At 45.5% G+C, this 108,845-nt stretch overlaps 2 protein-coding genes and 1 long non-coding RNA gene across 5 annotated transcripts; 2 read left to right on the forward strand and 1 right to left on the reverse strand.

Annotated features, from left to right (window-relative positions):
• The first annotated feature begins 20,968 nt into the window (after positions 1-20,968).
• Positions 20,969-24,650, forward strand: LOC308570424. Its single transcript, XR_014001165.1, has 2 exons — positions 20,969-21,042; positions 23,871-24,650. It is a non-coding gene; the product is annotated as an uncharacterized lncRNA (long non-coding RNA).
• An 18,660-nt stretch (positions 24,651-43,310) lies between these two features.
• TBX20 (T-box transcription factor 20) lies at positions 43,311-85,701 on the forward strand. 3 transcript variants are annotated; one of them, XM_081165190.1, is made up of 8 exons: positions 43,311-43,734; positions 51,976-52,216; positions 55,682-55,846; positions 62,914-63,022; positions 65,694-65,852; positions 71,107-71,183; positions 81,500-81,612; positions 82,484-85,701. In XM_081165190.1, the coding sequence occupies exons 1-8, from the start codon at positions 43,608-43,610 to the stop codon at positions 82,822-82,824; spliced, it is 1,332 nt and encodes a 443-aa protein (XP_081021316.1). In that variant the 5' UTR covers positions 43,311-43,607; the 3' UTR covers positions 82,825-85,701. The 3 variants fall into 3 exon arrangements, with proteins under 3 accessions (XP_081021316.1, XP_081021318.1, XP_081021317.1); XM_081165191.1 differs by lacking the exon at positions 43,311-43,734 and adding an exon at positions 48,674-48,848; XM_081165192.1 differs by lacking the exons at positions 81,500-81,612; positions 82,484-85,701 and adding an exon at positions 75,746-76,936.
• A 6,884-nt stretch (positions 85,702-92,585) lies between these two features.
• LOC308569484 (uncharacterized protein) lies at positions 92,586-94,197 on the reverse strand. Its single transcript, XM_081163398.1, has 3 exons — positions 94,033-94,197; positions 93,765-93,879; positions 92,586-93,653 (listed from the first exon to the last, which is right to left on the reverse strand). Exons 1-3 carry the CDS (start codon positions 94,110-94,112, stop codon positions 93,513-93,515), a joined length of 336 nt encoding a protein of 111 aa, XP_081019524.1. The 5' UTR covers positions 94,113-94,197; the 3' UTR covers positions 92,586-93,512.
• Between the last annotated feature and the right edge of the window lie 14,648 nt (positions 94,198-108,845).

Below are 108,845 nucleotides of genomic sequence, written 5' to 3' on the forward strand. Positions count from 1 at the left end.
ACAGTGACATGTGGGCGTGGCCAAATTTCCATATGAAAAGGGACTTCTGCAGAGGACGTGTGCCTTGGGTGAAGAGGCCCTTAGGTATTATGTGGGAATATCTTTTGCACAACTGGAAAACAATGCTTTAAATTACTCTGCATGGAGCAGTTTGGGATAGCTAGTTCTAGCAGTGGCAACATCAACAATGCTCAAAGCAGCAAGGAAGAAGGAGGAGACCCTTAAGGAAACCCACATGCCCCATCCCTGACTCCCCTCAATTTTGACCAAATCACACACCCTTCTAAAAGCAGTGCCTAAGGGTGTCTGCTCAAGAAGTAAGGGAAACAACACCCCCAACATAATCTAAATGCTAAAGGCAATATAGTTGCAAGTTGTAAAAGACTTGGCATATAAAGAGATCCTTTGTTGCAACTTACGACTCATTAGTCCTGTTCATTTTCATGTCTGTGGTTTTCAAACAAGACATCAACATTGGGGTACAGGAGTCCCAGGGCCCCATCACAATTACATCAAACTAAGCTCCACTTTAGAGCAGTTATAAATTACCTGATACGTTACAAGCAAAAAACGGCACTGGTTATCTAAAGTTCTGGAAAGGCACTCAGTTCTCAGGTTGAAAGCCTAAAGTTAAAGAAGAAAATACAGTTTTATATACTTCTTAAAAATGATCTCAGGGTCAGGAATCATCAGTCATGCTCATATTTGTGGGTGGGGGTGTTCCAGATGATGGAGCTGCCTTTTTCCTCTTTATCAGCAGAGCCCTGTTTCGCTTTAATTTGTGTATCTCAGGAGATATCGTGAACTGGTATGTCTTCTGGTAGTTGATCGCAGGAGAGAGGAAAAGTCCATTTAAAAATGAAAAAGTGTCCGTTTGCATTAACAGGCCAGCACTTTTGCCTGCTTGTAATCACACACCTGCCTGGTTCGGCTAGTTCCTCCTCATCGGTCTCTCTCTGTTTCTGATTCAAGTTCAGGTTCTTCTGGACTTCCGCAAATTACAGTGGTGCCCCGCAAGACGAATGCCTCGCAAGACGGAAAACTCGCTAGACGAAAGAGTTTTCCGTTTTGGAGGTGCTTCGCAAAACGAATCTCCTATGGGCTTGCTTCGCAAGACGAAAATGTCTTGCGAGTTCCTGCGGGGTTTTTCCCCTTCCCCCCCCCTTTTTCTAAGCCGCTAAGCCACTTATCAGCTAATCCGATAAACCGCTAAAAGCCGCTAATAGCCGCTAATAGTGCTAATAGCGCTAATCCGCTAATCCGCTAATCCGTCAATGGGCTTGCTTCGCAAGACGAAAAAACCGCTAGACAAAGAGAATCACAGAACGGATTCTTTTCGTCTTGCGAGGCACCACTGTACTTATGCATTATCTAGCACATTTATCACCCACGTTTCCTCCAAGGAGCTCAAGGGCGTGTACAGAAGTTCTCCCCTGTTTTACCTTCACTGCAACCCTGTGAGGTAGGTTGGGCTGAGAGTGAGTGACTGTCCCAAGGGACTGTTCCAGTGAGCTTAGTGGCTGTGTCGGGATTTGAACCCTGGTCTCCCAGGTCCTAGAAGGGACGCGGGTGGCGCTGTGTGTTAAACCACAGAGCCTAGGACTTGCCAATCAGAAGGTCGTGGTTTGAATCCCATTGCTCGGTCCCTGCTCCTGCCAACCTAGCAGTTTTAAAGCGCGTCCAAGTGCAAGTAGATAAATAGGTACCACTCCGGCGGGAAGGTAAACAGTGTTTCCGTGCGCTGCTCTGGTTCGCCAGAAGCGGCTTAGTCATGCTGGCCACATAGCCCGGAAGTTGTACGCCGGCTCCCTCGGCCAATAAAGCGAGATGAGCACCGCAACCCCAGAGTTGGCCACGACTGGACCTAATGGTCAGGGGTCCTTTTACCTTTACCTTCTACTCCCAGGTCCTAGTCCAACACTCTAACCACTACACCACACAGGCTCTCTATGTATCCCAAACCCAGACACAAGGCTATGAGCAGACTTAGAGTAACTCCAAAGTTTGCAGGCCTTGGAAAAAAGCTTGGGGTGGGAAGAGACCCAAACTGGCCAATAAGGACTCTGATGGGCTGACCAGGAAGTGGAAACTGTAAACCAGGTGGGAGAGGGAAGAGAATGGAGTGGCTAGAAAGGAATGAAGAAAGAGACACGTAGATATAAAATAGGTTTGGAGAAGCAACATACTCTGTGGATAGGTCATTTCCTGTTTACACTGAGAAGTTATTTTTAAGTGTCCCCAGGGACAGAAGTAACAGTGCTGAAATAAATGGTTGAAATAAATAATGTGGACCACCCAAAATCAAAAAGGTACTGTATTTTTCTTTTTTTATAAATAATTTTTATTGAATGATTTTATGTTGCAAAAAACAGTACAGCCATACTACCACTAAATATAATTAAGAAATAAAAATTACATACATCAATATTTAGTTTGTTACTTGTTATTTACCATCTTATTTCCTCCCAAACATTGCATACAAAAACACACATGTGTGCAGACACCCACACACCCACACCGGCACACAAAATGATAATAATGAAAGTAAATATTTTTTCCCCTTTTATCTTCCAAAATCTTTTCTTCATTTCTTCAACTTTGACTTCCTGTCAAGTCCCTTTGCATATATAAGGTACTGTATTTTTCTGTGTATAACATGCCCCCATGTATAAGACGCCGCCTATTTTGGGGGAATCCAAATTAAGAAAAATGGGGGGAGATTGGCCCAGAGTTGTTGAGCTTCTTTTTTGGGGGGGGTGGCCCAGGCTTGGTGAGCTTTTCGGGGAGGGGGATTGCTGAAAATCGCTCACCCGCCTGACCTACGCTGCCACTCACATGCATCGCAATAGCCACCTATCATCTGTCCCTGCGCCAGCAAAACCGCCAATCAACCTCCCTATTGCTGCAGCGGCAGCCTATCAACACCAGCCCTTGCCGCAGCCACCAGTAACACACCAAATAGCCACTGACGATCTCCGACTCGCGGCAGCAACCAATCTCACATCCCCCTTATGCACTATCCATGTAGAAGACGAACCCCAATTTTTTACATAATTTTTTAGTAAAAAAACACCCCTCGACTTATACACAGAAAAGTACAGTAACTAGTGAAATACTGATGGTTGTATTTTTCTTTGGCAATAGGAGGTGGCCTTGTTGGTCATCATTTGTTTTCGTTTAAAGGGGTGGGGCTATGAGGGAGGGGTGTGGTCTGAGGAGGAGAGGGAGGGGCTAAAGGCCACCTGAGAACCTGCTCCTGATTCAGACTTGCAGACAAAGCTCCTCAAAGCTCATCTCTGGAGAGTGTTCCCAGTGGGTCTCTCTTCTCCAAAACTGGTGCGTGTCTTCACCCTAAGAGCTCCTGTCCCTTTAGACAAGATTGATGGGCCTTTTGATGGCTGCTAAGGGGACTTGCGGTTGCTGGCTTTCTTTGTAAGAGTGCCCTCCTTCCCTTCACACCTATTCTTAATGTAATTACATTAAATAGGTAGAAGAAAGTTTGCCTTCCCCCTCCTCCCCATTGAGATTATTACTTTTCAATCTGCGTTAACATGATCTTACAGCTGACTGAGCACTCCACTCTGACCTTTCTTGCCTTGGGAACAGCACCCGCCTTAATTGACAGTTGGGATCGTGAGCTCTGCTGAAGGGAGATTAGCAGTGGCTTAGCTAATTAGTATTTAAATGTTTGCTAATGTTGCAATGGGCTTGCCAATGGCAATCTTATTAAAAACTGATCCAAAGGTTTTTTTGCCTTAGTTTTTCAGAAAGGGAAAAGAAGCTTTTTTGAAAATAAAAGAGAAACGTCCAATTACATTTCTTTTGATTACATCACCCTACATGGAACAGCAGGAGCTTTGAAGTTTTTTATTATTTCTTTGTTTGGTTATTAAATTTATATGCAGCTCTTTATCCAGGGATCATAGAGCAGTTTACAGTATAAAAACACAGAAATATATACCATTAAAATCAAACAAAACAATACACTACACACTCCCTACACACACAGAGTTTATATGGCCAAGGATTGTTTAATTAACCAAAGGCCTAGAAGAAGAGGAAATTTTTTGCCCAGCATCTAAAGATTTGTAATGAAGGCAGCAAGGAAGCCTTCCTGAGGAGAGCATTCCACAAGTGTGGAACCAGTACAGAAAAGGCCATTTTGTGTTACTGCCCTCTGCAAGATCTGTGTAAATTCATAAGGGGAGATGTGATCCTTGAAGTATTGCGGTCCTGAGCCATTTAAGACTTTATCAGTCAAAACCAGCACTTTGAATTGGGCCCAGAAACTAACTGACAGGCAGTGCAATGCAGTGCAGGATTGGTCTAAAATGTTCAAACCGTCTTGCCCCCGGTGAGCAACCTGGCCCACTGAATTCTGCACCAGCTGAAATTTCCAACCTGTCTTCAGAGGCAGCTCTGCGTAAAGGAAAATATTATGAAAATGATTTATAGGTGGTACATGACTCCAGTCAAGCTTGCAAAAATTTACCACTTGTCTGATAATAAATGCTGGAAATGTAAAGAAACTGAAGGTACTTTTTTTCACCTTTGGTGGACATGCCCAAAGATTAAGGCTTTCTGGGAAATGATATATAATGAAATGAAAAAGGTATTTAAATATACCTTCCTTAAGAAACCAGAGGCCTTTCTCCTGGGCATGGCCGGCCAATTGGTGCCAAAGAAAGACAGAACATTCTTTATGTATGCTACAACAGCAGCAAGAATACTCATCGCTAAGTATTGGAAGACACAAGATCTACCCATCTTGGAAGAATGGCAGATGAAGGTGATAGACTATATGTGATTGGCAGAAATGACTGGCAGAATCCGAGACCAGGGAAAAGAGACGGCGGAAGAAGATTGGAAGAAATTTAAGAACTATCTTAAGAAACATTGTAAAATTAATGAGTGTTAAAATGATGTGGCTTTAGAAAGTAAGCGGATTACAGTTGTAAAGATTAAGTTAAAAGAAAAGAAAGGTTAACAATTAGATACAATTAAGGGTGAGGATTTGCTGAACTAAATATTTGAAATTGGAATGCAGAAAGAGGAGGTATGATGAGGTCGGTGAAGTAAGTTTTAAGAAAATAAGGTTTTGAAATTATACTTGTTCTTTTTTCTTGTTTGTGTTTGTTTGTATTGTTGTGTTTGTTTATATAATTTGTGAAACTTTAATAAATATCTTATAAAAAAAACACAGAGGCAGCTCTGCGCATAATGTGCAGATGTTCCATTCAGTTTCAGGTGAGCAGCACCTGGTGACCTAAGCGCAATGATATTGTTGAGGAGACATGGGCTTGTACAAACCCTCTCATCAGCTGCCCCTGGAACCACGGTAGTTTCCTTCACATGTTATTTGCGTGATGGAAGCTCCGGCCTCTGGTGTCATGAGGCTCCTTGTTCCCACACAATGTCCACATGTAAGAAGCCTATGCACAGACCCTCCAAGTGTCCCTATTTTCCAGGGACGTCCCTGATTTACAGAAGCCATCCTGGTTTTTGATCCTGGAATGTTCCACTTTTCCTTAAGATGTCCCTATTTTCATTGGAGAAGTGTTGGAGGGTATGGTAAAGGTAAAGGTAAAGTTACCCCTGACCATTAGGTCCAGTTGCGGACAGCTCATGTGGCCAGCATGACTAAGCTGCTTCTGGAGAACCAGAGCAGCGCACGGCAACGCCGTTTACCTTCCCACTGGAGCGGTACCTATTTATCTACCTGCACTGGTGTGCTTTCGAACTGCTAGGTTGGCAGGAGCAGGGACTGAGCAACGGGAGCTCACCCTGGCATGGGGATTCGAACCGCTAACCTCCTGATCGGCAAGTCCTAGGTTCTGAGGTTTAACCCACAGTGCCTGTGCATATAGACCTCTATGCAATATGGAACCTGTATGATGGCTTTCAACCCGTAGGCTTTCAACAAGTGGACATTGGAGGGTGCGGAGGACCTGGCTTACCAGGAGGGAGAGGGGCAAAGTTGTTGGGAGGCAGGAACTGTGCAGGCGCACCACCAATTTCCCCATCCCCCGCAGCCTTGCGCCTCCCCATCTCGGTAACGGTAGTGATGACATTGGCAGGAAACTACCATTGAGCTCCACCACAAAGGGGAAGCCACTTCTGCAGTTTTCTCTTTATCTGTTCTAAAATAAAGGGGTTCCTGCTCAGAATGTTGTTTCTCCTGTTATTAGCCTTGCTTCTGATTGGCTCCATCCAATCCTGCAAGGTCTGGGGATTTCTACAGATATACAGGGGGGGCAGTGGCGTAGCGTGGGGGGTGCAGGGGGGGCGGCCGCACCGGGCGCAACATCTGGGGGTTAGGGTTAGGGGGCGCAAATCCACAGGTTAGGGGGCGCAAATTACTTGCCTTGCCCCGGGTGCTGACAACCCACGCTATGCCACTGGGGGGGGGGGTTGCACAGCTGAGACCTGGAACACAATGGGTGAGTAGCCCCAACATTGATGGAGTTTTGATGCTGGGTAAAAATGTGGCTACTCAACCAAGCTTTAGACTAAGCGGCATTCATTGCCACCTTGGCATAGTTATGTTCTCAGTTATTGTTTATTGAAGTTGCATGTAAATGGACTATTGATTTGTTGTATTTTAATGTTGTTTCCAGCTCTGGGGTTGTGTGAGCAATCAAGAGTGGATTAGAAATACTTTATATATTTTAAATGAATAAATACTCATTAAAAGAATAAATATTTGAATGAATAAATATCATTTTAGCAGTATCTAAAGAAACGCCATTTCTTGATAAAATAAATATATTATTTCACTAACTCTCCTCGTATTTCTATTTTCTCTATGTATCATAATATTTGTCAGTTTAACTCATAATTTCAGTCACTAGTCATCCATAGAAGGCAGTTTTATCATCAGTTTGTGATGTTAAACCACACACACACACACAACTTCCACATCCTCAGGTGAAACCTCACCCTTTATAAACCCTAATAAGATAACTAGTGAATGGAATGGCAGGTCAATACTGATAATTTTATTGATTTCAAACTGGAATCTGTTTAAATGCATCTGACACTACTGGAACCATTTATAATAGGAATAAAAACATCTGAACCCTGGAGAGCTCACTTGGTTAGAGGTTGCAGGTTGGGACAGCTGAGTATTCTTGCATTGCAGGGGGTTGGACTAGAAACCTCAGAGTCCCTTCCAGATCTACAACTCTGTGAATCTATGAACCAGTCTGACCAGTCTGGGCCAGCTCGAAGCAATCTAATTATTAGCTTTGAAGAGTCATGAGAGATTGATACACACAGAGAGAGCATTGCAATTCACTGTGTCATTCTGTTAAGTGTGGCTTGTTAGTGGAAGGCCAGCCACTCTGGAGCCCACAGAACAGTAGAACTAAAAACGTGGTCTGTGATGATGTGGTCCCTAGCTGGACTTTTATTCCCAAAAGGCCTCAGTAAACTTTATAACTACTGGACTGGACTGTTGCAGCTGAATGTCTGCTACTGCCCTCTAGTGGATGGAACTGATGCATGTATTTGCTTTTGAAGAGGGTCTGTATTTGCTTCTGCCAAAGCAACATGATATATAACAACGCTGAGCTCCGTGTCGAGCAAAGTTATTTCAGAAAGCAAGCAAACGAAGGCTATGTGTTAGGCAGAAGTGCCTCTGAAACAGCAGGAAAGAACAAGAGTCGGGGGGGGGGATGCTTCTATTCAACATCCTATAGCCTTACTTTTAGGAGATAGGAGTTGACTGTCATGGCTTTCTCACTCCGGAAATCAAATAGGCAGTGCACTATCAGTGTTTAACATATGGGTGAATCTCGTATGGGTTACATTCTGGGGACAGCATATACAGCCACATCACATATAGTAAGGACACTGGGTTCAATGGCAGGTGGGATTACCAAAGTCTTTTTTCCCAGATGCCCATCCCTTTGGCCCCCGTTTTAATTATCTTTTGACAAGTGCATAAAGGCGAATGTGTGCAAGTTTAAATGCACGAAAGTTACCTGAATCTGCATTTTAAGCAAAAAAAAGTCAGTGCCTTCTGATCTGAATTAAAGTCTGTGTCATAATGGCAGAATTAGAGATTGGTAGCAGAGCAAGGGCCGAAGCTCTGGCATAGTTGGACAGAATTGGCTGCCTCGCAGTGTTCCACTGTTGGGCTGAGCCTGTCTTGGGAACCCTGATTTGGGCTGGATCTGCACACAGGGGGAAAACACACTATAAGAAAATCAGAAATTAGATTTATATAACAAAAAAAACCCTATGGAAAAAGCATATAAAAAATTCTTGCTCTCTGGCGCCATCTGGTGTTGCATGTTTATAGTGCATGCAAATCGTTTCTTTACTAATGTTGCTGAGTCCCAGATGTACCTGTAATTATAGAAGTGCCTCACCAAGTGCAGAAAATGACATTGTTGTTGCCCGGGCCATTTATTTGACCCAGATCCCTTCTGGTTTGCATGGTCAAAGTTGTAAGCCATCATCAGAGGCAGATTTTGGGCAGCGCAATTTGTTCTGTCACACTCGGTGCCAAGCCTAGGGGGCGCTGCAGAGCGTCACAACTATGACATAGTGAACTGAGCAGAACGGAAGGTGAGAGGCGGGAGGCACCGAATTTTGGCTTAGCACAGCGCACCACTGAAATCTGAAAGATCAAAGTTCATCCCTGCCATTATCAAGGGGGAGGAAATAGGCTCAAACTGATAGGTCTTCCGAAAGCTACTAAGCAGTTTGGAAAACCAATGACAAATAAAAGACATTGCCTGTATGAACCAATATTTATGTAAAATATGCTATTGAGGGCTAGAAACCTCCTTTTTTAAACATGAAAGCTGACCATCAGTACATTCCATGCTTCTTGTGCAATGTCACAGAATCATGTAAAATGCAAGGGCCCAGCTATGCAACATGTTTTTGTTTGTTTGTTTTAAAATCCGTCCTTGAGCAGAGACTTTTGTAATGGAATTCCTTATCTAAGACTAATGAAGGTCTGCAAAAAGAATGAGCAGTTGCAGAAAAGACATCGTGTACCTGGCGGAAACGTTTTGTCAGTCTCCAGGTTAAGGGCCAAACTATTATGCCAGAGATCTTATTCATCTCTCAAATTAAAGCAACAATAAATTGCAGCCATGGAGATGGGGTGCTAATTTGATTGGGGAAATGGTTCAGGGACTGGGATGTTTAACTCTTTCCCCTCTGCCATTTCCCCACTTCAAATATTTTCCCTCAAGCTGCAATTTTCAATGAAATAGCAGCTGGAGGAGGTGACGGTTTAGCTTGAGGGAGATGGCGCACAGGGAAAGGGTTAAATCTCCTCAGCCTCTGTGCTATGCCCCTGGTCAAATTAGCAGCATCACAGTTGAATTTCCTTTTAAAAAAATAATAATTAGGAGATCAGTCATGGATCTCCCAGCATAACATACCATCTGGCTCCAACACTTGCCGTTTTGCCCATTTTGAGTGAAAAACCAGGTCTGCCTAATGCATCATCTCTTTCTGTGTGTGTACAAAGTTCAAAGTGCCAAACGAAGGTAGTGTCAGCCTGATGAAACTTGGTGGCACTGAAAGCTCCTAAAGGGTGCCATTATTTTAGATAATTTCAGCTCGATTTTCTGCTTGGTTGAAGGCACAAGGAAGCTCTCCACCCGTTAAATGTTTTGCACAGCCAAGTGTTAAATCGCTTCATATCAGAGCTGAACCTCAACCTCATCACCCTTAATCTTTCTGATTGGTTACGTCTTTGCTTTCTGTCTGAAGGCTGAGAATCCGAGCGCCAACAATCAGCACATCAAGCTGTTCTGGTCTTGGAAGAACAGCCGTCCCATTCAGAAAGAACTCATTCACATTTGTGTTTCTCAAGGATGGACTCTCAGCCTGAATATACGCCGTGCTGATTCACATTTGTGGCTGTCCTCACCTGAGGAGGAGCCATTGGAGAGTTGGTGGACAGCCTGAACCAGGGGTGGCTGAGAAATCTGATTTCAAGGCAAGCCTAACTCAGTCACACTTCCTGAAACAATACGCGAAGCAAAACACAACCATTCTACCAAATTCACGCTACCCTGAATTTTGCAGTTCTGCAGCGAAGCAATGCATATGGAAATGCATTAACGAGAAATGGATATAATGGTGAAAACAGCGCACAAAAATGTGGGGGAAAATTGTTTTGCAAAAATGTGTAATCAGTCAAATAAATGCATACAAGAATGAGAAAGTTAATATTATTATTATTATGAGAATATTATAAAATATTATTATAAGTAATTTATTAAATTATTATGAAAAATTTGCACTAAAACGTTAACGGATTTTTATGAGGACTTAAAAAATGCAGTCTCAAACTGATGTAGAAATTTTGGAGTGGAACTTAGGATTGGTAAAATGAGAATGTGAGGGAAACCGAAAATGTCAGCTTTGCCTATCCTAGGCTGAACGCATGTAGGCCGACTGAATGTTCGGAGGCACCAATTCAGATGTGCCTGAGCCACTTCTCAAATGGCGCTCAGTCAGGCCCTGCTAGGCCTAAGGAACCACCGAATTCAGCAAACATAGCCGTGGTGGCCTAAAATGGATGGCAGCAACGGAAAAGTCCAGTCCAGCGCTGTGTAACTGGTGTCTTTTGCTGAAGTCAGGTGACAAGCAGTATGAGACCATGGCAGCTGAAGATAAGAGAGGCTGAGAAGATCGCCGTTGAGCAGCATGGCAGGTTGTGGTGGGGAAATTGCCGTATTTTTTGCACCATAACACTCACTTTTTTCCTCCTAAAAAGTAAGGGGAAATGTCTGTGCGTGTTATGGAGGGAATGCCTACGGGTGACATGCCTACGGATTTTCCTCCTCTAAAAACTATGTGTGTGTTATGGTCGGGTGCGTGTTATAGAGCGAAAAATACGGTACACACATGTGTTCCCCCCCCCCAAAGGTGCTGCTATGAAATGTGTCTATGTAACTTGGGCAAGTTACCCTAAAGTGGATGATGGCAATTTGCAGGGGCACTGAATACCCTTCCTCAAGGAAGATTCTGGTGTCCACCTCTGGACCCAGTTCCAGAATGGCATAAAGGTCTGGACCCACCTGTGGCACATCAGTGTGTTTTTTGCATTACCTGAGACGAAACGTATTCTACTTGTATATTGTTCCTTTACAAATGAATGCAAGCATCTGAACTAGATACAGAAGTACAGTGGTACCTCGGGTTAAGAACTTAATTCGTTCCGGAGATCCGTTCTTAACCTGAAACTGTTCTTAACCTGAGGTACCACTTTAGCTAATGGGGCCTCCCACTGCTGACGCCGCATGATTTCTGTTCTCATCCCGAAGCAAAGTTCTTAACCCGAAGTACTAGTTCTGGGTTAGTGGAGTCTGTAACCTGAAGCGTCTGTAACCTGAAGTGACTGTAACCCGAGGTACCACTGTAGTGTCACTAAGTTCCCCATCTGCACTGTATATTTAAAGCAGCATCGTACCACTTTAATCAGTCATGACATCCCCCAAGGAATCTTGGGAGCTGTAGTTTGTCTGTCCAGGCCTAGTATCTCAAGCCTTTCTTTCTTTTTAATGCCCAGGTGTTTTCAAAATCCTGATGGAAGGCACAGGAACCTGAAAATTGGAATGACTGACCACTCCACCTTTAAAAAACAACAACACATTTTTGAAAAAAGCAAATTTAAAGGTGGACTTTCGTGAAACTCCCTGAAACTCGACCTCTCTGCAGGGGCTGCCATGTCCCCAGACTTCATGTCCTCATGTGAAAAAAACCAAAAAACAAAAATGTTATGTCAATTTTAAAACATAAAGGTGACTAGCACAAAAACCCCTGGAGCTAACCACCTGAAATTTGGTAGTGTTAATCCATTCTGAAGAAGTGACCATGTCTCTAAACGTCACGCTTCTGTGTGGAAAAGGGAGAAAGGTGTTGCCATTTTGGTTTTGTGATGCAAATCAATAGGATTTCTGGAGATTTGTAATTACTGGATTGCAATCTGGATTTGGCTCCAGGGTGTGTCAAAATGGGTCCGGATTGGTCCCAACCAGATTGGGTCCAATCCCAGATTTCCAAATGGGACCATAAAATTGGATTGGGGGGGTGTCAGTGCAAATACAGTGAAAACGGGCAGTATTCCTCCTCCTGCCGGATTTCCCTGTTATGCCTGAGGAATAAAAAAACTTTTATGGCATTACGACAGCATTGATGACAAGAGTAATAATGCTCACAGTAATTAGGACAAGCAGGGATTCCATTTCCATTACACGAACCAATCGATTCCGTGCTTTAATGTCTCTCTCTTCTCTTTCTAAAAAAGTCCACGCTGGAGCTAAATCTTAAAACTAATTTTTTTTAAAAAAAAAAAAGTAGTTAACAGGATCTTTGGAAGCAACATGGAATTTTAAAATCGAATCTGTAATTTTACAAATGAAACTAATATGATTTGTATATCATACACTTCCATTAAAACTGGGATGTCGTTTGGTCATGTCATCTCAGTCACATATAATAAAAGCATATAATAAAACCAGGGCTGCAGTTGCTTCTAAGGAACTTCCTTTAATTAGCTTATTTTGGGGGGAACAACGCCTTGACCTGGAGGCTGGATTGTGTTGCCATGGCCTTCCGGGTTTGGGGGGGGGGGCATTTACAAAATGACAGGGCCTTTCCTTGCTTGTGCCGAACAAGTCCTTGACTGTCACCAGAGCACCAGAATTAGCCATGAGGTGGAGTTCCTCTTAGTCCCGACTGCGAAAGACAAGGCCTCAAAATGCAGAAGGGTGTTTCTTTGCAGCAGGCGGGCAGGAGCCAAGGCTAGCTCCGCCCAGTGCGCCCCAATCCTAAATATTCAGCATAGATCCCTAACTTTCAAATAGGAAAAAGTGGATTGACAAAGCCTGAAGGGATCCTGAGCACTTGTTTCTGTAAGCTCATTCTTGAACCAGAACTAGAATTCTGATATCCGTTTAGACTGCCAATGTGTCTGGCCCTGTTGTAATGCTTGATGTTTTATTGTATTTTTAATATTCTGTTGGGAGCCGCCCAGAGTGGGGTATGTATGTATGTATTTAAATGTATCCCATTCCGCATCCTTTGCTCCTGTTGGCAGAGTTTGGAGTGTGGAAACACACGGTCTACTGGAGGCACCGCTTCGGAGGTCACCACTGCATGGAGTTCTGGCCTCAAAGTTTTCTTTTTTATATATAATATTTTATTAAGTTTCCATTTTATAACATTTAAATCCATCCTTGTTCTTCACAGTAGTAGATAGAAATTCCCCTCCTTTTCTTTACATTTCCAACATTCCTTATTTCTTGTTTTATACATTTTACCAAGTTTGTTTGGTGTTAAATACTATCTATACACCATTTTCATAATGTTTTCTTTTAGTGTCTCTTTAGCACAACAGGTGGTAAATTTAATTCCTTCATTCCATAGCCCTTCTCATGCCTCTAACTGAATCTTCTTCTTTTACTTTGGCGATCACTCATAGCCAAGTAAGATTGTCTTCCATAAACACGGTTTTAACAATGAGTCTGTAAGTGACTTTGGGTCCGTAAGTGACTGTGGAGGCCAATTCTGGACCTACACATTCTTCCACAGTGGAGACATTGGTTCCCGGGCAGGAGTTGATCGCGGTGTGGATTTGCCAAGCGTGCCTTCCTCTTAGCACTTTTCTCCCTTGCGTCCTGAGTTCGAGTGTCTTCAAAGTCCATGACACCTTTGGTAAAGGCTGTTCTCCAACTGGAGCACTCGCAGGCCAGTGTATATTATAACCAAAACCTTCCGGAGGTTATAGTATCCATGAGAGGAGGAGGTGGGTGGCCTCAAGGTTTTATAATCAGGACTCAAATGCATCCATCCTCTCTGGGCAAGTCATTTCAACTTGTTGTTGATCTCAGAGCCAGCCCTCCCATGGGGCAAGGTGAGGTGCCCACCTCGGGTGGCAAGATCGACAGGGGCAGATTTACAGGAGTCTGACCAATTTGAGCACAGAGTCTCAGGGTGCTGCGAGGGGTGCCACAAACTTTAGGATGGAGTGCGACAGGTGGGGGCACCAAATTTTGGTGTCGCCCGGGCCACTGCTGAAATTTGAAACTCCAAGGTCTGCCACTGACCAGGACAGCAGATCCAGCCTCCAATAAATGCATCACCCACACCTTTTGCTGCTGCCAGGGTGAATGTGGGACGTTCAGTGCCATGAGCCTTATCTGCCCATGTGTTTCATGGAGTGTTTTGATTGGCATGGAGGAACGGATGTTAGCAACATCTGAAGGCGTGCAAAGATGACAGCTATCACCTGACTCCAGCTGCTTAGTTCTGCCAGACAATATAGGAGATAAAAAATAATGGGGAAAAAGAAAGAAATTAACATACAATAATCCTTTTTTTCTTTTTCTTTTTTGCTGGGACACGGGTGGCACTGTGGTCTAAACCACTGAGCCTCTTGGGCTTGCCGATCAGAAGAATGGCGGTTCGAATCCCCGCGATGGGGTGAGCTCCCATTGCTCAGTCCCTGCTTCTGCCAACCTAGCAGTTTGAAAGCACGAAGTGCAAGTATATAAATAGGTACCGCTCCAGCAGGAAGATAAACAGCATTTCCATGCGCTGCTCTGGTTTCAGTGTTCCGTTACGCCAGAAGCGGCTTAGTCATGCTGGCCACATGACCTGGAAAAACTGTCTGCGGACAAACGCTGGCTCCCTCGGCCTGTAAAGCAAGATGAGCGTCACAACCCCAGAGTCGTCTGCGACTGGACTTAACTGTCAGGAGTCCTTTACCATTTTAATCCTATTTTTAATTGCAAACATTAGAATTTTGGCGCATCTGAGCCAGGGCTCATTACTAAAATTGCAAACTGGCAAAATTCATATTACAGACCAGCTAATGGTAGGTTTGGTGACAGGAGGTTTCTGGTATGTGCTACGTCTTGTGGGTCACAAGGTGGGCAGGCATAATTGTGGCATAATTGTGACCTAACACGCAGCAATGGCGCGTCAAAGATAATATTACAACTCCTCCCACCCCCGTCCTGAATGCAATGCTAAATCTCCTGTCATGCGTGGAATGTAATTACCATTAAGGTTGAAAAACGAGAGAGATGAGCAGCAGTGGCAGTTTTTCTCAGGTTTATGTAAACACGGCCTCCAAGGAGGAGGCTGGAATGCTAGAATCAAAGGGGCCCTGTCACATCAGCGCTCTAAATCTCTAAGCGGCTGCCTTGGAATCATCTGGCCTCGGTGAACACAGGGAGCCGATAAAAGCCTTGGCTGAAGCCAGCGCCAATCTGCTAATTTAAGAGGGAGATGGCCCTATAGTCGCTGTCCCTCAGAAAGTAGCAATTTTGGCACTTTTGTTCCTGGGAAAAAAAGAAAGATTTGCTGGTTTAAAGGAACAACAAATGGCCAGGAAAGAGGCAGGATGCAGTCCTTGGATAGTTAATACAGGCTGGGAGGCCACCCTTAGCCCTGATGTTGTGAAGACAGAATAGATATTTATGGTTGACTTTAAGTCAAAGTTAAAGGGCAAGTTCACTTGCGACATTCAGGGATACAATCAAGCTCTATTTTGGGGAGTTGCTTATGACTTGTGGGACTTTTTATCCCCAGCTGCATCAACATGTGCCTCCGTTATGTCCAATGAGGCCAGAATTAAGCCAGGATGGTGGAGGAGCAGCAGTTACAGGACATCCCACAGGGGCGGATTTTTAATCTTTCGTATTATGACACTGTGTGAGGCCAAAATTTGGCCCCTCAAGGATCTGCTCAGTTATGGATCTTCTTGATTTTCTGCCCCCTCAGCTCAGTGTCCTGTGGGGTGGGGTACAGCCCGCAGCGCCCTAAATCCAGTGCTCATCACACTATTTTTTTTTGCATTTTCAACCTTCTTCAGACCACACGCCAGTGTTGGGCAGGGTAAGGACAAAAGTCGTTGGCGCAACTAATGTACATTTTACCTTTGCAGAGTAGTCTAGTGTCAGGAGCGGGTCTCAGAAGCAGGTCAGCGAACTCTTTATTTCAGGCTGACTCAGGAAGCCAGGCCTAATAAGCACAGCAACCTTTCACAGTAGATCATGAGTAGGCAAACTAAGGCCTGGGGGCCGGATCTGGCCCAATTGCCTTCTCAGTCCGGCCCGCGGACGGTCCAGGAATCAGAGTGTTTTTACATGAGTAGGATGTGTCCTTTTATGTAAAATGGGTTATTTGTGGGGCATAGGAATTTGTTCATTCCCCCCCCCCCAAAATTATATAGTCTGGCCGCCCACAAGGTCTGAGGGACAGTGGACCAGCCCCCTGCTGAAAAAGTTTGCTGACCCCTGCAGAACTGTAGATCATGCTCCTATGCAGCAGTTGTGGGGACTGAAGGCCCCCGCTTTCCCACAGTTGCCTAAGCTTCCTTCTCCCCCAGATCTGAGACTCTGTCGCCATGCCTGTTTTTGCTCCACCCTCTTCATACGTCTTCTGGTTCTGGGAGATCAGCAGAAGGACGTGCAAGGAGAGTCCTGAAAGCCAGAGAGAGAGCATTGAAGGGCTGCACTTGGCCCCCAAGGCTGAGTCACCTGTGGGAAGGAATACCATTGGCTGCCTCCTTCTTTGGCAGCTCCTCCCTCTCGTCACCCACCATCTGGGCACGCTCAGAATTAGACCTTCTGCTCTCATCTTTCTCTCTATCAAAATAGACTGCTGAGGTGTGCCAGGAGATCTGTGTGTGAGCACCAAGAGTCCTGGATCAGTTTTAGCCCAGTTGTGTGGAAGAGGCTGGAACTAAGGTGCAGAGTTGCTATGAGGGGTCTGAACCCCCAGAAGTCAGCTTGGCATGTTCGCTTGCTTTTTGGCAGCTGGGCGAAGAGGTTAAGAGTGAGCTGTGGGCCTGTAGCCGCATCTCAGCTCTAAACTCAGGAGATATCATAGTTCAGTCCTTCTCAACCTCTGAACCTGAGGTCTCCTCAAATGAGGAGCAAGGGGAGTATGACCTTCCAGTGGATGATGATAATAATAATAATAATAATAATAATAATAATAATAATAATAATAATAATTTATTATTTATACCCCACCCATCTGGCTTGGCTTCCCCCGCCACTCTGGGCAGCTTTCAACAGAATATTAAAATGCAATAGTCTATTAAACATTAAAAGCTTCCCTAAACAGGGCTGCCTTCAGATGCCTTCTAAAAGTCTGGTGGTTGTTTTTCTCTTTGACATCTGGTGGGAGGGCGTTCCACAGGGCGGGTGCCACTACCGAGAAGGGCCTCTGCCTGGTTCCCTGTAACTTGGTTTCTTGCAGAGAGGGAACCACCAGAAGGCCCTCAGTGCTGGAACTCAGTGTCTGGACAGAACGATGGGGTGGAGACGCTCCTTCAGATATACTGGACTAAGGCCGTTGCCAATGATCCTGAGAAGCGATCGGATCTGGACACCTCTGCCCCAGGACAGGACACCCCTGTAATGTCTATGGCACAGCCATTCCTTGATCCAGAGCAGGATTTCAGAACGTTCTGGCCTAAGCCTAGAAGAGTCCATCTCAGGACTTAGAATTCTGAAAGGAAGAACACTTGTCTACATGCAAGGGAAGGAGCCCAAAACAAACCTCTTCGTTGAATAACCATAGCCTCACTAAAGCTTCTTACTTCTAAGAGACCCAGTCATCTGAACTCGACAGTCCTCACATCACTAGCCTGGCTTCCTGAGTGGCTCTCGTCTCTCCCAGGGACACAGCTCAGATGCTTCAGAGCTCCTGCCCAAGTGGTCACTGCTCCCAGGAGGCTACTCAGGAGAAGAGGTACGGCATGGGAACACCTCCTTGGGCCTGAATGAGAGCTAGGAAGGTAGAGAGGCTGGTCCAGCTCCTGTGTAAGCTCCCAGAGTGACCAGCTTTATGACTGAAGCAACAGCACCATCCAAGCTCCAGATTTTCAGACTTGGGGACATGGACAGTAGAGTGCTTTTGTTGCTTCAGTCACACATCTTCAAAATGTAAATAGTAATACTACTGGCCTACCTTGCAAAAATATTGTGAAGATTATTGATATCTTTTACAGCAGGCATGGCCAAACTTGGCCCTCCAGCTGTTTTGGGACTACAATTTCCACCATCCCTGACCACTGGTCCTGTTAGCTAGGGATGATGGGAGTTGTAGTCCCAAAACAGCAGCAAGGCCAAGTTTGGCCATGCCTGTTTTACAGCATCTCACATCCATTTTTTGGATATACACCTCGTCCATTTATTGAGATGACACATGGAAATCTGTTAATCATTGAACTGTGGTATACAAAGTTGGTGTTTTCTGTTTGGAATTTTTTTTTGGGGGGGGGTTGGTTTTTGCTATAGTACTTTCCACAGTCAAACAGATAAGCTACTGCTTAGTTTGAAAAGTGGCTTGCCTCTTCAGCAATTGGATTATTTTTATTTTGGTCCGAAACAGGAAGCAATACTCTTGCTACACACATCATTATATTGTATGTGCACATGCCCTTTCTTGAGATCTTGGCCATAACCACTGAAGCCAAACGAAATACATGCAAGGAATTTTCAAAATCAACATCTAAGTTGGTTGAAGATCTTCAGACTCATTCACAAGAGGTGTAACATGATGTTGATCAATAAGAACATTGCATCTAGCTTCTAAGTTGTGCCCTTCTCCTTAGCCCTCTGTCTTAGCTTATTCTAGGGAAGGGTGGGAGAGATTAGGTGCCTTCTAAACTGATTCAATTTTTATTAAAAATTTAGTTGGGATAAATGTATTAATGTAGGCTTGTAACACTCAAGTAGAGTAAAAATACCCCCGGGGCAGGAATTCTTCAGGAGAAGTGAGACAAAAATTGAATACTTTGGAGAGGGTGAGAATGTTCTTGTGTGTAGAAACCCTTTTTGCAATGTCACACAGCTAAACAGGACTTTTATCAAAGTGTACTGGCGATAAAAGCCTGGGATGGAAGAAGATATAAATGAAAAAACAAAGACTCGGAGAAAGGAGACCCAGCTAATGAAGAGTAATGTCTTTGTTGATTAATTTTACTTCAGATGTATTTGGGGCTGCAATTAAGAGAGAGGATTTTTACTTCCTGCTAGCCTTTAGCTTCCTATCAGGAGTCTGTTTATTACTGATAAGTTCTCAAAAATTGCTGCAATGGTGGCCAAGACAGGCTGGTGGGGAGGGAGGCGGGAGAGAGTGAGGAGACAGGCAGAGTTGGAAAACAAAAATTCCTCAGAGCTTTCATCCTCACTGGAGCGCTTTTGCTTTTCGACTCCAGATGAGGCCTGTGAAAAAGGAGTTCCATTTTATGGCTCTCCAAAGTATCAGAAAACAACAGGGAGTCAGTCTGGTGAGATCTATCCTTCCTTCCTTCCTTTCCTCAAGAACTGATTAAATTGTTTAAAATATACCTTGGTATTTTGTTCAGTTTAAAACAAGTAGTTTGTAATGTTACTTGTCTGGATAAAATCTAAATTGTATCAGTCATCAGGTGTGGAACTGGATGGTGGGGGAGAAGGATTGGTGCATAATAATGATGAAATCAACCATGTTTTCTCATCTAGTGACCCAGAAAGCCAAATATAGCCCACCACCCATGTACAAATGGCCTACCAAGGGCTCCTGAGCCCTCTCATTTTTGCTGACTGCCCAGGACTGCTGAAACAAGGGGTTTTCAAACCACCTGGTAGGTCACTATATATGGTCCGTGGACTAGATGTGTTGTGGGACGCAAGTTAAACTTAAGAACATAAGAAGAGCCCAGGATCAGGCCCAGGGCCCATTTAGTCCAGCATCCTCTTCTACCACAATGGAACTGCCACCTTGGAAAAGCGTAGCAGCACAACACTTGCCACACTTGTGTTTCCCAGCAAATGGTAAACAGAGGTAGACTGTTTATTACGGTGGAAGCAGAACATAAGCACAGTGGGTAGCAGCCATCAATGGCCTTTGGTCAAGGTCTCCTTTAAAGCCATCCAAGTTGAGGGACATCACTGCATCCCATGGAAGCGAATTCTGTTGTTTAACTATGAGCAATGTGAAGAAGTGCTTTCTTTTGTCTCACCTGACTCTTCCAACGTTGAGCTTCATTGAATGTCCCTGAATTGTAGTATTATGAGGCAGGCCTAACCACTTTCCAGACCCTCCAAGTGTCCCTATTTTCCAGGGGCAGTCCCAGATTTACAGAAGCCATCCTGGTTTCTGATATGATCCTGGAATGTCCCACTTTTCCTTAGGAAAATGTTGGGGAAATATTGGAGGGTATGGAGTTATGCTACCCTGAGCCAAGGAAATAAGTAACTATAAAATATTTAGAAGACATCTGAAGGCAGCCCTGTATAGGGAAGTTTTTTTAATGCTTAATGTTTTATTATATTTTTATGTATGTTGGAAGCTGCCCAGAGTGGCTGAGGCAACCATTATATTTATGATGATGGAATAGGACATCCCTAGTTTCACTGGAGAAATGTTGGAGGGTATGACTTTTTCCAATAATTAAGTACATCTCTGACCAGTCTCCCCCACCTTACCATTTTTCTACACTAAAAAGCCTTTTGTTGTAACCTTTCTTCAATAGAGAGTTGCCCAACCACTGGGTCATGTGGCGTCCCCTTTTCTTAACCTTTTCCAGATCTGCAATATTCTCTCTGAGATGAGGCAACCAGAACTGTACACAGCATTCCAAGTGCAGAGATTTGTCTGAACTACATCTTAGGGTTCTTGTGAGGGGAAATTGAGAGATTATGTAAGGTGGTTCACCAAAACAAATGGCTACTGAAATGATATTTCGTGACATTCTGTTCACACAGGTCCGTCAAAGTGCATTAATGGGCTTGCTGCAATAATAGAATAGCAAGTTGTTATTATTTACCACACACATACACAGCTCAGGGCTGCACACACAGCTCTTCCCCCATTCCACGTTCTCCCCACAAATTCAACCCCGTGGAGTAAGCTAGGCAGAGAGAGAATGACAGGTCCAAATATCTGTGGGATATAAAGCTGTCAGTCAAGTTCAACATTCCAAGAGGACTAACTGGCTCTATGTGGCAGGCAGTTTTGTCAGTTGGTCGGCTGGTCGGTTGCTGCAAGGAGTGTGAACTGGTAACTGCTCGGATGCAGTCTTCTCATGACTCACTACTATCTAGTATATAGTTTATCTGTTATGTAACCTAAGGCTGCCTTCAGGAACAACTCTGTAAACCTGAATGAATCTGATAGTATAGTTGTTGTGGTTTAGTCGTTTAGTTGTGTCCGACTCTTCGTGACACCATAGACCAGAGCACACCAGGCACTCCTGTCTTCCACTGCCTCCCGCAGTTTGGTCAAACTCATGCTGGTAGCTTCAAGAACACTGTCCAACCATCTCATCCTCTGTCGTCCCCTTCTCCTTGCGCCTTCCATCTTTCCCAGCAACAGGGTCTTTTTTCTTTATAGCATTGGACTTTCGCTTCCAGGCATATCCGCAACTGAACGTCCTTTCGGCTTTAGCCCAGCCGCTTCATCAGCTCTGAATCTACTTGTACTTGCCCTCCGCTCTTCCTCAGTAGCATGTTGGACGCCTTCCAACCTGAGGGGCTCATCTTCCAGCGTCATAACTTTTATATGCCTGTTGTCTTTGTCCATGGAGTTTTCTTGGCAGGGATACTGGAGTAGCTTGCCGGTTCCTGCTCCAGGTGGATCACGTTTGGTCAAAACTCTCTACTATGACCTGTCCGTCTTGGGTGGCCCTGCACGGCATAGCTCATAGCTTCTCCGAGTTATTCAAGCCCCTTCACCACGGCAAGGCAGTGATCCATGAAGGAAGATAGTATAGTAGTTTATGTTAATATGATTCAGATTCATGTGTGTTTTCTTTAAGAGGGACAGAAAGGGATTATCAACCAGGAAGGTATAATTATTGATAGGACTCAAACGAGTTAGCAACCCGCTTGTCACTGCATAAGCTCAAACAGGGAATCGCTTAAACTCTGCAAAATTATATAAACGTTCCCACAATATCATGGCTGAACGAGGATTTGAACCAGAGTCTTCACATCCTACTAAGCTACTAAAACATGCTGACTCTCAGCAGCCATGCCAAGTTTACATGATATATCAAAAATAAGACTTTCAGGGTCACATGCCTTGTGGTCCAGGGTTGCTTGTTTGTGTTCTTTGACCCAGATTCATCACTTTTCAATGCTACAGGGAAGGGGATGCTTCCTTTGTCCACCAAGAAGCAGAGCTATCAACAAGTATACCCACCAAGGCAGCTGTACCCTCAGGTTTATGGAGACACCACTGGTTTAGCATCAAGAGCAGCTGTCCTCCAGTCTGTAAGAACTGGTAAGGGCCTTCTTGGCCTTGCTCAGATGGGAGAAAGTGGCGAGTGCATTAAGCCGGCCACCTCCTGGGAGCTGTCCACTGTTTCAGATCAGCAGCCTAAGCCCTAAAAGCACCTCGAATGCAGCCACGCCATCACAGTGTTCTGTAATTAGATTGTCAGCCTTCATTCTCACTGGCTGCCAAAGGGATCCAACAGGATAGTATGTCTGAGAGATGTGTGGTCCTAAGCTAACAAGAATACATGGCATGCTTTTCAATCAATTGAAACAAGCAGGTTTAAGGGTGTGGTGAATTGTGGCTAGTGACTTGACATCCTCTCATCCAAGGGTATGTTTCTTCAGTAGCTCTGGTTCCTTTTCACTTGCTTCACTTCAGTTGACACCTTCTATCCTGGTCTGTAGATCCATCCCCCTTCACTTCGTTCTCCATTCAACTTACCTTCCGTCAGATATCTGACTAGTCTACAGAGCACAGAAATCCATGCCTCTGTATACATGTTATAGGCATGAAGGAGGGGAAAGTACTGTATTTTTCTGTCTATAAGATACCCCATGTATAAGACGTCTCCTATTTTGGGGTACTCTGATTTAAGAAAATGGCCTTGGCACTATCCGTGTATAAGACGCCCCCTAATTTTTGACATAATTTATAGTATAAGACTAGAAAAATACGGTATGTCTAATGTGAAAGTAGTGTTCCGCTAATTCTTTCCAATCATTATGCACAGACCAATAATAATTAACTTCATTTGTTTATTGGAAGCCATTTTTGGAACAATTTTAATTCTCTCTTTGGGCAGGACATTGCTTTATTATTTATTGGCTGCATACATGCCAGGATGGCTGCTAAGTGGTTTGCAAGCATAAAATCAATTATGAAATCCATACATAATTAAAATACATGATAAAACCATCAAAACATTAAAAATGTCCCTATTTAAAATATACAATAAGACGGTTATCCTATATACCAACTGTCAATTAATAACAGCTGTTCCAATGAACTATCAAATATATTTATATGTCAAATGTCGATGCTGAGTTATGAAATGCTCCTGAAATAGTTACACATCCGGTGAATATTTGCCAGCAAAGTTTTTAGAAGATAATTCTGAGGAATATCACTTGAGGCAAATGTATTTCAGTTCTGCTCTAAATCATCCATCGATTTTGATCATACCTTCTTCCACTGGAAATTCCAGGCAGATGATAACGTGCTCCCTTCTTTTGCTCCCTCCATACTGGAAAACTTCAGTCTTATGTTCCCATACCATCCATTGTAGGGATCCTAGCCCTTACATCAGTGATAGCCAACAGGCTGCTGTGCACATATTTTGGACTACAGCTATTAAAATGTTTTGGACGTCAGCCATGGGCAATGCTGTCTGGGCACAACATTGGCTAACCCTGTCCTACATCAAGCTTACTAATTTAATGGGAACTGTTTTGAAATGTTTTGATCACAGAAAAATATACCTTGCCCTTGTCTACATCTTTTGCAACTCCCCCCCTTTTTTTCTTGGATTATGTTAAAACTCCTTTTACAGCTGCTGGTGAAATCTTTTATGTATGTGCATTCCAATGAGACCCTTATTCGATTTTCAGGATGCAGGCCTCCTATTGATCCATGAAATTAGGACAGGACGAGGACTAAAGATTAGCTGAAAGACAGCAACCTTTGCCCATTCTCAACCACAAATGTATTTCTGCCTCAAAGAGATGGTAAATGTATTCCATGGAAATGAAGGCAGTTATGTCCTTGGTGGAGAAGTGATGACATGGTGGAGAAGAAGACATGGCTGATTTCTGATGTCTCCTCAGCAGTGCTGAAGAAAGGGCTGGTTGACTCACACAGCCTGCAATAGATGCTAGTCAATGGATAACAGGAGCCATGGGTCAACCTTGCCACATACAAGCCTTCAAAACGTTGCCTCTCATGTCTTGGTGACAATTTAGCATCGCATGGTGGTTCAAGTGTAGTGATCCCAAGGTGAGACATCTACCTACCTGCTGGAGTTGCACCATCTGAAATCTGCACCAGGTTTGCTTTCTCACCGTAAACATCCCTGTGCCCACATGATGCCTGGAAGACTGTTGTCTCCCTAGATCCAGCCCGAGCTCCTTCTCAATGTAATGGGTGCAATTGCTGGATGGTAGAGACATCACATTTCCTCCCAGTAACTCCATGTTGCAGCGGGAGTGCTGAGGAAACGTAACTTCCCAAAACTGGGTAGATGCACTAGCTGGAATAAGGATGGGAAGCCTGTGGCCCTCCAGAAGTTGTAGAATCATAGATTTGTAGAGTTGGAAGGGACCCGAGGGTCATCTAGTCCAATCTCCTTCAATGCAGGAATTTCAAAATCCCATAAACAATGTGGAGGGAGGAGAATTGCAAGTTGCATTAGTGGCAATACAAGTTGGGTTCAAAGATAATTTGGGGTAGGAATCACTGCTGTTTATATGTAACAGGGCATCAGAACCCATTTCTGTAGAATTCCTCTTCCAGTTCATTCTGGAATCGATAGTTTGGCTATTTTATCCCATAGTGACAATCGCAGATGGCACACAAGTGTTTTAATTCTTGGAAATCTTTTAAAGAATACTTTAAAAAACTATGGTATAAAAGAAACCTTTTGGCAGACTTAGACTGAACCTTGCACGGTATAAATATAGTTTGTAGGGAAGTTAACAGAAACTATATATGAAATATGCAACTGTGCGGTTCAAGATAATCAACAGATAAAGTACAGTGGGACTAATTGGAAGTCATTTTTAATTTCTTGTTTTATAAGTTCTGTAATTGTTCACATGATTGGGAGTATAAATGATATAGTTATAATAATTGTGTTGGTTCATATATTGCTATTGCTTGTTTGTTAATTTATTGTTTATCTGTTCGATTGTATGTTGGTTGGTTGGTTGGTTTGCTTTCCTTGCATAAATGTATTTATTTTAAAACAATAAAGATATACATAAAAAAACCCAAAAGTGTTTTAATTCTATTGGTGTTTTTCTTTCCGCGAAGGAACTCCCAAATATGCACTAGCTAAGTGGATTGAACTTCTCTGTCTCCCTCTCCTTCTCTGTCTCTCAGTCTGTTCCTTGTCAATTCACATCAGTTTAAGGTCAAGAAAGCTAATAGGGAACAAGGCGCTACAAGATTTGAACTCAACCTTGCTTTCCTTAGGAACATAACTGACAATTAGCACAGGGATCAGCATCAAAAAAGAGCAACCCAGCATGAAGCCTGTCTAATTAGTCATATGAACGAAGGGCCTCCCCTCCACTTCCTCAAGGAGCACATGCCTGTCAGATCTTATATGGCAAAAGCCGCTCTCCCTCCAACACAAGGCTGAAAGGCGGTTGAGAACAGGTAACACCAGCTGAAGAACTTAATTAAATCCTTGCCTAAGACAGAAATATTTCATGGGTGCCTATAGGGGCTTCTGGTGCAGTTCATCATAAACGTTTGGCCAGTGATAGAGAGTAGGGGGAATGTGACTCCCCACTATGAAAAAGTACCACCTCCATCCCCAGCTTTCACCAGATCTCCTCCAAGATCTTCTTTTCCTACGTTGACAGACAAGTATCAACCCATGCCAGATTATGAGATGTGTGGTATGAAAAGCTGCCTATTTCTCATCGTCATTTTTCAAATATTATATCTTCCTACCCCAGTCGTCTGGGTGCCTGTGAACCACAAGAAGAGTAACTAACTCTCAAGCCTATTCTTCATCCTTGATTTTGACTGTCGTGTTTTACAAAGGAGCGTTCAGTGCTTGAAACAACTGCACTCAAAAGGCAAAGATCAAGTGAGTGGGTTGGTATGCCCAATGGAGGACCTTAAGGTCCATAAATGGCAACACCCTAGAGGTCCCGGGCCCTAAGGAAGTTAGATTAGCCTCAACCAGAGCCAGGGCCTTTTCAATCAACACTGGCTCCAGCCTGGTGGAACGCTCTGCCTCATGAAACCAGGGCCCTGCAGGATCTGATTTCTTTCGGCAGGGCCTGTAAGACAGAGTTGTTCCACCTGGCCTTTGGCTTGGAATCAACTTGATCCCCTCCCCCTCTTTCTTTTTTCCTTTTTCCTTCTGTGATGGAACTCCTACTTGGGGACTTCCCTGGCTTTTTTCTGGCCCACGTAAGACCAGTCTGGATAGTTAGCCTTGGTGAAGACATGACGTTTTCATCTGCAAAAAAAAGTTTTTGAGTTTCTGCTGAAATGAGGTTGCATTTTAATGTTGTATTTTAATCTTGTTTTTTTAAGTTGTATTTCAGTCAATTGTTTTACATCTGGTGTTAGCCGCCCTGAGCCAGGTCTTGGCTGGGGAGGGTGGGGTATAAATAAAAATTATTATTATTATCATTATTATTATTAGTTGCCATTTGCTTCAGTGCCTTGATGTAACTCATTTAGGACTCCTAAATGTGTTTCCTCATCCTCTCAACTCAGGAGCAGGGAACCTTTTGTTGTTGCTGAACTACAACTTCAATGACTAAGGATGATGGAAGACCAAGGTTCCACATGCCCACCATAACTCCTAATTCTGCTGACTGCATGTATACCTTGCCATTCTGCAGAACACGGGGTAAATGGTATAGCATATGTGAAATAATATTACCCACAAAACAATTCAATGAGTTGAAAGGAAGTGACTCAACCCAAGACAACCTGGGGAATTCCTTGACTGAGCGGGAACTTGCACCTAGACCTCCCTGATCCGACTCCTTGATTTCTTCAGTTTTCTGCCTAGAGTAGTAGTATTTGTGATGCTGTTGCATCCTATGTAGAAATAAAGGGCCTCTGATACTATACTTGACACCAGCCTTTCTTTAGCCATGTCACTTGGATTGCATTGTGCAATGCCCTGGTATGATGCACTGTGCTTAATAGAAGGTTTTTTTAAAAAAAAATAGTAATAATAATAATTAAGTTTTTACATCAAGGTTAAGGTACATAAAAGTAAAACAAGCATAACAATACTAATAACAATCTGTTAGATCACCCTTCTCTTGGAGGTTGAATCCACTTCTACTTTAAAGTAGCTTGACACTAGAAAAAAATAGGACAGAACTTTGAGAATTTTTAAGTAAAAACGATGCTGAGGATCATATGATTACTATAACTTGGGAGACGCTATAGTCTTGAGAGGATATTTTATTAGTGAGCAAAGTAGAATTAGAAAGGAAACAGATCTTGAAAGATCAGCCCCTTCAAAGGAAATTAAAGTTCTACAGCAAAAGCATTTTTTTAAAATGGTATCAAAAGGTCTTATTCTCTTTTACTTTAAAAGTGTACTAAACTCTCCTCTTTAGATAATGCAAAACTTGCATATTTAGATCAATCCTACTATGACTTTGTTGACAAAACTCTAAGTTGCTAGCCAACAGATTTAAGGAAAGAAATCTAAGAAATATGATTATGCCATTAGATTTTTATTACATTCCTTTTCCAACCTAAGATACAGGAAATGTGCAACTGATCAATATCACTCCCTCTGTTTCTGATGTTCGGAGGTGAGTAATGTTGCTTTTGTAGCCAAAATGGCACTCCTCGTCCACAACAGAGTGTTGTCAGTAGGCTTAGGTTTGCAAAGGTACAAGGTTTGCAAAGGTACAAAAAAAACTTTAGGCGAAGAAACCATGTGGGGGTGAAATAAAAACAGCCAAATGGTGACTAGACATATTCAGTGAGCATGGATTCACTGTTGGTGGGTGTGGTATGGAAAATTGTGTGGGCAGGGAAATCATGGAGAGTCTCATGGCGGAAAACTCAATTCTGTAACATTTTGTTGCTGCTTCCACTTGTCCTCCTGTAAATCTGTGCAGGTCAAGGATGCTGTAATAAAAAGGTACGGATTCCTCCTGCTTCAAGCTGTCATGTGGAAGGGAAATACAGATCTGGTATTATGGCACTCAGGTAAACACAAGATGACCGAGGGAGGGGGGATGTTAACTGGTTGACAGCCTGGTGAGAACATTATCAGAGTAAGACCATCTGCATTCCTTCCAGGGAGAGAATGATAACCGCTTCCACTCTGGGAAACAATTATCTATGGTGATTGCTATGGCAGAGGGAAATTCTGGGACAGCACACCATGTGACAATTTCATCCTCCTTGTGAAAATGGAGGTATTAACTCACACTACATGGTGGCTGCAAAATGAGCTATTTACATTTAACAGTTTACCAGAAGCAATGGGTGATTTTGTGTGTGTGTGTGTGTGTGTGTGTGTGTGTACGCGCGTGTGTGCGCGTGCGCCGCAGCATACAACCAAAACATCTGCAGAGATGTACAGAAAAATCTGCTGATCAGCTGCTGCACACAAATGATTCACCATGTAGTGGGGACTGCCACATTTTAGTGGACATCCATGTGTATGCCATCCCTGAAAACCTTACAAGGTATAATGTACCAAACAGTAAGAAGACAATGAAGCAATATAATGTCAGTAAAAGACCCTGGAGTTCTTGGGAGTGTATTGTAGCTTTAATGCATTGTAGCCATGTATTTCCTATGGAACAATTAATGGTAATTGAACCCATGAAAAGTGGTTAATTATATATATATAAATCTCTAACTGAAGGATCAGTAAGAAAAGGAGAATTTCCTTAACATTTTTTTTTTAGCAAGATTGCTGTAAAAGTAGCCTGTCTTGAGTTGTCTGGCTCTGTAGCTGCTCTGGATTTGGGCTTTAAAGTGATGATAAGGAAGCTTTATCTCAAAGCTTGTGTGGTTTGGGAGACACTGGCAGTCTGAAAAGCACCGCTGAGGCCAGCACAAAAAAATTACAGGCATCAGCGGCTGTGTGAAGTGCAGAAAAGTGGAAAGGAAGACCCAAACCAGCTGAGGAGCGTGGAGACATTCTGCAACAACAACAACAAAAGTTGCACTGTGGAATGCTAACATTCAGGGTGTCAGCCACCCATCCATGTCATACCCTTTTCCGGGACACTCCATTCCATTCTCCCTCCCCACCCCACCCCAGTTCCCACCTGCTTTTTTAAATTCTCCATGAGTATTGCATAGCCACTGAGCATTGTTCTGTCCTCACTGGGCTGTTTGGGGGGTGATTGCCTCCTTAGGGTATTTTACACCCACAACCCCCCCCCTTTTTTACAGTCTTGGGGTTCCCCTGAGTCTGCTGCCCTAGCTTCTTCTGTGTGGGTGGTTCTGTTTTGGCTGCATAAGCATCCATACTCAAGAGAATGAGTTAGCTTTCAGTACATAGGAAGTACACACCCAGTTGATGCAGCTAAAGTTTGTGTCCTGGTCAAAGACGTTTGTGTCCACGGTCCTGTGTCCAAAACCCTGGAGATCCACTACTAGTCAGCCTAGATAATATGGAACTAGATGGGCCAATGATCTGGTCAGTGGCGTAGCGTGGAGGGTGCAGGGGGGGCCGGCCGCACCGGGCGCAACATCTGGGGGTTAGGGTTAGGGGGCGCAAATCCACGGGTTAGGGGGCACAAATTACTTGCCTTGCCCCGGGTGCTGACAACCCATGCTACGCCACTGGATCTGGTAAGCTCTTTGGCCTGGTCTCCACCCACAAAGCAGCGTGGGATTTAGGGTAGTGTGGGTGGTTCCCCCCCCCCGTGCCGAGCCGAGGGGGTGCAAAGCAGCGCGCTTGAGAGCATGCACAGAAGGCGAGGTGGGGAGGGAACAAACTCTGTTCCAAAATGAATTACTGCGAAAATAAGAATTGCGCGCGGGGGGGGGGGCAATTTTGTCCTAGCTCAGGGCCCTGCACAGAGCCAAGGTTTAAATCAACCCAGCTGTAAGGACGGAAACAAAAAAGGAGGGTAGCTTTGGTCCAGACTCAACCAACTGCTTCTGCCGAGGAAGCAAACTGCCAGCGCTGGGACCTCGAGAGGTTAGAAGGGTCGCGCTGGGGAAGCTCCTGCCTTTGCTAGGTATTTTGGGACCAGAGCTGGGATTTGTTAATGGGGGCAAAGCTCCTCTGGCGCCATTCTCCAAAACCGGACTGATAATGGGACAGATTAGGCAACGCAAGGAGCGAGAAGGCCAGGCAGTCGCCGGTGCGCCTCTTGCGCTTTAGACTCACATTGCAACAAGTGCGGGGGCCGCGGCAGTTCTCGGCTCTTCTGATTGGCCGCCAGTCCGCGGCAAAGTGGGCGGGGCGCTACCTAAAGGGGCGGGGCAAGGCTGGGGGGGGCAAGCGAGAAAGGGGGAAGGGGAAGGGGAAGGGGCAAGCAGCCCTGCGCTCTTCCAGTTCCCCTTGAGCTAGCCTGATTTGGCAGGACGCAGAATCTTTAAAATCCACCAGTTTGCAAGGCGCGTGGGGGGAACCTACCTTTGGCCAGGTAGAAGGGGGAGGGAATTGTTTGATCGCCAAACAAATGCTAACCGGCACCTGCACAAACATGGGCGTAGCTAGGATTGGGCGGGAGGCAGAACTTCAGTTATCTATGTATTTTGATTGCTGGGGGTAACTGGCCCTCCCTAACCCCCCCCCCCCTTGGCTACGCACATTTGCCCAAACGGCTGTTCCATGTCTGCTCCCGTGGTGTCCAATTACCCAAAACAGTTCCTGTTTGTGGGGATATTTTTTGCCTAGGGGAAAGATGGCGAGGCGCCTTTTCCCACGCCCATGTCCTTGTGGATCGACGTCTCCTCGATTTGCCTTCCTTCAAGTCTCTCCTCCCTTCCCAGTCTCTAGAAGTTCAGTCCTTTGCGAGGACAGAAGAGGTTACATCTTGAATTTCGCGCGCGTAACGGCGACTGTGAAAGGAAATTGGCGATGTATTATATTTGGAGACTTGCTCTAGAAAAGCCAAGAGTGCTGCTGAAAGGCCAACGGGATAAACTAAATCCTTTCGAACCAAGGGTCATAATTCTCTGTTGAAAAGCCACAGTTCTTGGGGGAAGTGTGTGCTTTAAATGCATGATGTGTCGGCGGCCTGTTTTTATTTTACTCCAACCACAATCCCTGGTCATCTCGTGGGATCCTAGCAATGTTGACTTGGGACTTAGTCTCGTTTAGGCTGCAATCCTATTATGCTCACTTTCCTGGGAGTCACTCTCACTGAAATCATTGGGATTTACTTCTGAGCACCTTGACATGGGGTGTTCTGTTGAGGAGAAGCCTCCAAGTAACGTTCGTCTTCCATAGCATTCCACATCCAGACAGTTTCTCCCACCCTCTCAATTCCACTCACACTTTCAGGAAGTGACCTTTAACCTGGGGGCGGGGAGCTCTTGCCCGGTTAACCAGTCGGTACCTGGCACCCCAAACCTAAACAGATCACTTAGAAGAACGAATTTCTCCTTGGGATCAACAGGGATTACTTTAAAAAGGCAAGTCTGCAAAGAAAATTACCCACCCTGATTCCTGAGCTGTTTCTGTAGTGGCAGAGGGGGACTCCGCCTCAGTAAGGTGAAAGAACTCTTTATTAGAAAGTGAGTATTCTAGTGTGCCTGAGCCCGATGGGAGTTCTAGTTCAAAATTTCTAGAGGACACCAGATTGAAGAAGGATCCTGACCCAAGTAGTATACCACAGTGTGCACACTAGCCATTTAAAGCATTACTTCCTCCAAAGAATCCTCAGAGCTGTTTTTTTGTTAAGGGTGCTGGGAATTGTAGCACCGGGGTAAACTGCAGTTCCCATGTTGTGGTTTTGGGCGGGGTGACTTTCAAAGAGTGGAGAGTATGTAGCCATAGGCCATACATCCCAGATTTCAGCTTTGCATGTATTGCGGCAGCTCAAGGTCATGGGCCTTTACATTTTTTTAATAAACCCATCAGCAAATGAGCCCCACTCAGCAGAATGAGCAGGAAATGAGGACGCTTCCCACCCCTGTCCGCAAAAAAAATTAAAAATGTAGCAGAGTTGCCCGCTTACCATATTTTTTAATTTGCATTGTCATCTAAAGCAAGCGGAGGAGTCAGACTCACCTAAGTGTGCCACTGTCTCTGTTGCATGAAGTTCCATCGTTGAATGGCTGAATGGAAGCCGCTTTAAAAGTACTTTGCTTTGGTTGGATATTGCTGGTCCTATGTGGCTGCCCGCACACCACACCTGTAAAACACATCCCCCAACCACGCACCCAAAGAATCCTGGGAACTATAGTTTACCCACTACAAGTTCAGCACCCTTAAACTACGGTTCCCGGGATTCTGTGTGCGTGCTTTGAATGAACTGCTGTACGGTGTGTATGTTAAAACTATTTCATTTACACCCGTGGAGAAAGAGACACACAGTGCCTGCTGAATTCTGGCTCGCTTTGAATATATAGGTAGAACAAGGAGCCAGCTCTAGCTTAGAGAGAGAGAGAGAGATGCTTTATGGTACAATCCTGGGCATGTTTACTCAAATGTAAGTCTCACTGTGTCCAATAGGCTTATTCTCTAGTAAATATGTGTTGCGCTTCTACTCCCTATGATCAGAACTTGTTCTATACACTATAGGCCCGGTGTTTGTGTTGACCTGAGCAGGGCATCTTGTTCTACGCCCGCGTTCACACGTTACGCGCGTTTCGCTTAGCAGATCCACCCTTCCTACGACGTTTGCGCTCGATAGCTTCGACTCTCGGTCGCTGGCAGGCCGTCTCCGTCGGAGGCCCGGCCCTGGTTCCCTCGCCTCCCCTCGCCTGGCCCGCGGGAGCCGGCAAAGTGTGAATAATTCTCAGGAAGGAGTTACACTAAGCGCGAAAGCTTTTAGCACATTATCCGCTGACAATTGGACTATAATCTAATTGTCAACCCTCGGGTCTTAATCGAGCTTTCCCCCCCTCTTTCCACCCTCGGATTTGCATCGGGGAAATGCCTAATGGGTTTAAGAGCGCCTCGCTTTGCGCTGCAAAGAAGACACCTCGGCTGAGAAGGAGGTGACATTGAAGGGGCGCGGGCGGTGAAATTGGATAGAGGTCGCCAAAGTCTCGCGCAGATGGCGAGACGCCTTGGGGCGGGGGGGGGGGGAGACAGAGACTCTTTCAGAACCGGGTCAGGAGGATCTAGATCTGTCTGGGCTTTCCGAAAAGGCAACGGGAGATTCTCCTTCGAAAGCCCCATTGAAACAAACCGGGCTGCGCAAAAGGCACGCTTGCGCGCGAGACTAGGGCTCCCGAGCCCGATTGCGCGCTTCCTAAGGACCCTGCCTTGCGTCACCCAAGCTCCCATCCCGCTCTATACGACTGGTTTAGGCTGTGATGCTTGGATTTACGCCTTCCAATAAGCCTGACATTTATTTATTTAATTTGTCTAACGCATATATATCCCGCCTTTTTCTCCAAGGAGCTGGAGGTGGCACGCATGACTCCCCCTCCCCTTCATTTAATCCCCCACAATAACCCTGAGAGGTAGGATACGTTGAGAGGTAGTGGCTGGCCGAAGGTCACCCAGTGGGTTGCATAGTCAAGCGGAGGTCCGAACCCTGGTCTCCAAGTCTGACACTCAAACCACTACACCGCACAGCCTCCGACGTCCAGGTCTTGGCGCTCAACGTCTGTTGGGACTTACTAAACATCTCTGGACCATCGTAGCTTAGAGAGAGAGAGAGAGAACATGTTGCAGAGTGTCTGTTTTGTTTTACAAATTTTACCGCTTTATTGTAATCAAACCTCTAAGCGGGTGGCAAGCAACGCGAGCGGTTTACAATCAATCTGAGCGTTTTCCCACCTCCTGACAGGAATGCTCTGTTCACGTTGCTCCCAACTAGCCAGCAAACAATTCCACTTCTTGTTGTCTGTATTTTCCCCCTGTCAATCAACCTCCCGTGGTGACTGAGCCTGCGCAGTCCTCATAAGGCTTTTTGGGGGGTGGGGTGCCGCTTTAATCCCCTCCCCTAAATAAAAATTGTACCCTTTCAAGCCTGATGCTTCCGGAATATTCAGATACTTCTCTATGGCTTTATTAACTACTAATTGCATTAATAGTTGCTGTTTGCCTTATTACATGCTACTGTGTTTGATGTTTGTTGTGATTGCAGTGTCTGTTGTTGTTTGAAAGCTATTGTGGTTATGGTGGGCTCAACATTTATTTTTGGAAACGCGAGGTTCAATGAGCATACCAAACTATCCGTTGTTACACAGAGGTCCAGTTTTGGCTTCATTTCTGTCGGCACCCACCACCTGCGATTACTATTGAAGGGAGCAATAATGCGAGCTGAGAAACTTAGGGTGAAGGGAAGGCGCATCTCTTCCTACTACACGGAAGAAGTTCTGTCCGCCTTCTTTAACTCCAAATCTCTGGAGAGTTTGTGGGACTAATCTAACTGGGCTTCACTTCCAAATGATATGAGGATGATAGGGTGGGAGATAGCAAGGTTTGTATCCTTTGTTGTGGGTAAGCCTACTGATGATCACAGTGCAACTTGTTATTGTTATTGTTTAGTTGTTTAGTCGTGACCCTCTGGACCAGAGCACGCCAGGTACTTCTGTCTTCCACTGCCTCCCGCAGTTTAGTCAAACTCATGCTGGTAGCTTCGAGAACACTGTCCAACCATCTCGTCCTCTGTCGTCCCCTTCTCCTTGTGCCCTCCATCTTTCCCAACATCAGGGTCTTTTCCAGGGAGTCTTCTCTTCTCAGCTTCACGATCTGTCCTTCCAGTGAGCACTCAGGGCTGATTTCCTTCAGAATGGAGAGGTTTGATCTTCTTGCAGTCCATGGGACTCTCAAGAGTCTCCTCCAGCACCATAATTCAAAAGCATCAATTCTTCTGCAATCAGCCTTCTTTATGGTCCAGCTTTCACTTACATACATCACTACTGGGAAAACCATAGCTTTAACTGTACGGACCTACAGTGCAACTTAGTGTCCTGCAAACAGGATCAAGGCTTGACATGCTGGACCAGAGATTTCTTCACACCTCTGTCTCTTCTTCTCCGCTGCACTTGCAAGCCACCGGGTTAATGCAGATGAGGCGAGGTCTACAGAAGGATGCGCAGCGTTTGACCTTGAGCACATTGGATGAGGTTATCCTGCCTTCTCTTGAGATGGAAAGGGAGCGAGTGGCTGCACGGTAGCAGGAAAGAGGGAGGAAGAGTTTTGAACTAACGCCAGTGTTGCTTGGAGACAGAATTGACATTCAATATTACACTGTTCTTTCCCTCCAGTTCGACCCTCGCTACAACCCTGTAAAGTAGATTAATCTGAAATCTGACCCAGGGTTGCCCTAGTGAGATTCAGCATTGATGGGGTGGGATTAGGACGCCGGTTTTAGGCCTATTGAATAGGAAGCGCGGGCGCCAGTTTTAGCGAATTATACGCGTTAATTGGCCCAGAAGTCCGTCACCAAAAACTGTTTTGTGAATTACCGCCGGTAAGTGTGTAACTATCGCTGCTTGTGCTCTGGATAGCGCTTCAGGCATCCGGTGAAGTGGGTAGGAAGTCCTCCAAACCTTATTCTTTATTATTTATTTGTTAAATTTGTATACCGCCCTTCATCCGTAGATTCCAGGGCGGTTCACAACGCATGTCGTATTGAAATTGAGGTTGCCACAAGATTCTAACCAAAAGCACCAACCCTCCTATCGCATTATAAAGTAGCTTCCTTTCATCACAATGGAATCCTCTTCACAGTAAACTATGCGCAAGATCAGCCCGCACAAGACCTGTGACTTGCCCTCTAAAAATAGGATTTAGGGCAATGGCAGCTGGTGCCCATTGGGACTGTTGGAGCAGAAAACAGGGAGGTCTCTGAGCCAACTAATTCGAGTTTTATCCCACCTTGAGACTGAGGAAGCTGGATGTGGATAAGAAGACTGGCATGGCAGTGCCCTGTTAACCCCCCACTGGCTGAGGGTAGAAAAGGAAGAAACATTTGCTAAAATTGTTTGTGCTGTCAGGAGATTTTTTATTTACTTTTGAGGCTGTAAAGCTACATTTCTGGAGTAGGAACTGAGTCCCATAGAAGAAAATGGGGATTACTTCCTTGAGGGCATGTTATGGATTCGTGCTGCTGGTGTGTTGGGGGGGGGATCCCGGAGATATAAAGCCCACACCAGAGAGCCAGGGCGTGGGACTAAGACCTGGGAGACTTGGGTTCAGTTTCCCATTCGGCCCTGAAGCTCAGGGGGTGATCTTGGGCCAATAACTGCCTCTCAGGGTTGTTGTGGGGGTTAAATGAAGGGGAGAACCATGTAAGACACCTTGATCAGGTGGGCTATAAAAACAAGGAAATGAAGAAAGGAATAAGTTCTAGCCAGAGTTAGAAATCCTACCAGAGATCCGGATTGCGTTCCATCACTCAAGTGTGCCTTGATCGTCTCCGTCGCCTGGCAGGTGAGTTTATCACAAAGTACAGATGTCGTGTAGCAAAATAGTCTTCTGGGGTTATCCCAAATCTCCGGAAGATCACTTGATACACACAGCGCAATCCTAACCATATCTCATCAGAAACAAATCCTACTGAATTCAGTGGGGGGTCACTCCCAGGTAAGTGGAGTTAGGATCGCACCATTTGGTTACACTCCTGGGATTCACTGGGACTTGCTTCCCTCACTGCGAGAAGCAAAGCTACAGGGAACCAGACAGGGCCTTCTCGGTAGTGGCACCCGCCCTGTGGAATGCCCTCCCATCAGATGTCAAAGAGAAAAACAACTACCTGACATTTAGAAGACGTCTGAAGGCAACCCTGTTCAGGGAAGTTTTTAATATGTGACATTTTAATGTATTTTTAATCTTTGTTGGAAGCCGCCCAGAGTGGCTGGGGAAACCCAGCCAGATGTGCGGGGTACAAATAATTATTATTATTATTATTATTATTATTATTATTATTATTATTATTATTATTATTGCTAGGATCGCACTGTTCAGGAGGAATCGTCACCTCCTTAGCATCCCTGGTAATCCAGAAGACGCTTAAGGAAGCCACTGAATCCTGTGGGATTTACTTCCGAGTAATTATGGATAGATTACTATCTATCCATGTGCTAACAGTGGCTAACAGAACAGCAATAAATTGGAATAAACTGGGAATGCAGATTGACCAGCCGGTGACAGTTCTTGTGGGTCGGTTAACACGCGGTAGTATCAAAATGCAGTTTGCAAGAAAAGGACGTGTTTGTGACCTGTCCGAGCTGCAGAGAGGCGGCGCCTCACTGGCGCCTCAGCACCCCCGATTGGCTGGATTCAGGGCATGCACAGCAGCCCCAGTTCCACAAAGCACTACCAAGAACTTAAGCAACCAGGCCGGCCCCAGTTGTTTCCTTAAGGGACAGGCTTTGGCAGCTAAAGGAATTTCTCTTCCCCCACCTCCTCTCTTGGGGGGTTTTCCTGTCTATATAAGGAAGGCAAAGGGCGTCTGAAGAAAGGGAGGTCTGGGGGTCGTGCCTCAGACCAGATTTTTAGGTGATCTGCTTATTCAGCTCTATTCAGTTCTGTGGATCCTATGGATCTTCCGCCCTCTTGCTCCTAACTCGACTTGAACCCGCTGAAGGAAAGGCCCGGATCACGTCCCTGGAAAGTGAAAGTCCCCTGAAAGCTGGTCAGGTTCATTGTAGGTTAGGTTGTAGCCATGCTTTTGGACCCATTTCAAAAGCAACTCCCAAGGCCCTGTTAAATGTAGAGTGCAGTCTTTATACCCCCTTACCTGGGAGTAAGGGCCTTTAAACTCAACGAGACTCATTTCTGTGGAAAAAAAGCGTGCTTTAGGCCCCATCGATTTCAGATACAGTATTTACTGCTGGAGCTCGAGCTCTGCGTTCAGTAAATGTGTATAGGATTGAAGCCTTAAAGTGCGCGCTTTCCTCTTCCCATTGAAGCCAATGGAATTTGAAACGTGTGCTCAGATTTGGTGGGATCGTACTCAGGGTCGTGCTGGAAGCTAATTTCTCTCCAAGCGCACGGGTTACGCTGTTTGGGGATAGCACCATCCGGCAACCTTATAATTCGCAACGGCGCGTTTCTGAAAAGGGCGCTTCTGCTTCCGGAAGGTTCAGGTTGTTTAAAGGGAGAGTGAAAACCCTAAAGTTCCCCGAAGCGGTACCCATTTTTTTAATCAGTCCAGGGGATTTATCTTGGCCAATTCCGGAGGGAGCTGAAATACATTCAGCCGGAGTGTGGAACTCTTTCCTTTAAGAGAGGAGCCAGGAAGCTGGCAGTTTTCTTTTTCTAATAAATGGGGAAAGGGACGGCTGGATGAGTTTGGTCAAAGGTCAGTAACAACACTCTGCACATGCTCAAAGTGCGATCTGCACTTTCCTAGGTCCCAGGGCTAAGAGAGCTGGCTAAATTAGATTGCAATCCAGTTCTGCTGAAGGAAAAGGAAGCTTAGCCCTCGGATCTCATTTTCCTTCCAGAACCACACCCCCCATGCAATTATTTTACATTAGCAGTACTTGAGCGCTAGAAATGCAAAATAAACGAAGGCCAGGGGGAGCCGGCGTGCTTTCGGGTTCAGCTTCTCACCCATTCACTTTCTCTGAGAAGTCCTAATGAACGCGGAGAGGTTTTGCTTCTGAATCGACAGGGAAAGTGACTGCCGACGAGCGCACACCTCTGGCAACCGAAGTCAGGCTGATAATACACTTCTGTTTAGGACCGGAAGAGTTAGTTACGCATTTAAGGTCAAGCCAGATGGCTTAACTGATGTGTGGATCCGATTTATAAACACAGAATTCCAAAACTCACCAGTTCGCAAGGCTGCAACAGGGAAAAGTCTCACACTTTCCAGATACATTCCAGCGCCTGCAATTCTGGGAAGCTTTAGGGAAGGAAGACACGGGTTTCAGCTGAAGAAGGGATATCAGTTTCTGCTTATGGGGGCGGGGGCAATACGTGCCCAAGTCAGTAAAACTGAGGAATGGAAGCTGATGCGGGGTTTCGGTGATGGCACTTTCAAGAAACAACCAGCATCCTATACTGCAATTTGATAAGGCAGCCTGACCTTAATCCGTTTTTACTGGGAAGCAAGTCCCACGGAGTTCAAGCAAGCCTGTTCCCCCCCCCCAAAAAAAAAGCTGTGGTGGGGAAGGCGCTGCAGTTTAACAGTCCGATTTCGTGTTTATCTTCTCCGACGCAATCCCACTGAGTTCAGAGGGTCTCACTTTCAAAGAAGTGTGCATAGGATTGCACTCCGGTCCGGATTTTGGGCTGGGTTTTTACACTGTACAATTGGACAAAGTCCTCAAATGTCGCTTATCGCCTGCGAGTGGCAGCAAGAAAACTGAGACCCTCGGCTTAACCTGGTTAGGATCGCAGCCCAAGCTGACCTCCAGGGAAAGCATATGCTGACCTGTAAAGAAAAAAGAAGAAAAAGCGCAATTTTTGTCGACCTACTTTTGAAATCATAGGTAGAGGAGACGATTTGGTCTTCCCAGAGTTAAACAGTGCATGCTCTGAAAACAAATTTAGTTTGGTGTTCAGTGCATGTTAATTAAATTTTGCAAAGGAAAAATAAACTAAACTAAAATCTTAGGATGCGAATCCTTTATACAGACGCTTTCTACCGATGGCCTTTTATAGATAGTCCCGACCCCGATCCAAATACGGTGCGTGGATATATTACAACCTATGGGACACCCGAGGAAGAAATCAGAAAGGTTTACAGAGCATCCGTTGAAACATGCGCGTTCCTATATTAGTCGAGGGAATCGCAGGGGTGGGGGTGGGGTGTCACAAGAAGGCTAATTCCTCGGATTTAATCCGGTTTGGCCCAATGGACGCCCATCGGCTTCAGTCAAAGGGGACCCGCTTTCTTTGGGATTTGGATCTGGGTGTCGAAGTGACTCTGGGTCCATTTATGCATGGGGCAGCTGGGAAGGTCAATGTGCGTAAATGCAGCGCAGAGCTGTGGGTGAAAGTGAGCAGCCTTCAGGATCTCTCGCACACTGCCTGCGTGGAAGGGAGCACTGCTGCCACCTGTGGGGCTGACTCCCCCGTGGGGCTGAGTTCACTGCTTACAGGCGCGTGGCGCGATCCTAAGCCTATTTAGCCGGAAGCAAACTCCCAAATAGCGCAGCGAGGGGACCGCATTGAGAAACCCTTGAACGACCACTCCAACCGGATTTCTCTGAATAGGGGTGGGGATGGGGGGGGAAGCCTCACACCACTTATTTTCAAGTAAGCTTTCTGTGGGATTGTTCCGGAGTAAGTGGCTCCGGCGCCGATCCAAAATAAGCTGCCTTGGAAGGAAGCCTCGCTGGAAGCAAAAGCAAAACAGACCTAATTCCAAAGTAAGAAGCATATTTGAGATCGGCCGCATTATCTTAACATCATTCCGTTAGAAAAAGACAGTACAGTGGTACCTCGGGTTAAGTACTTAATTCGTTCCGGAGGTCCGTACTTAACCTGAAACAGTTCTTAACCTGAAGCACCACTTTAGCTAATGGGGCCTCCTGCTGCCGCCGCGCCGCCGGAGGACTATTTCTGTTCTCATCCTGAAGCAAAGTTCTTAACCTGAAGCACTATTTCTGGGTTTGTGGAGTATGTAACCTGAAGCGTATGTAACCCGAGGCACCACTGTATAGACAAAGAGCGGTCTAAATTTAGTGTAAATCGGCTCTCAAAAGCAGTGAAGATATTTGGGTTTTTGCTGTAAGGAATGGGAAGAGTAAATAATAACAATTTTTTAAAACCACGCGTGTTTGTATAGTGCGATTCACACACACACAGACACACCCATAGTTTGCAGGCAGCGGTCGGGACTAAGTCCCGGCGCCTCTTGGAACTGATTCACATAACCTTGCCATCACTTGGACCTGAATGAATGTGTATGGACCCTAGCAGGAAAGAAAAACAGAACAGTATATGCTTCTCCCACCCAAAGATTCCTGGGAGCTGCAATTTATCCCACAGCTACAATTCCCAACATGCTGAGCAAACTATGACTCCCATGATGACTTAGGGGAAGTGCGCTTTAAATGCGCTCTTAAGTGTACAGCGTGCACACAGCCGAAGGAACAAAGCAGACACATCTGTCTCTGGTGTTAGAGCTCTGCCGGTTCATTCGCACGTGCAAGAAGCCATCAAGAGACGCGTGAACCAGCCCTTGGAGCGGAAGCTGCGTGGTTTAGTGGAAGGCAGTGTCCACAGCTAGCTGGTACTGGAGCAGCCAGATCGCTTTTAAGGCGTTTTCTTCCCTAGGAAATGCGTTGCCAGAAAACGTCCAGCTTCCGAATCAAGGTGGTTAAAGGACAGGCGTGTCCATTTTTACGCAGATCCGTCGCCTCGTACGCAAATAAAGTTCCTTAGAGTTAGGGCAGAGTGAATGCATTCTTCTAGGCTGCAATCAGTACCCGCTAAGCCTCTGAACAAAAGCGGCGAGGGGAAATGGTGTGGCGGCTGTGGAGCCGCGAAATCCCGAAGCCCCTTTGAGAACAAGCGCTCTTGCACAGGATCGGGCGGAAGACAGGACAAAGTCGCTGAAGGGCGAGAAAGAGAAAAGGATAATAATTCCTTTTGAGAAACACCTTTAGTACAGTGGTACCTCGGGTTAAATACTTAATTCGTTCCGGAGGTCCGTGCTTAACCTGAAACTGATCTTAACCTGAAGCACCACTTTAGCTAATGGGGCCTCCTGCTGCCGGAGCACAATTTCTGTTCTCATCCTGAAGCAAAGTTCTTAACCTGAAGCACTATTTCTGGGTTAGAGGAGTCTGTAACCTGAAGCGTCTGTAACCCGAGGTACCACTGTATAGGGAAGTGCTTGATGGAGAGCCGGTGGGAGTAAGACCGGGCTCTCCCTAAACTGGTGAGCCGGTGTCTTGGCTGCACTTCAGTCTGCGGGCGGGGGCGCCTCCATAAGGAGAAGAGATACCTGCAACATCCAGAACTGGACCTCAGGGAGAAGGAGCTCTCTGGGCCTTGTCGCTTTATTGGCAGGGAGGGCCATTAGGTCATGGGAACTCCTCAGCCTGGAGTGGTGCAATCCGGACACAGATCGGCCGCTTCGTGGGGAACGAGGCCTGCTGGGGACCGAGTGGGTCGGAGTAGCCAGGAGTCCCGTAGGCAGCGCGGGCTGTCAAAGCGGCAGTCAGTACAGTGGCACCTCGGGTTACAGACGCTTCAGGTTACAGACCCCGCTAACCCAGAAATAGTACCTCGGGTTAAGAACTTTGCTTCAGGACGAGAACAGAAATCGTGCGACGGTGGCGCAGCGGGAGGCCCCATTAGCTAAAGGTTAAGAACAGTTTCAGGTTAAGAACGGACCTCCTGAACGAATTAAGTTCTTTACCCGAGGTACCACTGCACTACTTGACAGGAAGGAGGGGGAGACGTTGGGGCGCGGGGAGCAAAGAAGTCTGGGAACCAGAGATCTGGCCTTGCAGTTCTCGTCGTCTGAAACCTTTTCAATTTTCAGTGAAGGCAGAAGAGTCTTAGGAATGGTTAAAGGCCTCCTTATGGACGCAAGGCAAAAGAGCAGGATGTTAAGAACCTTTGTTGTGGATATATACAGGGGGTGTTTTGAGCAGGAACTCGGGGGGACTGAGTTCCCTTATCTTAAAAAAAAGTATTTTTTTTGTCCGGGGTCGGGGGCTGGAATGGATTTACAACCCAATGCCTGAGCCAAAAATCCACCTATATCTGTAATGAAGTTTTGGGCATTTCTAATCCAAATCATTGTCTGCTTGAGTTTAATAATAATAAACCTTTATTGTCAGTACACCACCTGTGTGCAGTAATACCACATATTACATTTAGCCACTGCTGGGGGGTGGCATTGTGACTGGGCCCATCATAAACAAACAAACTTCGTGGTGAGCAAACCCTGAACGCTCGTGGAGCCAGCGAGCTGCCCGGAGATGGAGAAATCAAAACGCGTGGGCTGAAACCCAGAATAGGGGTGGTCCGATGCCCTCCGTGGAGGGTCCCCCCTCCCTCTTGAAACCCCGAAAAAGGACCCGGGGGAGACCTCTCCAAACCCTGGTTTCCTCTCCAGAACTAAACTGTTGGCTTGAAAGAAAAGGCAAGTTTGGAGAGCCCGGCGCTTGCCCTCCCGCGCGCTCTGCCTTCCTCTCCAGTGGGATCAGCGAGGCCTGACGTGGGCAGGCTCTGATTGGCTGGCAGCCGATAGGATCTCGGCGGCCAGCGAATTAAGGCGGAGGAGGAAGGAAGGCGGATCTCGTTGCGAGCCCTCCGGCCCTGGCAGACGCCTCTTCCATCCGCACCGAAGCGCGCGCTCTACTTCTCCCTCGCCTCCATCCAGGGAGCAGGGGAAACGATGGTCGCCGCGTAAACTGCGCCCGCGCGCTTCCCTGACCTTCCAGACTCGTCCTGGGGAGTCTGGCAAAAAGTTCTGGCCTCCGGATCCCCCAGCCCGTGGGCTCCTTCCTCCTCGCTGCTTCTCCTTTGGAGCCGTCTGGGTAGCAGGAGGGAACGGCCTGGCTCTGCGCGACCACCTGACTCTTTTGGGGGTGCCGTCCTCTGCTCCGAGACCATGGAGTATACCGCCTCACCCAAGCCGCAGCTCTCCTCCCGGGCGAACGCCTTCTCCATCGCCGCGCTCATGTCCAGCGGGAGCTCCAAGGAGAAAGAGAGCGCCGAGAGCACCATCAAGCCTCTGGGTGAGTCTCCGGAGAAGGAGGGACGCGCCGTCGGGGGGTCCTCTTCTCCAAGCCCACCTGCCCAGCCTAGAGGGGCTTCCGCCTGAGATGCTGGAGTGATCGCTTGGGGGAATGGAGGGAGGGGGTGATCCTGTCATAGGATCATAGAAGGGACCCCCAGGGTCATCCAAGCGAAGCCCCTGCAATGCAGGAAAAGAGACAGGTTCCTGCTTAGTTTTGCAAATGTGTTGGCAGTTTTAATGCGGCACTAAGCTCGTTGGGCCTTACTCCCTGGTAACTGTGTGTGGGGGCGGGGGGGGGGAACGTTTAGAAAGGACAGCTTTCCAAAACAATAATTATTCGTGGGGTGGGAGAATGCCTTTCCTAAGTTAGACTGGATGGTTCAACTTCCCCTTGACTGGGATGTTCTCAAGGATGCCTTCCAAACGCCCAGTGGAAAGTGTTAAAAAGCAACGGAAGCAAACGCTTTTCTAAGTAGCCTGGTATACAATTAAAATACCCCGGTGTTACGACGGGGAGTTTCGTGGTTCTTTAAAGGCTGCGATTATCCGACGCATCATTTTCCTTTTAAGAAGAAGCTGTTTTTAGAGGGGTTAGATACAGGATCTGGCCCCAGTGCCGTATTTCCGGTCAGAAATAAAAACCAGATACGATTTTGCTAAGTTGAGTTTTCTTGGACTGCTCTTCCTCTCTCCGGGCAAAAGAGGCCATCGATCCGGAAAACAAACTTTTCATCCGAGAACATTGGGGCGCAGCTGTAGTTGTAAAATCAGCCCAAGGACCAGCTGATTAAGTGGGAACCACTTCTCCCCAGTTTGTTCGTACACTTTTTAAACTAGGGAGATAGAGTTGAAGGAGAGGGAGATTCAGCTAAAGTAATTACTAGCAATCAAGATTTTTTTTAAAAAGCCCGAAATTCTGTGAACATTTGCTGCACAGGAGACAACTGCAATCCTGTGCACATTTAGCTGGGAGCAAGTCCCAGGATCGCTGGGCAAGCACGTTTAGCTTGGTAGGATTCACTTCAGGATGAAAATGGGCCCTCCTTTGGAAGGAGTTTGTATTCAAAATAAACTTGTCCTCTGGAATCACTGGGATTCGTAATAGCCAAGGCTGTGATTCTGAATCTGGAAGCCATTAAAAAATAAATAAACCCGACCAATTTCAGATAAATGTATTTAGGATGAGGTGATCATAAACTAAGGAGTCTGAAAGAAATGGGATTTGCTTTCAAATACAAAGAGTCCGTTCACATCCCTTTGAAGCCGAAGGCAAAACTTCGCTGGTCCTGAATTGCAATCCGCAGCAGGGAGCCCATATTTTTGACTGTGATCCTTAAAGCCTCTGAAGTCAATCTGCGCTATCCTGCATGGATGGACGTCCCATCCTAAAACATCTCCCCGCCGAGTAAATAAGATTTGCTTTCTGATAAACACGCCAGGACTACAGTTTCATACTCTCTAGTAAAACTTTCCACTTTGACTTGAAAATAAGCCATTTTGATTCGTAAGAGAACTTGCTTCTAATTCCAGAAGTTTAGTGCGTCAACCCAATACCCAACCCAATTTACCCTGGCTTTTGACACTCGATGTGTATGCTTTTTAGGACCCACCTAAATTATTTCAGACTATTTTTAAATATTGTGTTTTAATGTTGGAACCCGCCTTTTGGGTAAAGGGCAGATGATTAATAATGATAATGATAAGTAGTGGAGAATGTGAAAAGTTTTGTGCGTTTTGTTTTAAATAAGTTTTGTCGACTTGTATAGAACCTCAATTACAGAATTTCCTAAGAAAAGAGTAAATATGTCCCTGCTCCAAGGACGTTACAAGGAAAATAACAAAGAATTATTGCACTTTCTTTATTTTAAGATACTATTGTGCTGATTTTGACCTTTATAGCACTTTCAGCTTTAGGTACATTATGTATTTAGATCCTTTTCTCTTACAGAAGCTTTAACAAAAAATACTTCTCATAAAATCATTGCTCAGCTCTTTGTGTGGGTTTCCTTTATGGCTGTTTAAGAAACATTACCCAGAAACCCTTAACTATAAATTTTTCCACACCTCTTCCCTCTGTCAGCTAGCCCACCCTTTAACCATTAATAGAAATAAGGCACCTTTAGAAAACTACCTTTTTCTCTTGGTGAAGAATGAAAGGAAGAGCGAGAGTTCTCTCTCTTTTTATATAATTTTAATTAAATTTTATTTTTTAAAAAATTGACAAAACATCCATCTTACATATAATATATAAAAACTTCTTGGCCTGAGACTTCCCTCCTCCTCAACTAATGGTTTTCCTAATTATACTCTGATATTGCGTTTTGTTATTAGGAAGAGCGAGAGTTCTCGTTGGCGTTGTTAAAAAAAGGTAATTTAAACAGACAAAACAAAAATCCGAAGGCTTTTAAGTACAAAAAAGATGCATTCAATATAAGCAAGATAATTTTATACTTTATCTTTCTGAGCTTCGGTCACAGCGAATTTGTTTCCGGTTATTTACAGACCCTTTTATCTCTTCCGAGTATGGACTGGCTCGTGGTTGCATAGACTTGCCTTTGCGCCTGTTCTTAAGAAAATATTACTTCCCGCCTCCTACGGCAGTTTTTAAGTAGAAATGAGCAGAAAGATCCTGGACAGGTTGAAAGAGATTCGGTACGACCATATCCTTGAGATCTGCTAAACCGACTAAGATGATCACCAGGAGATTGGACCGGGCAGGATCTCGATTTTTGATTCGGTTTCCTTGTTTGGTCTCTTGCTGAGGAAGAAACCGGAGGCCGAGGGCACTGGGTTTTCTTTGGAGCGCGTTCCCAATCGACTTGCTGTAGACATGCCTCGCCTTCTAGCTCCCCTCTTCCTTCTTCCATTGGAAGTGTAGACCCAACTTGCCCTCTTCTGTTCAGCCCATTTCCCAGACTCAACCGCGGAGTCTTGCGCGCCCAGGGGCTGATTAGAGTCAGAGTCACAGATGGCTGGCTTTGCTCGGTGGCGGATTCCGTTGCCGTGAACTGGGGGTTACACTTCGATCTAATTCGGTCCATTTAATCCCAATGGGACAGCTATCTGGGAAATCCATTATTATGCGTTGGAGCTAGGAGTCACTGTTGAACGTGTGAGACGCAACTTGATTGTGTTCGCGCCATACACTTAAAGCACCCCCCCCCATTAATCCTGAGAACCATAGTTTGCTGGGAACTGTAGGTTCTGGGTGGTGGTAAACTACAGTTCACATGATTCTTGGCAGCGGGTGCTTTAAAATGCGCTTAAGGGTTACACCAGGACTGAGAGTGAAGGCTTAGAACTTCCCTCGAGTGTCTTTGGCATATATTATCTGAATTAAAAATCGCTAGATCTCCGTGGGAGAGAGTTATGGGGTATTTTGTGCCACTAGTTTACTCAACTAAAAACTGGCTTTCTAGAGGAAGTCCCGTTGACATAATCGTGCTTAAGAGCGTGACAAAACCATTGAACAACAAAAACAAAACCTGACAGAGGTTCCTGCTAAAATCCCAACAAAACGAGTGCTCTCTTCTTTTCGTAGCACTTTTATTTATACATTTATCAAAAATTTGTGTAACCCGCCTTCCATCATACAGATACCAGGGCGGGGTACGGAACGCAAAACCAAACAATTGCCACAAAGCATCCACTGCGTTTAAGTCCCTTGCTGGGAGGTGAGATATTTCAAATGAAGAGTTTGAGATTTCTGGAGGGTGCGATCCTGTGTGGATGCGTTTATACACCCTGGATCGAGGGAGACGCAGTGATTTCCGTGCAGACTGTTAGAAGTCAGTGAACTTCATCCCAAGGAAAGCCACAACCCACCTGAGCGTTTCTCCCTAAATAAACCTCATTTCAAAGGAGCGAGACTGCGTAAAAGCAGAGTTCATTAATTTCAATGGTGCGTGAAACTACTGGTCAGTTTGCGCCCTGCGAGGAACCTTGGAAGAGTGTTAGGAACAGAGACGTTTTGTCCACCCCCAAGTCTGGATGCATATGTCATCCTTAGTTATGTCCCTTTCCAAACCGTAATTATTTTAATACCCCACTCAGCTCCGAAGTTTACACTGGATCAGTGAGTTGGGCAACCCAGCCGCGAAGTTATTTGAATTTGAGCGCACCCTGACTTTGAATAAAGCCCGAGGTTTTACATCTGTCCGATCTCTCTGAAGCTGAAATATTTATCCTGAATAAAGGGGCCGAGAATCAGGCTTCTTCTCCCCACCCCTCCTTGACTTTATTCCAAGGTTACAACACAGCTTTGCCCACTGCCATAATATCACAGAATGATCACTCCAATCCTCAATCCCACACCACTGTCAGGATCAGGCTTCGAACCTGCCTTATGGGACATGGACTGTAGAGGACGATTAGATCTGCTTCGTTATTGGAAGTAGATCCCACTGAATTGAATGGGGTTCTCGCTTGGGATCGCAGCGCACATCTTACGTGCTCCAAACCTGCGCATATTTCCTTGGGAAGGAAACCTCAGCCGTTTTTAACATCCCAGGGAGTCGCAACCTTTCAACTGGGCTAGTCCGGTTGGAAACGTGTATCTGACCAATTGGTGGTGTGTGATTTCTGGCATTTAGTGGGTGAAATGCTTTGGATCAGTCTTCGGCTGGTGCGACCCCAAATCTTGGCACAGGATGCGTCCTGTGAGTTGGTTAGGAATGGGCCGCCGGCGTCGCTGGTCCGATCCTGCCCATCTGGGACCAGTTCTATTTTGGGTTTCCCTTCCATAGCGCGCCGCGCGCTTCCGACGCCAGCTGGATAAAGTCTCCCTCCACCGCCAACCGCCACGAAGCCCCTCAAGTGGTTTCTTTATTTAAGGGCGGCGATAATCGGGGCATTTAGACAGGCTCCCTGCCTTCAAAGTAACTGGGCCCTTATCAGTTGGCTTCCAACAGCGCCGAGGCGCGCGACCCAACAGGGGAAGCTCTCCTGCGCAAGCCTCCGGAGCACATTCGAGAAAATTTTCCCGGTGGATGCTGGCCCCTGAACTGGATTTAACAAGCAGCTGCTAAGAGGGGGCCCAGGGCTTTACAATGCAATCAAATTTAAGCCTACTCAGAAGTAAGCCCCTCCGAGTTCAGTGGGGCTTACTCCCAGGTAAGTGGACGTAGGGTTACATCCTGAGAGTTTTAGAATTAAGAGTCCTATATCTGGTTTTAGCTAAAGCACAATCTAGCCTCTCTCGCCTCCATCCCGACTGCGCACAAACCACTAGATCCCGATTTTCTGGATACAGCTGGGGCGTTAGGGGGATCTCTGACTTACTTTCTCCAGCTGGATCCGTTTCCTTCGCATTTCGTCTCTAGTTTCTGGCACTTGAACTCTAGACTTGTGCGGAAGGTGAGGCGTGCTCACGATGCCCACATCTGATAGCGCCCCACGGAGAGTTACAACGCCAGGAGGTCAAACGATGACTTTATTTCCCGGTCGGTCCCCTCGCCTGATGAAAATGGGGGTTTCTTTGGAATCCTCCTGGGCAGCCTTTCACCAGGCGGAGGGACTGGAGAAAGAAATCCGATGAGGAGAACTTGTGATCAATCTGGAAGATTGATCGGGACGATCAGAAGCCGCAGGGTGTTTGGAGGCGGTTTCCCCTCTAGACTTGGGAAGGTTCCCAAATCTGTGGTCCTTTTCCCTACCTATATCTTAATATTTATATGCTGCTTCTCCATCAAGTTCTAGCCCCCCCCCCAAAAAAATCGCTTTTATCCTCGCTACAATCCTGTGAGGTAAGTTAAACTGAGAGGTAAGTACCGGCCCAACGCCACGCAACCTGGTCCCAGCATGACACTCCAAGCATAGGTGCCAACTCCCTGGGGCTCTGGGTGCCCGAGCACCCACAAAATTCCCCATGAAGGGGCTGGGCGGGGACCCACAAATGTCCATGCCAGCACCATGCATGCTGCCTGATACCCACGGCCCTGGGCGCCCACGGTCACAGGGCCAAGTTGGCACTCCTGACTCCAAGAATTCATTTCACTGGTAATCATTTAATTTCAGTTACCCTTTGCAGGTAGAAGCAAGCCACAATAGAGAGATGCTCTACCTATTCTATGTAGTTCTTTTGTTGATCACAAGTTGGGGCAGGATCCAGCCGAGAAGCGCGAACCTAAACATGTTTATTCACAGAAGGCTCAGCGAGAGCTACTCCAAGGAGAATGTCCAGCCCCTCGTGAAATCCCCTACACGTTTAGTCGGAGGTAAATCCTATTAAGTTCAATGGGGCTTATTCCCAGGTAAGTGTGCCTGGGATTTCAGGCTCAAGGTGCGATCCTAGGCTTGGTCTCACAGAATGCAACGAGGCTTACTCCCAAGGAGATGCTAAAGGATTAGCAGCCTGCGCCTTCTATTGAAATCCAAGGAAAGAAGTAACAGTGCTTTGAATTTTGGGAAGGTTAGCTGGGCCCGATGGTGTTTCACCCGTTGTTTGCAACCAGATGCAAGTCTTGTACCTATTTTCTTGGGAGGAAGCCCAACGGATCTCCTTCCGAGTAGACTTGCATAGGAATGCGCTGTCGGTTGGGGAAGGGGGGGGCGGGAAAGCAGTTTAAACGCATCCTGAATAAATAGAAAAACGCCTACGGAGTTCAGAGGTACTTCCTTTCTTCCAAGTAAGCAGGGTCGTTAAAAAATAAATACGTAAACTACACCCCCCCCCCAAAAAAAAGATCCGCGTCTTTGATTGCAAATCATCATCTTCCTTTGGCTTGGTATCATCTACACAAGTTTTTTGAGCTAAAATCTTTCTGGTCGGGTTGTACGGTAAATAATGTTTTCAAGGACGTAGCTTTGTGCCACACTTCGAGGTGCTAGGCATCAGTGAGGAGGCAAACCTCTAAATCTTTAGGTGGCAAGTGAAAGTTCACGTGACAATGCTTCAAGATAAATAAATAAACACAGTGGCGTAGCGTGGGGGGTGCAGGAGGGGCCGGCCGCACCGGGCGCAACATCTGGGGGTTAGGGTTAGGGGGCGCAAATCCACGGGTTAGGGGGCGCAAATTACTTGCCTTGCCCCGGTGCTGACAACCCACGCTACGCCACTGAATAAACATACACTGCGAAACGGAATGCCAGAGCAAGTCTGGAAGGTTGACGCGCTAGTTTTTTATTTGCAGGGTTGTTTTTAAATGAAGAGCATTCATTCATTCATTCATTCATTGAGGTGAACCCCGAGCACAAGCCTAAAGTAGAGAGAAATGTAGGCTTGGTGGGGAAAAGGAAAATTGGGGGAAATAATTTTCCGTTCCCTCCCCACTCCTTGTTTCCGAAAAAATGGGAGTGAGAACGGGACGTAAAATTTGATTTCCACCGCTTGTCTACTCTGCAGTTGTTCAGAAACTAATAAGTGGGAGGAACGGACAAACTGGGGGGGAACAACCCAACTCCCGCCCGCAATCTTTTTCGTTTTCTCCCAGGCCTTCAAATCTAAAGTGAAGCGGATGAAACACAGGTTTCTTGCCACAGAAAGCAAGTGGCCAGCGTTCTTGCAAAACATTGTCCATGGCGCGCTTCGAGAGTGGGCAAAGCCGTCTCGGGGCGGCGTCTGCACTCGTCTGCGAGACAACCGACAAGTTCTCTCTTCCCCGTTCTCTCTTCTGAAATCTTGAGGACAAGACGCGATGGAAATCAGGAGGTGGCGGCAGTGGAGAAAGCTCTCCAGACGCAACACTTTCGCTGCGCTTTGATTGCTTTTACCTGCCAATTGCGGTGACTGTGTGTAGCCGGCTCCCTGCCTAAAAGCGCCCGAACGCCTCTGCTGTGGCGGTGCGTAAAACGCAGGGCGGCAGGGAATTTAAAAACCGTATCCTCTGCCGCTTGAGAAATTCAGGGGCTTAATGTCGCGGGATCGTGGCCGCAGTTTTCAAGGCTCCGCTTTCCCTAAGGGGCCGTAAATTCATATGGGTGAGGGAAGAGACAGGCAGACGGGGGGGAAAGCCCAAGATAGTCTTGGATCGGCTATAGCCACGACGATCTCTCCAATTTCGTGCGCGTCGTTTTCATTTGTGGGTGTTCAGGACCTTTCTGCGGGCGCATCAGTTCCCCTCCTGGTTATTATTGGCTTTCTGCTGGAATCCTTCCTAGTGTTTGTCAGGTTCACCTCTCTGCTCCTCCTGGCAGCAGGCTGACTTGCTTTCCCATTTTTGCTCTGCTGTGGTGACTCGATTATTCACCAGGAGCAGCGATCTCACTCCGTTGTCGCCCTTTCTCTCTGTCCCATTTGCAGAGCAATTCGTGGAGAAGTCGTCTTGCTCCCAAACGCTCGGCGACTTGCCCGCTTTGGAAACGCCGCCGGGGGATTTCGGCAGCGCCAGCCCCTCTTCCCTGTGCACCGAGCCCCTCATTCCCACCACCCCCATCATTCCCAGCGAGGAGATGGCCAAGATCTCCTGCAGCCTGGAGACCAAGGACCTCTGGGACAAATTCCACGACCTGGGCACCGAGATGATCATCACCAAATCGGGGAGGTAAGGCTATACCTTCAAAGAAACCGGTTATATTTTGGCACCACAATCCACAGCTGGACAGTGCCTTCGTTAGGACTAACCCAAAACGTCACAAAATCGTGACGAGCTTTGGTTGGTGGTCCTAAGCAAGGCATCAGCTGCGTGTGAGATTTGGGGAAGATGTTGCTTCAGCACAACTGCTTTTGCTTATTTGTTGTGCAGAATTACAATGGAGCAACTGAAAGGAAAGAGGGGGGAGAATAGAAGTGCACAGGGCGAAAAAGTTGACTCAAAAGTCTGGGAAAGGGGTAGTTTATCACCAGTCAGCGTGCAGAGCTGTGGATTTATCCAGCCCACGCTTCAGGCATCTGGTTTGTGCTAGAAAAGCTTCCTTTACGCAGAAAAAGGTGCTGATCTGCTCCTCTCCGCTTCCACGCCTCATTGCTAAAAATACTGAGTTTGAGGTGTTGTCAGATGACATGAAGGTTCTTGTCCTCTTCTTTCCTTTTTGATCTGTGATGGCTGTTTAACACATGCATGTCATGGGTTGGACGTTGGTGTCTCCAAGTGAAGTGCCTGCCTTGTGTATCAGCCACTGTAACATTAGACCACTTGAAGTATTTGCTTGTAGTCTGCACCTAAAGGTTATTAATATCAGAGTAATAGTTAGAATGAGAATGTTATGCTTCCTTTCATTTTGACGTGAGGGAAGAGCTGTAGAATACTAACTATACAAACTGCTTCAGTGCAAAAACCAGCTTTGGGATATTGTCTGGACCTGTTTGTTTCATTTTGTTTTAGGCTGCAATCCTGCACCCACTTACTTGGGAGTAAATCCTATTGAACGCAATGGTACTTACTTCTAAGTAGGATTACATTGTAGTGCATGAACAGTACTTGAGAAGCTTAGGATGGAGTAAAAAAATGTGTGCCCTCAGTTGAAATCTGTAAAATAACCAGTATTTTTTCCCCCAAACAAACCTACATTAATATAATTTATGGATTAATGCTATTTTCAGAAGGGTCGCCAAATCAGTCTGTTGTAGCAGAAACAAAAACAGAAAAGGCTTGCAGCACCTTAAAGATGACCTCAGTTTACTGTGATGTGAGCTTTTGGGGACTAAAGTCCACTTTGTGCAGTATATGAATCCGCCTCTACAGCTAATAAGCAGAGCACCCCATCCATAATAGGCATAAAATGGATATGTATTCAAGGAACTTTGTAACACTGGAATCTGCCTATTATGAAATCAGACCATTGGCCCATCCAGCTCAGTACTGCCTACACGGACTGGCAGCTGCTCTCTAGGTTTCAGGCAGGGGTTCCATCCAGTCCCACATGGAGATGTTAGGATATTGAATCTTGGACCTTGTGCACTCAAAGGAGATGCTCACCCTCATTTCTTCCTTGTTTTCATTTCTGCTAATAATTTGCACATTCCACACACCCCATATAAAAATAATTAAATTACAAAATTCCTTTAAGCCAAAACCCATGGCTTAAAAAGGGGAAATTGTAGGTTTGTAGTTGTTGTTGTTTGTTTTAAAAGCTTTTCTTAGTTACCCCATTCTTAGGGTCCTTTGCAGAAGTCCCACCCAGATCTAAAAGCTCTAGGGTTAATCAGACTTGGGAAAGCCTGTCTGAGGATTTAGGATTCTGGTTTCATTCTTCTCATAAACACTCAAAAGTGAGTTCCCTCCCTCTTCCTGGGCCTTTCCAGATTGTACTGTAATCTTAACCTTAAGGCTATTTTACACAAAGGAAATCTGGATTTACCACAGGCCTATACAAAACTCAGCCGGGCTCTGCAACCAAGCTCATCTCCTTTGGCATGATACAAGTGTTGACGTACGCATATTTATCCCACTATATACTTAAAATATAACTTGCTCTCTCAATGAAAGCAGTATATATGAAGGCAGTGGTGGGAATTTTGCACTTTCCCATTGACAAAATATTGTTCCATAAGCGCTGGGAAAATGCCATTGTCGCAACAGGAACTTTGAAAAGAGCTGTCACGATCCCATGCAACTCTTGAGCAACAACTCTGAGTTTACCACGCTATTTCATCTTTTTAGACCGATAATGTTTTGAGAGTTTACCCAGAAGGAAGCTCCAGTAAGCTCAGTGGGGTTTCCTCCCCAAAACTGGCAGCTAAGGGCTACAAATGGTGCTTGTGAAATCACTAGTGAGTGACACAACCCCTCCTTCCACACTGCACCATTTTGTGATATTATACAGGTTCCTATTTGTTTAGTTCATTGGACTGCTTCTTTATTGTCCCATTTAACACAGGAGTGCTTAAACAATTCAGAAATAGTGATTGACACCTGCAAGGCTGCTTTTTTTACAATACCAAAATTTCATGCCATTTCATGTGGAAAGGAGGGATATAAATTGGAAACACATAGCTAAAATTCCCCTTGATTTTTTAAAAAAGTTAGCTCTTAGGAAATGGCATGCACATTTTATTTTTTTAAAAACAGATCACCTTTCATCCTGACTGGTTCCTGGGCAGATGACAGATACAATGCTATTACATTTATCAACACCATAATATTCTTCATAACAATATACAGTGGTACCTTGGGTTACAGATGCTTCAGGTTACAGACGCTTCAGGTTACAGACTCCACTAACCCAGAAATAGTACCTCGGGTTAAGAACTTTGCTTCAGGATGAGAACAGAAATCGTGATCCGGCGGCGTGGCAGCAGCAGGAGGCCCCATTAGCTAAAGTGGTGCTTCAGGTTAAGAACAGTTTCAGGTTAAGAATGGACCTCCAGGAATGAATTAAGTTCTTAACCAGAGGTACCACTGTATTTACTTTGGATATGATGCAGAATGGAAGTATGACCGACTTTTAATTCGGCAACACATCTAAAAACCTGGAGGCATATGTATTTTCCCACTCTCTAGGTTAGGATGTGCAGTGAGATGCCTCAACTCGCAAGCTTGCTGTCATATCCAAAGCCATGACTGCTGTTTATTATACTAATTTTTGCTCTTCTCCCGCATAGCCTCCATTTTGCTTGTTGCTTCCTTGCCATATTTCCCCCACTGAGCTCCACATGACCAGAGGATTCCATTCCATTGTGTTCCTACAGATCTACAGTTGCATTTTTTACACCTCCTTCCACTTGCAGCCTCAGGTTGCTCACCCTGCACTGGAAGGGACATGACAAGTCTTCTCACATGACTCTCTTTCTTTAACTGCCTGGGAGCTGCATGTGGCTGTCAAGCTGCAGTTTAAAATGCATTTTAAATGTTTAAAATGCGGAGCGGCTTCAGTCAATGTATATTTGTAGGGAGATATGGATTGTTTTAAATATCCCCAAACAAAGATATACAGAAAATGCTTGGAATTTCCCTGTCTCTCTGGTAGGCTAGGCTTATAATGTCTGTTTCTGATCAGTTTTAAAGGGGCTGTTTTCTCTGGTCCCTTCTTTATATATTCATCATCTTGTTTGCTTCTGTCTGTTTCAGAAGAATGTTCCCGACCATTAGGGTTTCCTTTTCGGGCGTGGACCCGGAAGCCAAGTTCATTGTGCTGATGGATATCGTTCCAGTGGACAATAAGCGCTACCGATATGCCTACCACAGGTCCTCCTGGCTGGTTGCTGGCAAAGCAGACCCTCCTCTGCCTGCAAGGTCAGTTCATGTGCAAGTCATATCCATTACACACACCCCTCAAATCTCTGCTGTGAATCCTCAGTGTTGCTTTGTAAATACTGGGGCAAGACCAAGAACTGACAACTGCTGAAACCAATGGTCAGGAATGCAAAATCCTTGATAGGAGTCAAAAGTTCTGTGCATTCCAAAGGTGGGCAGTCTGAAGTCTTATGGCTGCATTTGGCCCTTTGGTCTAATGTTATGTGGCCCTTGGTTCAATTTTATGCAGGTGGCAAGCAGGAAGAAAACTGGAAGGAAAGGGGGTGAGAGAAGAGGAGGTGGTTCCATCTACTTTTGGCCCTAGCCATGCCCCCTTTTGACTCCTGTTCCACACACCACTGTTTTGCAGCCCTTGACAGATTACTTCCAAGGAAATTTCCCCAAGGGTTGTCCACCCCTGCTGTATTGTTGAGCTTTTTTATAGGACCCCCCCCCCCAATTTTGAGCAGCGTATGGCAGTGTGCATGATCCAGCTAAACGCAAGCAGATTTTAAAAGGAGAGTTGCACACCGCCCCCACAAATCCTAGGTGCGATCTAATCAAAGTAAAAACAGGTTTTATTAACGTTGGCTTAATCATGCCCAGAGATCTTAAGGATTTGCTGCCCTCCCCTCCCCAAAAAACCTTGCAAAAGTTTTAGTGCCAAACAGTTTAAATGGCACTTTAAACTGAAAGTATTGTAGCAAGAAGGAAATAATGTATATATTATACATTATTTCCTTCTTGCTACAATACTTTCCACTCTTTAACTTCAAAGAAATCCAGGCATGTTTGGCCAAGTGCAAGTCAAAAATATTAGATTACAGCTTGATTCATGCAATTACATTGTTTTTTCAACTGAAGACTAAACCATGGGTCATGTTTATGCACTGCAGTCAATTAATTGTTGACTTGCTCTGCAAGTCAAGGGGACATGATCCCTTTTTCAATTTAAACGTTCAGTTTTTTCAGCTTCTGTATCCACAGAACTTCTGAATAATAAATGGTGTGTGTGTGTGTGTGTGTGTGAGAGAGAGAGAGAGAGAGAGAGAGAGAGAGAGAGAGAGAGAGAATATCTAGGAATGACTGAGCTCCCCTTGGCTCAGTCTGCAATCCGACTCAGTAAGCCAAGCCATTCCACTCTCGGGAAAGCTGCTGCCCCAAAGACAACTCTAAATTCAGACCCCCTTCATGTTCCCCATGATGTTTCAAAATGCACATTGAGATCCAAATCTCTTTCCCCAACTCCTGCAATATTCCAAATCCAATGAAGCATTTCTTCCCTTCTCCTAAACTTGCCTGCTGCCAGAGCTGTGCTGACATGGGTGCTATCTCACTTGGAGGCCTCCATGGAAGGTAAATAAGGTAAAGGGACCCCTGACCATTAGGTCCAGTTGTGGCCAACTCTGGGGTTGCGGCGCTCATATCGCTTTATTGGCCGAGGGAGCCGGCATACAGCTTCCGGGTCATGTGGCCAGCATGACTAAGCCGCTTCTGGCGAACCAGAGCAGCACACAGAAACACCCTTTACCTTCCCGTCGGAGGGGTACCTATTTATCTACTTGTACTTTGACGTGCTTTCGACCTGCTAGGTGGGCAGGAGCTGGGACCGAGCAACGGGAGCTCACCCCGTCACGGGGATTCGAACCACCGACCTTCTGATCGGCAAGCCCTAGGCTCTGTGGTTTAACCCACAGCGCCACCCGCATCCCATGGAAAGCCTTCCTCTATTTCCATGGCACCTGAGATGCTTCAGTGTAGTTCTCCAAGGCAACTGAGTCCTTAAACTTTGGACAGTAGGTGGCTGGGAGAATGTTGTTTCTTTGATGCCTGTCAGTGAAGCATTCAAGGCCCCAGAGATTTCACACTGAAGCTCCGAATGAGACCTCTTCATTACCACAACTGCTCCAAAATGGTGTCTGGTACTTCCTAGAATGGTTTGTCTAGGGCAGGGTCAGGTGATGTGATGATCCTTTCCCCAAGATGTTGTTGGGCTATGACTCCAGTCCTCCATGACCACTGGTGGTATTGGCTGGGGTGGTGGGTGGTCGAATCCAGCAGCGCTGGCCACCTCCTGGACTGATGTCATCCTGTACAAGATGCAGCACAGAGTGAAATGAGTCAATCTGGCTGAAAAACAACCTCCTCATTCCACCAAATTATGAGATATGATGGATGGTTACCTTACACAGGGGCTTCTCAGTGGTGGCCCTCAGAATTTGGAATGGCTTCCTGATAGAGAATTTGGCTGGCAGGCAGTAAAGACAACTTTATCCATATCAAAGCTTTTCCTATGGGGGGAAAATATATCAAAACAATTTCTCTAACTGTCCAGATGTGGATAAACTTTGTTCAAAAATAGGACCTTCACTATGCAGTCTATACATGTCTACTCAGAAGTAAGTCCCACTAAGTTCACCTGGTATAGGACTGTGGTCTCAGGCGGTCTCCTTCAACTGATGCTTTTGTCTATTGTATTATGAGGATTTTTTTGGCAGATTAAGCTGAAACTCTCAATGGCACAAACTTTAAGCATGTTGGCAATCAAATATTAATTAAGTTCCAGGGGTTTTAAATTCATTTTTTCAGTGATCACTATTTGAAGACTGAACCCACATGTGTGTGTGTATGTTTAAGTGTTGAAGATAGAAATATATCTGTTGCGTGCTTCGCGAGGTTGAGTCAAATGAAGTTAACTTGTTGATGTCAAAAAGATCTATCCATACGTTTACTTACATAGGTGATTCTCAAGAGAAAGGGGGGGCGCGGGGGAAGGAATCCCTGCCGTAGGTAAGCCTTGGTGACATCCATACCCTCAGGCTCCCCCCCATCATTTTTGTAGAGAAATAACTTTCAGCACCACAACTGCTGAGACCGAAATTAACGAGGATTAGCCAATATCATTTGAAAGCATTTCCATTCATAAACCTTCACTGCGGATGACCATTAAATCCTCCTTTTCCTGCTGTCAGCGTGCAAAGCGGCTCTCCCTCCCTGGCGCTGTGAATGGAAGGAGCAAAATTCTTTTGGAAAAATCTATTGTGAAACTTTCCGCGGGTCCCCAGTCCCAGAATACGACTAGCTTAAATGGCTTTAGGAACCAGACCAAACCTTTGAAAGACATACCTGTCTTATGAGTTCTAGCTTGTAGCTTAAATATTCTGCTTGTCTTTTCTTCCTTTGGGGTTTTCTGTTTTGTTTCTTTAACATTGGTACAGAGTGTTGATTAGTTTCCTTGACAATGCAAGCCACCTTGTGCTTTTAATTCCTTGCTGACTAAGCCAAGATCCACCACAGGGCAAAAAAATAACGTGTTGCTCAGTGGTAGGTAAAAGTACAATTGGTTTCTTGATTATGTGCTGGATAGTGGGTGGTATTCAATGGAGTTTTACTCAGAGAACACCTATTAAAAATAATGGACCAGACTAAACTCCTGTCTGCACCATACATTTAAACAAACAGGGCTTTCCGCAAAGAATCTTGGGGACCACAGTTTGTTAAGGGTGCTGAGAATTGTGAGGGGACCCCTGTTCCCAGTGGCGTAGCGTGGGCTGTCAGCACCCGGGGCAAGGCAAGTAATTTGCGCCCCCTAACCCGTGGATTTGCGCCCCCTTACCTGTGGATTTGCGCCCCTAACCCTAACCCCCAGATGTTGCGCCTGGTGCGGCCAGCCCCCCCTGCACCCCCCACGCTACGCCACTGCCTGTTCCACTCTCAGAGCTACAATTGCCAGGGTGGTTTAACAACCAAATCCTGTTTCTAGGAAACTCTGAAAACTGTAACTCTTTGAAGGAATTAGGAGTCTCTTGACACCTCTCGCCGCCCTTGACAAACTACAATTTCCAGGATCCATGACGGTTCAAAGTGGTAATGATGACTGCTTTAAATGTATAGCGCAGGTGGGACTTTATGCGGCCTAGGACCCTCGTACCCATGGGACTGCCTCTCCTGGTCTGCCCCGAGAAGAACCTTAAGGTCCACAAATGACAACACTTTGGAGGTCCCAAGCTGCAAGGTGGTTAGATTGGTCTCAACTAGGGCCAGGGCCTTTTCAGTACTGGCCCCGACTTGGTGGAACGCTCTGTCACAAGAGACGAGGGCCCTGTGGGACTTGACATCTTTCTGCAGGGCCTGCAAAACAGAGCTGTTCCGCCTGGCCTTTGGTTTGGACTCAGTCTGACCCTTATGTTTCCATCCCCTTACGGTTTTGATCTATGGGCTACATTTAAAATGAGGCTGCATTTTAAATTGCATATTAACCTGTATTTTAAATTGGTTTATTATTATTATTATTATTATGTTTTTACTGTAATTTTAATGGTGTTAGCCACCCTGAGCCTGGCTCTGGCCGGGGAGGGCGGGGTATAAATACAATTTTTATTATTATTATTATTATTATTATTATTATTATTATTATTATTATTATTATCACATTCATTAAATTCAGTGGCACTACTCTGAGTAAAACTATCCAGTGATTTGTCTGTTTTATATTCTTTTTCCCCCTCTAAACAGTCCCTTTCCTTCATTTTTATCCTGCTCAAAACCCTGTTATGTAGATTAGGCTGAAGGAGAGGAGGGGGGGAGAGAGAGAGAGAGAGAGAGAGAGAGAGAGAGAGAGAGAGAGAGAGAGAGAGAGAGAGTCACCTAGAATGCTTGATGGCTGAGTTTCCTTTTCTTAGTCCAGTCACTATACCATGTTGGTACTCATGAGCCATTCATTGTTCTTTCAAGCCTTGATCAGAACAGCTGCAGGGGAAGAGGCGAACAATCTTCCATTTTTTTGGGCGGGGGGAGGGGGGAGAGACAATTCAGTGGATTTGCTTAATAATAATCTAAAATGGAAGCATTAAGCATCAGCTAATGAAATAAAATTATGTCTGAGATTGCAAAAGGAATGAAAGGCCCAGGAAATAATAAAGCTTTAAAAGAGAAACAGGCATTCATGATTCAGGCCAGCAAATGAATAACTTAATGAGCCTGTTTCAGACATCGCTTATCTCAATCCTATTAACCTGGGACGGTTCTATTGATTTCGGTGGAATTTACTTGCAAGGAAGTGGGCTTGGGGTTGCTGTTAGTTAGGCAGCTGGACCTGAGACAGATTGAGCAGGGCTTACTCCCAGATTAGCATTGATGGGATTGCTGTGTTTGTCGCAGAAGTGGATTCGAGAATGTCATACGTGGCAGGTCTTCAGGCGAGCTGTGTGTACCATTTTGCCGCCTGAGGCAAAACAGGAATTGCCACCTTTCCCTGCCCTGCTGCTGCTTCTCTGCTCAGTCTGCCGCTTCTGCAATTTTGGGTGCCATTTCAGCCAATACAGGAGGCAGTGGGGCACCCACAGGGCTTCCGCCACCTTAGTTTACCTAATGGCAGAGCCGGCTCTGCATCCAGAAGAGTCCTAATGAAAAGCTGGGGAGATGTGCGTTGGGAAGTGTTATGTACTGAAGTTCTCACCCTGGGCCAGCAGGGGGATACTGTAGATAGTTTTCACTCAGGTCCACATATGCAAATAAGGGATTGAAAGTGACGTTCAGTGATTGGATAGTTTCAGAAAGTTGTTACAGTTGCGTTGTACTGGAGCTCTATATAAGCAGGCTGGCTGAACCCTTCAGTTCAGTTCTGTTCTGGCCTGTGAATAAACAAGAGCTGTTTGAAGAATCGCTGTGGCATCTGATATGTTCACCCACAGCTTATCAGGAAGCCCTGTGTATCATGTTGGCAGGGGCAAAAGCGGGGGGCGGCGGCGATTTATTAGCTAACCAGCTCCAGCTGATCGAAAGCTGCTGCTACCCTACCCTCTAGCAGCCCATTTCAAGGCTTATTACCCAGCTGGAGGTAACTTGGTGTCTCCACTGTGGTAAACCCCACCCATCTTATCTGTTGGCAAAGGCTGGCAATGATGCCATGCTAGGTCTCCACTTCCCTGGCCATTGATTTGGGTGGGACTGGAACGGGCTTTTCTATTGTACAGCAGTTTCTTCCCCACCCAAGGCTGAAAGTCTGGCCATGGAATCAGGGCCAGATTTAGGTTTGATGAGGCCCTAAGATACTGAAGGTAATGGGGCCCTTTATATGTCCAGCTGTCCTTTGTCAACAACAATTTGTCACTGTTTTTTCTGTTGAATATATGCTATATGGTAATTTATGGACCTAATAGGTATCTAAAGCCATTTGCACATAACAAAATATGTATTTTATCAAAGTAATTGTTGAAATGACATACAATTGGAAATGTACATCCAGGTTTTTTCCCTTTAATTTTTTTTTGGGCCCGCAAGAGAGTGGGGCCCTAAGCTATAGCTTATTTAGCTTATACATAAATCCAGCACTGACTGGAGTATATTCTTAAGTAGGGTTGCCATATTTCAAAAAGTGAAAATCCGGACACAAAAGTTGTTGCGGTTTTTTTGGCAAAGTTGTTGAGCTATTTTTGTGTGCAAAATCTCTAAAAGAAAGTTTTTTGAGCTATTTTTAATGGAAATCACCCAAATCTACATCAACGTGGATTTTCCCGGACACTTCAGCGATTTTTGCCCAGACACTGCTTAAGAGAGCTGAATACCGGCCATATCCAGAGAATTCCAGATATTTTGAACATCCATAGATGACTTAATTTGCGTGCTTTCTTTCTGAGACTGATACATTACTAATTTCTTTTGACACTGGGGCAGCTGCTGTTTCTTTTAACATCTATAGGAAATGGAGCCAGTGAACCCCTTTTCACTGGCAAATCTTTCAGTCTGAGCCTTCTCCTATATTACTCCTTCAGAACAATCTTTCATACATTGCATTGCTTTGTCTTCAAGAGGAAGATCTTTAAATAAAATAATAATAATAATAATAATAATAATAATAATAATAATAATAATAATAAGAAGAAGAAGAAGAAGAAGAAGAAGAAGTAGTAGTAGTAAATAGGGCACCTGACCGGGTTGTCAGTGTTGTTAACTGGCTAGGCCTAGCAGACTAGGCTGGGAAGTTGTAGGGCGACTCTCTTACAAAAGCAAACGTCCTGAACACAGATTGGGTTGATTGACAGGCCCTGTGTCTCTTGGCTTTCCAGACTGTACGTGCACCCGGATTCTCCGTTCACGGGGGAACAATTGCTGAAGCAGATGGTGTCCTTTGAAAAAGTGAAGCTAACAAACAACGAGTTGGATCAGCACGGTCACGTGAGTAGCTGGTCCTGTGGGAAGGGAAACAATGTCCGCTCTCTCAGGCAATGACACCTGCCGGCACACCTGGTGGGAACGGGCGTTATGAGCAGAGCCCCAGTTGCTGTTGGGAAGGTGCTGCTGTTTTTAGGTGGCTGTGAAGGGGTGCGAAATGTAATGGGGGGAGCAAGGGATGCTTTGGGTCGGGGAGAAGGTTCTGTCATTTATACCTCATTTATCCTTCTCTTGCTTCTGTCCTCTTTGTTCAGCCGCCCAGCATCTTAACATCTTTGTAGTCACCAGCCCATGACCCCATTTAACAATTTCTCTCCTTAAACAGGCTTCTGTGGTGATATGCTTGTCCCTGCCCCATAATAATAATAATAATAATATTTTATTTTATTTTATTTTATTTTAGCCCTCCCCAGCCCAAGACGGTCTCAGAGCGGCTAACAATAGTAAAATGATACAACATTCTAAAATCATTTCATTATAAAAACAGTTTCTTGTGCATCTTTCCCCCCATATAATCATTATAATACGGACGTATTATTGGGCATGTTCTCTTTATCAGTCTTGTGCAAGCCTTAGTGATGTAAATTTCAGTTTTGCACAAGATCTCCGTATTAAATTTCAGTTTTGCACAAGATCTCCGTATTAAATATTAATGGAAATGCCTATCCCTCCCTCCTGGATCACAAGCTACCATTTTGCCCACTGTGAAACATTTACTGGGATGGATGGCAAATGGTGGAACAGCAATGCACACCAGTCCCTAAAAAAAAATGGAAATGTGCGGAAGCTAACACAGTAAGCTTGTACACACAGAAAATCAGGTCTGCTTGTAATAGACATCATCCACTTGGAAGTATCCTGAGATGGGCTTGGAAGGCCCATTGGTGTGAAAAAAATCTCCTGATTTAGGTCCCATTGATTTCAGTGGGGAAGAAGCATAACTAAGGGAGGCTGCGATGCTATGCATAATTTACTGTTGAATTCAGTGGGACCTACTTCTGAGTAGGCATGTCTGCACTCACACAACTCTCCTTGTTAGCTTTTAAGAAGAGTTTATTTCTCCCACTGTCATAATGGAGAAATGATGGCGTGATTGTTTGTCCTTACTGGATGTCATTATTCATTAACCCTAAAGAAGGCATCAAAGTCCCTGGGTGGAAGTCTTGCAGCTGTATCTATGTGATGGTTGATATGAAAAGTGTGTTTCTAAGAAATAGAAATGAGAGCTTTAAAAAATTGCAATAGCAGTAGCTGAGCCAGCTTGTCAAGAATACAGTAATATGACAAAGATATATTGTCTTTCCTTGTCTCATAGAATCTAACCCAAGAGCCCAGGGCAACTAACTCTTAGTAGTGCGGTACATTATCTGGGACCAGACTGCTGCTTTTTTAGTGATATGAGCCTTGGTGTCTTCCAAGGAAGACAATTATTCACAGAGTGTTTGTGATTATACTTTCTCTACAGAGAGCTATTGGCTTTGATCAGGATCAGCAAAGGCCACTGCGTTCCAAAGGACTATAAAAAAACCATATAGTGATAGAAACTGGGGAAAGTTCTTTTTCTGCACCAAATCCTTCTGCTTTTGCAATTGTTCATAACGACAACATGAGCTGGTCTTACACAGTCAGCTGAGTGAGGCAGACGGCAGAAAAGGAACACATTTCTGAACGTGCATCCAAATTCTGTGCAAATAGTAATAAAACTAACAGCTAAATGATAGGATGGAAGATTCTGCTCCAGCTTTTGCTCTTAGGGAGTGGATGGTTCATCCCGGAATATTTTTTTTGAATGCAGAGAAGCATTTGATACCCCTCACCTGCAGTCTGAAGTGGGGCAGTCCACATTGTCCCATCATTCTTCTGATTCATCATTTTTCCCTCTTAGAAATCTTTAAATTAGGAAAGAGATCTGTGAGGGAACAATTTATTGCACATTGCTAATTACAAGGTCCTAGCCGTGAGCTGTGGAACAGTTGATATATGTGTTGCAGAAAGGTCTTGCAGAAACCTTGGTCGGAAGTAAAAAAGTTGGTAGTTGTTGGGATTTGAATGGATGCTAGGAGAGAATATATTTATTAGATATTATCCTTCCTCCCTCAAGTTTGTGAGTTCAGCAGAGTGCATCCCTTTGCAGCTTAGATGGGCTAGTTTTAGCCTTTTAGTTTAAGTAATCCAGAAGACAGACCGGATTCTCCTGGTATTTCCCACCTTTCTCCCCCTTGAAACAATAATCACGCAAACAGTCTTATAATAGGTAAAAACAACACTTACTCATTCAGAATACTAGTTGAAGAATAACAAATACCGCAACTTTGTTCAGGCAGACTTAAAATGGTAAATCAGTTACAAAGGCTTACTTAAGCCTTGCTTAAAATGGAGCATGTAGCTCAGACTTAGCACATGCTTTCACATTGCTGGCATGGTGATGAGTGGTAAGAGAGTAGGCGAACACGCCAAAGCAGGCAGGAGAATATATAGCTATGCCCTCCCCCTGTCAGGGCACAGTGGGGGTGTCTCTCACAGAGTCCTCTCTAGCAAGTTTACAGGAAAACTTTGTGAGCTTCAGCTCCTATCTAGCAAAAGACGAATTGTTGGTTTGACTGCACTTTAAATACCCCACAGTAGTGAGTCTTGACTTGAATCTGAGTAGCTCTTCCCTTTATCTCCTCTCCAGATAATCTTAAATTCAATGCACAAATACCAGCCTAGGGTGCACATCATCAAGAAGAAGGATCATACAGCTTCCTTGCTTAACCTGAAGTCTGAAGAATTCAGGACATTTATATTTCCAGAGACTGTGTTTACTGCTGTCACTGCCTACCAGAACCAATTGGTAAGTGTTCTATAACTCTTATTAGTCTTTTCATCAATGCTACTACTGGACTGAGAGATGAAAATGAGGGTTGTGTGCCTGAATTGCAAGGATGAAGAGGACCTCTCCCTCTTTCCCTGCTACTTTTTGTGCTTGTAAACTGGATCAGGCCCCTGCAGCAGGTTCCTGTTGAAAATCATCCCCTCCTTTGGAGACAAATATGGCGGGGTAGCAGATGATCATCAACTGATGCAAGAGGAACAGATGCAGGAGCACACACTGGATTGGGGCCCTGCAGCTGCTTTCTCTTAAAAATGCAAGTGACCTGCTTAAAAAGTGTGAACAATGTGACATGATTTGGTCCTAAGGATGTCACAAAGTCTTACGTCTGCTTTGGGCAGACCGGCTGCAGCATTACACTGCAATCGGAAGTCGTTGGGTGTTTGTGATGACATTCCAGACACGGTGAGGAAATACAGTGGTACCTCGGGTTAAGTACTTAATTCGTTCTGGAGGTCCGTTCTTAACCTGAAACTGTTCTTAACCTGAAGCACCACTTTAGCTAATGGGGCCTCCTGCTGCCACCGCGCCGCTGGAGCACAATTTCTGTTCTCATCCTGAAGCAAAGTTCTTAACCCGAGGTACTATTTCTGGGTTAGCAGAGTCTGTAACCTGAAGTGTATGTAACCTGAAGCGTATGTAACCCAAGGTACCACTGCGTTGTAACATTTGGGCATTTTTAATTTAGAAAAGGGATGCCGGTGGTGCTGTGGGTAAAACCTCAGTGCCTAGGACTTGCCGATGTATGGTCGGCGGTTCGAATCCCCGCGGTGGGGTGAGCTCCCGTCTTTCGGTCCCAGCTCCTGCCCACCTAGCAGTTTGAAAGCACTCTTAAGTGCAAGTAGATAAATAGGTACCGCTTTATAGCGGGAAGCTAAACGGCGTTTCCGTGTGCTGCGCTGGTGCTGGCTCGCCAGAGCAGCTTCGTCACACTGGCCACGAAACCCAGAAGTGTCTCCCGACAGCGCTGGCCCCCGGCCTCTTGAGTGAGATGGGCGCACAACCCTAGAGTCGGACACGACTGGCCCGTACGGGCAGGGGCACCTTTACCTTTACCTTTAATTTAAAAAAAAGATGAGTTAAGGGAAATGATAGAGATGTATAAAATAACACAGCTGGGGGGGTGTGGGAATGGATAGAGAGAGGCTTTTCTCCATCTCTCGTAATCCTAGAATCCAGGATCATCCAATGAAATGGAATGTGAGAAGATTCAAGGCAGACAAAAGCACAGGAGCCACCTCCTAAGGGTCAAGGGGTCTTTGGCCCTCCCAATAAAATATTTGAGGGGATGCCCCCCCCCCCCCAGTTGATGGACATTGCCACTGCATTCGAATGGTGTGCATGCTTGATCTATTATGCGGGCCGGGCTTACCTGGGCCCCGCAATATTTTATTCAGGTTAGCGCCCCTGGGCAAAAGGAAGTCTGTCTTTATACTGTGAATGTGGAATTTGCTATTACAAGACAAAGCGATGGCTACCAACTTGGATGCCTTTAAAAGGGGTTAGACAAATTCACTGCAGATAAGCCTATCAGTGGCACTAGCTATGGCGGCCATATTCGAAGTCTGCAATTCTATGGTTCTATGACTCTACTTCTGGTATTGAAGCTGCTGTGTGCGGAGAGCACTATTCCATTCATGTCCTGCTTGCAGACTTCCTATGGGAATCTAACATTTTCTAGGCTGGTCTGGGGAGCAGTTTCACAGAACAAAGAGGGCAAAGGCAAAGGACTTCCCATGAGCCAGTTCCACAATGGAACCTTCAGAGACTTTGACGAAAGAATCTCCCTCTGCCCTTTGCTTTGTGAAATCTCAAAATAGCTTTCTGACACTCATCCCTAAGCCATGTCAGAAAAACTCTTCTCTGGTCCCGGATGGGGGGCTCACATCCAAGCCATTTGGAGAGGTGTTGCTGGAGAATCACAAGACCGCACTGCTTATGTCTGAAAGGAGAACAGCGTTTCCCAACACCTTCCTAATACAGGCAAATTTGAGCTTGCTGCTGAAGCCGTGAGACATGGTGCGTGATCTGGCTGAAGCTGAATGTGTGGCCTGCAGCCGCGACAGCATCCTAGAGCTCCAGATCTACACTGGGCAGGTAAATGGCACCAGCAAGGCCCAGTAGGGGAATGGGGAATTCTAAACCCTTTCTAGACAATTTCTAGAGTCTGATGTCCATCCAAAATGTGCATCTCATCAATCCACAGGGGCAGACTCTCTACGAATTCAAGACCAGAACACATTCCCCATACCCTCCAACATTCCTCAGATGAAAAAGGGACATTTCTCACTCCCTGCAACTGACCCTTCTCAACCTGCCGTTTTTGGGTCCCCCTGCCCCCACAGAGCATTTCTGTCAGAAGAAGGGCAAGTGCCATCGCTACACCAATGGGACACAGCGCACACACCCTCCACCACCCTGAGAAAAGCCCTAAATCCCGATTTAATTTTATTCTTTGGTAGATTTACAAAAGGAAAACACACACCACTAATTTTTTAAAAAAAATTTTTTTAGAAAGGGGCAAGATTAGACGCAGAATCACAAAGCAGGTTTTTTTAAAAAATCAAGACTCCTTGCGCTCCATGAACCCTTTCTTGCCATGCAGGGTGGCCCTGCACCTCAGAGCTGGCGCACCATGCGCGGCCCGCCCTGATTTCAGTAGCACCCTTACTTTGTTCCCCCCAAAATGAATCTGTTTTGACCAAATGTATATATAGTTTCAGTTATTTAGATGCTTAGAACTTGGCGCATTTCCAAAAGGCTCAGAATAGTAGATAGCTGCATTTTTGGCAGTTTACATCCCTTTTGGGACGCGGGTGGCAATGTGGGTGCCACCCACAGAGCCTAGGGCTTGCTAATCAGAAGGTCGGCAGTTCGAATCCCCGCGACGGGGTGAGCTCCCGTTGCTTGGTCCCTGCTCCTGCCAACCTAGCAGTTCAAAAGCACATCAAAGTGCAAGTAGATAAATAGGTAGCGCTCCAGCGGGAAGGTAAACGGTGTTTCCATGCGCTGCTCTGGTTTGCCAGAAGGGGCTTAGTCAGGCTAGCCACATGACCCGGAAGCTGTACACCGGCTCCCATGGCCAATAAAGCGAGATGAGCGCCGCAACCCCAGAGTCAGTCACAACTGGACCTAATGGTCACGGGTCCCTTTACCTTTACATCCCTTTTAAAAAATAGCCACAATCTATCACATTATCCACACTGAACACAGTGCGTCTTGCTTGTGAGCGGCAACCCTCTGTATGCTTACATGACAGGGACCTCTGCTGAACACAACTACGCTAAGTTCCAAATCTTCTAGGTTTTCAAACCCGATTTCAAAGGAAACTTACCACATGGAAGTAATTGGTGTATAAATGAATTACTTAAATTAAAAATAGAATTTATCTGCCTGGCAGCTATGTGTTTACCCTTCATATAGATCCTACTGTCTTATAAACTTTGAATTAAGCTTCAGGCCTATGGGGGGGGGGAAGGTGTTTGCCTGGACAAAGCAGTTTTAGAAAGCTGTGGTCTGATTCTCCAGCACATCCCGTAAATACTGCCAAATTTCCCTCTGGAAATCCTAGAGACAGAGGCTGTCGTATTACGTATGACTAATGAAAATGGAACCTCTCTTATTTTTGCCATTTCTTTCACTGCTGGTTTTAAGGGGGATGATTACATTTCTGCGGGTTATTAGATAAGGGCTAAATACATTACACTTTCAACAAACTATCTCACATTTAAGATTTAAAGGTCATGCATTTGTTTAAACAGTCAAGCCACTACGGGAGAGTTGAATTGTAGGTCAACTTTCATTTTTACAAGCTTTCTTGGAGATGTTCTCATGATTCATTTGGGAACTGGGAGTTTAAAAAATGACTGCAACAGCGTCCAACAAATCTGCCAACCACCTTCCCATTCTGATGTTAAACTGGTGTTGCTCCTGTACTGAGCATTTTCTGTGCAACAGCTATGCTTTTGGATTCCCTTTTTATGGAGCATCTGCACAATACTGTGAAAAGAGTCCTGTTTTGTTTGTCCCCTTGAACAGCTTCCATTTTTTTTTAATTCGGAGCTTAGAAATATTTTTTTGAAAAACAACCTCAGTTTATATTTTTAGGATTAATCTTATTTTTGTGTTGGTAAATTGTCTCTTGACATTGTGATCTACCCTGGGACCTCAGGGTGAAAGGCAGGTAATAAGTAAATAAGCAGATATTAACCACACCATTTCCCCAGGCAAACATGGCTTATCTTACTTGTTTCTGGCCAATTCTGTCTTATCTAGATTGCTCCAGATACTTGTAGATTGCTCACCATAGTCTTCTCCATGGTCCATCTCTCCTCTGTAGGAATCAACTTTGTCACTTTGCTTCCCTTTTGAAATGACATTGCCAGAGTAAGAATAATACCATCCCACAGTGAGAAAAATTATTTGCTTCTGTACTGGTGGTGCTCAAGATTGAAATTGAATTGAGATATGTCTACCCTTCATAGTATTTTTAAAAAATGAGACAACTTTATTGCATTCCTGTGTAACCAAGTCTCAGTTTATCACCCTGTCAACATTCTCCACACAAAAACATGTGGCCATTTTGGATGGTTATTTTGGCGGAGATACTGTGAACTGGTCCAGTCCTTAAGAGGGGGCCTGGTTTCAGTAGCTGTCCTGGGTCCCAGTAACACCACACTCCTGATTTACAATGGTTTGAGCAAGAAAACCAGACTTTTACACTTTGGGGGCTTTCACAAATCCCTAAGGAGAAATTTTTGCTAGACTTATTGAAATGTTTAGCTTTCCTTGGAAATTCCTGGGATGTTTAACTTGAGCAGGAGTTTCCACTTTTGCTGCAAAATTGTATTTGACAGCTGAGGGACAGTTTAGGTCTCAAGAAAGTTCTCATGTTTTGTAGCAAGCCTCCTCGCTTTTCACAAAGTTCCTCTCATGTACTTCCGAGGAGAAATATGTATTACAAAAAAATGCTTCACATTTTGCTTTAAGTTGCAACAACTATAGTTCCTGAGCCCTGAAGGCTAATGGTGGTCTTCAAATGCCATCACAGAAGACGCAGGAAGTCACGTCTTTGCCAGCCTGCCTCTGAGATGAGATAAATTTGGTAGAGGCGCAGCAGGGGACTTGGTATGGATGGTTTGGTTGAGGTCATGCTCTGTAAGACTGTCTCCTCAAAAGCTGGCCACAAATGCACTCTGCTCTTCCCTGTTTCCAGATAACCAAGCTGAAGATTGACAGCAACCCTTTTGCCAAAGGATTCAGGGACTCATCTAGACTCACTGATATTGAGAGGTAAGAGGGACTTTTTGTTTACTTTTTGCTCAAGATAAGATAATGCTGAGGAGAGAGGAAGAGCTGTTGTGAAAAGTCTTCTGTCCTCTCCCACGAAGCTGTAGCGTTTGCAAGTTCATGTTGCACTGTAAGAGGTCTCAGGTAATTTATATAAATACTCAAAAATAATAAGTTTGCTCCCCTGAAGATCCCCCCACCTTTTCTAATTGCTGCTCTAAAGGCAAAATGATCTAGTGAGCTGGCCACTCAAATAACTCATATGTGTATCTCACATAAACACACATATGCATGACTTCGTATAAAATAAACACATAACTTAGTGGTTGCCGTTTATCTCTCGCATTTTTAAGTCTTTCTCATGCCTTTTCTTAACAACCTGTATGTCTTTTTGTCCAAGCCCACAACCAGAATATTCACCTTCTCATTCAAACCCTCTGCAAGGTCATGGAGATAGTCCCCATCAGACTATTTCAGTACATAAACAGGCTTCTTCCTTTGTTTGCTTGTGTGAACGCTTGTTTAATCATAAAGATGTTGATGGAACCTAAGGGACAAGGTATAGGTTTAGGACAAGGTATAGGTTTTTCTAGATTTAAAAAAAGCCTCATTAACTCCAACCAAAGGACAACAGGAACCCAGTGCAGATATTAAGGAACTGTTGTCATCATTAGGCACTCTCTTCTCTTTCTTGGACCATTGCAATGTCCTTTTGTCTCATGAAAATGAGAATTTGCATGGCTATTTTTAATGGCCTACTTTGCTCCGTTTGTACAGTGGAACCTCAGTTGTCAAACGCTTCGGAAGTCGAACGTTTCGGCTTTCGAACACCGAAAACCCAGAAGTGAATGCTTCCGTTTTCGAACATGCCTTGGAAGTTGAATGGCTTCCCAGGCGCGGTTCTCCATTTTTTCAATGGATTTTGCCAACTGGCAATTGTGCCTCGAACATTTCAGAAGTCGAATGGTCTTCTGGAAAAGAATTACGTTTGACAACCGAGGTTCCGCTGTAATGGGTGTATGAAGACAACATGTTATTTCTGTCCCACATTTTAACAGTGTGGTCAGATCATCTTGGTCCCTTAGCAGGATGGCAGCTGGTTTAGCACAGATTATTTTAGCTGGTCATTTCTATGCCAAGGGCAGGATCCCAATCCCAACCCCATTCACTGAATACCCCCAGCACCAAAATCATTTGAAAGGATCATACTAAATTACACATTTCTGCAAGAAGGCAGCAGTCCTTACTAAGAAGTAAGCCCCACAAATACATAGACACCTGCGTGCAACAAAAATGTTTTGGATTGGGCTATTTATATACCACATGATTTCTGAGGTTCAAATTGCACCTCAGTCCAGCTGGCACCTTGGGCCAGGTGCCCATACTCACATGCCTGGCTTGCTATGTGATTACCACTCCGTCAGTAATGTGGTGACCTTCAGATATTCTTGGATTCCTTGTCTCATCAGCCACAGGAAGCATGACCAACAGGCAGGGTTGATGGAAGTTGGTGTCCAAACACATCTGGAGAGAACCACACCAGCTACCTCAGGCCTAGTGGATTGGAAGCAGGTCGGCTTAGTGCAAATTTATACGTACCAAAAACCTTTCATTACACAACTCCACTCATTTCATTGAATGACGGACCTTGAAAACAACTTGCAAAGTTAATAGAGTCTCAACTGCCATTTCTGGAAACAAACAATATTATCAGTTCCATTTACATGCCTTGGCACGGACGGTTTGCCAGTTCACATTCACACCTTCTTGAAAGGTGGATATTTGATTAGCTCTTGTAATCAGATAATCCATTTTTTGAATGGACTTCCTAAGGCAGACACACTTTTGTGTATGAACAATTTGGGCTATAGCATGGCCACCTATGCTGGGCAAAGCATCTGTGAGGACTTTTATTCACTGCACACTGCCTGTCTTTGGGTTGACCTAAATAGTGTGAATGTGGGACAAAGCTTTGGATTTAATTTCCAGATATTTAAGTCTGCTTTTTTTCCTAACTAGCCTTTAGGGAGGGAAGCAAATCAGATCAATTGATCTTTAGAGACCTAAAGAAATCAAATTAGGCTGGAGTCAGTTACCGCACTAAACCATCTAGTAATTGGATTGCTCCATGTAACTGATTGAACACTGCTTCTATCTGCCACAATAGAGGCTGGGCTTCCTTTCGGTTGATCTGAGAGAAAAAACACATCTTTTTATGACATGATGACAGACATTGCACTTTTCTAGCCTAATTGAATATGTTTTTTATAAATACACGACTCCAACAATTTCAAACTTCCCATTTCAAATTTACGGTCTCTGCCAGGACTTAATTTGAGCCAGGGCTCCACTGCGGAATCTGTGAGCTCAGCCTGTTTTCGATGGCAGGGCTTTGTCAAGATAGTATCTGAGCATAGACAGAGTGCTTTCCCTCCACTGCTGAGATCCTTGTTGGGTGAACACCTGGGCTTAAAGGCAAACTTCATACAGAATGGTTTCCAGGCAGGTTGAGCCTTAGCCCAATACCAGACTGCCTACTCAGTGCTAGGTAGCATTTCTGCGGGCCCAGTTCTCTGCAAATGGATTTCTATCGGTATTCTGTTGTATTCAGAGCCAGAGGGTTCACTGTCACTGCCCCCTTAAGCATAGTTTGCATGTCTACACAGAAGCACATGGGCGAGGCCATCTGAGTGGATGTTCCTCACTCAGCCATTGTTCTCCCAGCTAGGCTCCCATCACAGGTAGGACAGCCATCATACCATGTTGTGATCATGTGTTTCTGATAGCTGCACGCATACTGCAGCTGGATATGGCTGTTGGGCATGTGTGTGTGAGGAAGAGGATGGTATAGTTTGCTTTTGTCTTCTGCCTGTTAGTCACCCTTTCCCTTCTTCTGCACTGAGGTGCCTGGTGAATTTATTTTTATGCCTCCTTTGGAACCCATTTCGATGACTCACCTCTGGGGGTTGTTGTTGTTGTTTGCAATCTGGGCATTCTTCCAAATGTGCAAAGAGGCAACTGCACGAAACGAAAACCTTTTGAAATTTAGAACTAAAGAAGTCCTTCACGCTGGTGACTGCCAAGCCATGGCACTCCACATCCGCTTTGGCGGTTTTCTTTTGTCAGGCGTTGAATGGAGAGGCAAATTTGATTCGTGAGGTTTTATTATTTGTTCTCTCTCATTAATATTCTATTCACCGGCAATCACGTGAAAACAAAAGAGGAGAAATGATGAGTGGGTGACTTCTTACTGCATGGGTGGCCAAACTATGGCATGGGGAGAAGTCTGCGATTCTTGGGGATCAGCCCCTGCCTTCCCTTCCCAGCAGTGGCAGACTTTGAGCCCTCAAATTTCAGCGGTGCCCTGCGCCTACGCTAACATTTGGTGCTTCCCTGCTTCTCGTGCTCTGTTCCACAGCACTGCTGTGGTGCCCCCTGCAGTCCAGCTGAACCAGTCCCGCTACCCTAAAACAACTTCTGTTCCCATTGCAGCCCAGTTGCCTCTCCCAGTAGGTTGGAGTCAAGAGACTAAACATATATGGTTGCACAAACAAGAATGGGAGTTGTTGGCACCTGCCTGTCTCAGGAGACAATAGAGTGTGCCTCCAGGGGTTGAAGTCATTAGCAGCACCAGGGCGCAAGCCTGGGAAGTGTGCATGGAGGTCCAGACAACAAGACCCCCCTCTCGGCCTCGCTGATGTGGTCCAAAGGAAAGCAGAGTACAGTGGTGCCCCGCAAGACGAATGCCTCGCAAGACGAAAAACGCGCAAGACGAAAGAGTTTTCCGTTTTTTGAGTCGATCCGCAAGACGAATTTCCCTATGGGCTTGCTTCACAAGATGAAACGTCTTGCGAGTTCTTGCGAGTTTGTTTCCTTTTTCTTAAAGCCGCTAAGCCGTTAATAGCCGTTAAGCCGCTAATAGCCGCTAAGCCGCTAATAGCCGTGCTTCGCAAGACGAAAAAACCGCAAGACGAAGAGACTCGCGGAACGGATTAATTTCGTCTTGTAAGGCACCACTGTAATATATTTTGCACCAGATTGCCTGCAGGAGTTGCTAGAAGGAGGCATACAAGGCGACACTCAACCGTCTTAGGGACTTCACTCTGGATTTGTGTAGGGTTTAAAGGTAAAGGGGACCCCTGACCATTAGGTCCAGTCATGGCCGACTCTGGGGTTGCGGCGCTCATCTCACTTTATTGTCCAAGGGAGCTGGCGTACAGCTTCCAGGTCATGTGGCCAGCAGGACTAAGCCGCTTCTGGCAAACCAGAGCAGTGCACGGAAAAACCGTTTACCTTCCCGCCAGAGTGGTACCTATTTATCTACTTGCACTTTGACGTGCTTTCGAACTGCTAGTTTGGCAGGAGCAGGGACCGAGCAACGGGAGCTCACCCCGTTGTGGGGATTCGAACTGCTGACCTTCTGATCGGCAAGTCCTAGGCTCTGTGGTTTAACCCACAGCGCCATCCGCGTCCCTGTGTAGGGTTTACTGCTTAGTTTTTTCTACTGAAGATAAACCACAAGGCAGCGGAAGTTTAGGATCAGAGGTTTTTTCCTACTTTTCCAGGTTGACGAGCCCCATCTGCCCCTTACTTCCCTCTACAGACAGCACATGCAGAAAGTGCCTTCTTCACCATTGGACCCATAACTGGTCTCATCTGCTCAAAGAGCAGTGCTATCTTATGTTTTGGGCGTACCTGTTGAGTTGCTTTTGCTTGAGCCCTTTCCTGGAATTGCTGTTCTTTGTTAACTCTTTTTTTTATGGAGAGCCCAGCTGACCTTGCTGTTGGCCTGTTGGAGTCCACTTTTTCTTTGTATTGACCTGTTTTTTCCAGTCCTGATTTGTGGGTTCATTTGTTTTGGTCACAATTGATGTATAAGGTATTTCCAGGCCCTGTCAGCTTTACATGGAGAAGGGCATAGCTCAGTGGTGGAGCATCTGCTGTTGCCAGTCATTGTAGACCAATACTGCGCTAGATGGACCCAACGCCTGACTGAATATGACAGTTTCCAGTATTCCTGTGTTCTTATTAATAAATCTGCTCTGTCCTATTTCCACATCAATCTGTAAATTAAAAACCAAACATTTGCATTATTCTTGAACATATTTTTTTCATTTGAAATGGATTTTTGTGCACATTGTCTCCCAAAGCATGCATTTAAATCCCAAATACAGATTGTTGGTACTTTTCTGAGCCAAGAACCTCAAAATTGTGTATTTGTCCAGAATGTGTGAATCTGTTTGATTAAAGATATGGAATGAACAAAATTCTCCTCATCCCTAATATAATATAATTACAAGACTGGCCTGCTTAATATAAACAGGCAAAGAGTTGCTGAGACTTTAGGAGCCCATTCACCTGTAATTAAACCTTTCCTGTTTGCAGCCCTTTTTATTGAGTGGGTGGTGGTGATTATTGTGCAGAGAGGGCACAAAACCAAGAGTATTGTTAGAGAGTGACCTAGAGGTCCTAAGCCATGAATTTTGTGCACCAGGTTTGTGCCTACAAATGGTTCTCCGTTCACGTCAAAGGACGAGGAGCTCCATGTGTGCTTAGAGCTGTCCCATCCATTGAAGTGAATGGGGAAGTCATCTAGTGCTGGGACATATATATGTGCTCATGTGTGTGTTTATTCAGAGGTCTTGATTGGAAGCTATGGCTTCTATCAATCATGGAAGAAAAATATCTGTAGCATTTGTGACTGTTCTTTAGGATTCCTTTTAATGGATGGTATTGTCAAAGTTTATCTTCAGAGAAAAATGGGGTTAAGCATCAGAGGCAATGTATATCTGACTTATAAACATGCCCAAAGCTTTTCTAAAATTAAAGTAGAATTAAATAATTATTCACAAACTGACTGGCTCAATATGTATCATTTTTGAAAAATGTGCAGTTGTGCAGTCTAAAAACACCCTAGATTGAATTTCTGCCTCAAATTGCCATTGACGTATTTTTATGGGGTAGAATAGTAATAGGAAATATATTGATCTGCCTGCTGGTAATTTATAAAATTATCTGCATCTACTTATGAAAAACACCATCACAAGGTGGCGGTGTACAGTGATCTTGCAGCCTAAGAATTTGTTGAGACATAAACGAGAGGAATCTTAGCATCACTAAATTGGGTGACAAAGCTTCCGTTTACAGGTAGGGTCAGTCATGGTGCTGATCAGCTATTTGTGAAGAGAGCTGGATCCAGTCCCCGCCTGCTCCCCATTTCTTAGTTTACATTTGTTTGTGGCCATCAAAGCACTTCCCTTGTGGCTGTGCATGTTTCAACTGCATGTAGGAATTATGTGTTTTGTATTTGAAGAACATTTGGAAAGCGACAACGCATGGATTTGTGTGATTTCAGCCTGTGACCCCCAGGTTTTCTCACATATGTGGTAAATCGTGCATGGCCATTGCTGATCTCTATAGGAGAGCAATTATTCATGTGTATGTAACAGGTATAGGGAACCTTCTATCTTCCCAGAGGTTGTGTGACTCCAACTCCTGCCCTTCCCCAACCCACCTGGCCCAGTAATCAGGGATGGAAGAAGCTGAAGTCTAGCAATTTACAGGCTTCAACTTAGGTTTGTCATCCAAGTACAATGGTACCTTTGTTCTCAAACTAAACCTGTTCCGGGAGTCCGTTTGACTCCCAAAACTGTTTGAAAACCAAGGTGTGGCTTCCAATTGGCTGCAGGAGCTTCCTGCACTCAAGCAGAAACTGCGTCGGATGTTTGGCTTCCAAAAAACATTTGCAAACCGGAACACTTACTTCCGGGTTTGTGGCATTCGGGATCCGATTTGTTTGACAACTAAGCCGTTCGAGAACCAAGGTACCACTGTAATATAAAAAATAAAAGGCTTGCTTCTGCAGTTACCTCTGTGCAGATGTTCACAGCACCTCAAGCTCAGGGGCTGGAGCCACAGATGCAAGTCTCAAGTGGCCTCAGGTGATCTTGCCTTACAAACCAAAGTGGAGCTGATGAGCGCTTCCTGGCAGCGATCTCCATTAATGCCACAGGGTTCTTGCCCATGCTTGACAGAAATGAATGGAGGTTGGGTAGGCGCATGCTTGGCAAACTGCACTGCGTTAGAGGTCAGGAACAGGAGACATTGGGTATGAGTCTGGTCCCTTGAGTATTGCCCGCTGGCCCCTGACATGCCAATTTGCAGACAAGAGAGGAGTATAGGAAGGAGTTTTGCTGGTAATCCAGCTTGACAGATGAGTGGGACCAAAACCCCGCCTTCTACCCCCTCCTTAGAGCACCCCCCACCATCAAAACCAGTAGCTGAAAAAGTAACTAAATGTTAGCACGATGGAATATTTACTTCAAGGGAGTGTATTGGACCCAGTGGCGTAGCGTGGGTTGTCAGCACCCGGGGCAAGGCAAGTAATTTGCGTCCCCTAACCCGTGGATTTTAGCACTGATTTTAGCACTGTGAGTGCGAGCGCCCCCCCAGATGTTGCGGCCGGTGCGGCCGGCCCCCCCTGCACCCCCCACACGCTACGCCACTGATTGGACCAAAGCCTGGAGAGGCTTGCTCATTGACTCCATGGCCTTCGTAATAACATGATTTTTTTTTTTTGCATTTCTCCTTTTGCTAGAATCAGGGGGAAAGGGGGCATTCAGATCCATAATGTAGCCAATGCAGCCTCTTTCTCTCCCCCTTCCCCTTTTCCTTGTAAGATCTTCTGGGAGATAACGCTGGACGGCCACTGTCTTCAATCACTTAAAAGGCAATAATTCAATTATAGCCTCCTCTCGGTAGCAACTGCCATTGCTTTCTGTCCACTTCCAGTCCCCGCAAGTAAATTGCTTCAATAAGATTCTCCTCCCTCTCCCCCTTTCACTCTTTACTCTCATTCCCCCTCTCCTGCAAGAGGCTTGTATATGTAATGATACCAGTGATATTCCAAGGACAAAATATTCTCGGTTCTTTTGTAAGGAGGTGGGATCACTGTGATGGATTTATTGCACTGTTTGGTAAACTGTCCTCCCCATTTTATTTTATTTTTAAATGTAGTAGGCTTTGCTGAAAGGCAGTGCATTTTTAGTTAGCCTGAGTTACCAAACGCGGCTTCAGCAGGGATCTCTGCCAAAGGCTAGGTTTAAATGGCTTCAATTAACTGGATTGTCTATGGGAGCAGGGATAGACAGCTGATTTGAAGTGCATCAGGTCAGATTGGCCTTTGGGGAATCCTGATAGATAAAATGGCATTGTTCATTAAATCAGTTCTTCTTCTTATTATTACTACTACTAAGCTTTCTAGCAGTGCAGCTGAAATCTATGTGATGTTTCTTGTTAAGTATTTGAAAAAATGAAATGAAACTTTGGGTGAATTCTGTACTCATAGTGAACACACAGAAAAAGAAGCAAATTGCTTCTCTGCCCTGCTGCATGAGTTTAATCAGAATCATTACAAAAACCTGTCCCATGAGAATCTGAGGCAGACAGACTCAAAGCGACCCAAACTACAGTGACCCCAGCACAGTGGGGTCAAAAATAAATACCATCCTCTATCATAATCTCCTGACTGTAAAATCTGCAGTGAGTGGTAGTCACTGCTGAGCTGGCTTGAATTCTGTGCCCTCTAGCTTGTGATGCTTTGGCAGCTCTGGAAATAATCTGGCTCACGGCCAGGGAGAATTTACACAATTATGTGCTAATGCAAGGGTAGGGAACCTCAGGTCTGGGGGTGGCACGGAATGTGGCCCTTCAGACTTCTTTATGTGGCCCCTGGTTATGCTTTTTGCATATCTCTTCCTGGCCATACTCCACAAATGCTTTTGCCTGGCTGCAGTGTGCCTTTGAACAGTAACAAATGCCTTTTGCGTGCCTGGATGGAAGATGGAGAGTTGTGTGTTGAAAGCTCTGACTTTTGCATTGCCCACTATACAAAGCTTCTGGCCATGCTCTCCACTGAGACGCAGTCCCACAGAAGATTATGGGGAGCTAACTTTTCCAGCCCTAGTGGTGCAAATATTTAGGTATGTTTGTGTTCTGGCCGATTCCCATCCCCTGGTGTCCTGGCATTATTCTATTGTCCAATCTATAATAACCAGGTAGAGTTACGATTTTTCCTCCTCCACCACCAACAATATCACCCAGTGGGTGAGAATAATCTACTGTGTTAGGCTGTGGGTACAAGTACAAACTAGTTAGGATGTAACTCTGCATGATCTTCTGCCCTTACTAAGCCTCCCAGGAAGCCAGTAACAGGTTGATTATCTGCTACTTTGAAAGCTTCTCTCAGTGTTCCAAACTGAAAAGAAAGCATGTGTGGTTTTGATATTATTTTAATAATTGTCAGCATATAACATGCCCTTTAAGATCCTTACTAGGCCCCGTCATAACTGGGGCTCCTGCAACTCTGTTCTAGTCTATGGGTTACTCTATTTTACTAATAGCTGTTAACCGTCCCTTATTTGGCGGGAAAGTCCCTTATCCCAGCGCTGTGTCCCGCTGCTGTCCCTTATTGATGATGTCCCTTAAATTTCACAGGTTTCAAAGGAAACCTTGCCTGCCGGCCAAGGAGGAGGGAGGCTCCAACTGTGTTGCTTGGCTGCGTTGCTCACCCAATAAGGAGTCTAAGAACAACTGGGGGGTGGAGCTTGCATGCCTTGCGTCGATCAAATCGGCTGCGTTGCTTGGGGACTTGCCTTTGCTCAGCACTTCCCAGAGGAGAGGTGAAGGTGGTTTTCCTTGCTGCATCTCCTTTGCCGGGTTGCTGTGCTGTGGGAACCACCGCTTGAGGCTTCGTTTGGCTGCTGGCTGGGCTTTCTGCCTTTAGCTCGGAGGCGATCAGAAGTCGAACATACCTGTGTTCGGAAAATTCCTTATTTTGGCTGCTGATCCCTTATTTTTGAGGCTGCTGGTCCCTTATTTTCAAATCTGTAAGTTGACAGCTATGATTTTACTGGGTACCCCATAAAGTCAGTTTTCAGCCTGACTTACCTCTGTCAAGGCTCCTGGTGTTTTTTTACGGGAATATCTGAAAGGGCCGCCAGTTCAAAAGAATCCAAGCACATGCTTCCATTGTATGTCCATCAAACGGCCTGCCCAAGACATTTTGACACCTGAGGTAAAGCACAAAATGTCCCACTTTCCCACCAGGGGAATGTGAGGTGAAGATTTACATCATGAACAAGATGAGGGGATAAAGATCTAAGTCTGAATTTGCTGTCCTTGCGCATCCTGCCACCTGAGGCAGTGGCCTCACCATGCCTCTTGACTGGGCTGGCCCATACTAGGAGTAGAGGGAGCTATTAAAGAAGTGTATAGATGGCTTTCAGTCTGTTGCTAATGTGGAATGTTGTCTTTCGCAGAGAAAGCGTAGAGAGCCTTATTCAAAAGCATTCCTATGCACGATCCCCCATCAGAACCTATGGAGCAGAGGATGAAGTTCTGGGAGACGAGAACCAAGCAGCCCAAAGCAGAGGTAGGAGAACATCTGATCTTGAAGAGGTTCAAGATCAGAACCTTTGGTGCTTTCAAATGAGCCCACAATTTGGGCTTCTTCCATGCGATTCCTGTATCATCGTGAATCTGATTATGCACAATGCTTGGAATCTGTGTGCCCTCTCCTTTTATTAATCAATTATTTTTAAATGATCCAAGATAAATAAATAAAATTTGTTAATTATTTTTAAATAACTGGCCCCCTGAAGAAGATCAGCTCTGTCTGCTGTGCATGGGGCAGTGACTCCTAATAATAATAATAATAATAATAATAATAATAATAATAATAATAATAATAATTTTATTTATACCCCGCCCTCCCCAGCCAAGACCGGGCTCAGGGCGGCTAACACCCGATATAAAAACAAATTGACTGAAATACAACTTAAAAACAAGATTAAAATACAACATTAAAATATTAAAATACAGCCTCATTTCAATGGAAACTCAAATAAAAAACTTTTTTGGGGATGGTAACGTCAAGTCTTCACTAAGGCTAACTTTCCAGACTGGTCCTGCATGGGCCAGAAAAAAGCCAGGCAAGTCCCCAAATAGGAGTTCCATCACAGAAGGAAAATGAAAGAGGGGGAGGGGATCAGGCTGATTCCAAGCCAAAAGCCGGTGGAACAACTCTGTCTTACAGGCCCTGCAGAAAGAAATCAGATCCTGCAGGGCCCTGGTCTCATGAGACGTGTGTTCCACCAGGCCAGAGCCAGTGTTGAGAAGGCCCTGGTTGAGTATGCCCCCTAACCTCATGTGGTCTTGCTATGGCAGCCCCATTACTTACATCAGTTGGTACATTGGATTTAGTTGCCCTTATGCAAACCTCCACTCTTTTCCTTTGTTTGCAGGATCAGCTTTTACCACTTCCGACAACCTGCCCCTCAGTTCCTGGGTCTCGTCGACCTCAAGTTTCCCGGGATTCCAACACCCGCAGTCCTTGACCGCTCTTGGTTCCGGCGCCGCGTCCATAGCCACGCCGATTCCTCACCCGATCCAAGGCTCCCTGCCCCCATACAGCCGCCTGGGAATGCCTCTAACCCCTTCTGCCATTGCCAGCTCGATGCAGGGCAGTGGCCCGACGTTCCCTTCTTTCCACATGCCCAGGTACCACCACTACTTTCAGCAGGGTCCTTACGCAGCGATCCAGGGACTGCGCCACTCCTCTGCGGTGATGACCCCTTTCGTATGACTGACCTAAGGCGAGGGAAGCCAAGACTTGGCAGGCAAACCAGCCTGGGCCTGTTGGGAAGGCCCAGGGCGAAACGACTAAGAAAACCAGCTTGCATAAAGGCGTTGTGGAGTTAGATCCCTCCTCTTGAAGGATCCGTGTTAAGGGATGGTTAAGGGAGCTTGAGTGGCTCTGAAAATGGGCATGGCCCAAGGGACTTCAAATGTTGCAAGGTCTCTAATTAAACGCTGAACGATCTGAAGGTGCATCATAACCACTAGATGTGAGGCTGCCATCATGCAGCAGTGTATAGTTTGAATTGTGTATAGACTTCCCCTCCTGACAGAGGCCAAAGAGGCAATACTGTGCTGATAACTTCATTGCTTTTTATGAATGGGGTGGGGGGTGATATTTGTTGCTTTGAGCATGTTTAGGCTACTTCAGCATTAAGCTCGCTATGAAAGAAGCAGAAGGAAAAGACTGCACCATTCCCTTCCCCGTACCATCCTATAAACTCCTTTATTTTAAATATGGAATCCAGTTAGTTAAGAACACTGGGCATAATCCGCTGGAATTCCTCCTGCATGAGCCTTGTTTGAAATGAATGGAAGCTGTTTCACCAAACCATAGATAGGGTTAACCACAATTTGCCAAATTCAGATGCTAGAACATGCCAATGGTTCATATAGCTCAGGTGTTTTTTTCTTGGATACTGACAGCAGCAGGGAGGACTGATGGTAAAACAGGGTGACTGAAGAGTGCTCTGCATTCTGTTATTTTATTCACAGCTCATTGCAAATGTTGGGACAATTTGTGGGGTACGAATCTATGGCGTCTGTCACATGCACCTCACTCTTACCATCTGCAATGGTGATATATCTGGAATTGGTGAGGTTTAGCACTGTGTTACTTTGAAAAACATTGTACAAGGCTGAAGAGGAGCAGCTGCAGGCTTCATCTGTCTGTTACTCAGCCCTGATCCATACATGTTCCTCTGGGGCTGGATCTTATGACTAGATCCCATGCCTGCCCAGTAATTTGGTAGGATTGTATAAGCAGTATTGATGCCAGTGTCTGTGGGCCATATTGGGTGTGTTCATGTGGTCCCTGGGAGTCTATTTATTTATTTTTGTACTTTTCCATCCTGCCTTTCTTCCATCATGGAACTCAAGGTAGGTTACATGGGATTACCAGGTGATCTCCCATCTGGGCACATGCCAAAACTGCTTAGTTCCAGCAAGATGGCTGCATCATGCAGACCCAGAGCGCACCCTTAATTGATCACCAGACATTATTGGAGCATTGTGGGAGGCCACAACTGATAACTGACAACTCCGTTGATCTGACATTGTATCTACGAGGCCTACCTGGGTTAGAAAAATATGTGGCAGAGGAACATTTAGAAGTGGGAAGTTGTTGGCACCTGCCGTTGTTCACCTTCAAGGCCTTCTTCCTTGCATAATTGTATTTTGGAACAAAAGGTGAGACATGAAGCGTTTCCTTTCCCTGATTATTTTGTAACGCAGAACACTACAAATTCAGTAGATAGGCATCAAGAGTTTCCGTAATGAGAACGAGCATGGAAAAACTCAAAGAGGTACATCAGTGTGTGGTCCTTGCTGAAAATTAGAAAAACGCAATAGGGAAAACCTCAGTCCTAGAAGGATGATAAAATCCAACCCACTCCCAATCAGACGCCCTGAATGGGAACACGTATTTGTAATATGGAAAGAGCAGAAAGCCACATCTCAAGATGAGTCAACAATGGCCCAACCAGCATTTTTTCAATTCATTGTTTAAGCAAGTTCCTAGCTAAAGAACCGAAAGCATTGAAACTACATTCTAAAAGGCCCAATAAATTTTCAGTTCTCTTGATTTCTAATTCCATAGTATGAAGATTTATCCAATGGATAAACTGGGGGCTGCAAAGGATTGCAACCTTGGTGTTGCCCAATCCTGTTGAGAAAGATCTAGAGAACGTTAAGGGAGGGTGGCATCACAGAACCACTAGCTGTATGGGGTTGCTTAAAACTGACTCTCTGGCTGCTTTAGCAATGTGGAGAGCCTGTAGTGTTTAGGATCTGGCTTTGCAATGAGACAAGCATTACCTTACCATGTTCCCAGAACCCAGTGGTTGCTGGCACCCAACAGTAGGTGGTGTTAGAGCCAAGGACAGGCTGAGACAACTTATTATTATTTTGTCCTCACCCTTCTTGCTGCTGAGTTCTTTAAGACCAACAATGAGTCATGGTGTAGTGGGGGGCAGTTGTCCTGAACACAAAATTGTTAGGGGCGCAAAATTTCAACACTTGCTGCTGCCTCAATACAGCTGTGTGCTTCCGTTGCTCGGCTCCATTGAAAACGGCTTCTCCATGCAAACCAGGAAGTGATGCGGACACCATTAGGCAATTGAATGTCTATGTGTCCTCCATCCGTTTCTCTCCACCCCACCTGCTATTCATGGCCCCGGGCACAGGCAACCCACGCTATGCCACTGTTAAGTTCTACGTAAGAAGGTAAGTAGCAGGAAAGTGGGAGCAGAGTGAAGTTGTGGGGCACTGTCCCGTTTGCCCTAAAGGATTTACCTCCGCTGCCTGAATCTGCTTGCAAATCCATGGAAGCAGGTTGGAAATGATGGTAGAAACTGCTTACCTGACTGATGGGAAAGAAGACCAAACAATCCGTTCCTCCCCACAGGTTCATAGCTGCTGCAGTTGGTTCATCCTAAGCCCAAGGGCCTGTGATTTAAACCAGACTTAGGGTACATGTAGTTTATCTGCCACTTGTGGGCAGATAAACACTGAAACGGCTGCTCAAAATAGTGGGCGCAGTAGATGACTTTGTGGGGCTGTTAGGCACACATCAAATTTCATGATGCAAGTAAGCCTCTTCTCATTTCATGTCCCATTTGCATGTGTTGAGCATTTCCCAGTACAGTGGTACCTTGGGTTACATACGCTTCAGGTTACATACGCTTCAGGTTACAGACTCTGCTAACCCAGAAATAGCACCTCGGATTAAGAACTTTGCTTCAGGATGAGAACAGAAATCGTGCTCCGGCGGTGCGGCAGCAGCAGGAGGCCCCATTAGCTAAAGTGGTGCTTCAGGTTAAGAACGGACCTCCGGAACGAATTAAGTACTTAACCCGAGGTACCACTGTACTGCAGAGATTGGGCGGCAGCTCCACCTGAGCACTGAAGCTGTTGGACTGGGATGCCTTTAGGGTTGGGGAGTCAGCTAAACGTTTTCCTTTTCACTTTTCCAACTTGCTTTTCCCACAAAGATTCTTTGATTTTCCTGCTCATTATTTGCAGTAAATATGGTTCTGGTACATCCTGAATCTTAAAAGGATGAAGGGTTTATTTATGACAGTTTCTGGTTTAAAAGATCAGGGTTTGATATTGTTTTAAAATACTGAAGAAAGTGATTTCAGTCAATAAATGTGTTACTTTCTAAATAACTTGTTTTTAAAAGTATTTTGGACAAAAAAATTACAGATTGCTGTATTTTAGCTTTGGCACATTTTAAACGAGCATTTAGTTTCTTACTGTAACACCAGAAATAGGAGGAAAGTGTTTCTGTAAACATAGGGAAAGTAAAAACTGGAGGTAGTCTCTCTTAACAGAATGTATTACTGGTCTGTTTGCTGTGTTAAATGGTTTAAATTAATTGTGTGAACACATTCACCATGTAATGACGTGTGCGCGTGCGTAATTTGGGAGATGAGGGCAAAATGTTTTACGAAAAAGAAGTTGAGTATGTAAGACTGCAATCCGAAATCCACTTATCTGGGAGAAAATCCCATTGAGCACAATGGGACTAATATCTGTGTCGAAGTGTATAGGCTTGCACTGCAAATTAGAAAACAATATCCAGCATCAACAACCAAAAGATTCTTTTTAAGTGCAATATATTTATTTCTGCCAGAAATATAATATCAACATGATGTGATATTTCAAGCACTAAATGTGATTTGTAAACAGCTTAAAATGATTATATATAAATATATATATATATCACAAAGTTGTACATAAGTGCAAATGTGTGGATATTCATTTTTTCCTTTCATTAAAATACTGGGATTTTTAAATATGGTATGTGTTCATTTGTTCAAGCTTGTTTCGATTTTAAACCATTTGACATACAGTATTTTTGAATGGCCATGCAGAGCACCTGCTGGCTACCAGCACCCCAAAGTCAAGACCCAAAGCAGGACTTGAGGACAAATAGGCCTCTCTCATGTTTATATTCCCCAGCTGGTATTGAGAGCCAAACTGCCTCTGTTTGTGGAAGCAGCAAGTATCCATCTTGATTAGTAAAGGTAAAGGGACCCTTGACCATTAGGTCCAGTCGTGGATGACTCTGGGGTTGCAGCGCTCATCTCGCTTTACAGGCCGAGGGAGCCGGCGTACAGCTTCCGGGTCATGTGGCCAGCATGACTAAGCCACTTCTGGTGAACCAGAGCAGCGCATGGAAACACCATTTACCTTCCCGCCGGAGCAGTGCCTATTTATCTACTTGCACTTTAATGTGCTTTTGAACTACTAGGTTGGTAGGAGCAGGGACCGAGCAACGGGAGCTCACCCTGTCACGGGGATTCGAACCGCCAACCTTCTGATCAGCAAGCCCTAGGCTCTGTGGTTTAACCCACAGCGCCACCCATGTCTTGATTAGTAGCCACTGATTACCGCATTTTTCGCCCTATAGGACGCACTTTCCCCCCTCCAAAAATGAAGGGGAAATGTGTGTGCGTCCTATGGGGCGAATGCAGGCTTTCCCTGAAACCTGGAGAGCGAGAGGGGTCGGTGCGCACCGACCCCTCTCGCACTCCAGGCTTCAGGAAGCTATCCGCAAGCCTTGCAAGCCCGGCGGGAGGTCCCGCCAGCTCGCAAAGCTTGCGGGCAGCAGCCTGCAGCCCACAACCTCGGGGGATAGTGGGGAGGCGGAGCACCGCCACCCCGCTATTCCCCGACCTGATCTGGAGGCTGGCGGTGGGGGGGGAAGCAAGCTTGCTTCTCCCCATCGCCAGCCCCATAAGCTCGGGGGATAGTGGGGAGGCGGAGCGCCGCCACCCCGCTATTCCCTGACCTGATCTGAAGGCTGGCGGGGGGGGGGGAGAAGCAAGCTTACTTCTCCCCCCCCCCGCCAGCCCCACAAGCTCGGGGGATAGTGGGGAGGCGGAGCACCGCCACCCCGCTATTCCCCGACCTGATGTGGAGGCTGGCGGTGGGGGGGGAAGCAAGCTTGCTTCTCCCCATCGCCAGCCCCATAAGCTCGGGGGATAGTGGGGAGGCGGAGCACCGCCACCCCGCTATTCCCCGACCTGATGTGGAGGCTGGCGGGGGGGGGGGGAGAAGCAAGCTTGCTTCTCCCCATCCCCAGCCCCATAAGCTCGGGGGACAGCGGGGCAAGCCGATGCCCCACGGAGGCTAGGGAGGCTGTCCCTGAAGGCAGAAGAGGGAGACGGAGCGCTCCGTCTCCTCTTCTAGCTTGGGGATGGCTGCGCAAACCTGGGGGGGAAATAAATTTTCCCCCCTTGATTTCCCCCCCAAAAAGCTAGGTGCGTCCTATGGGCCAGTGCGTCCTATAGGGCGAAAAATACGGTACTCTCTCCTCCTTGGATTTGTCTAATGCCCAGTGCCGGATTTACGTATGAGCTAAACAAGCTATAATCAAGTTGTAATCACTCATCTTGTTTTTATTATTGCTTGTAAGCCGCTCTGAGCCCGGCCTTGGCTGGGGAGGGCGGGGTATAAATAAAAAATTATTATTATTATTATTATAGCTTAGGGCCCCACTCTCTTGGGGTCCCCCCAAAAAATGAAAGAAAAAAACAACTGGATGTACATTTCTAACATATAAGATAAAACAAACAAATAAAATAAAACCTACATACAGTTACAGCTTAATAATTATCTCACTATTAATATACTTCTTAATTGTATTTCAGTTCAACAATTACTTTGATAAAATGCATATTTTGTTATGTGCAAATGGCTTTAGATAGAAGAAGAAGAAGAGTTTGGATTTGATATCCCGCTTTATCGCTACCCAAAGGAGTCTCAAAGCGGCTAACAATCTCCTTTCCCTTCCTCCCCCACAACAAACACTCTGTGAGGTGAGTGGGGCTGAAAGACTTCAGAGAAGTATGACTAGCCCAAGGTCACCCAGCAGCTGCATGTGGAGGAGCAGGGAAGCGAACCCGGTTCACCAGATTATGAGTCCACCACTCTGAGCCACTACACCGTGGTGGCCTATTAGATAGGTAGGCACACTACCTATTAGGTCCATAAATTACCATATAGCATATATTCAACACAAAAAACAGCGGCAATTTGTTTGTTGACAAAGGACAGCTGGACATATAAAGGGCCCCATTAAATTCAGTAGCATAATAATAATAATAATAATAATAATAATAATAATAATAATAATATTTTTTATTTATACCCTGCCCTCCCCAGCCAAGGCCAGGCTCAGGGCAGCTAACAAGCAATAATAAAAACAAGTTGAATGAATACAACTTAAAAACAAGGTTAAAATACAACAATTAAAATACTGAAACATTAAAATATTAAAATGCAGCCTAATCGCAGGAGGAGAAGGAAAAGGAAAAAGAAAGAGGGGGAGGGAATCAAATTGGCTCCAAGCCAAAGGTCAGGTGGAACAACTCTGTCTTGCAGGCTCTGCGGAAAGAAATCAGATCCTGCAGGGCCCTGGTCTCATGAGACAGAGCGTTCCACCAGGCCGGGGCCAGTGTTGAAAAGGCCCTGGCTCTGGTTGAAGCTAATCTAACTTCCTAAATCCAGCCCTGCTAATGCCCATTTAAAGCCATCTAAGTCGGCGGCCATCACCATGCTCTGTGGTAGCGAAGGCCAGGCCTGATCCTGCGATATCTCCATTGGGGAGGAGGAACCAAGCTTGGTGGCCAACCAGTGGCACATGCCATTTTTTGAGAGACCTTCTCCTTTGCCCTTTTAACCACACGACTCCCTTTTTATTTGTGTTTTAGCTCAACAGAGCTAATTTGGCACTGGAATCTAGATAGATTTTAGTCTGGGTTTGGTAAGAAACAGCATCTGTACAAATCCAGTTGCACAGTACCAAGGGGCACTGTGGCGTTTGCCCTCCTAGGTGGGTCATAAGGAAAGGGTTAAATGAGTGTGACGTGATTGGCCAGTGGGAACCCAAGGGGAGGAGTTAGAGTAGAGTTGGAGTTGTTGGGAAGTCAGTTGGGAGTTGGAGAAGGAAGAGGGAGGATAAGTCTGTGGGTTGGTCTGGTTTTGATGTGTGAGAGTGAGAGAAACTGTTAGGAGGAGTCAGACAGACAGTTGGGATAATCAGTTAGAAGTTATTAGGAAGGTATAGGCTGGTATAGAATCATAGAGTTGGAAGAGACCACAAGGGCCATCGAGTCCAACCCCCTGCCAAGCAGGAAACACCATCAGAGCACTCCTGACATATGGTTGTCAAGCCTCTGCTTAAAGACCTCCAAAGAAGGAGACTCCACCACACTCCTTGGCAGCAAATTCCACTGTTGAACAGCTCTTACTGTCAGGAAGTTCTTCCTAATGTTTAGGTGGAATCTTCTTTCTTGTAGTTTGGATCCATTGCTCCATGTCTGCTTCTCTGGAGCAGCAGAAAACAACCTTTTCTGCTTATCCTTATAGAAACTAAGGATAAGAAACTGACAAGAAAAATTGCAGCTTTCCCTTAGTCTACATTTCTGTTCTCCTCTGACTTGGTGGTCCCAGTGGTATATAGGGCCATGGTAGGGACAGAGGAAACTTCCATATGCCATATATTGAATTAGACCATCCTTCAGGGTCTTAGCCAGACTCCATTGGGCCTGTCCTGTACTTTCAGGCACAGCCTATAATGAAGGTGTGGAAGGGTGTGTGTGTCATGGAGAGGTTAGTTCCCCTTGTCTGACTTCTAGGATATCTTACGGAGTCCTATTTTTCCTGAGTCGAACATTGTAAAGGGCAGAGGTTTCCTCCCTGCACCCATGCGTTCCCTTGGCACTCCTCCATACAACTTGTTTACAGTATTGAGTATTCATCCTGATTTGCTTGCTCGATGTTTACACAGAGGTTGGACCCATGTCCTTTCTTCAAGCATTTGTTCTGCTTAGTGGGAGGCTATACAACAAGGAGCCATCCATCCAGATTTGCTTGTGCAGTGGTTATTTTTAAGTTTTTTAGGTATTTAATTACCCTTTCTAAAGTACTTATCGCAAAGTGGTGTACAGAAAACTAAAGCAACAACAGACAACTTAAGCAGCAGCCAATTTGGGGGGGGGAGTCTTAACAGTTAAATACAGAAATGCCAAATGTTAAATACAAAAAAGATAGATGTCATCTGCCTTCCCATTAATTAATTGTTTATCCCACATCTGTCCCTCTTCTAACTTCAAAAAGTCTGGTGGTTTTTTTAAAAAAAAATAATGAATTGATTGCATCAGAGCACCAGTGCTTTAAATCCACTTTAATTGGTCACCGATGGAAGCGAAAGCTCAGAAAAAGCTCAATATGGAGGTCAAATGGCCGAAATATTGGGAAATTTTGGAACAAGAGGGAGATAGACTGAAATTGCAGAGTTTTGAGAAATTAAAAAACAAAGTGCGAGATTGGCTTCATTATTATCAGATAATGGAGGCATACAATTTGGACAAGAAAATTGGCTTCCAGGTGGAAAAATCAAAATTAGAAACAGAACTGCTAGAACCCAAAACTAAGATTTTGTCAAAGATGTATAACTTGCTGTTGAAACGGAATACACAGGATGAAACGGTGAAATCTGCTGTGATTAAATGGGCACAAGATGTTGGACATAACATAATGATGGCTGACTGGGAACAGTTATGGACCACAGGTATGAAATTCACGGCATGTAATGCCTTAAGAGAGAATATTATGAAAATGATATACAGGTGGTACATGACACCAGTCAAGCTTGCAAAAATCTATCATTTGCCCGATAACAAATGTTGGAAATGTAAAGAAACTGAAGGTACATTTTTTCACCTTTGGTGGATGTGCCCAAGGATTAAGGCTTTCTGGGAGATGATTTATAATGAAATGAAAAGGGTATTTAAATATACCTTTCTGAAGAAACCAGAGGCCTTTCTCCTGGGCATGGTCGGCCAAATGGTGCCAAAGAAGAATAAAACTTTTTTTATGTATGCCACAACAGCAGCAAGAATACTTATTGCAAAGTATTGGAAGACACAAGATCTACCTACTCTGGAAGAATGGCAGATGAAGGTGATGGACTATATGGAATTGGCAGAAATGACTGGCAGAATCCGAGACCAGGGAGAAGAGTCGGTGGAAGAAGATTGGAAGAAATTTAAAGACTATTTACAGAAATATTGCAAAATTAATGAATGTTAGAATGATGTCAGAATGGAGTTAAGTGGTTTAAGCAGCAATGTTATAAAGGTGTATGTAAAAATGGATTGTTAACAGGTGAGAATCTAAAGTTATAATATATTATGTTAAAGGACTAAGATAAAAACAAAGAGGGAAAGAAATTGCTGAGTTAACTAACTGAATTGGAATACAAAAAAGGGAGGCGTGAGGAGGTCAGGGAAACAAGGAAATGAATGTAAGGTATGGAAAGACTGATGTTTTTTTTAAAGTGTTTTTTATCTTTTTTTTGTATTCTGTATTTTTTCCTCTATTTTTATTTTTGTTTTTGTTTTTCTTCTTTTTTTAATTCATGTAATTCTTTTCTTTGAAACCTTAATAAATATCAATAAAAATAAATAAAAATAAATCCACTTTAATTGTGCACACCTGCATTCCTGGTACATGACTGAATCTCTCCTGCAAAATACTGATGGTCTGGAGGTGACCCGGCAAAAGAAACACAAATGACCTTTCAGCATCTTCACACCAGCAGCTTTCATTAAAATTGGCCACACAATGGCATTGTTGCACCACTGGGGTTGTGAGCTGGAGGGAACAGTCTTCCACTAAGGAGCTCTCATTTTAAAGGAATGAATGCTAAGCGGAAGAATAGCATAATCTATCAAGAATTGCCTTTGGATTCAACCAACCAGCCATGAAATCTAGCCTTCTGCCTCCAACAGTGCTAAACAAGGAAGCTCATGAGAGATCTAAACCTCCTCCCAGATCACTTAGTTCCAATATTTGCTAATCAGAGACGCATTGCCTCTGAATATGATGGCAAGAACACAAGGACAGACAAAGACCTATTGAAACCTTTTGATTCAAAGGAGCTGCCAGAATATGTACAAATGAGAAAGGTACGGGTATATATTCTACTGATAGATATAATTTTCCATGAATTTGTCTACTTTAGAAGATGTCTCTTTTAAGGACATTTAAGCTTGTGGCCATTGATACCTTGAAGCAGCAATTAACTCTGCAAGTCAGATTTACTGCATGTACGGTATCTGTCCTGCATCTACTGCATTCACAATTTTACAAGTCAGACCTTCAACAGAGCGTTGCATTGTATCCCCAGGCTTTTGAAGGGAGAATAACTTTTGTTCAGGGCTCCAAAGAGGAATTCTGCCCTCCCTTGGATTAGGCCAGTTTTACCAGGAGACTCATTGTCACACACGCAAATTCCTTCCCCATCCTTGCTCTCTAGCAGCCGCCTTGGAAAATCAAGCTGGACTGGAATCGCCCAGAGCTTGAAGGGAAAAGGACTCCATTGGTGTCTTTGCAGCACACTACTCACCCGAGGAATTCCTGGTCGTAGTGGAAGTTGACAACCATCCCCAGGAGAGCGATCAGCAGCTGTGGGAAGTTCCAGCACACAGCTGCCTTGTATTCCTCCATCCTGAAGATGGTGTGCAACAGGCTGGTGAGATGTTCCTGGAAGCGAGAGAGGTGCAAGTCACTTTCCCTGCTTTTGTGCAGAATACAGAAACCCCTCGATATCACCCTGGGAAGAAGGAAGCCAGAAAGCAGGTGGTTCGTCCTTACCACTTGGGTGGCAGATTCCTCCAAGGGGCTTTGGTAAAGCTGCTTGGCCATGAGATGGAGCAGTTGTTCTTGGTCAGCTGATGCCAAAACCTCCTTCCATATTCTCTGGCAGCCTCTGTGAATGCAAAAACAAGAGCAATGCTCAAATTCAAGTCTTCTGCTTGCTGCCCTGCCCCAGAGAGAGGAAATGGCAGCAAGGGCTTTCTGACCAAGCTCTGCAGCTTGCCAACCTTTCCCTTAGCCCAGTAGAACCTGGAGGGCTCCATACCTGAAGGGAAATTGGAGGAGGTATTCAACCACTTTCTCCAGGCGGTGGTGTGACAAGATGGAGAAAGCGAAGACGGCCATGTTTCTGTCTTCCCCTGTAGGCCCCTGGGTGATTTTGTAGAAGGCCTCCAGCAGCACCTCCACCTGTCAGAGAAAAGGAGAGGGTTGCTTGTGTGGGATGTAAACACAGGAGCAGTCAATGACAACATTCCTAGAGTGTACATGTTAGAACATGGGGAGGGATGTCTGTCCAGCAAGCAGGTAAACTTCCTGGGGACGGACTTCCTCCGCATGTGACCAGAGGTGGGTGTGGCCTCACCTGTGCAGGTAATGACAAAAGCACAGGGCAGGCAGCCATCTCTCTCTCTCTGCCATTTTCTTTCGATGAGGAAACATCTAAAGATGCTCTCTTGGCTCCCAGCCAAGAGAGGAGATAAGGTCTATCTTGCAACAAGATAGATTCTAAATATATGTAACCTTTTTAAGCCTGTCTGCCTTCTGGGATCATGTTGTGAACAGATCCTGAGTAAACTCTTTTATACTTTTATAAAGACTGTGTTGTGCCTTGTATTTTAAGAGAGCCAGTGTGGTGTAGTGGTTAAGAGCGGTAGTCACGTAATCTGGGGAACCGGGTTCGCGTCTCCGCTCCTCCACATGCAGCTGCTGGGTGACCTTGGGCCAGTCACACTTCTGTGAAGTCTCTCAGCCCCACTCACCTCACAGAGTGTTTGTTGTGGGGGAGGAAGGGAAAGGAGAATGTTAGCCGCTTTGAGACTCCTGAAGGGGAGTGAAAGGCGGGATATCAAATCCAAACTCTTCTTCTTCTTCTTCTTCTTCTTCTTCTTCTTCTTCTTCTTCTTCTTCTTCTTCTTCTTCTTCCTTGTATTTTAAGAGGGAACAAAGGGGAAATTACTAGAGTAATTATTATAGAGGTTCTAGCGAACCTGTGCACACGTTACCGTTGCGAGCTTAAAGGGGAATGTCTATAAACTCTGCTGATATTTTGGGAACTTGTTAGCACAAGTTGGATAAGGATATAATTAGTCAATATATCCTCTCCTGCACCCCAGAACATTCCCACAGCTTGGAGAGTACAAGGAAGCAGGGCTGTCTGCAGGCAGATCCCTCCATCCCTCATTGAAAGAGGGACCCTTGACCTGTGCCACCATAGCCATCTTCCTTCAAAGGTACCACTCAGGGTCCTTGGGAGTATTGGACCCAGGCAGCTCCAGGAAACCAGTTCCCCTATCCATTGTGGGCCAAGAGAAGAAGCTTGCCCGTCTGCTCCCAGGAGGAGGATTCCCCAGTCTTGAACCCATGTTTCTCAGGACCCTTGGCTGAGCTTCTTGTCCTGACATTGCCAGGCCCCTCTCAACAAACATGTGTCCTGGCCACTCAATGGCATGAGGTTGCCTCCCCTACACCAAAATGGAGATTCTTCTTCTCTCCTACCTTTGCAGACACCTTACCTCTTTGCCGCTAAACTGCTTGATGAACTCTTGCAGCAGGTGGGAGATGTCCAAGGGGTTGAAGCTGCTCTCAAGAACCAGGTTGCTGGCCAGGAAGCACATGGCCTCCAAGAGCTGCTCCGCAGGGACAAAGGCGCCAAAGACCTGAAGCAAGAGAGGAAGGTCAGAGATGCCCACAGGGCAGGGCTGGGGAGCAGAAAACCCAGGTGCTGTCTCTGCGGAACCCAGAACATGAGGCTTGAGAGACTGCTGTGCCTTGTGTGACAGTGACTTACCCTGGCAAGAGAGTAGCAGTCATTGATGAACAATGCAGGAACCGGACTTCGGGTGGAATTGAGGACCTTCTGAGCTCTGATGATGAGTGTTTGGTTCCTGGACATTCGTGCCAGCGTCTCTGCAAAGGAAAGCCAAAGGGTTAGTTCGGGTCTTGCTCACCCCACCTCATGCTGGGATGCATTCTTCCAGTCTTACCTTCTTTGCGCCGCAGGATGGGCAGAAGATGGCAGAGGGCTTCTGCTGCCCACTGCCTGCACTCCGGGTCTGGATCCAACGCGCACAGACAGGAAATAGCCACCAGCTGGCCAAGGGAGGATGCAGGAAGCGCTACCGATGGCTGAGAAGAAACCCAGGGAAGGGACTGATAAGAGAAGCAACCCATCACCATTTTTCCTACAACATTTTTATTAAATCTTCAAAACATTCCAAAACATTTAGCATCCTATACAGAAAATATCAATTTCTTTTTGACTTCCCACCCCTCTTTTCCTGATGTTTGCTTTTTACTTCTTTTATCAGCTGTTTTACTCACTAGGATTCATTCTGCTATGGCCCAGCTCTGTTCTCAAAATTGGGTATGTGCCGGGATGCCTGATTGACCCTTGGGCACCTTGCAGGGTGGGGCTAGAAGCGGCAGCCTGAAGGCCTTGACAGCCCTGCATGGTTGCAATGCTTTGCTTCAGTAACTCACGTATTCCTGGATCTTCTGCAGGAGGTCGGAAAGATCTCGGAGCACCTTCCTTCAGACCATCTTCTTCCCACTCTCCATCGTGGTGACGACATCCGTAAGTCTGGGCTTCAGCTGGTCCTTGCTGAAGCCTTCGGGAGGAACATCAGCCGCATCTGGAGAACCTGTGGTTGGGATGCTGAGGGGAGAGAGGATTAGCACTTGTGTCAAAAGGTTTTATTGCCTCCCATCCTTCAAAGACCCCTAGTACCACCACCATAGAAATGGACGGGGGTGGTGGCTTTTGAAAGCAATTTGTTATATACTGAGTTCAATAGGATTCAGAATGTAGCAGTCTGATTGGTCCACAGGAGCCACCCAATCCAGCTCCAGGTGGAAGTGAATCCGCAACCTGATTGGCCTACAGAAGAATCCCAGAATTAGCCAATCACGTGGGGCTGTGTAAATATTTATTTTGTGTAAATAATGTATATAAAGCAGACATTTCAGGGGAACTTCCATTCCTCCTCACCACTATGAGCTGAATAAAGAGCATGAAATCCACTCTCGACTCCGAGTATATTTCACAATTGATGATTGGGGGCAGGGGATTAGCACAGCATTACCTTAGAGGAAGACCCTCCCCTTCTTCCAGACTGATTTCCGAGATTTGATCCTCATCAAAATCAATTCCCTGTACATAAGAAAAGAGAAAAGAGAAACAGGAACGTCAGAATGTGAAGAATGGATCAGACCCATTCATGTTTTTGTGTTGATCAGGAAAGCGCAGGCAAGGTAGGTTGGGAAACAAACTGGAAATCTCTGTCCTCCATTTCCTTAGAGACCTTATTCATCCATTCATTCCTTTAGAGCATTTGTACCCCTCTCTTAAGCCAAAAAGGCTCTAAGAGAGCCTTCTATGAAATCAAATGCAAGAAACTCCCTAATCGCAGACTTCTATTGTAATAAACAATCTGACAAACAGAAATACAACACACAAGGAAAGGGTGCAAGGAGGGGAGAGGAAAAGACAAGTCACAAGCTCAGGCCCCTGGGTCTAGAATGCTATTCTCACCTCTCCCACTGAGGCAGCCTGATGAAATGAAATGGCTGCCGCCAGATGCCAGCTGGGGGAGACGAGGCCTGCGGGAGCTGGCCTGTCTCAGCAGAGCCCATGGCGCTGCTTCTCATCCGTCCTTCCTCCAGGAGCAGAGCTCTGCCAGGCCTCTTGTCTCTCCCTCACCTGCACCTGGGAGCAGCCCTCCCCTATGATAGACTCTGTGGACAGGTGAGCAGCAGAGCTCCTTGCATCGGCTCTGCAGAAAAACCAGTTCCATCTAGCACCCCCTTCCCCCCCACTGGGCCAGCCGCTCACCCTCTCTTTCCTTCTTCTGTTTTTCCCTTTCCCTCCAAACTATAGTACAAAGATAACATCCAGCGTGTAGAAATAGAAATGAAGCCTCTCCCAGATTCACATAAATCGGAAGGAATCCTCTGTTCAAAATAATATTCAATTGACTGCAATATAGAAACTAAATTTTCTTTTTCGGCATTCCTACTCCCCTTCCAAAAACTTGGGCAAAGCTCAACCCTTTCCTTGACTTTGGATAGCTCTTTGCCAAACTTGGTGATGCCATTGATCTAGGTTCTAGAGTTAAATCCCCTGGCCATGGCAACCTCCACTTTCCTCCAGGAGTCTTTGGGACGCCATCTTCTAATGTAGTGACTGAGCGAAGGTCACTACAGGCCACCTCTGCAAACCTCAAGAAGCTGAGGATGCAGGAACCTCAATTCAAAAGGTCACAAGCTCCATTGCTAGGCAATGGCCCTTGAGAACATGGAATTCCCGGCCTCAGTGCCAAGGTTCTAGGAGAGTCTGTGAGGCCTAGTGGTTAGAACAATGTGAATGCCATGCAGCTCAAGGGTGATGTGTATATATTCTTTGAAATGTACAGTTTAATCCTTTTTCTCTTATTTTTATCCTGCTATGCAGACTCTTGTTGTGAATCCCTTCCAGTCGGGATTCAGGCCTCATCACGGGACTGAAACTGCCTTGGTCACACTGGTTGATGATCTCCGGCGGGCTAGGGACAAAGGTGAGAGCTGTTTCCTAGTTCTGCTGGATCTCTCAGCGGCGTTTGATACCATCGACCATAACATCCTTCTGGACCGTCTTGAGGGGCTGGGAGCTGGGGGCACTGTCATACAGTGGTTCCGCTCCTTCCTCCTGGGCCGTGTTCAGAAAGTGGTGGTGGGGGATGAGTGTTCAGACCCCTGGGCTCTCACTTGTGGGGTGCCTCAGGGTTCTGTCCTCTCCCCCATGCTTTTCAACATCTACATGCAGCCGCTGGGAGAGATCATCAGGGGGTTTGGGCTGGGTGTTCATCAGTATGCAGATGATACCCAGCTCTACCTTTCTTTCAAATCAGAACCAGTGAAGGCAGTGACAGTCCTGTGTGAGTGTCTGGAGGCGGTTGGAGGATGGATGGCGGCAAACAGATTGAGATTGAATCCTGACAAGACAGAAGTACTGTTTCTGGGGGACAGGAGGCGGGCAGGTGTGGGGGATTCCCTGGTCCTGAATGGGGTAACTGTGCCCCTGAAGGACCAGGTGCGCAGCCTGGGAGTCATTTTGGACTCACAGCTGTCCATGGAGGCACAGGTTAAATCCGTGTCCAGGGCAGCTGTGTACCAGCTCCATCTGGTACGCAGGCTGAGACCCTACCTGCCCACGGACTGCCTCGCCAGAGTGGTGCATGCTCTGGTTATCTCCCGCTTGGACTACTGCAATGCGCTCTACGTGGGGCTACCTTTGAAGGTGACCCGGAAACGACAACTAATCCAGAATGCAGCAGCCAGACTGGTGACTGGGAACGGCCGCCGAGACCATATAACACCGGTCTTGAAAGACCTACATTGGCTCCCAGTACGTTTCCGAGCACAATTCAAAGTGTTGGTGCTGACCTTTAAAGCCCTAAACGGCCTCGGTCCAGTATACCTGAAGGAGCGTCTCCACCTCCATCGTTCTACCCGGACACTGAGGTCCAGCACCGAGGGCCTTCTGGTGGTTCCCTCACTGCGAGAAGCCAAGTTACAGGGAACCAGGCAGAGGGCCTTCTCGGTAGTGGCGCCCTCCCTGTGGAACGCCCTCCCACCAGATGTCAAAGAGAACAACAACTACCAGACTTTTAGAAGACATCTGAAGGCAGCCCTGTTTAGGGAAGCTTTTAATGTTTGATGTATCATAGTATTTTAATATTCTTTTGGAAGCCGCCCAGAGTGGCTGGGGAAACCCAGCCAGATGGGCGGGGTATAAATAATATATTATTATTATTATTATTATTATTATTATTATTATTATTATTATTATTATTATTATCTTGTTGTGTCCTAAAGCTGCTGACATTGATTTAAAAGAAGGTGAGACAAGCCCTGTTCTGAGGTTTGGAAACTCCCAAAACACTGAATGGAAGGGACGTGGAGGAACAAGGCAGAGGAAAAGCCCCTTTCCCAAGGCCCAAGGAGAGGCCTGAGGTGTCTCCAGGCAAGTCCTGTCCTGCTGGGGCCAAGCTGCCCTTCCCCACCCACAGCTCTTCTTGGACAGAGATGCAGCAACTGACCCTGTAGGCCTTCATGCCCAACTTCAAGGGGGCTGTGGGGCTCAAGCCCCTCTCAGATTCCCCACAGGGGGGGGGGGGCTTATCTGGGCCCCACAGGCAGCAGCAGGCAGTGCCTGGCAAATGCACCCCACCTGCTGAATTTCTAACTGCCAGAATAATTGTAAATGTACAAACCAATCCAAAATAGAAGGAAGGAAGAAAAGGGGGAAGAGATAACCACCAATTCTGCTTCTCTTCCTCATGGAGCTTTGCCTCCCGTTGGCATAACCCCTCATCCCCCTGGGAGCTCCAATATAGGAAGGTGATGGTGCAGGCATCCCCAAACTTGACCCTCCAGATATTTTGGGACTACAATTCCCATCATTTCTGACCACTGGTCCTGTTAGCTAGGGATGATGGGAGTTGTAGTCCCAAAACATCTGGAGGGCTGAGTTTGGGGGTTGCCTGTATATGGTGCTTTAATGCCCAGGAAATGGCATGTGGTAATGATTATTAAATTTGCATGCCACCCTTCATGTGGGCCATTTCAGTGACTGAACGCTCAAGGTAAGAAGGCCTCCTCTGCAGCCTCCACACAATCCATTCTAGAGGTGGAAAGGAGCCAAGAGACCCCTTAGACCCCCAGCGAGAGGCCGAGGGAGATGGAGCTTTGCAAGCAGAGGCTGCTGCTCCAGGAAAGGTCTGGCTGCTTCTCTGGGAGCCGTTGGCATCAAGCGCTGCCCACCCCAGAAGAGCCTGATGGCTGATGAGCTCTATTGGCTAGCCTGGAGCGTCAATCAGCCAGCTAGGGAGGGAGGGCGAGGTGCCTAGCCAGGTAGGGTGTGCAAGAAAAACAGGTTAGGGTGAGGGAAAAACTTTTGCATTTTATTTCTTATGACTTCAAGAATGTGACCAAAGGCATCCCAAAGGGAGCAGGGGACTCTGTGCACCCGAAATGGAACCAATCCATCTTTGGAAGGCCAAGTGGCCACCCCAGCTGGGAGTTTGCTCCTGGATGAGGCCCTTCTGGCTCCCAGGGACCGTCGTGACCGTCAGGGCTGTCTTAATTATAAGCGGCGTGGGGTGCAAAGATCCGCCAAGCACCCCCCTCCCCAGGTTTCCCAGTCCCAGGCATGCAGGAGGATGGAGCCGGCCAGCTGTTTCAGCCCCTTGCTGACTCGCTTGCCACCGAACCCGCGGCACAGAGCCACCTGCAGCAGAAGAGCCCATCGCAGCACTCCGACTAATGGGTGGGCTGTTCCCTGGACTCAACTCTCGGGCCCCAGACTCTCAGCCTGGCGCCCCTGAGAGCCTGGCGCCCGGGTGCCCCGCACCCCTAGTGCCTATGGCTAAGATGGCCCTGCTGATGGTCAGGGAACCTCTCTCAGCCAGCTCCGTCCAGCCAGGCCACAGCCTTGCTGCATACCCAGTGGCATAGCGTGGGGGGTGCAGGGGGGCCCGGCTGCACCAGGCGCAACATCTGGGGGTTAGGGTTAGGGGGCGCAAATCCACGGGTTAGGGGACGCAAATCCACGGGTTAGGGGGCGCAAATTACTTGCCTTGCCCCGGGTGCTGACAACCCACGCTACGCCACTGTGCATACCTAGGTATTCTCCAAAGTTTATAGAAAACAAACCCTTATTTTCTGTGTCCCTACTTTGCTTCCAATCTTATAGGTACTTAATCACCTGAGTTCACTATTACAGGGAGCTATGATTTTATAGTTCCAAGTTCCAGCACTTTGAGAGGCAGAAATGACATTTTGTTCTCCCCGTAATACAAGGAACAATACCCAACTAAATCATATTCAGAGTAGATCCGCTGAAATCCGTGGGCTTAGGTTAATTAAGTGCATTGATTTAAATGACTCTATGAATAATACTGAATATCAGCCCACATCTTTATGAATCTATATCATGTTCTTCCCTTAGTCAAAAAGTCCCAATTCCCTGAGCATAGGGGAAAAGACAGCTGTTTCTTTTGTAACACATTATTTGATTCTTGTTGTTGTCTAATCTTAATCAGAGATCCATTATAAACTGAATTGAAATAACTGGGGCATTCTCATTTAATAAATAAATGCTTTTTGTAATGCCCCCTCCCCTGATTTCCAAAATACCATATTTACTCGAATGTAATGTGCCATCGAATCTAATGCATGCCCTAATTTTTGTAACATAATTTGGCAAAAAAAGGTGTGCATTACATTTGAGTAAATACGGTATATCATTTAAAAATAAAAACTGGCCACACCCATGTTTACACTTTAGCCACACCCACTTCCATATTTCAACCACTCCCACTTTGGCAAGGAGCCCTCAAGGACTGAGCATCAGTCAATGTAGTTGTTGGCCTGAAAAAGTTTGGCCACTCCAGGTATTAGAGTAATACGGTATCATTTAAAGATAGGAAACATTTATTTCTTAAATGCTACATTAATATAGATTTGCACACAGTGCCATCTGTTGGTTATACAATGTAATCCTCATATACTGTAGAAACATTCTACTAGCACCTGTTAACTATGACTTTTAAGCTACACATTCTGTAGTAACTTTGCATTGGAAAGAATAAAAATTAGATGTCAACTGATTAAATATGCTTAGCTTAATCAACTGGATTTTAGTTGAGTGACGTATTAAATGAACAGTACATAGCTAGATAAATGATCTAACTGTTGTAAAATCCCATGGAAGTTCAGACACTTTACTGGTGGTGGAACTCTTGAAGAGAGTGAGGTCCAGCGCCGAGGGCCTTCTGGCGGTTCCCTCACTGCGAGAAGCAAAGCTACAGGGAACCAGGCAGAGGGCCTTCTCGGTAGTGGCACCCACCCTGTGGAACGCCCTTCCAGCAGATGTCAAAGCGATAAACAACTATCTGACATTCAGGAGACATCTTAAGGCAGCCCTGTTCAGGGAAGTTTTTAATGTGTGACATTTTACTGTATTTTTGGTTTTTATGGAAGCCGCCCAGAGTGGCTGGGGAGGCCCAGCCAGATGGGCGGGGTATAAATAATAAATTATTATTATTATTATTATTATTTGCGTGGAAATTTTTCCGGTGCTTAATTTTTCTTCCACTATACAAAATGTGAACATGGTAACCATTTACTGAGCGATAATTTACCACGATGTGCATTTAGCCATTTGACAAGCCAGAATAAAAGTGTAACAATAAATAAATTTCTATTATCCTTTCAGTCACTTTTATTGTCTTTTTTGCCATAACAAGATATTGTCACATATCAGATGTGATATAACTGTCTATAGCTTTAAAGGACTATGGCAAGAACTTCCCGTTCCTGCATAAATTTCCATCTCCCTCTTTGAGCACATGTAAGCACATTATGCAGCGTGACAGAGAATCCATCATTTATTTTTTTAAAAAAGGCAAACCTCATTTGGCTGAGCTGGAATACTTTATTTAATATCTTGCAAAATATATTGTAGTCATAGACTTTTTCAAAATAGCTGGGGCATATGAAATGACTGGTTTCATTGCAAATAATATTGTTCTATTTATATTATACAACACCTTCCTGTTGAAAATAATGGCATACAAATTTACACTTGGCTTCATAGTGGACAAGTCACAATTTAAAATACATATTTTGTGTTGGATCCAACCAAGGACATCACCTTTAAACATACCCTTCAACATTTCTCCGATGAAAATAGGGATCTCCTATGACATAACAACAACAACATAGATATTATAAAGCTATCTGGGTGAGGATCTCCCATGTTCCAAACTATGGGATGTCCACTGTGTGGTGACACAAGAGAGAGCCTTCCATGTACTGCTGATGCCCTCCTAGAGAACTGCAGAACTATGACTGGCACCTAGATTCAGGCAGGTACAGTGCTGGTCTGACGTGGTCGAAATACAGTGGTACCTCGGGATGCGAACGGGATCTGTTCCAGAGCCCCGTTCGCATCCTGAATGGAACACAAGACGCAACAGCGCATCTGCCCGTGCACGGGTTGTGTTTCGCTGCTTCTGCGCATGCGCGTGATGTCATTTTGAGCATCTGCGCATGCGCGAGCGGCAAAACCCAGAAGTAACGCACTCCGTTACTTCCGGGTTGCTGTGGAGCGTAACTCAAACACGCTCAATCCGAAGCACATTCAACTCAAGGTATGACTGTATATAAAAATAAATAAATAAATTGTCCAGTAGCACCTTAGAGACCAACTAAGTTTGTTCTTGGTATAGCTTTCATGTGCATGCACACTTCTTCAGATACACTGAAACAGGAGTCACCAGACCCTTATATATAGTGGGAGGGTGGGGTGGGTTTTTTCTCAGGAGGGTAGTAGGAGATGGGTGATTGACTCAATGGGTATGAACGACTGCAATTAGTCCTACAGGAAAAAGCAAGGTATAGTATGCAGATGATTAGCACATGTAATGAGACGGGAATCCAATATCTCTGTTCAGACCAGGTCTCTCCATATGTTTTCAGTTTAGTGATAAGTTGTAATTCAGCAACTTCTCTTTCAAGTCTGTTTCTGAAATTCTTTTGTAATAAGACAGCGCTTTGAGATCCTGTATTGAATGTCTTGGGAGACTGAAGTGTTCTCCTACTGGCTTCTCTGTCTTGTGATTCCTGATGTCAGATTTATGTCCATTTATCCTTTGACGTAGGGTTTGGCCTGTTTTTTTTAAATATTTTATATATTATGACTGGTACCAACATTGTTAGCTTTTTGGTGCCACACAGGCCCCATTTATTTGCCCAGAAAGCTTAAGGGTTTTTAAGTTGGTGACTGTTTAACTCATTGTGTTCCATGTGTTGTTGTTTTTACAACTGTCCTTTATTTGTTCTGTTGAACTGTTTCAAAGGCAGATTTAGAGCTGTGTGAGCTAAGTGCAGGTACTGGGCCCTGAACCGAGGATGCCTTCTCAAAGCTTGGGTAAGAGAGGGCCCTAGAGTCTTCCCTCCTCCTTCCCAAAGCCTAGTCAGCACTTTCTCAGTTTTGGGGAGGGGGTGGGAGGGCCCTAGGGCCCTATCAGAACCCCCCCACCTCTTTCCCAAAGCTGGGTGCCTCCTTACCCAACTGACTCTTTTGGGTTTTCTAATCTATTAGTGTATTCTGTTGCTGGCATCTGTCTGTCTTGAGAGACAATGGAGTGTGCCCCAGGGTGAAGTCAAACTGCTGGAGAATCACGACACCTGCTGTAGCTTCCAAGACTGGTAATTCGTAACTGCTGCCTCCTGCATTTGTCTTGCTGTGTTAGCAGCAAGGACCTCTCTGGGGCGCAAGCCTGGGCAGCGTGTATGGAGGTCTCAGGACTCAGATACTGCACATTAGTAAAGAAACAGCAATTTGAATCCGCTATAAACATTCAAGACCAGATGGCGCCAGATGAGTATTGTCAAGGTGTTTGTCAGTGGGTCCCAGCTGGTTGCCAAGGAAAGTATAAAGACAAGGAAAGGTTTCTTACAGTCCGATTTTATTTCAGTTTTTGCAGAGAGAGGCTATAGAACCCAGCCTCTTGGATAATGGCGTTGTCCCGAGTGAATCTTCAACACCCCCCTGTGTCTCTCCCACGTCCTCATTCGTCATCCTTATCACCTCCTCTACGGGTGCCACTAAGTGTCCTCTGTCTTTGAGCTCTTTGCTCTCCTACTTTTAAGGCTCGCCGGGTTCTGGGAGATAGAGTCTGGAATGTTTTCTAGTGAAAATGCCTCCGCCAGCTGCTGCTCCGGTTCTGCCTCCTCCTCTCCCATGATTTCCCAACTTTCCCCCTCCTCTGCCTCTGAGCTGCAACCTCCCTCAAACCCCTGTTGTAAATCTATACTGTCTTCTTCTTCCTCCTCCCTGGGAGGGTCTGGATGGGAAGGCGGTCTCCACCGTTCCTCCTCCGCCCAGTCCCTGACAAGTATAGCCATAAGGCAACAGAGGTTTAGGTTCAGAGTTTTTCTTCTCCTAGATGGGCTCCCTTCCCAGGTTGACAAGCCCCATCTGCCCCTCTTTTCCCTCTACAGCACGTGCAGAACCTGCCTTCTTGAATAAGGGACCCACTATTGGTCTCATCAGGGGACGCGGGTGGCGCTGTGGGTTAAACCACAGAGCTTAGGACTTGCCGATCAGAAGGTCGGCGGTTCAAATCCCCGCGACGGGATGAGCTCTCATTGCTCAGTCCCTGCTCCTGCCAACCTAGCAGTTTGAAAGCACGTCAAAGTGCAAGTAGATAAATAGGTACCGCTCCGGCAGGAAGGTAAACGGCGTTTCCGTGCGCTGCTCTGGTTCGCCAGAAGCGGCTTAGTCATGCTGGCCACATGACCTGGAAGCTGTACACTGGCTCTCTCAGCCAATAAAGTGAGATGAGCACCGCAACCCCAGAGTCGGCCATGACTGGACCTAATGGTCAGGGGTCCCTTTACCCTTTACCTTTATTGGTCTCATCCACTCAACCCACCGGAGTCTGTCTTCCTATTCCTAACTCAGCAACGGTTTGGGACCCATCAGTTCCCCTTACCTGGTTTAGCCGGCCATTCGAAAGCCATTTCCCAGAGTGTGGCCTTTGTCATATGCTGACATCTTTTAGGAGTCAGAGGTGAGAGCTGAGTGCAAAATGTGGGGACGAAAGGTGGGCAAGTTACCCCTGAAGAAGTGTCTCCCACCAGCTACCCCTCCCCTAACATTCCATATACCGTACTACATCATGGGTCAGCAAACTTTTTCAGCAGGGGGCCCGTCCACCGTCCCTCAGACCTTGCGGGGGGCCGGACTATATATATATATATTTTGGGGGGAAATGAATGAATTCCTATGCCCCACAAATAACCCAGAGATGCATTTTAAATAAAAGCACACATTCTACTCGTGTAAAAACACCAGGCAGGCCCCACAATAATCCAGAGATGCATTTTAAATAAAAGGACATTTCTACTCGTGTAAAAACATGCTGATTCCTGGACAATCCACAGGCCGGATTTAGAAGGCGATTGGGCTGGATCCGGCCCCCAGACCTTAGTTTTCCTACCCATGCACTACATGGTTTGTAAATGTTCTCTTCTGCACCCCCCCCACCTTGGTATCTGTGCATATGCAGGGTGGGTTATCAATGTTTTTAATAAGCGAATAATGCCCTCTGGTCATTTGAATAATGCATCTCGAGCTTTTTGCTCTGAAAGCACCCACTGCAATGCCTATGCGGTCTGCTTGTGACACACCATGTGCAGGATTGCATGGCTGTTCTGCGAGAGGCTGTGGCTGGTTCTGCCTCAAGGCAGAGGATTGGATTAGATGGCATTTTGGTTCATTCTGACTTTGATACTGTAATGTCCAGCTCCAGGCAATTATCCATGCATGATGACAGTATTAGCCTTTAGCCACCACACAGAAAATTAAGCAGATAAGCAAGCATCAATTATTTCCCCCAGCACAATTACAAATATAAACAGAACCTATATGATAAAGAATCTATTAAAATAGAAAGGCCAACTGGTGTGAATGTAATTTATTCTAAGATGTATAGTGATTAAATATTTAATTTTACGTACACCCATGTATAGTCTGTCACAGCAAGTGTTACAGGCACTTTTGTTTTGTTTTGTAAACCTGAAAAAACCAGCCTCCAGCCAAGCACAGAACATTATTGTTTTGCTCAGAAATGCATGCAGTGATATAACAAAGGCTTTTCAAGAGATCAGTCGAGCCAGGAAGAAAAGAATTCTTCCAAACAGAAGCACAATTCCAAGCTGCTTCCAGATGACCTATTTACTGGGCATTCATCCTGGTTTGTTTGCACGAAGTGTGCATGGAGGTTGGACAATGTTGCATCAAACAATTATTCTCTCACCCCTTCTAAGTGCATTTACTTATCATGAGAAGTATTATTCGGGGGGGGGGGAACTCTTGCTATGCAAGAACGCTAATCGACTTTAACCGTGCAACCCAAATTTGCTATTCTATTATTGAATCCCACCTGAAAATGGTGACTGTCTAGAAGTGTCCTCAGACTGGGGTTGGATGTTGAGCACCTAGTCCCACTAAATTCAACAGGAATGATTTCCAGGGAAAGTCTGTGTAGAACTGCAGCCTGAATATATTCATTTGCAAGATTTATTAGATGCCATTCCAAAACAAATGTAATGTGCAATTAAATAACCAAGTTAAAATTTAAAATCAATCTTCTTCTTTTAAAAAAATGTAATTAAAATGGGATCATTTATAAGCGCAGAGGCTTCGTGTTGTGGATCTGTCCATTAATCGGCTTTGAATATTCAGTATAAAAAGAGGAATGCTACTGATTAGGAGCTAGCTCATATGTCTGAATATTCTTGATCGCTTAATGTGACTTGACCCCTTTGACCACCCTTGTTTTAGTCACAATCAAGATCCCAGTGCAATTTCTCCCACATTTTTAACGCAGAGTTACAAACGAAAAGAGGATTTCAATTAGCACGAGCAATTGTGCATACAAAACCAGGTGGGTAGTAGTTATTCCAGATCAATTAATAAGAGAGTACATAGTGTGGTTTTGTGTATGAACTCTGGGTATGTGTTCTGAGGAATATAAATTACTGCAGCGTTACTGCTCCCCACAAACATGTCCTTAAATCTTCCTGCTTTACAGCAGGCAGTACAAAGAGCTCTCAATATGTGAATATTTGCAGCAGTGGGATTAAAAAGAGTAGACTTATGTCTCAGTAAAATCCATCTGCAAAGAAAGCCTTTATCACAAAACCCAGATACTGTTAAATCCAGGGTTAGATGCTTAGCTAGCATAAATCAGTGTTTATCTATTGACTTTGGTAGAGCTATTTGGGAGACTAGACCAGCTAAGGATT

This window comes from Podarcis bocagei (genome assembly GCF_964188305.1).
Source record: "Podarcis bocagei genome assembly, chromosome: 12".
Classification (NCBI taxonomy): domain Eukaryota; kingdom Metazoa; phylum Chordata; class Lepidosauria; order Squamata; family Lacertidae; genus Podarcis; species Podarcis bocagei.

Excerpts from the sequence above, each read along its gene's own strand:
- TBX20 (XM_081165190.1), top strand. The coding sequence starts at position 43,608 with ATGGAGTATACCGCCTCACCCAAGCCGCAGCTCTCCTCCCGGGCGAAC. Across the intron at positions 43,735-51,975 it reads GAGCACCATCAAGCCTCTGG|AGCAATTCGTGGAGAAGTCG; the intron begins GTGAGTCTCCGG and ends TCCCATTTGCAG. Across the intron at positions 81,613-82,483 it reads CCAAGCAGCCCAAAGCAGAG|GATCAGCTTTTACCACTTCC; the intron begins GTAGGAGAACAT and ends CTTTGTTTGCAG.
- LOC308569484 (XM_081163398.1), bottom strand. The coding sequence starts at position 94,112 with ATGGCCGTCTTCGCTTTCTCCATCTTGTCACACCACCGCCTGGAGAAA. Across the intron at positions 93,880-94,032 it reads CTCCTCCAATTTCCCTTCAG|AGGCTGCCAGAGAATATGGA; the intron begins GTATGGAGCCCT and ends TTGCATTCACAG. Across the intron at positions 93,654-93,764 it reads AGGAATCTGCCACCCAAGTG|GAACATCTCACCAGCCTGTT; the intron begins GTAAGGACGAAC and ends TCTCGCTTCCAG.